The following is a 144,179-nucleotide window of genomic DNA, read 5'->3' on the forward strand; positions in this document are numbered from 1 at the left end:
AATGCTGCTTGTGAGAAAAGCAAGGAAAAGAGACTGACGTTCAATGTGTGGCAGAAATGGAGCAACAGCCACTGTGGCTGAGGTCTGGTGCTCACTAAGTGTAGAAAGTAGGATCAAAAGATCCTAACACTCCAGGAATTCACAGAAATCAGAAGAAGGGTCAATTTACTTGAATTTTATGCATAATTTTAGGAAAGGGTGTTCAAGGCAGTTTTGGCAAACTCTCAAACAAGCCATCTCACCTGATTTTTAGGCTATAAAAGAATTAATATTTTATTTTGTACTAATAAGTATAATAAATATATTTTTAAATATATTTTTTCTAATTATAATAATTAAGTTCGAGGTACAAAATAATATTAGCAAAAGAAGAACATGAAAATAACCCTCAATCCCATCCCCTGAATACAGCTACCACTTGTAGTTTATCTATTCTTCTAAGCTTTTTCCCCAACTCTTTGAATTATGGCTGGACTTGTGACTTGAATACACTGAAAATGAGAGTTGCAGTTCCATATCTAGTCCTTAAGAAGCCTCGTACATTTCCACCCTCTTCCTTGAAACATTTCATTGCCAACTAAACAAGCTCAAGGCTTGTTACAATGTAGTGGAGATGCCAGTTGTCCTAAATGAAGCCATCCTAGACTAGCCTGCATCTAATCAACTCACCACAGGTGAGAGAGCCCAGCCAAAATCAGCAGAGCTGCCTCCCCAAATCAGAAGTGATTACAGACATGTGAGTCACTTGTCCAGGAGAACCACCTAGCCAAACTTCAGACTCATGAGAAATATTAAATGCTTATTGTTTCAAGCCAATGAGGTTTGGAGCAGGTTTTGTTACACAGCAGTAGCTAACTGATACGCCTTATTTTGTAGAGAACAAAATCAGGTTCATTAAAGATTAAATTACTTGCTCACGTAACATACCAAATAAAAATGGAAGCAGAACTTTAATCCATGTCTTCTGTGTCCCAACACACTGAGTGATTTTTCCTGATGTATATCTTTCTTATTCTGATATCTTCAATATAGGATATGATTTTTCCTGTAAATTAAATGTATAAACTGCTTCTCCAATGTTTACAGTTATTTTTTCTTGCTGGTAAGCTCAGATTTTTTATTGGATTCTATATGTTCTCTGAATAGTTCTATGTTGACTTCAACTCAAAATTTACAAAATAATGTTTATTACCTGCTTCGACCACATCTTTTTAAACAGACACACACATACACACACACACACAAAACACTTCTCCCTGACTTTGGTAACTTGTTCACTGATAGCCCCAACCGTGTGGTCATGCATGGCGAAAATCTCGAAGCCATATTTAATCTATCCCTCTCCTTCATTAACCATCCATTAACATAGCATGGATTTCTCCTTCTAGATGTCTCATATAGTCTTTCTTTCCACTTCATGACTACTGCCACATCCCTAATATGAGTTGTTTCTACCTGTACATTGATACTTTCAAATTCTATCCCATGATCCTTCTAGTGGGAAAGATTGGAAAACTAAAAGTTACAACCCCCAGATTCCTTTTCAGTTCTGGACATGGATTAGTCCTGTCATTTAGATGAACTTACATTGGATTTGGAAGGCAAAAAAAGACATTACATTTGTCAGATCCCTGACTCCTTTTTGGCTGTTTTTATCCATAAACTAGACTGTAGAAACTGAAATTTGATGGCAGCTGTGTTCTAGTGTTCATTTCCTCCAGTTTCCTGAGTGTCAATAGGCAGTTACAGCTGAAGGAGTGACCTCAGAAATACTAGCTTCCCTGCCAGGTCCATTCTTTGTATTCTGGGACTTTCCCTGGACAGCCAACCTAGGTCCCACTCCTTCAGCATGCCAATGTTCTTGTAAACACCTAATTTATTGTATTAAGTCCCACTATCCTTGAAAAGTCTAGAGTCATTTCTAAGGATTTGAAAAATATAATGAAAACCCATCCTGGAATATGGAACTGTGTCCCCAAAAATGGAGAATATTGATTTTATTCAAGTGACACTCCACCACTTATAGTTGTGTCTCTTTGAATATAACTACACTAGGATCATCTGATTATTCGTGAAAAATGAAAACTTACCCCTAATGAATCATAATCTCCCAGAGAGGGCCTAGATGTATGCATTTCAACAAGCCATCTCAGGGATTCTTATGCATCCTAAAGTATGAAAATCACTGATTTACAATAATTGTGCAAGTGTCAAGCTTCAAAGAAAACCTCAATAAATAGAAACTGTGTGTGTTTCATTTTCTGACCCACACAATTAAGTAGATATTAAAAATAGAGCATTACATCATAAGAAACAAATAATTAAAATATTTATGTATTCTACTGCCAAATTATCTCAAAGAGGAAAGGAAAATGAAACTACAGGCTAGTTAGAAAATAATATATATTGAGTCATTATGTAACATCAGGTAATGAAAGTAGTCAAAGATGTATTCACAAGGAAATTTGTAGATGCAAACATTTATTAAACAGTAAAAAGACGAAATCAAATCAAGCAATTAGAAAGAGAACAAGAAGGTGAAAACCAAGGAAAGCAGGCGAAAAAGAGTACTAAAGCTAGGGCAGGGTATCAATAAATTGCAATAAAGAAACAAAGTGGAACTGAAAATAAATACAAGAATTGGTTTTGAGGGGGAATATACTAATGACTGTGAAGTCTAATCACAAATAAAAAAATAAATTCAAAAATTAAATACAAAAGATTTTTAATAAAAGCATAAAATAATATAGAAAACTTTTGGATGCTTTGAAAATACAAAAATATTAGAAAATCTTCTGAGGATATTCAAATCATCAAAATCAATTCAAGATCCGCATATGTGTGCATGTGAACAGACAAAGGATGAAGGAAGAAATGGCAAAATTCTAATGATTAACTTCCAAGTAAGGTGCCAACTTGTTTTATAGATGTATTTCTTTTTAATTCTTCCCATACTATGGAAGCTATTTCAGACCATGTAAAAAGATGGAAACCTTCTCAGTTCATTTTTAAAAGCAGTAAACCCCTGACACCTTGAAAATTAACAAAGATAACACAAAAAAAGGGAAAATTCCAGATATATCTCAATTATTAATATTAATGAAATATTATTATGTAACATCCCATTAAATCAAGTATATCATCACACTAAAAGACAAAATAATCAAGAATGATTTATTCTATGAAAATAAGGATGGTTTAGCATAGAGCAATATACTGATATTCATAATGCCAATAGACCAAGGAAGAAAAAGCATGCGATTATTGCAACAGACTTTGAAAAGTCACATGGAAAATTCAACATATCTTTTTTTTTTTTTTTTTTGAGGAAGATTAGGCCTGAGCTAACATCTGCTGCCAATCCTCCTCTTTTTTCTGAGGAAGACTGGCCCTGAGCTAACATCTGTGCCCATCTTCCTCTACTTTGTATGTGGGAAGCCTGCCACAGCATGGCTTGACAAGCGGTCCATAGGTCCACACTCGGAATCCGAACTGGCAAGCCCCGGGCCACTGAAGAGGAACGTGCGAATTTAACTGCTGTGCCACTGGGCCAGCCCTCTTTTTTTTTTTAATGCAAGTTATTTTTATTATATTTTGAAGCTTCTTTCCCTTTCTGGTTTTCTGTCAAATGATAGCAAAACTCACATTTATTGGTACATTTGAGCTGTAGCCTTTAAGTTCAAGTAAAAGATTAAAATGTCCCCATGTCACTACTATTAATTTAAATCTTTTTGAAAGTTTTCACCAATTCCACATTATTTTAAAAGGAAGCAATAAAATTATTTAAAGACAATGTGAACAACCACCAAGAACCTGAAAAAAAATCAAACGATTATTCCTATACGTAATAATAGAATTGCATCAACAAAATAACTGTGGCATACATAATCAATGTTCATAAATACAGTAGTCCTCCCTTATCTGTGGTTTCACTTTTTGCAGTTTCAGCTACCTGCAGCCAACCGCAGTCCAAAAATATTAAATGGAAAATTCAAGAAATAAACAATTTGTAAGTTTTAATTGCATGCCATTCTGAGTAACATGATGAAATCTCGTGTCATCCCTCTCCGTCCCACCTGAGAGGTGAGTCATCCCTTTGTCCAGTATATCCACCCTGTGTCTGCTACCCACCCTTTAGTCACTTCCTGGCCATCTTGGTCATCAGATCCACTGTCAAGGTATCTATCGTAGTGCTTGTGTTCAAGTAAACCTTATTTTACTTAATAATGGCCTCAAAGCACAAGAGTAGTGATGCTGGCGATTCAGATATGCAGAAGAGAAACTGTAAAGTGCTTCTTTTAAGTGAAAAGGTAAAAGTTCTTGATATCATAAAGAAAGAAAAAAAATCATATGCTGAGATCACTAAGATCTATGGTAACTTTTACTATAGCGTATTCTTAAATTGTTCTATCTTATTATTAGTTACAGTTGTTAATCTCTTACTAGGCCTAATTTATAAATTGAACTTTATCATAGGTATGTATATATAGGAAAAAACATAGAGTTCAGTACTATCTGTGGTTTTAGTCATCCACTGGGGGTCTTGGAATCTGTCCCCTGCAGATGAGGGGGGACTGTATATTCCCATTTTCCTCTGCTTCTGAGTGCCTGGCTTCCCATCTCCCTTAAAGGTAGCTGTGGTCACGTGACTAGTGCTGGCTAATGAAATGTGAACAGAAGTGACCCATGTCCATTTTAGGCCAAAGCATTTACTTGCCAATGCTCCATTCTCCAATCCTCCCTGCCCTGTGAAGGCAATTGTGAAAGCATTTTTTGATATAAAGGTCCCTCAAGGTAAATTCAATCTGGGTCACTGAGTCAACACATGAAGAGTAACTTCCCTGGAGAATTGCCCAGACCTGCAGAGGTCTTCGCATGATGAAAAATAGATGTTTATTCCAGTGAACTAAGATTTGGGAGCAGTTACTGAAAGATAACTTAATCTGTCCTAGATAATGCAATAAATATTCAAAAATGAACAACTTTCCTACATAATAGTTAGACAATAGTGTGTAAATACACTTATACCATACAGTGGGGCAAGCTGTTGCATTATAATAAATATTAAAATAAATATTTAACCATTAAAAAATATTCATGACTACATTAAAAAACATAAAACTGTGTCTAAAATATAGAAGTTTAATAAATGGAAAGTCATATCATATGACTGGAAAGGAAGACAGTACTGCAAATCTGTCTAGTTTCTCTCAAATTTATTGGTAAATTTAAGAATTTCTAATTAAAATTTCAAAGTAAATTTTTTCTAAACTTAAAAAAATTATTACAATGTACATATGAAGGAATAAACAGTTGAAAATAACTGAGAAATTTTTTTAAATGATGATAAGGATTTGTGCTGTTAGATACTTGGAGAAAATATTTGCCATGCATATATATAATAAAGAACATATATCCAAAATTTCTATTTAAAAAACTCTTATGACAACGAAAAGACAACCCAATTTAAAAATGGACAATGATTTGAACAAATACTTCAGAAAAGCACAAGGATAATAAGCACATGAAAAGACATTCAACATCAGTTGTCATCCAGCAAATGCAAATTAAAATGACAGTGAGATACCACTACTCACATACTAGAATAGTTAAAATTTTAGAAGACTGACAATAGCAAGTGTTTGCAAGAATGTGGAACAACTGGAACTGGTGTGTAAAACTGTAATAACACTTTGGAAAAGAGATGGTGGTTTTCTATAAAGTTAAGTACTTACCATGTGACCCTGCAATTCCACTCCCAGATGTTTACCCAAGAGAAAGGAAAACATTGCACACAAAGACTTGTAGAGGAAAGTTCATGGCAGCTCTATTCGTGATAGCTAGAAACAACCCAAATATCCGTCAACAGATGAATGGATACACAGATTGTACTGTAACCAGACAATGAAATACTGTTAGTAACAAAAAGGAATGGAATATGGACAAATGCAACAACAAGGACGAATCTCAAAAACATTATGCTGAGACAAAGATGTCAGACACAAAAGAACACATGCCATGTCATATCACTTACAGAAAATTCTAGGAATATGTGAGAGAAATTTGGGGAGGTGATCGACATAATATACATCTTGATTGTTTACATTGAACACAATGCATCAAACTGGACACTTAAAATGAACACGTTTTTATACATAAATTGTACAAATATAAAGCTGACTTTTAAAAAATGAAATAGTCTACCAAGATGATCTCAGCTTTCTCAACCCTAACATTCTGTCGTATATGTTCAATAGTTTAGGATAAATAAAGTAAGTTTTAAAAGTGCTCTCTCTCTCAGAAGGATTCCCTCTACTTCCTCCAATTTTAGAAGGAACAACGTCTTGAGTTAAATGAACAAATCTCCAGTGGTGGAGCTTATAAGACTAGGAGAGCAGAAATGCTGTCTTTCCTGGGCTGCTAACATCCCACCATATAGGGAAGCACTCACTGTGCCAGCACAGGGAGAGAACAGCTCCTGCTCTTCAGTTCACTCTGTGATCTCTCTTTAGACTCAACTTCCTCCTGTTGAATTAAAGGAACAAGCAAATCATTCTCATTTTGTAGCATTAGCAGAGAAACACTCTGCTTTCTCTGTCCGACTGAGCTACTTTCAGACTTAAATCGATACTTAAAAACTTCTAATTGAAATAAAAGTCAATGCATGTGACAGAGAAAGAAAAATCAGAATCAGATACTAAAAGAAAGTAAAGAAGGGAGGGAGGGAGGAAGGAAAGAAGGAAGGAACGAAGAACTGGTGGACTAGGGCAGCATTTGATAAATCAGAAAAAGATAAGGCAGATAAAACAGGACAGCCTTTGACTAGAACAATTCTGTTTGACTAGCTTAAGGCTACTATTTGCTATCATTGTTTATCTGGGAAATTTTATGATGACATCAGTCAGAGGCCAGTGAGAGGACTCAATTCTTCTTTGGAGATGCAAAATTGCCAACTATTTTCCTTAATATTTAAAAAGACAGCATTAGAGAGCAGGAAGCTCAGAACCTGAAGCCAGATAATTTCGTTTTCTTAACCCCTTCCAACTTGAATTTTTATATCTTCACACAATTTGATAGGGCACCATGTACAGGAAAGTAGGTTTTAATTTAGAAAATTCAAACATTTTACATATTATTTATTAGCAATAGTCAAGGTCAGTGGTGCCTACAAGTCATGCACAGGTCACTCCACACTTGCTCTTTGTGCAGACTAGAGACTAATGGGAACTGTTCTCCTAGACTCGGGAAATATTCTACTAACACCACTAGAAAGTCCAAAGAGGCCATAAGGAACAAGTTAAAGGGGGATATTGGGGTAAATGCTCTTGACAGACAGATCAGAATTAAGTTTCTTGTAATAGCCAAGTACCATTTCTGACGGCATTGCTAGCTAGATTCCTGTGTCCATCACACCTCAGCTCTGGCTGAGGTCTGCAGCATCATAAAGCAAACCTGTGGACATGTCTTGAGGCAATTAAAAGATCAAACACACAGGAGAGGTGAGGGGCTGGGGCCGGGTTTGCAATTGAAACATGGGCCGTAAAGTTCTGGAAATGAAGCTTTCTCGGCTATCAAGCCAATGATTGCCACATGCCAAAACATAAACCAGATTGCATAATGAGTAGGTTTTTCATAATTTCCTCAAATTAGGTTTTTATTAATGCCTGTCAACAGCAAATGATAGGCATGTGTTGCATTAGCAGCTGCCATTGACCATGTCAGCTCTGATATCACAGCTAATCTAAAGCTTACAGTAAGCCAAGGACCCACAGGTTCTATTTGAATGAAACTTTAAGTAGTTTGTAATTTAAAAAAAAAAGTGAACATTTCACTGCTAATGGTGAATAACTGTTGTTGAATGTGGTTTTAAATACATTAAACTGATTTTCGTCCCCAAATGAATGTCCTCTCTTTTCTGCATTGTTTGCAGACAACTTGATTTAGTGCAGGGCCCCTGGCATCTTTCTGGGATATTTTAAGTGTTCTGGTCTATTTAAGTTCCACCCTCCTTTAGCTTCTCACACTTAATCATGAAAGACTTGTTGCCTCCAAAGGGGGATACTGATGACGTGGTTGATTCCAGAGAGGCAATCTCATGGTGGGCTTCCAGGGGAAGAGTTAGAATGCGACCATTTTTAAACAAGGTATTAGTTAGACAGTAAATGAGCTTAGCTGATGATTTTCACCTTAATGGAAAACACAGTCAAATAGAGACAAAGATACTATTTTACCGAAAGCTACAACATTTTCTTAATTCATAGCATAAATTTAAAGCCCGTAATGATTAGAAACATTTTCAATAGGGAAAATAGTTTCATGCAAAGGATTATAAAACCTAGACACTTGTGAAGAGATGAGGGCTGCGAGGAGGCCCCAGCTCCAGGTGAAAGAATCCTGCCCACAGGAGTGGGATCAGAAGGCCGGATAATGGAAGAAGAATTTACTTCAGAAAAAGGAAGGTGAATTTAATACAATGTACCCCTAGGTAAATTACTAAATGTTCCCTATGATGGTGGTAACAGAACTTTTAGATGATTATTTGAAAGAATGATGTCTTAGTCAGCTCAGGTTATTATAACAAAATATGGTGGACTGGGTAGCTTAAACAACAGACACTTATTTCTCACAGTTCTGTAGGCTGTGGAGTCCAAGATCAAGATGCCAGCCCATTTTGTTCCTGGTGAGAGCTCACGTCCTGGCTTGCAGATGCTGTCCTCACATGGCAGAGAGGGGGAGCTCTGGAGTCTCTTCCTCTTCTTATAAAGGTGCTAGTCCCATCATGGGGGCTCCACCCACCCTCATGACCTCATCTGAACCTAGTTATCCACCAAAGGCCCCACCTCCTAATACCATAACACTGGGGATTAGGGCTTCAAAACATGAATTTTGGAGGGACACAAACATGCAGTTCATAACAAATTATTCAAGTGGAGAAGTTGGAAATAGAAAAAGGTAGCTGGGAAATAAATGTAATAATGCAGAGGAGGAGTGAAAAAGAACAGATTAGAGACCTGGTGTGGAAGTGGGGGAGAAAAGATAAATCTATGTGACATTGTAAAGGAATTATGATATAATGACTAATAACAGGGAAGTATAGATTGAGATGAGTTACAAATATCTAAGACATTGAACCTGAGAACTGAGGTATTTCTTGCTGATTTTCTTTTCCTTTTTGTAGAAATGGGAAACGTAGATAGAATTGCCTGGTTGAGGATACATGGATGGTAAATGCCACTCTTGGTGGAATATTTTAAGCCAAGAACATGGGTGAGAGGGCCCATATTGTAACGTACACATTAGGATGCATGCCCACTCAGGAATCCCTCATCCTACGAGGAAGGTCCCCCCTACAGGTGTGTTTGTGATGTACATAGTGCCATTCCATTGGCCACAGTTGATTGAGTCATCTAAGGGTTCAGATCTGGGATCCAGCAATTCAAGTTAATCTCTGTGGGTACCTTGAACTGAGGGTAGATAAACCCAAAAGTTTTAAAAGACACCCAGAAACAGAGAAAGCTTGTCACCAGAGAGAAGGATACACAGAGACATGAAAATGAAATCGATGCTCAGAGGTAGTCCTCAGTGGTGAGCACTTGCATGAGCCAGTGAGAGAGAGAAACTGAGGATGAAGTCACCTTGCATTCTATCCTCTTTCCTAACCCCTGGATCAGTGCCTTTTCCCAAGATTTACCATCCCTCTCCACCCTTTTTCTCCTTCTCTTTTCCTTCTTCTTCCTTTCTGTTGAGATAACTCCAGTTTGTTTCTATTCCTGGCAAGAAGAGAGACAAGGCTGTGGATTAACCACGATTCGAGAAGTCACTAGCTTATTAGCAAAAGGTAAGGAGGTGAATAATTCCAGGAAGAGAACAGAAGGGCACACAGAAGAACAAATAAGTAGTCAGTGAACAAATATTCGTTTATAGAGAAAATGAGATCAACTAAGAAGCAAGAGACCCAGCAGAAGTTGTGTTTTAGGAAGCCAAGACAGTAGCAACTATGGCAATGAGGCTAGGGCAGATTCCAATGAGAAAAGTTGGTAACTAAAGTAAACTTGAATGTTATCAAATATTCACTTTTTTCTTTTTGGTGCTAATATAGCACTTGCATAGGACTTGAAGGGTGGATTTTTTCCCCAAGTCGTACAGAATTCCAAATGTTGACCTAAATCCTCACTTCTCAATCAAAACAGAATCCTCAAAAGGCTTTGCTGGCTTAGCAGGCAGATTCCATCTCTTTCTTGCCAATATCTCTATGTCCCATTGTTATTCAGGGAATCATTTCTGGTGGTCCTTATTTCCCTCTGTCCTCCATTGCATTCCACGTTGATCATTGTCACAACTTTATTAGCAATTCTTCAGGCAGATTAAGGTAGAAATGAGAAATCAATCAATCAGATCCTTCAAAACTTTTGGTGGGAAAATATGTTGAAATGATTGGCTAACGAAGGTATTTATTCACTCTTTCCCTGTTTTCTAGTATGTACAAAATGACTTCAATTCAATGTCAAATTTAATTTTTGCACATTGAATGAAGCTGGCATATTTTCAACTACCCATTATTCAAGTAAGCACTGGAAAGCAGGAAAAAATGCAAAACTCTCTGAAGGCAGGATTGGGTCATCTTGTTAGATCCAGTATATTGATCATTTGAGTGTTTAATAAGTAGTTGCTAAAAGGAAAAGGAAATCTTTACATTGCTCACTTCACCAAACTGCCACCACAGGCTATCTTCCCACGAAGTTTCAAATATTTTAAATTGCTAACATTTCCAAAGTTGGATGACTCAGGTTAGATTTCAAGCCCTGTAAGCAAACATAACATGTGTCATCCAAATTAATTCCTCCGTATTTTTAAAAATGTTTGCAGGAAATCTAGTAAGTTTTTGGGACGTTAATATAACAGTGAATAGCTTTGTGCCCAGAACCACAGCTCTTTTAAGTGATGAAAGTAATCCAATTTGCTAACAAGTAAGTAAATTGGGAAGAGGGAAGGAGAGAAGCTTTGTCCATCCGTGAGAAAAGCTGATGGCATTTCCACCACCTCATGCCACCTTCCAAATGAGACCTGGGATGCACTCCTCTGTAACAAATCCATCTCAGAGAATCATAGAATTTTAGAGGTGACAGAGATTTTAGGGTTAATCTCAACATCCTCTTTGATGAATCAAATTCCCCTCAAACTCTTGTGTCCTGAACCTAATTCACTATCATCCTCCACAAATCTGGTCCTTTTCCAGTGTTCCCAGTCTATGAACATCACCATCCATTTGGTCATTCCACTCGGAAACCAAAGGCCCATTCTTGAGGATATATTCTCCTTCAATTTTGAGCCCAACCCATCACCAATGCTGTCAATAGTGTCTCTTAAATATCTCCTCATTCTATCCATCTAGTGCAGGCAACCATCATCTCTTGACTGGTCTACTACAATAGCTGCCCCCTGCTTGATCTGTTTCCACCCTTAGTCTTTTCCTCCAAGTTCTCCACAAATCTTTTTCCAACTCAAATCTGACCATGCCCTATGCTCTTACCAAGTATCTACCTCTGCAACTTCATCTCACTGCCCTCGCTCCCTTGTTGTCCCTCTTTCCATCCCATGCACTTCCTTCCTTCCTCCACTGCACCTTCTGTTTGTTCTATCTGTGTATTGATTCATCACATCTCAGCTCAAGACTTACTTCCTCTCTGAATAGGCCAAGTCCCCCTCCATGCGCTCAGATTGCCTTTATTTCTGGCTGTTCCATTTTGCTGCATCCATGTAATTATTTGGTGAATGACTTTCTTTCCCAATTGAGACTAAGCCCTATGAAGGATATGTGCCACTCCTCCTTGCTCACTTTTGAACCTCAGAATCTACAAGAGCTCATGCTATGTAGTAGATGTTCAATACATATGAACTGAAAAAACCCTCCCTCTCAATTTTATAGATCATGAAATCGAGTCCCTTTGAGGGTAAGTAAATCTTTCAAGGAACATAGCTGGTGAGCGGCAGAATTGGAACTTAAACCCACACCTCCTCACTCAAGGTTCAGTGTTCCTTTTCCTTTGTGCCCCATCCCCTCCTGCTGACACCCACACTTCTGCTCTACCCCATTCTTCTTCTTGTACCTCATCACCCACTGACACATGCATACACTAGTTATATTTAGAAGGCACAGTGCAGCCAGTTCTTCAAAGAGCGAAGATGGCAAAGACCAAAGGACTCTGTCCTCAAAGTCACAAGTATAATAAACAATCCCAGCTTCAAAAATGAATCCTCAATAACCCCGTCGGTCCAGGCCTTCCTTCGTCTTGGCAGGAGGGGGATTTACCAACCTGTCACTATCCAATCAATTCTTGGCTTCAGCAGGGAGGGAGATGATAAGTGTGTCTTTCTAACACACAATGGAAATTGAAATTAATCTAATTAGTTTGAAGGAGCACTTCAATGCCAGAGTGATGGGCACTAGATGCAGAGAAGAAAGACAGAACTACAGATGAAAACTGATGGTTATTTTCAGTCTACTTTTAAGTTGGAGGTAATTTTCAGAGATTAGTTTTATCCTTAAAATTCCATCCACCGATGAGACCCAACTGCTTCACTCTTTAAGTACTTCCAGACACACACACACACACACACACACAATTCATAACAGGTAGATAAAAGGTTACAAAGGTTGCAAAGAAATCAAGTCTAGTTTCTGGTTTTGGTGATTGTGCAAATTATGATTATTTTCGGTGTAAATATGTAACCAGGATGACCAAGATCCATTTGCATGGTGGCTTGTGATGAATACTTGGCTTACACAAATACTATTTCTGTCAAAAGGCTAACACCTAGATCTGCCTTATGATCGCCCTTCAGTGTTTTAAAAAGATCATAAACATTTGGCCTCTGTTTCTAATTAATACGGCACTTTCAAATATTTCAGAAGGAAACGGCTGCGACGTTATTAAGAAATAGTGACTGTGTTTCAAAAACCGAAGGGAAACTCAAGAGAGAATACATTGGCAGCTGTTTAATAATAGTTTGTATAATAAAATATTCATATCATCATATATTTCCCATCATAGAGGATGGATCTTAAAGTCATTTTAATATTTTTCCTACTAAAATAAAATTTTAATTAAGGCTAAAGATATATTGCCTAAGGAAAGCTAAACTGTTTAAAATTATTAACTGCTTGAATACTTGTTGCTATACTACAAGCTGCATAAAAGAAAAGAAATTAAGTACTCGAGGGATTAACGCAATTTTGAAAGCTGTAGCCCCTCCTCCCTTCTCCTTTTAGATACGCCTAACTGAGCCATAACTATTTTTCTCCACTCAGCCAGACTCCAGCTTTGTGGCTTTTTTAATAACCTGGCTTTTCAAGGCCCTGCTCCTGAGAGCCTTTTCATTTCTGCCGCACTACCTACAAGCAAATTTCTTCCAGTTGCTCAACAGTCGAATGCCTCCCTTTCTTCGTTGCTGAAGCATTTCATTGCAGTTTCATTGACGGGGTGGTGTTCTGTTACAGTGGAATCAATAGCCCAGCGCTTCCCAGCACACCCATTAGCTTGTCAGTCAGGGCCTGGGGGAGGTAGTGTAAATCCTAGAATACCAGGGGCCAGGAGTTTGCAAACGGAGGAATGCAAGCAGCCCCCGTGGTTGTCTACCACCTGTTGCTCTGCAACATGTGCAAAGTGAATTAACTTTTTTGCTGCAACATGCCTTAAAGGTCAACTGCAATGGAAGCCTTAAGCTTTTGGAATATTTTAACTCATTACAAAAAATCCGCCTCTCCTGATTTGTTACTGGTTCTGTGACAAAAAGGGAATTTATCCTTTGAGAAGCTAAGTTGGACAAACAGGTTGGCCATGGGGGGTGGGGCGTAGTCAGGAAGGGCATTTGGGAGGGAGATGGGATTCTTGTTTTATTTTTCGGAGTAAATGGTCTGCCTGCTTCTTGATTACACATTAATGGAAAACAGCTTCCACAGTTAATGTGAGCGTGCTGTGGGTTTCCGTGTAGGGTATGTGTGTGTGTTTCTTTCTCAAACTCTTAAGAGGACTCTGATCACTGAGGAGTCATAAGGTTGTGTTTTCTTCATCCACAAGTTGGAAACTCAAGATAAGGAAAGGGTAAAGAAGGGAATACGAAACAATGATGCACAACTTCTTGGCCCACACACCAAACAGGAGAGTGAGTATTAGAACAAATAAGGGATTAGATAATTATTGTCTATTAAGACGTGATTACAAAGTGATGTGACTTTAATATCTATATGTAAAAAAAGGCTTCAAATGCCACTGTGGAAAGCTGTGAAATCAACCACTTAAAGTGTCAATGATGTCCTCCAGTCAACCTCAGGAAATCTTTTTACAGATATTTATTATCCAAAGCCACGTCACCCCAGACCACAAAAGGAAATTCTGTGCTTAGTACATAAAGGCACTACGGTCGGAGAACGGCTTGCTTTTAGCGCTTGGCGTTTTCTCACAAAACCTCCATAAACTCACCACAAACCACAATGTAAACCGGCGTGCTTCAGATATGACTTGTTAACCTAATTCCACCAAATTAATTCACCCATTTTAAAAGGGATTTCTGACTAATGATGCAAACAAAAGCTCCAAAGCCATGTGAACACCCATTTGAATTCAAAGGTTGGCAGGGAAAATATTAATCTTTGAAAACAGCACACAGAAGGAAAACACTGAATCCTACAGTGCCAAATGTAATCTTTTTAAAAGTTTAACATAATTTGATCTGAGAAATAAATGTGTCCATTTCAGAATAGAGAACGTATGTGGCACCCTGAGTTTGTTTCTCTAAAGGGAAAAAAGGCTGTAGATTCTATTTTAAATTGCTGGGTTGCTGTCTTTCTGCTATTCTATCCATATGGCTGCTAGACAAATATTACAGAGAAGTTTAATTCTTATTGACTTTTAAAAATGTGGGCATTTAATTTTGTTCCCTCCCTCTTTGGTTTGGTCAGAATGTTTCATTTCATGGGCATTTACTGCCCACCAACAGCAGACCCACCACTGTGGCTGGCAATGTGGTGTGTAAGGACACAGACACGACCCAAAGAAAATCAAGCGCCTGGTCTCTAGACTCCAATATTCTAAATTCAGCAACACACCAAGTCAGGTATAGTTTCGGGACAGAAACTCGTTCTCAGGAGGTAGTAAACACAGAAATTCCACTCGGCCTAACTTTCGGTGGCATTTTTCAAAACTCTGTTACCCTCCTTCTTCTCTACGAGCAATACTTCTAACTTTGCACATGTTTTCAGAAAAAGGTTTGGTGACAGAAAATCAAACACAGCTTTGCACTTCGACAAATGACAACCGCTGGGGAACTGGGCATCATTTCTCCTGCAAGTGTTCGACTGCTGTTAGTGACTGCTTTTTCTCAAATCCCACCGCTACCTTTAGCAAATGAATTCAGAAGCCGCACCACTTAAAACTTGTGCCATAAAAGAAAAATTAGAAATACACGAAGAAGAGTGATTCGCAGTTCTATTGTGATTCCTTCTGTGAGAATTATCCCTAGCAGTTTCCCAGATCCACCCACAGGACTCTGGTTCCAAAGTGGATAAGTGAGGTACATTGTGTAGACAGATACACATACAGACTTTAAAGTGCAATCATGTTTAACATAAACAGAGAACAATATTTGAAATTTCTTTATCAACATTCTGTTTAAATTTCTATTTTCAATTGAAAGTATCTGGCTGTGGAAATTGCAGTCTGCTTAGTCCTTTAGAGTCACTACTGCTCTACGTGAGTATGAATTTGTTTTATTTCACGAGTATGTGTGAATAGCAGTTCTTGACGTCTCCCAACAGGAGCCTACAGTCAACCCTTACAGAGTAAGAATCCTCTGAAGTCATAGCATAAATGATTATACTTCACTGCAACGTTTGAGGCAATGTTTTAACTGCTCCCTGCTGCCTGGCGTCTGCTTATTATGCATCTTAGCCAAAGATTGCTCCAGTTACTGCAGTCACCACCTAGGCTCCTGGTGGCCCTTCCTGCAGCGGCCCAAACCCAAAAGTATGCTTCTTTGCAGACAGTAACACTTCTCTTGTGAACGGCCCAATGGACCCTCCAAGATCAAATCACTTCACAATAAGCACTGAAGGAAGAAGTTCTAATGATGCTGCTATCAACTAAACTTCTGACATTACTTGAAAAAACAAGGCAAGGATGCACCAGATGGTTACGCAGGGACTTTCCTTCCCAAGTCCTGATAAGCCTGGTTAAATTGCCTATTTTGCTTAGTTTGAAGAATATTAAATTTGAAACTTGAATTATTTTACCCATCTTTCAGAGCATATTAACATTGCACAATGGAATAATGTTGATTGTTTCTCTGAACTTGGGCCCAATTGGCCATTTTAAACAGGAGCAGCTAGCAACAGATGCATCTGGAGCATACATACATTCTCCTTTTCTTGCTCATTTCCATGACTCCATCATTGCATAAGAAATTCAAGCAATGGAGTGATTCGATTCCATCATCCTTTCTGGAGGGGATTAAAATCCAGTGTTTAACTACTATGGGAAACCTGGCACAGCAGGGACACCCAGAGTGTTGATTACGTTATAGTTTTATTTTACTGTATTATAGTCTCAAAAGGGGTTCACATAAATTATAGCTACAAACACCAAAATAACCTAACGATTAGAGTAATTAGGCAAAGAGACCAAGTGAAGAAGTCAAGAGGGAAGTTAGGGAGGTAAATGAATTCAGGCACCAAGTGGAGGGTCCAGCTTGGAGTTCAGTCCCAAGAGACTACAGAGCTGTCTCAATTGCCACCCTCAAAAGTCTGAGGGGACATTGGCTGTATTCTCAAACAAGGAATAAAGAAATAATTATTTGGGAAGTTGTAGCAGACACCTGCGTTGAAAATTTATTTTGCCACCCAGATCCATATGGAAAGAAAGTGGGCAGTACATTTCTTTCTTCTTCAGAAATTGTTATACAAAAACATGCTAATTAGATCTGATTAAATACAAATTATATTTATCTAATCATCTGAATGACTTAAGGCTGAAATTATTTTAATTTCATAGTATAATTGGCTGTATATTAAGCATTGCGAATGTGAATTTCTCATCATTCTTCTTTTCAGTCACCAATTTTCAGCGCATTTGCTTTATACTATAGTTTTTCAGGAAGCGGATATAAATGTATTTAAATTATAATTGGACAAGTTCTGTTCAGTCAGGTAAAGGCTCTTAATTCTTGGACTATCTTCTCTGAATCCTTCCAACAGACAACCCATGCCCCATTTCTACCTCCATGTGTAAATCAGAACTTGCTTCTCATTTTCTTATTTTGTTTAATCATCTGTCATCTGGTAGAAAGAAGAGGCAGCAAGAGGGACTAGAAAGGTAAATGGGAAGGATGCAACGAGGAATGAAGTTTGTCAAAAGAGTCCAGTATTAACAGTATTCAGTGGTCCTACCACCTTCAGAATTTTCTATTTAAAGAGCAAACATTTCAGGTAGCGCCTAAAGCAACTCACTCTAATATCAGGACTGTGGGGACGAGAAAGGAGCAAGAAAATTGAGATCAAATGAACCTGGTGTTAAAATCTATCCTTGCTGCTTATGAACCTGCCTTGAGACCTTGGGTCGGTTACTTAGCCTCTCTGAACCACAGTTTGTAAAAACAGAGATAATACTATCAATTTTCAGGTTGTTAATAGAGTTAGGAATAATACACATAAGCACCTAGCAGTAAGCGGTCCGGCTGAGGTTAGGCACACAAGAAATTATAGATGATATTACTAAATATCCTGCACAGAAATAAACATGATATTACATTCCCAGAAAGGAATTGCAACGTATTATAAATTAATTTGCTAATTCACATGATTTTCAGTAATTGTGTATTGGTTCTCAATGCCTTTAAAAATAGTCCTAACAGCAGTATCTTAAAGACACTAGAGTCATATTGTCCAGGCCTCATCGGGGGGACCCAGGTGGGATCAAGTGATGTCAGTCCAAGAAAACCAGAATGCAAAGACAGAGGTGTCATGTTTTTAAAGAACTTCTTATTGAGTGTTTAATCACAAGGCTAAGTAATTTATATATATCAGCCTCTTCAATACAACAAATCTACAAGTCAAGTGCGATGTACATACCCACTCTAAAGCTGAGAAAGCTAACAGACAGGGAATAAATTCCCAAGGTCCCACAGCTTCTAAGAAGAGTTGATGAGATTCTAACCATCCCAGTTGGACTCTGGAGCACATGCTGTTAACTTCTATGCCAGGATGAATGTAAGGAGCAGAGCTACAGATCAATTCTGCAATGGAAGAGGCATAACATTAAAGGATTGGACAGAGGAAAGAAGAGAGAGCACATAAATTTTAGCTACAGAAGTCAGGAGACATGGCGAGGTACCAGCAGGTAGAATTGTTTGTTTCAGGGCCAGGGGCAGTCTCTCAAAGGGACCAGACTGAGCTAGAGAAATCAGCATATTTAAATGTAATTTACAGTCTCTTTTTTGAAACTGAAAAGCCCTTTCTCAAAAAGAAAACTTGTATGAAGATATACAAATGGCCAAGAAGCACATGAAAAGATGCTTAACATCACTATTAGAGAAATGCAAATCCAAACCACAATGAGATACCACTTCGCACACTAGGAGAGCTATCAACAAGATAAACAATAATAAGTGTTGACAAGGATGTGGAGAAATTGGAACTGTCTCCCTTTGCTGGCAAGAAAGTAAAATGTGCAGCCACCAGAAAAGTAGTTTGGTGATTCCTCAATAATTTAAACCCAGAATTACCATATGACCCAGCGTTCCTGGGTATATGTCCAAAAGAATTGAAAACAGATGTTCAAACAAAAATGTGTACACAAATCTTCATAGCAGCACTATTCACAATAGCTAAAAGTGAAAACAGCTTAAATGCCCATTAACTGAGGAACCGATAAACAAAATGAGGCATATGTATACAGTGGAATATTATTCAGCCATAAAAAGGAATGGAGTTCTGATACATACCACAACATGGATGAGCCTTAAAAACATTACACTATATGAAAGAAGCCAGACACGAAAAGGTGCATACTTCATAATTTCGTTTATATGAAATCTAAAAATTGAGTTGGCAAATCCATAGAGATAGAAAGCAGATGAGTGGTTGCCAGGGTCTGGGGGCAGAGGGGAAATGGGAAGTAACCACTTAATGGGCATGGGGTTTCCCTTTGGGGTGATGAAAATGTCCTAGTAGTGATGATTAACATTGTTTATGCACTAAATGTCACTAATGGCAAATTTTGTGTTACAAGGATTTTACCACAATTTGGAAAAAGAAAAAGAAAGTCTTTTTGGAAACCCAGTATGTAAAACAGATCAAGGCAGGGGAATCCTGATGAAATCTGGCATGGATGGGGACCATGGGGCCATCTATTCCCAGCCTCTCCAGAAACGTTGTCATTAAAACAGAGGAGGCCAACTTTACTCGTGTAACTCATACCACGCTGCTCTGAGGAAAAGAAGAACTGAAATTTCTCTGTCGCCTATGTGGAACTGTCAACAAAACGTTGCACCAAATGCTAAAGAAGAGTTTTCACTAGCTAGAATGTATAGAATCCACACTAGGAATTTTAATTTTCAAGCAAAAGTAAAAACAAGCCCCTCAAACAAACAAACAAAACTATGGGGGATTTTTAGTTATTTTTAAGGATTTACAGATAGAATACATCAAAGTACCAGAACTTTTCTCTGTTGGCTCTCCTGGAAAAAAAATGTAGAAAGTGGGCTTACTTTATTGCACAAATTGCCATTCCCCCTCATTCTTGCAAAACCAGGCTCTTCCCTTTCATTTTAAGTTTGAGACACGTCTCCCAATGTAAATCCAGCATTTTAAGGTACACTGTATTCATCGCTTTAAAAGTCCCTTCAAGGGGTGGTGGAATCTTTTTGGCCCCTGGTTTACTGACAAGCAGTCCAGCTGGTGTCTTAAGTCAGGATTCAGCCTTTCCCCCAGAATTGCAAATGAATTGAAGAGTGACAGTCCTGCCACTCTAGAACCAGACTTGAACAGCTGGCCTCTTTCAGTCCTAATTTCTTCTTTCCTTTCTCCCACCTGACACTTTCCTACAACTGATTATGAGGATCCTTGTGCTTGCATCTCCACCTGGCAAGGGGGGTCCATGGGATAAGGTCCTTTCTTCCTTCTAAGGAGTAGATTTTCTCAAGAGCGACACAGGAAAGCGTTAAGGTAATGTCGAAGCTGGGCTTTCTTGTCACTGTTTGTGTGTGGCACAGGAAACAGGCTCTCAACATGTTAGTAAGAAGCCTTAAACCCAGATTACGGCACCTCTCTTTCCAGAGTGCTCTTTTTGGATAGGGGGTGAAAGGTCATCCTCTCAGACTGGATAGTTGTACTCAACCAATTACAAGACCCCAGGGTTTCTAAAAAGGGAGCTTTGAAATTCCATCAAAAGGTTTTCATTGATTTACAAAAAACACAATTAAGCAAATGGGAGCATCACTCAAGACCATTTGGTGGAAGAGGTAGCATATTTTAAGTTCTAGTACAATTATTAATAGCAAAACAATATAGATTTAAAAAATTGTAAAAAATAAACTGTGCATTATCTGTGCCAGTTTAATAGACTACATAGTATTTCCATTTATTTCACAGGGTCCAAGTATAAAAAGAGGTGAACATTGTATTACTGAAACACTACAAGTAGGGAAATCTGAGCAGATGCATACAGAGGCAATGCTCAGCAGAAAAGCTACGGATGGCCTCTGACTCCCAATTACACATCTTTATTTTCTCTGGTTAACTTAGGGAATTAAAACTGCTTAAATGAAAAGGAGATTTGATTTCTTTTCCTTTCTCTGTGCATCATTCAACCGAGGACAGAGACTTGCTTGGATTTTCCCTATTCTTGAAGGGCAATTATCAAATGTGAATCTCCAGCATACGGAGGTGTTGAATCACTGTGCGTCTGCGTCAAGGATCGCAGAGCCCATTGCAAGTCTAAAATGCTCTCCTTTGGCCTTAATATAATCAGAGGGAATTTAGGTCAACACTTGTGTCATGATGAGTAAGGTTATCCATAGCTAATACTTGGTTTTCCTGAGTTTCGTTAGGACACTTCATGCAGTTTTTGACAGATCCCTGCACTTTTTCCAAACACAGAAAAATATATCTTGTTGAGAGGGAAACCATTTTGTCAAAGAGGATTTCAAAATCAGAAACAAATGGTTCATTTGAACAAATACATTTACCGTTTCATCTTTATTATCTCATCGTGCACAAAAACAATCACAGTCTTCGAAAACATGTCCTGGCAACTTTTAAGAAATTCTGAATCGTAATAAAGCAGTGCATTACCATTCCCTAGACTGAAGGCTGGAAGTTAGCAAGTTCACACAACTGTGCTGTGAGATGGGGACCGAAATAATCATTCACTTGGTTTCCAAATATTGACTGAGAACTCACTTTGAGGTCTCGGCAACCTCATGGCAAAAGAGAGCAATGATGACTCAGCCCAGAAGAAACCTTAGAGGACTATCATGAAGTACAAAGTGCAGAAGATTCCAACAGAGCGTGACCAACAAAAGAAGAGGAAAAAAGTAAAGGGATTTCAGTTTGTCACACATTATTAAATTAAACATCCAGAAAAAATCAGATTATATTTAGAGGTGAAAAGATAAAATTTTAATGGGAAATTTACAAAGCAGAAACTGGGATCTGATGTCACCCCGGATCCAGAAAGGTAAATAGATAGAGTTGGGGCAGGGACAAAAGTGTTCTCACATTTTCTTGTGAGCTCAGCTCTCGAACAAAGTGCATTAAAGTATCACTTCAGACAATAGAGATGTAATGTCTCTATTACTCAATTTCTTTATTGAAATTAACGTATTATATTAGTTTCAGGTGTACCATGTAATGATTTGATACCTGTATGTATCACAAAATAATCACAATGTCTAGTTAACATCCATCACCTCACATCATTACAAATTTTTTCCTTGTGATGAGAAATTTTAAAATCTACTTTCTTAGCAACTTTCAAATATACAATACAGTATTATTAACTATAATCACTATGTGGTACATTATATCTCCAGGGCTTATTATTCAATTTTTTTTAATGAGGTTGTTACCTGAGGACCTATGCTTATTCCTTCCAAAAAAACAACAGAAAAGCAAAGTTCTTGCTCTTCTTCTGATCATTGAAAACCTTGGGCAATAGCTGGTTCACTCCATTCCTCATCCAATTCTTTAGGAAAACGGGCATTGTGAGTGGAAGAGAACAAGAGTCCCATCTATGTGCATAGAGTCTGAGCAAATCTTTCATAAATCACATGAAAACATAAGCATAACAATAATTGTGCTCATTCACCCAGTAAGTGTTTGTTGAGCAAGCACCCAGCTTGAAATATAGTTCAAAGCCCTGCATATGGGGCTGGCTCCATGGCCAACTGGTTAAGTTCCTGCGCTCCACTGCGGCGGCCCAGGGTTCAGATCCTGGGCGCAGACATGGCACCGCTTGTCAGGCCACGTTGAGGCAGCGTCCCACATCCCACAACTAGAAGAACATGCAACTAAGATATACAACTGTGTACAGGGGGTGTTGGGGAGATAAAGCAGAAAAAAAAAAAAAAAAGATTGGCAACAGTTGTTAGCCCAGATGCCAATCTTATTTAAAAAAAAAAAAAGCCCTGCATATGCAGCAAGAAACAGACTCAAAGCTTGCCCTCATGGAGTTTCGATTCTAATAGGGAAAGACAGGTAGGATCAATTAAGCAAATAATTGTGTGTTATGTCAGGCAATGATATGAAACGGTGAGTAGGAGAAAAATAAATCAGGAGCAGATCGGGGGCACGGATGTTTTACCTTGAGTGGAAACAGAAGAATTTCCAGAAAGTTGACCCTTGGGCAGAGACCTGAATGAAATGTGTCAGAGCCAGGGATCATCCTGGGAAGGTCATTTCGGACAAAGGGAATCATAGAGGCAAAGACTCACCCACCCATCCACCTACTTATCAAGCAGGAGTGTGCAAAGCATATGTGAATAACAGAAATGCAGTGTGACTGGAGCAGAGTGAGCAAGGTGGGAGGGTCAGACAGGGGGCAAGAAGATAAAACAAAACTGAATCAGAGACAACCAGGGAAAAGATGATGAAGTTACTGAAAAGATTTGATTTGTGAAGATTTGTTGTTCTAGTGAGATGAGAAGCCATCGGAGGGTTTCTAATAGAAGAGTGACACGCTCCCAGAGCAAATCTTCGGAGAGGATTGCAGGAGACCAAGTGCGAGATGGTGGCAGTGGTGACTTGGACCAGAATGAGAAGGAAACACCTCCAGAAAGGCCTAAAGTTTCCACCTTCTCCACTCAATGGTCTTTAAAAGAAGAGAAAGAGTTGCCCAGTGCCAATCAGAAACCGTGGTAGGTGTTTTGGAATTTAGTGCCATCTGTACAGAATCTCAGCTAAATGAGTTCCCCAGTGCCCCACCCCAGTTAAATGACCCCACACAAGACTGGGAAAGTGGGCAAACAGCTTGGCTCCAAATTCCTTGTGTAGGAAGATTAATATTACATGAGTCAATGAATCTTCACTTCTCAAATTGCCGCAAATGAAAGAACTTCCTCTGCCCCCTCAAAACATCTGGATGCTGCCTGCCGAGCCTCAAATCCAAGTGGAAACATCTGGTTATCAGCGAAGAGGTAGAACTGAGTGGCATCTAAATATGAATTTGAAAAGTTGCTGGAGTAAAAGCACTAAAAATAGAAAATGTAGCCTTGTACGATGTAAATCCACAGTATACTTACGTGTGCTTACTTATTTTTTCTGACTCCTTTACCCATGAGCACTGCCCACATCATGGGAAAGAGACACAGCTTGACGATAAAGAAATGCTGCTCTGTTACAAGCAGGCCTTTCCCAGTTGATCTGACTATTAACCACTGAACATGTAGCCTGTTTTGGTCTTTCTGCTTCGGGTAGTTAGGTTTCCCCTGTGACTCTGGAAATCTGGAATTCATGGGTAATTTTGGCCCTGGCCAATCTGAACTCCCACTCTGCATGCTTTTTGTATGACTGGCTTTCACACAGGAGGTTCAAGAGAAAAATAGCAGCAATGTGTATGAGAGGGAGAAATGTGTACATTCGTCATTTTATTCAGTGCATACTACATTGTCATCACTGTCAAATATAATAAAAGTGCAGCTAAAACACTTAACCACGTATTGATCTGCTCCCACGTCTCCTGTAGAGAACTTAGAGGAACAGAGCCCCTTCCTTATTCCCCTCCAAGCTCTAGTGCAGAGGGGAGCGAGCTTCCTGTAACTGTTTATTTTGGAAACAGTTGAGGAAGCATCTGACCTCAAACTTTCCCATTGTTCAGCTATTGCCATATAATCCCTTGTATGAACTGAAATGTCTTATAAGAAACGTTACGATGAACTTGGGTGGCTTGGGTAGAGGTTGGTTTGTTATTAGTAGGATTATTATTATTATTAACATATGACTTTTGGTAACACTTTTTCTTTTTCAAACCTTATTTATAACTGTATACTTTCAGCCTTATTACTAGTAATTGGAATGAGACCCACCATATATTTGGTGGTTCTCTACGTTATACCGAACTGTACTAAGGGTTTTTCATATAAGCCTGTTTAAATTCTTGTCACATACCTCTGAGGTACGTGGTATTATGGTATTATGTGTATTTTACAGATAAGAAAGCTGAGGCACAGACGAGAGAGATAGCAAAGGAAAGGGACTTGCCTGCTGTCACTCAGAGAGCAACAGGCAGGGCCGGGGTATAAAACCACATGTGACTGATTCTGAAGCCCATGTACTTAACCACTTTGCTAGGTTGCAAGTTCATGTCCAGAATTGGGAAGACATTTTCCTGATGAATAAACGTGTATACTAGAAAGTAAAGCTGAGGCATCTCCACTGTGACCCCGACCCCAAGGTAGAAATCAGGACTCAAATTCCCAGCCTCCTTTGCATCTCCCAAGGTGCCACAGGCATGAGACACACCCATATGAGAATTTGGTTCAGACTCCTGGTGGAGCTTCCATTTTCTTGACATGGGTGGAAACATAAGCCTCCAGCTTTGGGTTGCAAAGTTGAGTTCCCAATGCAGGCCTGGCATCCATCAGTGCAGGCAGCAGCAGAGGTTGCAGAAACGTTCTGAGAGCATTCTGCTCACGAGGGAGCAAGGACAACTGTCTGCTCATGTTACAGTTTTGTGGCCTGATGTAGGATATGATTCTGGAAACTTAGCCTCAAATCTGTTTCTCCAGTCTCCCCAAAGATTCCGTGTGTTACTAATTTCCTTTATTAAATCCCTTTTCTGCTTAAACTAGCTAGAGGAGATTCTGTTGTTTGCAACTTCTAACCCTGAACAACACAGGCAGAAGAAAGATAAATAAGCGGAATCCATATATTTCCCCTCTACTTGCAGCTGTTTCTCTGGTGAGCTGCCATTTTATGTCATCACCTCCACCTCCAATATCCCCCCTCCCCCAGGAACTGTCTGACTCCCCACAGAAGGGACTGAGGCTATGCTATGGGAAATACACCTGACATCTCCCCAGGATGGCATGGAGGTCAGAAAGCAGAAGCTTGGAGCTGTGAAGGGCTTCTCTATGCAGGCAAAAAAAGAGTCTCAGCTTTCACACTGAAGTCCCTCCCATCCACAATGAATCCAGATCTGCTCTGTTACTGGCAGGTTTGAAAACATGGGTCTTTACAATAATACCCAAATCCCTGGGAGTAAAATATGCTAAATTGTGCACAATGGTTTTCCACATCTCTAGCATTGTGTTTACTTCTCTCTGCTGATTCCACACATTTACAGATAAATTTAGGCTCCATTTTATTTCATTAAAGCAAAAGTTGCTCTACTATGTACATAGTTAAGCAGAAAAACTTTCCACCCAAATGTCACTGTTGTCCAAGAGCACAGGTTAGGGCCAGAACTGAAGAGGTGAAGTGAATGGTAGCCTTGACCAGGCCTAAGTAGAAAGCTGAGAGAACCCAACCACAGCGGATGCAAAAGAGTACAGGCAGGTAGAATGGAATATCAGGCTCAGTGGGATCATCCAGCAGACTGTGGGGTAACGGGTGGGCATGCCAGAGGAAGGCCTTGAGCCCAATACAGGTAAGCAGGTAGTAGGAGGTGATTCAGGAGCTCTGACAACAGGTGATGGGTCCTTTCTTTCCCAATCTGAAGAAGTTATATTGAACACTGTCAAACATAACTCCAATTTAAAGTAGCAATGCAAATTCTTTCAGGCATAAAGCGAGAGAAAGTTAGATGCCTCAGAAATTCATAATGTCCCTTTTTGGCCATTAGGGTACTGCTTAGTAGCTTATTACTCCAGAGTTTATAAATTCTGGTGAAAGTCTTATATAGCAATCTTCCACTCCTCTTCACCTGTGTTCTTGAAAACTACAAATGGGACTAGACACTTGACAAACTAGAATTTCTAAATTCCCTTAGGGTAATTCCAAACCACGGTGTGTATGCTAAGGTCCAGCGTCCCCAGTGTGTATCTTTTTTTTTTCCTATTAATACCTAAAAGGTAGAAATCCAACCTTAAAGGCAGCAACATATGATACAATGGAAGTTTCAGACTGCAATATAGAAGACAATCCAATTTAATTTTCAATTTGGGGGAGAAAAAAAGCACACATATATATTTTTTATATATTTGTATAATTTTTTTACAAAAGTCAACAAGCTAGCAACAAAATCTGAGAAGACTTCAACTTTCTACTCTTATCTTATCCCCTCCAAACTCACTCATATTATGCACGTTGATGTTCACGATGAAACAGCAAAAATGCGTACTTTTTGATCCAATAACTCCACTTCTAAGAAATCCATCTGAGGAGAGGAAATCATATAGGCAGCCAAAATATACATCCAAGATTATTTATAACAGAAACAATTAGAAATAACTACATATCCAGGAATAGGGGAATTATTAATGTGTATTATGTAAAACTATAATAAATACTTATAATGAATGTGATGTCATTATTGAAAATGAAAACTGGGCCAGCCCTGGTGGCCTAGTGGTTAAGTTCAGCATATTCCTCTTTGATCTGGGTTTGGTTTTCATAGTGGTGGCTCACATACAAAAAGAGGAAGACTGGTAGCAGATGTTAGCTTAGGGCAAATCTTCCTCAAGAAAAAAAAGAAAACTTTAAAAAACATTTGATAGTGGAAAAATGTTTATGAAGTGAAAAAGTAGCACTCAGAACTGCATGATGGTGATCCTAATTGCGTGTATTTTTTCTTAACAAAATTCATGTGTGTTAGTTAAAAAGACAGCGGCCCAGGGTTTTGCTGGTTCGGATCCTGGGCGTGGACATGGCACCGCTCATCAGGCCATGCTGAGGTAGCATGCCACATAGCACAACCAGAAGGACCTGCAACTGGAATAAACAACTATGTACTGGGGAGGCTTTGGGGAGAAGAAGGGAAAATAAATAAATAAAAGCTTAAAAAAAGACGGGAAGGAATAATGCTAAAATATTTGCAGTAATGGAATTTTCAACGACTTTTCGTTTTCTTCTCCACAGTTTTCTTTATTATATTACAGATTCTTTTTATATATTTGGAAAAATCAGTAGCTATGACTTACAAGCACTGAAATAAAGCCAAACCCTGACCAGGCAACACCTCTTCATTTCCCAACCTGGTTTTAGGTTCAGATAAGTGGTCTGATCCTCTGACCCGAGGTCTATCTACTGGGGAGTGAGAGAAGGGCAAAATAGGGTACAGGGGTCACAAGTCAGAATGGTCTAAGAAAAAAATATTTTATTGTGAAGTAATTTGCTTCATATCCTGAGAACAGCTTCCAGAAGGTGACAGAAATCTGTTTACCCTAAGGATGGGCTGCTTAGGATCAGCTAGAAATTACCTCCCGTATTTCTGACAACCCCATTCTCAGCCATTATTCCCTCTTGCATTTTCTGCTTGAATCTGTTGCAAAACCCTCTTGTTCTGTAAAGAGCTTCCTTCCTTTATGGGTGTGTCTTATTTGCTGTGTATTTACCATGATGGCCTCTGTGTCTTATACTTCCAAATCAAGAGTCAGGGAATTTGATCTTACACTGAGAAGAATATTTGAAATTTTTTCTATCCTAGAAAATCTGACACCTCTAAGTACTCTGAATTTACTTTCAATAAGTTTATTTAATATGATGAAGATAAAATTGATGGTGGTACTGCTGACGATGATGACGACGAATGACCCAGTTTCGTTATCTGTAAAATGAGGAAATATTTATTTCACAGGGTTTTTGGAAAGAAGATAATGAGATGATTGTATATACAGGCCATAACAATGTCTGGCAAGGAATAATTTTAAACATTTTATGTTCCATTGGGATTTCTGGTTCCTAGAAGACAAACTGTTCAAAAGGAAGAAAGTACCATATGGTGATATCAATATGATGTCCACAAAACTGCAGAGGGGCAGCATAGCAGCCTGGGCTCAAGCCAGACTCCTTGGGTTTGAATTCCTTCCTTGCAAAATCTTGGCCAAGTTACTTAATTTCGTCATACCTCAGTTTCCCCACGTGTAAAGTGGAGCTGATAACAGTTCCTGCTTCATAGGGTTGTTACGGGGATTATGCTAAGCATTTAGGAGAATGCCTGGCAAACAGTAATCACTACACAAGCTAAGGCAAATATCTTTCTATCTGACTTATGTTACAATAAAAGAAAAGAAATTGCCTGGAGAGCAGCACTACTTGCTCTGTAGAACTCGCTGGGATGCCCAGGGTTGTGTGCCCACTGCCCTCCCTTCACTCACAGAGCTTCTTTACATACACGTTCATTTCCTTCGTCCTCAACTCATTAAGTTCTTGATTGCGACTTACTCATTTTCACGTCCCCAAAGCCTAGCACCCTGTAGGTCCATATGAAATGCTTAATGTAGTTAGAACCAGGCTACAATGAGAGCGGGCAATGGATTTTATTAATATCAAGTTATTTTTTTTTAATTGCAGTAACATTCGATTATAACAATATACAGCTTTCAGATGTACATCGTAATATATTTCGAATTCTGTGTAGATTACATCCTGCTCACCACCCAAAAACTAATTATAGTCCATCCCCTCACATGTGAGCCTAATCATCCCTTTTGCCCTCCCCCACCTTCCCCTCTGGTAACCAACAATCCAATCTCCATTGCTATGTGTTTGTTTGTCATTATTTTTATCTTCTACTTATGAGTGAGATCATATGGTATTTGACTTTCTCCCTCTAACTTATTTCACTCAGCATAATACCCTCAAGGACCATCCATGTTGTCACAAATGGCTGGATTTCATCATTTCTTATGGCCGAGTAGTATTCCATTGTGTGTATATACCACATCTTCTTTATCCGTTCATCCCTTGATGGGCACCTAGGTTGCTTCCAAGTCTTGGCTATTGTGAATAATGCCGCAATGAACATAGGGGTGCATGTATCATTATGCATTTGTGTTTTCAAGTTCTTTGGATAAATAGCCAGCAGTGAGATAGCTGGATCATATGGTAGATCTAGTCTTAATTTTCTGAGGATACTCCATACTGCTTTCCACAGTGGCTGCATGAGTTTGCACTCCCACCAGCAGTGTATGAGGTTTCCTTTCTCTTCACATCCTCTCCAACACTTGTTGTTTCCTGTCTTGTTAATTATAATCATTCTTACCGGAGTGAGGTGATACCTCATTGTAATTTTGATTTGCATTTCCCTGATAGCTAATGACATTGAGCATCTTTTCATATGCCTGTTGGCCATCCGTCTATGTTCTTTGGAGAAATTTCTGTTCAGATCTTTTGCCCATTTTTTAATTGGGTTGTTGGTTTTTTTGTTGTTGAGCTGTATGAGTTCTTTGTATATTTTGGATATTAACCCCTTATCTGATATATGTTTTGCAAATATCTTCTCCCAATTGTTAGGTTGTCTTTTCGTTTTGCTGACGGTTTCCTTTGCTGTGCAGAAGCTTTTTGGTTTGATGTAGTCTCATTTGTTCATTTTTTCTTTTGTTTCCCTTGCCCTGTCAGACATGGTACTTGAAAATATGCTGCTAAGACTGATGTCAAAGAGTATACTGCCTATGTTTTCTAATATCAGGTTATTTTATTTCCCCACCTCTCCCCACAAACACACAAAATGTACCCTTTAGAGAGATTTTGGAAGAAAGGACACATTTTACCTTATGCATTGAAAGGAATTAATAAATCTATATTCAGACTTATTTTTAATAAAATTTATATAAAATTGTTAGAATTCTAGCAATTAAAATTACATCGCTTACTGGAATTCCTTTGCCTATTTATAGAGACATTTCCTTTATTTCAATTTGAGCTGCTAAGAAACCTTAAGCAGAAACTATTTAACCAGTTATTTCTATGCTGCAACGAATAAAAAAAAATTTCCAAGGACTATAGCTCATGCAATACGTGCTGGGTAGAGAAAGCAGGACTCCGCAGGAACACAGCAACAGCAACATTGGACCTCAGTCCAGGAGACTCGGATTCTGGATCCAGTGATCCTGGGGAAGTGTGCGTACCTCTCCAGGTCTGATTTCCTTCTTTGTACAGCAATAGGGCTGCCGAACAGGTCTAGACTTCAAGCTACAGTGGAGCAGCAAAGACTGCTGAATAACTCTGCCCTTGCAGGAGGTGGCAAACAGCAAGGAGGAGGTGAGGAGATGCCCTTAATTAAATGAGTAACTAAAGTTTATTCTGCTTGAAATTTCTAGTTGAAGTTTCTAGATCTTCCAAAACCAGGCTGTCTATCCAGATTTTCCTAAACAGCTCCCAGCCATCCTTAAACTGTTTGCAGAATGGACATTGCCAGGCAAAGTTGTTTCAAGCCCCTTCAGCTCAGCACCACAGATTACTGCCTTCTCATATCAAAGGGGGCTTCCTGCTGAGTTTGTTTACACCATTAAATTTCCTCAAATGTAAAGCCAGGAGAATTTTCCCAGGTGTTCAAATTCTTAGAGGGTGGGGAACGTGTGGAGCCCTGTATTAGATCAATACCACGCTGAAGTGAGATACAAAGAACCTTTTTCACGGTGTCGCCTCCTCCGGAGATCTCTGTTTTAGCGGCACCCTTGGCAGGGACCGCAAGGCCGTCTGTCACTCTCCTGTGACACCGACTGCCCGCCCAGGGCGGTCCCGAGCTCTTTGCTGTCAGCAGCCTGGGGGACCTTGGGCATGGCCTCGATCCGACCTGCGCAACGTGTAAGGTGATCAGAAAGGGCCCACTTGCGGGGCGCCCCTAGTACCTCTGTCGCTTCTGGTCCCCCACCGCGGGGTCGCAGCGCTAGGCACCGGCCAGGAGCCCGAGTTAAATGCACAGGGAAGGAGATTCCAGAGAGAGCTACAGGTCGAAATCAGCAAGAGCCTGGGCTTCTCCTAGCCAGGTGAAGAGAGCTGGCAAGGTCACCCATGCAGTCACCAGGTGGTGCATTTAATTTAAAACGAGTGTTAACCTTCTTTATACAAAATAACACCAAAATGCAGAGAAGCAGTAAATCCATTGTCGTTAAACAGCGGGGAGCCGCTGGCGCTGGCAGCCTGCCCACCGGCGACGTGAATCGGGCTGGCACCGAGCAGGGTGCGGCGCGGGCCGGCCGGGGCTGCGATCCTGCCCGCCGCGCAAGAGCAGGCCCGAGCTGTGCCCTTTCTGCCCTCCAGATGACTCTTTGCATTCTTGTCAAATATATTTAGAACAAGAGGTGTCCACTTAAAGAGAAACATTTGTTAATCACTTAAATGCAGGCGCTTGGCAGCCCTCCAGTTTCACCTTTATAAATATGTAGGATCGGTTTCCAGCTAAGCAGGGAACTCCTGAGCAAGTTCTCTTTCTCTCCGTGTCCCCTCGAATTGACCTAAGGTGAATGTCCCTAGCACCTTATTAATTTTCTATCCCAGCGGGTTTTCCTGAGTCAATGCCAGCCTTCTATCTGAACGTTGGCGGAGATAAATAAATGATGCACGACAGAGAGAGAAAGAGAGTGGTGTTGCTTTAAGCAAGGGACAGATTAAAGTGAAATTCCTGTTGACTGAGGCGCTGGTGTCGACATCTTCCTTGTTTACCAGCAGCTGTCCCCATTAATGACACTCTGATAACTTGCGGAGGCTGCCCCGCGGTAGGGGTGAAGCAGATAAAGGGGCCTCTGTTTAAACAGTCCAGTCCTCGACCCGCTCCTTGTAACTTGCCTTCATTTAACAATCGCTGAAACTGTTCAGAGAGGCAAACCCTGAGCGCAGAGGTTTTTATTCTCCAACTTTCGAGTTCACAACGTGAGAGCAGCGGCTGCTCCGGCCAGCCCTCTGCGAGCTGATGAGCATTCCAGGAGGGGACACTGGGGGAGGGAGTGGGGAGGGAGTGAGGCAGCTGGTGGGCAAGGTGAGAAGGTCAGCACTAGGTGTCTTGAAGAACTCTTCCCTTTGCTGGAAAACACTGACACCTCCCCACCCCCAACAAGTCTTAGTAACAAACTTGTCGGGAACAAGGTGTGGATTTACTGTTCTCCAGGACTGATTCAGCATTAGGGTTAACCACGCCACCATCACTTTTAAGGCTTGGAACAACCTCCTTCATAAGACTGTAACGTTGTAGGGGACTGTGCCGGGCACCAGGCTAATATCCCGATCTTACAGCTGAGAAAGCAGATGCCCAGGACACTAAGGGGCTTGCCTAATATCACTCAGCAAGCTTAGTGGCAGGATGGGGACTGGAACCCAGGCCCCTGTTCACCGTTCTTTTCAGACAGAGAGATATGTATAAAATATTATATGTACTTTATATCTATATATTTTCACTATATATATAGGAGGATAGGAAGAGGAAACGTGTATGTGTATATGTGAGATCTATGTATAAGATATGCATATATCTTTAAATTTCCTCTTCCTAGCCTAATGCAGTAGGCAGATGGAAGCTATGAGGAAGCCAACACTCTCACCTGGCTCAGGTCCCACCAGGTAGATCCTTGGGCTTCCCTCAAGACCCACCTCTGCCCTGATTATTTCATGAATACAATCCATTTAAAGATCAACAAACCTGGAATCTCATAATCTTTTTCATGCTCTAACCAGTCAAGCAGACACACCTTCAATAACGCAAATGCAGAGAACAAATTTATCTTTGGTTTTAGAAAGTGAAGATGGTGTGAAGTAAATGCTCTTACTTCCATTCACCTCAGTTTTGTCACCTATGGGATATCCCATATCCAACTCAAGAAATATTGAGGAAAAAAAATTAAAAGGCAGATGAAGTATTTTGAGTTGCTCAGAAGAAAGATATTAACATTTTGATACACGTGATTTCCTCAGGAAAGTTCTTTACAATATTTTTAAGGATAAACTACTATAGTGTATTTTCCAGTGGCTTACAATAACGTGAGGTTGATCGCTCATATTCCCAAACTATAGCGACTCCACAGTTTTGTCTTTATAGTAAGGTATTATAAAATTATTTTTTCTACAAAATTTAAATTTAGCTTATAATCTCTTTATGGCATTCTCTTAATTATCAACTGTTCCGGGTTGAATGTGTCCTTCTAAATATATATGTTGAAGTCCTAGTGCCCAATACCCCAGAATAGGACCATATTTGGGGATAGGGTCTTCACAGAGGCAGTTAAGTTGAGTTCATCAAGATGGACCCTAAGGCAACATGACTGGTGTCGCTATACAAAGGGGACGTTTGGACACAGAGATACATGTAGAGGGAAGAAGATATGAAGAGACACAGGGAGAAGATGTCTCCTTATGACCAGGGAGAGAGACCTGGAACAGATTCTCCCTCACAGTCCATGGAAGGAACCAAAGCTGCCAACCTTGAAGTTGGGCTTCCAGTGTCCAAAGCTGTGAGACAATAAATTTTTGTTCTTTAAGCCACCCAGTCTGTGGAACTTTGTTACAGAGCCCTAGAAAACTAATACACAAACCAATTTAAACCATCTCAGTAACTTTAAATATCCCCTACAATCAATAGTTCAAAAACTTACAAAATCAACTTAAATGGTTTAAAATTATTGTTCAAGTGTTACATGTAATGGGGAGTAAACAGAACTAATGCTTATTACACATCTCCTATGTCTTGGGCAGGATTTGGGGGACTTTGTATATTTTTGTTCATTTTACATGTATAAACCATGCTTTCAATAATAAAATTTTATCTAATTCAATAGAAGCATATTTTGTGCAGTAAGAACATTTACAGTAAACATGAGTAATTTAAATGAGTACCAATTAAGGGGATTGTACCTTGCTTAGCATATTTCATTAAATTACATATCATAGAAGGTAGAATCTTCTCTACATTCTGAACAGTAGTACTTTTTGAATTCTTCTCCATCGTTTCTCCCACATTTTTGGTATATAATATAATTGATGGTTGAAAACTTTATAGTAGGTTTTGTCAAGGACCCAATTGCGAACAGAGATTATAAATAAGCACAGTCAGTCAAGAAGGTTTATCAGGTAGGCACTCTGTATAAAGTTCTAGAAGGAGAAGGGAAAGATGCACAGGCTGCACCGCCTATCTCTGGGTAGCCAGGTGTGTAATCGGTGAAAAGGGCCATAAGCAAGTCAAGAAAGCAAGTTAAAATTACCCTTACAAACAATGTCTCATCAGTCCAAAAGAAAAGGCACTCAAGATAGAGGACCACAGATCCCAGATGCTCCAATTTACACCTGCTGTCTAAGCTTAATTGTTAGGAGTGCTATCTTACACTCACCAAAATGTCCAAATTTGATTGAAAAAGTCTGCAGTCACTCTATCTCAGGGTTTCCCAACCTCAGCACTGATAAAATTTTAAGCTGGATAACTCTTTGTTATGGAGTTGATCTGTGCATTGCAGGATGTTTGGCAATATCTCTGGCCTCTACTCACTAAATGTCATTAGCAATGCCCTCACCCAGTTAGGACCATCAAAAATGACACCAGACAGTACCAAATATCCCCTGGGGGGTAAAAAAAACCACCAGTTGAGAACCACTATTCTAGCCCAAGATTACATAGAGGTTAGGAGAGGGTATGTACAGGACTGAAGATTAAACCGTGAAAAACTATCTTGTGAAGGTTAGATTTCAACATCTATAGCTAAGGAAGCTGAATTGGTTGAAGAAAGAGGAGGACATTCTGTCTGGAAAAGAACACATTGAAAGTCAGAAGTACAAGAGAAAGGAGTAAGCAGGAATAAAGATTGGGACATTAAACAAGTTAACCAACCTGTTTGCCAAGCTACAGCTATATCTATCTATCCCTCAAGAATGTTTAAAAAAAGCTAAGTTGTTAAAATGCCTTAATTTGTGGAGGTCTACAGCCCTTGCCATAGTGCACCAGAATTAGCCTGTTTACGTTACTTAGCTTTTTTAATATAGAGAGGCATAGGGTGTCAGCCCACCTCAATCTTTTCCTGAAAGAAGAAGAACAGTTGAGAGCATGATAACAATAATAATAGCAGCTGCTGTTTATTTCATACCTCCTTTATCCCAGACCTTTTGCGGACATTATCTGGTTTAATCCCCTCAAGACCCTGGCAAGAGCAGTATTAACTTCCCTGGGTCTCAGTTTCCTAAACCGCAGAGAGTGAAGGTAGGTGGTGTCATGCATCTATCAAGTATCAAGGCCATGACTTGAATCCAGGTCGGGCTGCGCCCAGCCCATGTCTGTTCTCCTTGCCCCACAGCAATGGGTGGCAAGACAGCAAGCAGAGGAACTTCCAGGTGAAAAGAGAACACAACCAACTTAAGAAGATAGGAAAAAATGATCATTCATACAGAGACTCTGAAAAAATGAGGTGGGAGGGAAGGCTTGCTCTTCTTTTCTTCAAATTAACCTTTAATTATTGCGCGTGTCCTTATCTATCAAAATGAAGTGATCTTTATCTGTTTTTTTTCATTTAGTTGTTAGGCAATCCTTTCAGATTAGGAGTTTCTAGACTAGTTGATGTTTAATAGAAGTGTAACAATATCATTCTGAATACTGGCTGTGGTGAAATCCCTCAAAATGAAGACTTAAACTCTAAATTTTTGTTTAAGACTCTCCCAAGTAAGGATATTCAATATCCAGAGGCAGGCTCTCTTCCCATCTCATTTCATTCTTAGATCTTCACTTAGTAAATTTAGCTCACACTTGCGGCTGGAAGGAAGTTATCTGGTTACAGGGAGATCTCCATGAAGACATGAGGAGTATCAGTTATTACCATCACTTGCTTTTCTTTGCCTTTATCTCACTCAGCCAACTGGGGAAAGACAAAGTCCTCACAGCTCCAAGCTTGTGGAAAAGAACCTTCATTTAAATGTAGTCAAGTGATTTGTACTAAGCAAAATTATGAGTACTTCTACAGAGAGAGGTAGGATGTAGCTGGGCCAGAAAGTACACTTTGCCTGTCCACATTGGACCAGCATGGCGTCTTACATCTGCTGTTTCATTGTATTAACCCCAAAACCCAGAGGTAGGAGATGTTTTATAACCTCATTACTCAGGTGAAGAAAAGGAAGATCTAGAGAAATTAAGCAACTTGCCCGAGGCCACATGGCTGGGAAGTACTGTAGTCACAGCTCAAACTCAAGTCTGCTTCATCTCAGAGCCTGTATTCTTTCAACTAACACAAGCAATTCAAGGGAAATTTAGCTATTTAGCTTTGGAAAATGAAAAGAACACGTTCCCAGCCTACCTCAGAGAAGATAAGGTGAACCCTAGGTCAAAGGAGAGGGACCAAGTCTTTCAGGTTCCCAGAATGCAGCTCTCATTGGCACCCTGCAGTGCACTAAATGACACCCCCTCCTAGGAGAGTAGTAGTTGAACATTACCTTGTTGTCTGAAAGACTTAATGACTCCCCGTTTCCAACCCTCAGAATGTAAACATTGTGCTAGACTGTGGCTTTCAATCATCATTTCCAGCATAGATGATATTGCAAAAAGTTCAAGCAGAAGCACATAAGTTCGCTGGGACCTGAGCACAGGCTTTTTCTCTTGCTCATGCTCCTGTGTGGGCCATCTGCCAGGACCCTCAGAAGAGGGGACATCCAGCTCTCCCCAACTGGGCACAATCTTATTCCTGGATGGACCACTTGTCCGTGTGCACTGCAGTTTCATGGAAGGATCCAGGAGAGCAAGTGCTGAAGGCGCAAAGAGGCTGGAGGGTTTCACAGGCCGCCCTCTTGCCCCTCATTCCTCGGCTCATCTCCTACTCCAGGAAGAGTTTGCAATAGGAAGGGAAATCCACTGGGTCTGTTTCTACAGAAAAATATGAGTGTGAGGGAGTACAGGATCATGTGAGGGGAGCTCATAAACTCCCAAATGTGTGCAGGCCTCTATGTCTTGCTTCAACAAATACTTATCTACTGTCACCTGAGTGGCAGGTGCCCTTCTAAGTACTGGGGATACAGTTGTAAGCAAAACAAAGTGCCTCCATGTAGCTTATATACTTATAGGGGAAAGAGAAGACCCAGGAGCAGATATAGGAAGTCAGAGGATGATGAGAGAGGGAGAGATGCAATGTTCTACAGTGTATTCATACAAGATCCTTACAAGGAGGTGACATGAGAGCAGATAACCAAATAAAGCACACGAAGGGGCCACAAAGATATCTGAGGAAAAGGATGTTCTAGAGAGAGGGAACCACAGGTATAAATCCCCAGAAGGAGGCCAGTGTGGTAGAAGGATGGAGGAGAGAACAGAGTATTCAACAGACGAATAAACCACTGGGAGATCCACTTCATTAATTTTAACTGCTTTATAGTATTCCTTGTAGGAATAAACCATATTCATTAATACTTCTGTTGACATACGTTAAGGTGTTTCCAGTTATCCATATCAAATCATAAGTTATGATGCATGTGGTAACGTTTTCTCTAATGTATGTATAAGGAACTGGAATTGCTGACCATAGCGAATGAGCATCTTCAGCTTTGCTACATATTGTCAAATGATTCTCCAAAGGGATTGTTCTCATTTACAGCTCCTACAACAGTATATGAAAACTCCCTTTTCCTAACATTTTCTCCAGCGTTTGGTGTTAGCAGATTCTTCGTTTCTAAAAAATTTCTACCCATCTGATGAGTTTGAAACAATCTATCTTTGTCATTTTAATCTGTATTTCCTTGATTACAAAATAAGATGGAGAGGTGCATTTTTTTCAAAGGTTTCTTGTTGATTCAGCTTTCCACTTTCATGACTGACCTTTCATATCCTTTGCTCATTTTTCTATGGTCTATTTATCTCTGATTAACTTGTAGGACGTTTTAATATATTCTTGATATAAATTATAAGAATTAAAAGATATTATCTTGGAATGTAGGGCTTTAGAAAATATTTTTGGGTATCTGTAAACAGAAAGAAGAGTTTTCATTTAATTTAATCAAATTCATTAATCTTTTTAAGATTTGTACTTTCCATATTTAAAAACTTGTATCCTCTTGTGATGTCATAAATACGTTCTCTTCCATTTTTGTCTAAGAATTTTAAAGCTTTGCTTCCTGATTTTACTATTTTCAGTGTATTTTTGCGTATATGTAAGATATCTATATCTATTTTCTTTCACGTGGAAAGCCATTCTTTCTCCATTGGTGTGTGAGACCACCTTTTATCCACTCCCCATGTCTATGTGGGTCTGTTTCTGGGATCTTTATTCTACTACCTGTGTACCACCAGCACACTATTTTGAATATGATAGCTTTAAAATAATTCCATCTCTAAATGGGTGTGTGCTGCTTCTTGACTTTTTCTCTTCAAAATCACCTGAGCTATTTTGGGCCCTGACTCCTGAAGAAGCATGAAATAGTTCCATATGAACTGACTAGCTTTGTGAAAAAAAAAACCCTGTTGAAGTTTTAATGAAAATTTTAGATTAGTTTTAGGATAATTGATCTCTTTAGGAAAATAAATCTTCTTGCCTATGAAATATATCTCCATTTATTTGTCTTTTTTGTATCCCTTCAATAATATTGTACAATAGATTCTACACAGGTCATCTACGTCTTTGCTTAGATTTATTTCTACATACCTAGTGGGTATTAGACATGCAGACCTTTAAAGATTACATTTTTTGATTGGTTATTGCTGATATTTAGGGACACAATTAATTACATTCATTAATATTTGTATACTGACCCTGTATCTGTCAAATTTCTGAAATTCTTCTACATTTTCTATCAAAAAACTTATACTGTCTGTAATCATGACAATTTTTCATTCCAATAATTATGGTTCATATTTCTTTTTTTTGTATAGTGTGCTGTCTAGGACCTAGATATGGTAATAAAGGACTTCATTGTCTTATTCCTCACTTTGAAGGTAATATTCCCAATATTTTAGCATCACACATGACTTTTGCTTTAAATGTTGGTAGATATTTTATCAAATTAAGAAATTTCCTTTTGTTCCGAAAAAGTTCAAAAAATTCTGATACACTTGTGGAAATTTAATTGCTATTCCTGGACTGGTATCCGGCATGATGAATGTGGTCCATTCTCCATCAATAGAATGATAAATAGTAACAATATAAATGTCTACGTGTTCATAGTGTTTATAGAGAATATACTTGCTGGTTGCTCTTCTGTGGGCTAACATTTGAGATTTAGTGGTGGAGCAATGTAGCATTTTCTATAAAACAGTCTTTTTGGGTTTAAAATAGTCTCTTTTGAGTAGCATCACTAGTGTTTAGCTTTAGATCCCTAGAGTGATGGAACTCTCTCTTTTCTCACAAAAGTAAAGTTATGTTGAGAGCTCAAAATGTAGAAAATTAAATATTAGAAAATTCTTACAAAAAGTCAAGAAATTAGCAGACTATACTAAGTTCCATTTCAAATTTCTTATTCTAACAGCATTTCAGAAATGACTTGGGGTTTCAAATGCCTGTTGAGGTGACATTCACATTTCCAGATTAATTTACTTTAAATGAGTATATTTTTCAATAACTTTGTTGATTGGTCCAAGAATGTTTACAAGTCTCTGTCTGTTTGGGTTTTATCACTAATCACACCCACTTCTCTAAGGGTAAAAAAATGATATGTTTTTAACTAGATATAACTGAAATTGAAAAATGACATAATAATTAAAAACCTTTCAGAAATACAACATAAACTATTTGAAGGAGAGAGAGATCGAATTATTGGAAATATACCAGGGTAATCCACAGCTTCACAGAAAGAACTAAGGAAACAACATACCTTCAAGGGTCTCTAGGATTAGAATCAGATACAAGATACTCTTTTCTCTCTCTCTCTATCATCTCTTCCGTTCATCCATCATATTTCTCATCTCTGCTTCTCTCACTGAGCCTTTTTCCAGTAGTAGAGAACATGGACACTCTGCATAATGTTTGAAAGGTCCCTAAGACCACCCTCAGGTTCAATAATTCACTAGCAAGATTCACAGTTCTGAGAAAAGCCATTATACTCACAGTTAGAGTTTATCACAGATAAAAGAAATGGATTAAATTCAGCAAAAGGAAGAGGCACGTAGGGCAGGGTCCAAGACATACAAGGCATGTAGCTTCCAGTTGTCCTTTCCAGTGGAATCCTGCGGACAGCACGGATTACTCTCAGTGACAATGTGTGGCAACATGCACAGAATACTGCCAACCAGGGACGCTCACCCAAGATTCGTTGTCCAGAGTTTTTATTATGAGTTGGCTATGTAGACAGGCTGATCACCCACATGAATAGCCTTATTCTCCAGCCCCTCTAGAGCTGGTACCACATGGCCCAAGGCCTTCCACCAAAAATTATGTCGTTAGCATAGACTATCTGACCTGGCTCAAGAGCCCTAGGTAAACAAAGACATAGACATTCTTATTGGGCAGGACATTCCAAGGATTTACCGATTATCTCCCTGGGGCTGGGGGCAAAGGACCAAACCTTTCTTTGGGCAAAGTTAATCCTTTACTGCACATCCTGAGTCATGGAGTCACATCTTTATCAACCTGGGAAGGAAGAATTATATTCCCTGCTGCTTGTAGTAGAACAAATCCCAGGGGAGAATTCTGATAGGCCCATCTTGGGCCACATGCCCACCTTCGTACCAACCACTGTGATCCAGGGAATGAGGAACGTGATCCACCCAATCTGTGCCAAGGGTTCAGCTTCTAAATCAGAGAACTGGAGCAGCTATGAGAAAGATTTCATGTTTGTCAATGAAAAGAACCACAACAATTACTACAACAATAACCTTAGACGTTAAAAAGGAAAAAAGGCCATAGAGTATTATCTTGCTTTTCTTCTTTTGGATTAAGTTCTATTTGCTGAATCTGGATATGAGTAGATTTAAGACAAGTAGGTTTTCTCTTAAAATGACTGACTGTGTGTATGATACCAGAAACATCCAGTAATTTTTTCATATTTTTGTTATCAGTAGGAGAAAATATAAGTCAAAACAGCCAAGTGAGTGAGATTTTTATTTGTCGATGATTTTTGCCACTTGACTATAACTCAGCCTGTTTTCAAAATTTTTGTTTTGCATACTATGAGTCCTGCTTGAGATATCATTACTTGTGGTGAGAACCAAAATTCCAGTTTTATTATTATAACTCAAAAACATTATGAGTTTTAAGACAACAGGAAATTATTAGAAATCTGGATTTAGAAGAAATGTTATCACAAACATCCTTTCATAGCAATCATTTAAATTGTCACACTGTGGTTTAATTGCATACTTATTAATGCTTTTATAGAGAATAAATCTTAGCATGGAAAAAGTTGGAGACTGGAAGGTTATATCAAACTGAAAATAAAAATATCTTTAAAAGCATTCTCTTAAGCTCATTTCCTGTAGACAAGACAACCCCAGATAGTCTTTGAAGAGATTACCCAATTAAACTCTGGTAATAGAGGTTCTTCAGATTGTTTTTTTAAATATTCCTGACTTGAAAAAAATGCCCTAGATTTAATAGGGTATCATAGGACATAGGTCTGTGGCACCTGTGATTTTAGCTAAGTTCACTGAGAAACTAGATGCAAAGTCAATGCTAGTACACAAATCAAACCTCCTATCAGGGCAATGCACTTGGCATACTGCAGACTGAAAAATAATAACGATAATTATTATAATGATAAGTCATCTAGCCTCACAACAATCTAATTTTTATATGTTTGTTTTACAAATGTGAGACATGCCTGTCAAAGAACAGGACGTCCATGGCCCCAGGGCCACCGTAACAGGTGACAATGCAGAGATTTGAACTCCAGGCTCACTCCAGAGCTGTAGGCTTGATCAGGTAACCTGAGGAAGACAAAGCCACCTCCTGAAATCATTATCAGTCCCAGGTTGTCCCTCAACACTGGTGTTGACCTGCACAGTCTCGTGTCAATGTTTTCAGCAGTGGAACTGACTTCTTTGATCACCCATCTCCCACGATTGTCCGTGGTTTCCTAACTTCATGCCTCTAAGCACGTGGAAAGTGGCGCTGTGGGGAAGGTGGCGAGGAAGAAGGAAGGAAAATCACTGCAGCTGGATGGGATAATATAATCTCATCCAACTGTTCTTTAAGGCTCAGTTCTAATCTTATCATCTCCCCAAGCCTTCTGGATTGTCTCAAAGTACAAGCTCTTGACCACCTTGCCAAAGACCTGCCAGGTTCTGGTTGGCAGACAGCTGGGATCCCTCCATCCATGACTCCCTAGTGCCTGCGAATGCTAAACCTCACATACCCCCAGACTGGACAGCCCCTGTCAGGCTGGCCATAATGCAAGAAACAAACATCGTCTATGGCCACACTTTAATTTAGACCTCGTTAGTAGTGAAGACGTTTCTGATAACAATTTTTTAAACCATCTAGTTATTTGTACAATTTCAAGAAGTTGTATGTTTATTTTTCTTAGCTGCTTAAGTTCAATTGTTGCTATTTATCTTGAAGTAAGACTAAATATTTTAAAATTTGGAATGACAAGCTGATATGGCCCAAATTCTTTTGCCTCGCCAAAGTCTAATTTTTTATAAGGATACAGTTTGCAAATTTATTTTGGAAAGGCCAGTTGCCTCAGAAAGTCATTCTCAAGCTGAGTGAATTTATCAAACCTATATTATTTTTAGCCTGTCTAATCCTTTTTCCAATTCCTTGATGGTCATAATGTATAAAAAACAGAAAAAATAAGCGGGCTCAAAACATGCCAAAAATAAAAACTTACGATTTCGAGCCTTTATAGATTGTCTCTCTCCTCATTGGTGTTTTGAAAAAGTTTTAATCTGAGAAAGAAAAATAATTCTATCACCAGTGATAATTTGAGTTCATGCAAGGACTTTTATATAAAGTGCTCAAATAATTTTTCATTTAGGCTCAAGATAAGCAAGTAAAACAAATAGATGATAATAATAACAGTAGCATGGTTCTCAAACACTCACTATGCGTCAGGCACTTGACACATATCCTCGCATTTAATCCCCACAGAAAGGCAATTTTTATCATCTACTTACAAATAAAGGAACTGAGATTCAGAGAGATGGAGTAACTGGTTAAAATTATACAGAGATGCTCAGGATTTGAGCCCAGGTTGTGTGTCTCTAACCTTAAGTACTGTGTTGAGGCGATTATGCCAAAAGGGCTTCTGATCTTGACTGCGGAGGGCAGCCTGGAGCAAAGCTCCAGGTTCCCTCTCCACCTGACCTCACACCACCAAAGGCTAAGGGTCACCAGACTGTCGCCCAGCTAGTTCACGACCAGCCAGGATGGGATGAGAGATGCGTTGCTGTTCATGCAAATCTTTCTTTCAATACTAGATACATCTGTGATAGCAGCAAACTGTCCTTATTATTTCATTTTAGGTAGTTAGAATTAGAACTTCTTTTTCAAGACATGAATTGAACAGGAAACGTTGTATCTTAAGGCCAAAATGGATTCATTCCTAACAAAGATTACGCCACTCATCCATATCCAACTTAACGTTTTCTTAATTCGGTCTACACAGAATCACAGAATTTGGAGTTTTGAAAAAGAGCTATTAGGTTCATTCTGTTGATTCCGGTAGAAGTGATCCAATTGATTAAGAATTTACTATCCCCTTCAGAACATGTTTTTCCACTAGATTTAAATTGGTTTATTTTTATCGTGATATGTATAGTCAATGTTATTCTTAAAGTACACACAAATTTACCATCTACAATCAGGTTTTCTCCACATACATATCGACTCAATAGCTGTTTGTTTCTACCCCAGACAAAAATGACACCCTCCGTTAGCTAGATGGTATACATGTCAAGTTTGTGTGTTTCTCTGGCTTCTGGCATGAGACGTGCTCAGGTGAAATCTTGCCCCTCAGAGCAATCTTGTAAACAAGTGGGAGAATTATCAGCTTCATCTCTAAACACCAGTTTTATAGTTTAGACTTGCAGACACCAGCTGCTTCCTAAATACAAGTTTGTTGAAATGATGGAAGCCACCAGTAAATATCAAAATCTATTGTTTCCAAAATATCTTCGGAATGTAACATGTTTCTAGTTTAATAATAATTAAGTAGACTCTTGGACTCAATACCATGGTTGAAGAAATACTTAAGTAGTGACAACAGGTATCCTAGACCCCCAACACAGCCCCACACATTGATTTGTTTGTCTTTGATGTAGCCATTTTAAAAGCCATTTAATCATTAAGAGCTCTAGTAGGCAGAAATGTGAGTTGTGGTCATTAGCCCTTCCCAAGCAGAAGATTTGATTTCTAGCCCTAGGTTCCTCTGGGCTCTCCTTCAGGATTTTCTAGGGCTCTTCTTCTGGTCTGCACACATAGGATGGGGAAAGAACTACACCCTTCACATCGTAACAAGTGCTGAGAGGACAGGGAGCTAGTGAAGGCCCCGAGATAGAAAGATAGCTATCTGCCCACGGGTCCACCAGGGCTCAGCTCCAGAAGAGCAAACTATGGGCCCAGAAGGAGCCTTGAACTGCAATTGCTTGTGTTCTTCCCTTTAGAGATGAGGAAATAAAGGCTCCGGAAACAGGCTCCCAGCGGTGGCTCTACCAGAGTCCGAATCTCTGAGTTTCTTGTCCAGTACACCATCGTGTATAATAATGGCCCCAAATTGGGGTCCTCATTGCTCTTAAGAGCTCCCAAAGGGAGCAATGGATCCCTACGATTATTTCCTACATTCTGAAAAGCCTAAGAAACCCCACATTTGTCATCAGTTAAGCCACACTGTGATTAATAAATGTAATGAGGTATTTTTCAATTAGTGATATTCATGGGGAGTCAGAAGCAGATAATTAAAGGAGTCCTCGATTTAAACAAAAAGTAAGGAACGCTTGCACTGTAGCACACAACATGCTCTGAAGAGCTATGGAAGAACATGCACTAGCATGTGCGTATTTATGTGGCCACAAAAGTGGCTGTGCCACCTTCACAGTGTTGATAACCATTCTACCTGCAGGTCTGTGTGGCTGAAGCCACCCCTGTTATGAGAGAACACATGCATTTGACTGAGGCCAGAGGTTCTCAGATTTCCATAAAACGACCTCAACAGCAATGAAAGGAAAGGACGGGGAGGAAAAGGAGATACAAGGAGAGAAAAAACAAAGGAAGGGCTAAGACTTATTCAGGCACCTACTTGTTTCTCTTTACCTTTATGACACCTCAGGTAAGCTGATAATACACTTAGATTCAATTGCAAAGTAAGGAGATCTGATACAGAGCTGGGGGAAACGGTTTCCCTACGTTGCAAACAGGGAAGAAAAAAAACCAGTTGTTTTTTCTCAAAAAGGATATATGCAAACAGGGAAGTCTTAGACATCTCCTAGTCAGCCAGGTCTGTATACTCAGTTTACTGATTCCCAGAAGGGAGATGAATTGGGAAATGGGGCTCATGGTCTGGACGTTTGCCGGTTGTTCTTTACCTACAGTTTCGACAAATATGATCTCTTGTAATCAGCCTGTGCCCTGACTCACGGACTATAGCAGGGAGCAATCTTAGCGCCAACTCTCCCAGTGCACCTGCTCTCCTGCGAGGCCTGCATTCAGTTGGCATGGCGCTCCTAAGCAGATTGGCACGAAACCATCCTCCCAGGAAAACAGCATGTGCATCGTGTCAGGAGTGTAGGGGTGGCTTACCATCCCAGAATTCCAGCTGAGAAGTTTGGATTACATAGTTCTATGCCTGGAAAAGAACGTGGCTACTCCAACTTTTCACATCTTTTTATTTTTCTAGGATTTCTTCATGAGTAGGAAAAAAACACCCACAACTTTTGCTGGAAATTGAGATTCAAAATAATTGATGCTTGGGGGCTGCCTGGTGCCGCAGTGGTTAAGTTCACACTGTCCGCTTCAGTGGCCCAAGGTTCACCAGTTCCGATCCCGGGTGCGGACATGGCACCACTTGGCACACCATGCTGTGGTAGGCGTCCCACATATAAAGTAGAGGAAGATGGGCATGGATGTTAGCTCAGGGCCAGTCTTCCTCAGCAAAAAGAGGAGGATTGGTGGCAGGTGTTAGCTCAGGGCTAATCTTCTGCAAAACAAACAAAAAAAAATTGATGCTTAAAACTTTAGTGTTAGAATTTAATTTTTCCAGATAATTTTTCTCAGTGCCAAAGAACCCCCTTTCAGTGGAAATATTATTCAGAATCTCAGTATATAGCAAAAATAAATAGCCAGGGAAGCTTCTGGAGGAGTGGTGGGTGGAAGGAGGAGGATGTGTCCTCACCTCCCTCTTACAGCCTTCTGGGATTCAGAAAAACATGTTTCAAAAGCTGCTGAAAGACACTGATCTCTGTCAAATTAAAAATGTCCCCTTCACAGATACCCATTTATATTCTTATCCAGCATTTATACCTAGTGTGAATAAAAGCGTAGATAGGGAAGCTTGTGGATATTACATAAATAATTAGTTCTTGAGCTGGGTCAGGTGCTCCCGCGGGAGGCAGAAGGAGGAAGAGCATTGTGTGGTCCCTGTTTCCCCGTGAGCAGCCCCAGCTTATCTTCCAGCTTTAACAGCATTGATTGAGCCCCTAATATTGCAATAAACCCTGGGGATGCACAACTGAAGCCCAGAGGAGCGTTATTTAGTAAGCAGTGTAGCACTAGCTTCTATCTCAACCCAGGACCTCCTGGGACAAGGAACTGAAGAGCCAGATGCCCTGTCACAGAGCAGCTCCCTTTACTCTGAGCTGTTCTCCCCAACCCCGAGCAGACTGTAGATCTTATGCCCCAGAGGCTGCCCACTGAGCCCAGAGGTTGCAACCAGCCCATAAATGCGTTTTGTTTGGCTCTCACAGCATGTAATATAAGATATATAAAATAATATGAACATATAAAAGAATATATATATAAAATAACAGATAGATATAAAACAATATGTATATATACACATATGCATAATGTCTATAAATATACATACAATATTTTAAAATCTAGAGATTCCATATTTAAAAATTATAGATGCTGTACCAAGTCAGAGCCCCCTTTTCATGCGGAAACAGTAAACTGAGGCAAGGCTACTCCTTCAAATGAGCACATGCTCTCACATCTGCTCCACCAAGGCAATTTCACTCTTATGAGGATTAAATGAAATAATAAATGACATTAAAATATTCCCAGCACATAGTAGGTGTGCAGTGAGTGGTGGTTATTTCATTTCTTTATTTGCCTAGCCAGGCGAGGCATTTGAGTTTTGACCCGTGTTTTACACACAGTCCTTTAGAAACCACTTGAGAATTTATATCACTCGTATATGGTCTGAGTATGTTTAGTTCAATTGGTTTCCAGTATAGGAAAAGAAAACAATACATGAAATTTTAGAGGAGAATTAGTGACTGCATTGTGGGCTTTTTAAAGCATTTCCTGAGATTTTACAAAAGAAAAATATGGAAAGTAGAAATGATATGGGAACCATTGCATTCTCTTAGAATGTGTGCTCCTGAGAGTAGCGAGTTCAGGAGCTGTGCGAATGCCAGACCTTTCAAGCACTTAGCCCAGGCCCGGGTGAAATGGAGACGCTACACAAGATACTAAAGTCATTAAAGCCTCGTGGTGCCTCCTGGGCATGGTGCAGGGGAGCCAGAGAGGGATGGTGACCGTGAAAGTATGCCACTAAGTAGAAAAGTCTGGTAGCACCAGTGGTCAAACTGAATGATTAAGGTCAATAACATTTCCAACCCACCCAATAAGCCACACAGTGACCAAAAGCTGCTGCCTCTGCGCTGGAGGAAATACAGTAAAACCGTATAAGGAAGGACATATCAGCCTGCCTAGACACAAACAGCCAACTCAAATATTTTTTGGATTTAGGCAAGGAGAAGACAAAAAATAAACCTAGGGGCAGGCCCTGTGGCATAGTGGTTAATTTCAGCACACTCTGCTTTGTGGTCTGGGTTCGCAGGTTCAGATCCCAGGCGTGGACATACACCACTTGTCAGCCATGCTGCGGTGGCAACCCATACACAAAATAAAAGAAGATTGGCGCAGATGTTAGCTCAGGGCTAATCTTCCTCAAGCAGAAAAAGAGGAAGATTGGTAACAGATGTTAGCTCAGAGCGAATCTTCCTCAGCATAAATAAATAAATAAAGTCTAAACATTTAATTATTTAAAATACCTCCGCATGCAGCTATTTTGTAAAACTCCCCAAGTCAAGTAGTAAAATGAACATAATTTATAAGTTAAGTCAAATGTAGGTAAAGATTCAGGTATGAAAACTGTTTCTATACATATAAATATATTCAGTATTTATTAAATGTAGAGGGGTCAGGAATTAAAAACTCAAAATTAGGCAGACGTGATAACTTTGTGAATCCTCAAAGATTGTTTCTAAAAAAAAAAAAAAGGAAAATTCAGTAGTGGGCTGCCTGATTGAGGACCAAATATAAAGTGAGTTTGCCTCATATTCTCCCAAACAGTGGTAAATTCCCCAAACCTAATCCTAGTGGAGGACATGAGGGGAAGAGGAGGACTCGAGAGCTGATGGGGGTAACACAATGACAAGGAAGGAGGAAGGAGAAGAGTTATAAGTTGTCCTAGGAAACTTGGAAGAAAACTCAAGTTGAACCCAACTTGGACTCCCTTTCCCTGATCCTCTCCTCTCCTCCCACTTTCCCATCACCCGGGGGATTGATCTGCTGCACTTCTTCCCTTCTAGCCCTAAGCCCCTTGGATCTCTTCATGGTCGCTTAAAGGTTTTCAAGTTACTCACGCCACATGTCTTTAGCTGAATGAAGTCTCAACTCAATGGAATGAAACTAGGAAAAGGGGAAGAGCAGGACTGGGGAATCAATCAACCAGTCTGAGTTGAGTTTCTGAGTTTGCTGAGACATCAGGCAACAGGTTGCAGTATTTATTATAGGTCTAGAGAAGAAAAGGAAAGTAGGCTACTAAATTGCACTGCAAACGTTTATGTTTCTGTCTTTCCCAATAGATGATGAGTCCTAATTATTTTTATATCCCCAAGTCTAATTCAATGCTGTTCCATAGTATTTGCTCAATTAGATGTTTGAGTGATTGTGCAAATACAATTTTGGAGTTCTTGGGTATCTTCTTTTATAAAGCACAAAAGCATATCATACATGCCATTCCTTCTCAGCTCCGTTTGCTAGAACTTCTTCCTCTGTTTCATCTCTAGTTGTTGGAATAACCCTGACTCTTCTCTTCTCTGACTATATATTCATTCACCCTAGATGGTCTCATTCAATTTCTTGGCTTTAAACACCATCTATCTGTTCTTAACTCCTGAAGTTCTATCTCTAGGCTTTGCTTCTCCACTGAGCTCCAGACTCATGTGTCCAACTGCCTATTGGGCATCTTTACTTAGATCTTAAATATATCTCTTGAAGTTAACATAGCCAAATAGGATCTTATGATTTTCCCCAAACCAAACTCCATTCTCACTCATCTTAGTATATGACTCTAGCCACAAACCCATGTGTCCTTGATTTTTCTCTTTCCCACACTTCCAACATTAAATCCGTCAAAAACTCCTTGTCTCCATCACCACTTCTCTCTGGCACTCCCATTTCTTGCCTGAAACAGCCTCCTAACTGGGCTCCCTGCTGCTACTTTTGTTCAAGAATCTGTTTTCCATGCGGCAATCACAGTGATCTTCCAACAATGTAAATACGACCATGTCACTCTCCAGCTTCCAAATCTCTCTCAACTTCCCAATGCATTTACCATAAAATCCACACTCCTTATCCTGGCTTATCAGGAAAAGGTGCCTACCTACACGGTGCCTACCTCATCTTCGGCTACTTCCCCCCTCAACCCCCCATTTTTTGCTATGATCCAGCTACCATAATTGTTTTCGTGTTCTTTAAACACCGCAAATCTATTTCCACCTTAGGGTCCCAAAAAGTGCCGTTAACTCTCCTTGTCGTTCTCCATCCTCACACTTTGACACCAGATTTCTTATATAGCTCAGGTTTCAGCTCAAATGACGTATCCTCAGAGATACCTTCCTGGCCACCTAAATAATACATTTCCTCCTCCCACCCCACAAATATATCACTTTTTATCTTATCACCCAAGCTTTTTCTTTTTAATTACCAAACTCTTACCACTGTCTGAGATTACCTTACTCTTTGATTTGTATGCTTATTTCACATCGTTCCCTTTAGGATAGGAGCTTTCTATTCTATAAGAGCTTAGTCCATCTTATTTACCAATGTGTCCCACAGTCCAGCACAATGCCTGTCCCAGAACGGGTGATCTGTTGAATGAATACTCTGTGTGTCACCATCACATTGGTCTGAATCTGAAGACAATACCGATGGTAGAGGCAACATAAACTCTTACCCTGCTCATCACCGTCTGCTTGACCTTGGGCAAATTACCTGGCTTTCCCAGACCATAAACTGGAGTTTAGGAAGAAGGCTGAAACTAGCACCTTTGATGAAGTTGAAAAGCAAATTCTTCAAATGGAAGAAAGAGCCGGTAGAAGACAAGGGACTGGGATCTTGGTCAGGGGAAATGTCGGGGATAATAGGGTCTGTTATCTTAGGAGTAAAACTGTTTAGAATATACGTGATGGGAAAGACTTGTGAAGATGAAAGTCACCATAACTTAAAGAATGGTAGAACCCCACAATTATGCTATAAGATAGAATTTACCCCCGGATATTAGGAAATGCTTTCTGTGTCCATCTCTCTTCCATTAGGATGGACTACCCTTGCCCACCACATCCATGAAAGAACACAAGGAGCCAACCCACAACAATCACCAAAAAACATGTATTTTCTGTATCAGTTGTCTTGAAAGTGGGGAAATAGCCCCAGTGGATGAGCAGAAAGAGAATATTAGAACTCCTATGAATATTGATTTTTATCTCCTTTTTTATTACTATTTTTGTCTGTGTTTAATGCACATAAGATTTTATTATAGTAATACATGTAAAAGACATATAAACGCACATGCACAAAGTAAGACTACATGCAATTGGGGCTTTTTCTTTTGCATCTCTGATAAGAGTTTTTAGTCAGTTTTAGATATGATTGGTTTTAATGACACATGTAACTCCATATTCCACCTTACATTTTAATCTTCTTTCTTAACTGTATGCATAAATTAAGTTTCTACAACCAGATTATGCATTTATTAAGGGTATGGCCCCATCTCACACACGGACCATCAGCATGTTCTCCATAGAGACCAGTAGAGCATCTAACAGTATGACTGCCAGCACTCTGTGAGTTCTGGTTGACTGACAGAGAGAGAGCAAGCAAGTCCCTCATAGACCACCCTGCAAGAGAGAGAAATAGGGCTGGAGGGTTTGATCCCCAACACCTTCCTTCAAGAAAAGGGGAGAAGAGTGCCCTTTCTTAACTTGGGATTTGGCTATGCTTCACTGCTTCAAAAATCTCATGAAGAAATCACATAATTTTGGTTTTTCAAATTGAAGGAAGCCAAGAATGAGTTCCAAAAGAACTAAAATATTTGCCACGATGGACTCATCGTCATCACCATAATCACCATCATATGTATGTATGTGTGTGCATGTATTTATGTATGTTTCATAATACATATATTTATGTCTTTTTGTCTATATACAAATTATGTCATATATATGTACATACATATGTACGTATATATTATACACATATCTCCTACGTAGAATATACGCCTATATTATACACACACACACAGAATACTGACTGTTAGGCTATCTTTTAGAGTCAAAATGATACATAATTTTCTAATTCTACATAAAAGGCGTATGTGATGTCACTATAGATCTGATATTAGAAAAGACTCTTTCTATGAAAGCCCTTTGACCTACCTTCATCTGTGCTCCAGGTATTGCTAATTTAATTGCCAGGAATGTAAATATAAATTAATGAATAGTTTTTCCAATTGCCAATTTATGGATTGGAGAAATGGTAAGCATTTCTTTTGCACATCCATAATTATTTAATGATATCTACATAAAAGCTTTTAATTATATGGGAATAGTGATAATAATTATAAAGGCCCACACTCAGCTGATAAAATACATATTGCTCTAAAAAATTATTATGTCTATTAAAAATGAATTATTTCTGCCAGTGAATGGCTCACATGACATTTTTCAACAACTAAGATTATGCAGCCTTCAGTTTTTACACTTACTGAGGAAAAAATTGCTGGTTTGTGGAATCAGAAAGGTATTTTTTCTGTCCTTTTTTTTAAAAAAAAACTCTAAAATTTTATTTATTTTCACATTCTTTTGGTGCTGAGTATGTGCCTACTTGAGCTAAAAAGACAGGCGAGAAAGAAATTAGAGTTGATTTTACATTTTGAAATTTAGTTTAAAATTGAAGTTGTGGAGTAGCGGAATCAAGCGTTAACATCCTCGTGTGTTTGTCAGTGTGTATTTACCTGCAGCCAACCTACAGCTGCCTGTGGAAGGAGTCTTGTCACATCTGCTCATCTCTTAAACTATAACGGCAACATCCAGATTTATATAATTTTCATATATATTCACCAATATTTGTAAAATCAAGTTGAAATAAAAATCTAGTATTTATGCATGTGATAACTTTTAAAACTCTGTTTCCTTCTGATATATAACTGGCACTAAGATTACATTAGATAATTCAACAGAGAAAACCATTGTTTTTTAAAAATGACTGAAAGTTGAGAATTTAGCGTCCTTAGGTGAAGCTGGCTGCTAACAAAACTGCATTAGAGACATCGTTGCAATGTCAATAACAGAGTCTTACTACAATTTCGTTTTTCTGAAACTTAAAAAGAGGCATTTATTTTTAATTTATTTTATTTTAAACTTAAAAAGGAAGCATTTATTTTTACAAAACTGTTTACCTTTTGTGGCTTAATACAAAGAAATAATACAGAAATAACCTCCTGAAATGAGTATATTTCTATATTGCATTTCAAGATTTGGGTTCAGGGAGCGTGGCGTGGAGAAATTAAGGCTGGTCAATGAGATTAGTGTTTCAAAAATAAAAAAAGAGAGAGAGAGAGTCCAATTAGAAGTATCCTGGGGTTATTAGCGATAACAGTGCTCATATCCAATTAAGATGAAAACCATTTTAGCAGCTTAATGTGCCACCTCTGGCAGTGTGGGTTTATTAGTTTTATCAGACTTGAGAACTGAAACTTGAAATGATACGTATGCTGCGTACCAAAGAGAGGCTGTTTAAGACTTAGAGATAATTGGTATAAAATGAGATGCCTCAAAAGTTGTTGATTAACAAGCATTGCAGATTTTGGGGAGGGGAAAAAATTGGTCGTTTCAGACCATGTTTGAAAGGAAAAGACTCACTGAGCTGTGCGATGACGTTCTTAAGACAAGAAGGTACGTGACATTCTTCGATGTCCAAAAATTCAGTGATATGACATACTCATTTGAACAAAATAGTCTTCAAAATCCACGCTTCACCTTCTTTATAAAAACTCAGATGAACAAGAGCAGTTTTTTGTGGTGAATGTCAGGTTCCTTGTTTTCCCTTACAGATTAAAAGGATATCATAACTGATTGGTATTAATAATTAATAAGAAAATCTCTTGTATTATCCTCAAGCTTTTCAAGCTAGGCTAGATAACCAGCAAAACTTATTTTCATTAATTAAGTTTTGTTCTATGTTTTTAAACAATCATTTGAACGTTACACAAAAAAATTCTTTGCATTTCCATACCACCCATCTTAGTATCACAGAATGATTCAAAGCTAACAAATACATACACAATAAAGCTTCCCACTTAGGCAGCAATAAAGTCACTGTTGCGTTGCTTCAGTAGACATCTCCTTGGCTAATAAAATTCTTGTCACTCATTTCTGAAGCTGGTGGGGGAAAGCTTTCATTGTGCAGGCGTAGTGTTCTGGATGCTTGTCTTTGGTAAAATATTCAGTGCACGGCCAGGAACGTGCGATGGATATTGTCAGAGAGATGGCCCCGCGGCAAGCCTGCACTGGCGACTGGTGGTCTCATACAAGCGGTTCTTCTAGAAAGCACACTAGGACTTCCTCTCCTAAAGTGTTGGAACCCATATACGAAAGCCCTATTCCATGATATTAAGAAATGAACACGGGAGGCTAGGAGCACGTGTGGCCCATTTTGGGGGTAAGAGGATGGCATGAGCAAGTAAAGAAACACAGGCCACCTCAGTTAGATCATGAAGGAAATGGAATATTTTCTTTCATAGAAAAATATTAGGCTCATAAGGTGAACTTGGTTTCGGTGCGTTCGTTTTATGATGAAATTTTTAAATCAAGTGTGTTTCATGTGAGTCTTTCAACTTCATACAGGAGTGAACACACTACTGCGTCGGCAATGTGTGTCTTTGTTTCTGCCAAACAGAAAACCAAGGGCTTTGGATAAATCTTAAGTTGGCACAGGTCATATGTAACTCTTCTATAAGTAAAAATTAAGGTTTAAACAACAGTTACCCGGGCCAGCCCCATGGCCGAGTGGTTAAGTTCACGTGCTCTGCTTCAGCAGCCTGGAGTGTCCCTGGTTCAGATCCTGGGCACGGACATGGCACCGCTCATCAGGCCATGTTGAGGTGGCATCCCACAGGGTACAACTAGAAGGATCCACAACTTAAAAAAAATACAACTATAAACTGGGGGGATTTAGGGAGAAAAAGCAGGTAAAAAAACAGTCACAAAGTGTTTTCCAGTGTGTGTTGGGGGGGGTGTATATTTCCCAGACTTCTTTGAACAATTCATCTTAGAACCAAAAGCAATCATTAACAGTTCATAGTTTTGAAAGGGCACTGTTTATGTGGCGTGTTGGATAGCATGTATTTTAAATGTTTCTAAAGAGACATGTATTCCTTGGGTGCAGTAGCCAACTTGCTTAACAAGTATAGGTCACTTATAGGTAAACATAATGATTAAGAAGGCTTTTAATAAATCAGTAGGTTAATCACATATGTACGTAGTTTAATTTATATGAAAAAATCATGCATATTTGGGTTTTCCATTATTTAACAGCTAAATTTTAATTCCAGAAAAATATTAGGGGTTAGCCATGTGTTCTAGATGATAGAAGAATTGACCATAGCTGGAATTATTCATTATAAAAGAAAATGGCACCACATTGAGAAGTATTTCACACAACCATGCTTGAGGCAATGAGGATAGGCCTGGAAGTTGGTATGGGAATACATTTTAAGTCCTCTGGGAAACGCTTTCATTCACCTCAAGCTATAAACTTAATAAAAGCCTTGAAATATTCATTCAAAGACGTATTTCTTGTAGAAATTGTAGAAAATCCAGAGAGTTTATTTTTGCTTATCTGATTTTACTCCATCCAAAGAAAAACATAGCATTTTAGTAAATATTTTTCCAGCAAAGGCAACAAAAGTAAAAATAAAGAAGTGAGACTACATCAAATCAAAAAGCTTCTGCACAGCAAAGGAAACCATCAACAAAATGAAAAGGCAACCTACAAAATGGGAGAAAATATTTGCAAATCATATATCTGATTGGGGTTAATATCCAAAGTATATATAAAGAATTCATACAACTTGACAGCAAGAAAACAAACAATCTGATTTAAAAATGTGCAGGGGAACTGAATGGACATTTTTCCAAAGAAGATATACAAATGGCCAACAGGAAGAGAAAAGGGTGCTCAATATCGCGAGTCATCAGAGAAATACAAATCAAAACCACAATAAGTTGTCACCTCACACCTGTTAGGATGGCTCTCACCAAACAGACAAGAGATAACAACTGTTGGTGAGGATGTGGAAAAAAGGGAAGCCTTGCACAAGGGCAATGTTGGTGAGAATGTAAATTGGTGCGGCCACTATGGGAAACAGTATGGATGTTCCTTAAAAAAATCAAAAATAGAACTACCATATGATCCAGCAATCCCATTTTGAGGTACAGATCCAAAACAAATGAAAACAGGATCTTGAAGAGATGTACTCCCACTTTCATTGCAGCATTATTCACAATAGCCAACATAGGGAAATGTTGTGTATATATATAACGGAATATTATTCAGCTATAAGAAAGAAGGAAATCCTGCCATTTGTGACAACACAGATGAGTCTTGAGGGCATTATGCTAAGTGAAATGAGAAAGACAAATATTGTGTGATCTCACTTATATGTGGAATCTAAAAAAACCAAACTCATAGAAACAGAGCAGATCGGTGGGCGCCAGGGACTAGGGGGTTTGGGGGAAAAGGGGATGCTGGTCAAAGAGCACAAACTTCCAGCTAGAAGATGAATAAGTCCCCAGGATCTACTGCACTGCACAGTGATTATAGTTAATAATACTGTATTATATACTTGAAAGTTGTTAAGAGAGTAGATCTTAAATACTTTCACCACAAAAAAGAAATATTAATTATATGATGTGGTGCAGGTGTTAGCTAACGCTATGAATGGTATCATTTTTTCAGTATATAAGTGTATCGAATCAACACATTATACACCTTAAATTTACACTATGTTATATGTCAATTATATCTCAATAAAGCTGAAAAATTTTTTTTTTAAAATCCTACACACATATAACAAATATGAGATGAGTAGATTTTAACTTTTGTTTTTAACAAGTTGTTTAACTTTCTAAAAAATTTAATAATAGACGTTAAACATCTTTTCAGCACTGGTGGGCTATCGGTTAAGATTCAGCTCTCTCATTGCTACAGCCTGGGTTCATTTCCTGGTCAGGGAACCACACCACCCGTCTGTCAGTTGTCACACTACGGTGGCTGCATGTTGCTGTGATGCTGAAAGCTATGCCACTGATAGGTCAAATACCAGCAGTGCCACCCACGGTGGAGAGGTTTCAGAGGAGCTTCCAAACTAAAACAGATTAGGAAGAAGGCCCTGGCCACCCACTTCTAAAAAAAATTGGCCTTGAAAGACGTAGTTCCTACCTGGCTGTTGACTAAAGGCTGCTCTCAGATCTTTGCCACATGGGTTTCTCCAACATGGAGACCCACTATGAAACGTAATCACAGAAGTGACATCCCATCGCATTTGCTGTATTCTTGTTGGTTAGAAGTAAGCGGCAGGCCCACACTCAAGGGTAGGGGATTACCCACGAGCATAAATACCAGGAGGCAAGGACCACTGGGAGCCATCTTACGGTCTTCCTACCACAACAGGTCTGTGGTCAGAGACGTGAACATCTTCTGAGATATGCTGATAAGGTGTATTTACATAGGAAAGTTATTTCTGGACATGATAGGAGATATTTTCCTTAGCTGTGCAAAGTTGTAGAAAAAATTATTTTTTAATAACCCTCAGTTTTTAATCATTTAATTTTCTTAGTTATAAAAATTTATCTGATTGGGGTTATTTCTGTAATTATCAAAAAACGTTTAAATCCATTACATGTTAAAAAGAATCCTTGTACTGCCCCTTGTGGCTTTTTAAGTTTAATATTAAATTGAATTTAAAACATCTTAATTGGTAGACAGCCGATGTGTATACACTTTAACCACATTATTTATTTTTTTAGAAAATAAAAAATGGCCATTAAAATATAGCTTTTACTGCATTTCAACTTTACTTTTACCTCACAATATAGTTGTAAGCAATACTAATTATGGGATATAAATATTCCACTATTGGTAATAAATGGTACTTATTTGAAAAATGTCTCTATTAATCTTTTTCAAGAACACATTAAAAGGCATGTGTACAAATGTGTAATCTCAAGGAAGAGAAACTGATGACAAAAGACATACTAGGTGGTAAATTTTCTTTTTCTTTTTTTCTTTTTTTTTTTTTTGAGGAAGATTAGCCCTGAGCTAACTACTGCCAGTCCCCCTCTTTTTTGCTGAGGGTGCCTGGCCCTGAGCTAACATCTGTGCCCATCTTCCTCTACTTTATACATGGGACGCCTACCACAGCATGGCGTGCCGAGTGGTGCCACGTCCGCACCCGGGATTCGAACCAGCAAACCCCAGGCCACCGCCGAGAAGCAGAACGTGCGAACTTAACCATGGTGCCACCAGGCAGGCACAGTAAATTTTCTGATGACTATCAATGTCCCATTTTGTGAATATCTGTACAATGTTTTCCCTATTTCATCAAGAATTTCGGGTTTCCGTAGCTGAAAATCCACCCATACAAGGCCATAATCTGTGGTTGGATGGCAGATGCAGCCCAGGGTTGTCCACCTTCCCCAAAATTGGCCTCCAATTGCCATTATCAGCAGCTTGAATTACTAGTTAAGCCGACAGAAATGTGTTCTCTCTCCTGGCCAATAAGAGCTTATTTCCATTGTACTCCCGCTTTTTGTTTAGAAATTAAGAAAATAGGGTAATAAATTAATGACTTCTTAAAAGGGCTAACCAGAAACTGAAACATTTGTGAATAAAATGGAATTTAATGATAGAGCACAGACTGCCCAGTTTCAGTCTTATTAAAAGAGGAAAGTATTTATGTACCTAGTAAAGGTTTAAAAATAACTAAGCAGCCAGCAGCACCGACTTCGAGTTGGGGAATAATGAATCTGCAAATCATTATTGATTAAGCTGTGAATTCAAGATCGCTTCTTAACCTAAGAAAATTTCTTGACCTAGACTTTTTTTTCTTTTATTTCGTCAACCATTCAATTCAATTAGTAGCTACTGAACACTTATTCAATGCATGGTACTCTAGGAAGGTGAAAAATACTCAGAATCATTCTCCAGCCCGCTTGCCAGGGAACACAGTTTTCCTAAGCAATGTCACGGCATTCTTCCAACCCAACTCACACTTTCTCCTCAAAGTAGAAGTCTAGGTCACTCACTTGTAGAACATTCTGTCCTATGGCATGTGCACACACAGTAAGTTTTGGACCTTAGTAGAATTCCTTGGCTCAACTGGGACAGTAGCTTTCTCTACACAGTGAGTAGCAGCTGTAGTTTCCAGGTGTACAATGTGTGTAGAGTCAGTCGGGTAGAATAGTGGTGGAAACCAGGAGTCTTCTATCAGAAAGCAGCTAAGGATAGCAGAGGGTCCAAGTCCACAAGCATCTCCTAGGACCTCCTGGAGGTCAGGCCCTGGAGAAGCAAGTAGAGAAAGACCTCAATGCTGCCTCAATGCTTTGGAGAAGACATCCAGAGCGGGAGCTTGAGGTTTAAATTCTGGCTTTGCCACTTACTCACCAGCTCTATGCCCTTGGATCTATTTTTAATCTGTTTCTTCATCTATTAAAATGAAGACTAGGACTAATATTTTACATGAATGTTGAGAGAAATAAATAAGGTAACAAGAGATAAAAAAAAAAAAGCAACTTGTATGCAAATCCTGCTTCATTTTCATGATAAATGGCAGCTCAATAAATATATGATGAAGAGACAATGAGTTCACATTAATTAATTTATTTTTTAAATCTCCTAAATAAAATTCAGCTGCAGATATATTTGTTAGGAAAAATACTTTGGCTATAACACCACAATCTTTAGTAATAATTGCATTCCTTGTATTAACCTTATACACATTACTTTCCTTTAAAATGAGGAAGCATATATTTACAAGGAAGAGAGTCTAATTTTTCTTGTACATTTTCTATACATATGACATTTTGCAATATATATATTTTTGTCATTCTGGCTAAACTTAACTGAGGACTTATTATGGGCCACACACAGGGTCATTTATGAATCATAATATTTTATCTTCCCAGTGACCAACCCTGTGAGTTAGTACCATTCTCACTTCACAGATGAGCAAACATACAGGGTCTACCAAACATCAGGCTTCTGGTTTTTACCACCAGTGTATTACAATAACGTAAGTTTTGATGCGCTGTCTCTGAGAATCATACTAACCTATAGTTCAGGTGTAGTTATTCTCAGAGAAGGTAAAGAAGGCAACAAAAGCAAGTTGTAGTCTTCGTAAGTGTTGAAATTCTGACCCCAAAAGTCCTTCCCTTTCCATGATGCTTCTCCTGGAAGTAAAATATTAATAAAAGTCTGTTTAAAATACTAGCCTCTGACATTTCTCCATATAATATTGTCTCTGACCATATTTCAAGGGCTTCTATTTACGTATCACACATGCTTTCTCCTCTTCAAGTCCTTTATCTTACCAATGTTTCCAGTTGGCTCTTTTACCCAGATCCGAACCACAGCAGCCTTTGCCTCTTTCTCTTCTAACCAGTCCCTCTAGTTCCCTTGCTTTACCTCACCCACCCCAACACCCAACCTACACTCCCTAGAGCCGCCACCTCCTGGAGGGCTGCAACCATGGCTCACAGTCTTCAGATCCCAGATGCCCAGAGCACCATGGGAACACAAAAGAGATCGCGTGAGGCAGAGCATACAAACATGCGTGCATGAATTCCAGTTGATGCCACTTGAAACATACTTTTCAAAAAGCCTTTCCCTGTCTAGGGTTAATTTCGGTAAAAACAAAGTTCCTTAAAAACAAATATGCCTTTCAAAAAAAATGTATAGTTACACTTTTAATAAAAGGAACAAAAGAAAAAGAAAATCTTTCCTCTAGCCTGGGATGGCCAACTTTTGTTATCCTGATTTACCTAAGATATGGGCTTATATTAAAGATTTTTACAGGAATCATTATTATTTTTAAAACTAACTTCTTATGCAATGTTTTGAAAGCAACAACAAACAGTACATTGCATTATCAATACTATGAAACGTGCTAAAATGTAGTAAAAACAAGATTTTTAAATCAGGTTTTTAAGATTCATTTGCTTACAAACACTAAACTTTTTTTTTACTTATGGAAAATAATTTGAAGTCTTTGAGAAATAAAATATGATCCTAAATTTAAAACATAATGCCTCATAGGATCAAATCTAGACCAAATAGCAACATGGCAAAAAAGTGACCAAAAACGCTTTGGTAAAAGTTTATAGTGAGCTTTGTGTTCATTGAATATAGTATGGTGGGAGGGAGACTAAGTGGGGGGGGGGGGCTGTAATTGAGTACTTTTAATTTAATCAAAAATTCACTTTTGCGTGAAGTCAAAAGTGCTTCTGAACTGTGTAACTGTTGAGTCAGGGAGCTATTCCCCCTCCTGACAGCACAATCATTTAAAAAAAAAAAAATTAGAAAGATTATTCTCCAAGAAAAAGTACCTAATGGGGAATTTAGTTAACGTGGTAGATTTTTCTCCCCTTCCTTCCATCTGAATATTTCACAGAAGAGAAAAGTCCTGCTCTATTTTTCAGCTGGAATCATAGCAGTTTCGGTTTCTAACCTGGGAAGAATGTGGTTGGGACTGAAAAGCCCCCTGTCCTATTGTTAGACTCCCCGGCACTGATCCTTGCTTTTAACATCATAATGAAGGATGCTCTTTAGTGGATTATCTTGAGAAGGGATTAACTCCTTCAAGTCTTATAGGGGGCAAGGTGTTTTGAGCCCTAAATACACACCAATTGCCTGCTTAACTTTTCATCTTATTTTGAAAACTGCCCAGCTGGAATTCAAATTCTTTTCCATAGAGCTGAATTTTATTAGTAGCAAAGTTGGAGTTGGGGGCAGCAGATGCTAAATATAAGCACTGTTCTTTTAATCTCGTGGGGCCAAATGTTTCAGATATTTCACCGACACAGGCACGTCAGGATAAGACTCAATCTAAACTTTGCTGTAAACTCTGCACGCTCTGAAATCCTCGCCCCCTCTCCCAGGCCCAGGACTTAAGCCTTGCAGGAGGCCATCCTTTAACTAGGACTCTACCTTTAAACTCTGTTTGTCTAGATGGCCCTTGTTCGTGGCTTTTAACATTATTATTGACGTTTTTTAAGTCACACTCAAAGTAGAATTCAAATGCCTAGTAAACACTCACACACACACACACGCACACACACACACTTCAAAAGAGAACTAATTACTCTATAATTTATAATCAAGTGGTTTCTTTAGCCTCTGCTTTTTTATCTTAATAACCATTTATTTCAGTCTGCCTATTACATTAATACCGAAATCTTCCATTTGTTTCATGCTCATCTTACCCCTTCGCTAACCTCATCTCTGTTCTTAACTACCCCATTGTATTATCCTCTCATTTGCCAGGAAACTAGATAGTTCTAAATTTGTTCTTTCTCCTACTTTTCTGTCAATTCAAACTCTTTTACCTTAATAGATTGCAACTTTTCTTTTGTTCAACCCAAAGAATATTTTCACTGCCAAAAACACTCATTTTAAAGCTATTTGTTCCATGTTGAAAATTTCTTTTAAACACATACACAACAAAACTTGTATTTGTTTCTTTCAGGCTGATTTATTTTTTTAATCAAATAGCAGCACATGTCAACAGCAGCTTTAAAAAATAAGATACAAGTTGATTAGCAAATGCTCTATTAAATATGTAAGAAGTTTTAAATGTATACAAAAAGCAACAGAAAAATCTTGAGAAAATGAAGTTTCATAATTTTTTTTAAGTCAGCGTGTTCAGGTGTACTTTCTCGTGAACAAAATGAAATGAACTCTTATTCTTTGTTTTAGATATATAATAATTGTATTCTAGACGCTATGCTTTAATTGTAAATAATCCTCCACATTCTTTCAGTGTAAACTCTTTAAAGAGTCATGAATTTTATTTATACTCTCTCTCTCTTTGAGAGTCTTTTGTTTATTTGCTGTTTCGTTCTTTGTGAAATAACACTCCCAGAGGAAAATCCCCTCTCTGCTTAAGGAATTAGGCCAGAGACAAAAGCAGGGAATTCTTTAAGCCTTGTTTTGTGCTAAGAGAAATGTTTGACATTTCTGTGGAGAGGTGTTTAGTTTGGATTCATTAGGTCTTACGGACTCTTTTCTCTTTTCTGGCCTTTCAGATTCTGTCACTGTTTTTTCTATGTTTGGTAGACTGAAGAGAATTTACCAGAGTGTAATTAGGTTTCCTACATTCGAATAGCAAAAATCCAGTTGTTTTAAATGGGCAGACTAAGTATTCCCCTCGCTCAGCAGGCCCAAACCTGAAGCTCGCTTTCTGATACCCATCCGGATAGAGGAACACGCAACGTCGGAAGCAAGGAAGAAAAGGCTTTCACCGAAGTTTGCATCCTGATTGAAATAAACACCTCTCGTAAGCATCTTTAAACAAAGAGGCTTGACTATCACTCCCACAGTTCTTTCAACCCCGGAAGACCAAGACCAAGACATTTGGTTTTCCTGTGCTTCATCTAGAAACACTAAATAAATTCAGGTTTAACAGAATTTTTTTAATACAACAAAAAATTTTAAAATATTTCCTATTTTACAACAACTTGCCTGACCTCCAGTCCTTCCCAACATCATTTAAAAGATGTCTGTTGCCTGGCCTGGAAAAGCTGCATTCTTGACAGGGTATCACAGCCAGATCACTTGCCTTCTGCTAAACAACAGAAATACTTGCTAGATTATTAGTTTCACCCCCTGAATTATTGGAAGATAAAATATTTGGTAATTCCCCAAATATGAAAGCCAGATATAGAGTTTGGTTATATTTTGCCTTTTTTTCTTGGATGTGACATTATAGACTCTATCGTGATGATGTGCTCTCTACGTTTTAATTCTGCCAGCATCAAAGAATGGAAGGAGTGGAGGGAGAAAGCTTGAAGACTCCTCTCAAGAACAATTCAGAGGTTAGGGAGCACTATCCATACAGACTGTATAGGCTGCTTTCCAACTAAATCCCAAAGCTTGTTCCAAAGCTTGCCAGTCTCAGCCCAAAGGCCACTGACTTTCATTTAAGAAACATGCCCTCCAGCATCTGCTGGACCATGTGTTCTCCGCTCATCCCACACCTCAGAGAGTGATGAAGTTACAGGGTGGCCAAGGAGCCCCATGGCCAAGCCCTCAGCAGTGACATCCTTTTTGGGACACAAGCTTTCTTTGGCTGGCTGACAACAACCCTTTGGTAGATCTGGCTGGGGAAGCATTAACCAAAAACAAAAGATGGAAACACTGAAGAAAGACCTAGTGCCCATGATTATATAGGGAAATACCAGAGGATAACATCTTTAACTAGTGGATGGCACCATTGTCAAGTATGCATCCCCAACCCTCCCCACCACTAAAGAAAGTGCCTATTTGTCTTTATTGAAATTGTGGAGAGCCTGTCAGCCATGTCAATCCAGCCCAATCAACAAAGATGTGTATAAAGGAGTTATCTATCTATCTCCAGGAAAGCTTTCACCATGTACCCCAATAGATCTTTTATCATTGGATGTTCAACTCTACCATATTTGTTAAAGTTAATTGTAATCAATATTATTTAATAGAATGAAAAACTCAAACTATTTTTTCCCTCTTCTTTTCGAAACTCTGGATTGTAAATTATAATTCAATTTCCGTGAGGACCTAAAGGTGCAGATCAAAAGCAGCTTTGCAGTACCTCATTATTTAGAAGACTTTGAGAAGAAATATAAAGTTAAGAAAAAGTAATGGTTGCAATCACTGATTCTTTAAGAATGGTGAAAGGTAAATCCAGCAGACTTTGGTCACTGAAGAATACATAGGTTGGGGATAACAAGATAAGCATTTGTGGAAAGGTATGAATATCGACAAATTTAAGTAATTATTTAGGATGTCAGAACAAAGATTTAATAATCCAAGTGTGAACCATGGGTTGAAATGTAAAAGTTTCCTTTCTTCAAAGAAAGAATATAATGGTCTCTAGGCAGGAAAGGGGATAATAAGGAAAAGGAGAAATGCCATGAAATATAGCAAGCACGTTCAAGCATATGCATTACAGTCAACCAAATGTCTTTCTTTGACTCAACTACTGAAAAACTTGCCAGGTAGGAATTTTGCAATCATGGAAAATGTCCCCAGTCCCTGATATAAGGATGACATGTTACTGATCAGTCTCCTTGGGTAAAACCTATCATTATCAACAGTGGGCCCATGTTTTAGAGAAGCGTTTCCATCTTCATCCCCTTGAACTGATCCTAAAGTAACAGGAGGGGAGGAAAAGGAGCTGGCAAGGAATTTCAGCTTCTTCTATTTGAGAGAGCAAGGGGAAGAAAACAAGTGTCACAGTTCTTAAAGTAATGCTGCTTTGGGCAAGAACAGAACTGAATAAACTTGTAAGAGGAAAACTCAATTTGATGTTTCATTATGTAGAATAAATATGGGTTGACTAGATATATATAAATACTTGTATTTCTCATTTTCTCTCCTGTTAAATAACCCAAAGTCAGAAGAGAGAAGCCAGGCTCTTATTGAGTACCAAAAGAAAAAAGTTTGTTTAAAGTATGCCTTGGCATATTAATTATTGAATGCCGAGTAGATTGGGCTGTTTACCACTGGAATGCCATTAAGCGAAAGGCCAATGATAAGAACATAACAATGATGGAATTTGCTCTGCAAGTACGCATCTATTCATACCATATAAAATCAATTACTACAGTTCCCACAGGACTTCTTTTCGCCTAAATCTACCAAATATAATGTGTTCTAATGTGCAGAGAGAGCTATAGAGAACTGTCTCCATCTTAACCCTGGATCCTTTGACCCTCAGCACCTCAATGTGAAGATTCAGAGTCTTCATTAACGTAATTAATTAGAAACAAATGTGTTTCTATATTTTAAATCTTTGTGTAAATATACTTCTTATACTCTAAACAAAAACTGCTACTATGCCTGCATAGCATTCCTGTTTTCGTTCGTTACTGTGCAGATAATACTTTAAATAAACATAATCCTCAAACTTCTTAATAAAGACAAATCGCCTTCTTTAGTCATTATAGAGAGTGACATATTTTGTGATTAAGTGTGGGTGTGTAGTTTTGAGACACTGTAAAAGTTAGCATTTCTTTCCTGCAGTAGCTTTTATTTTTCTTCCAGTGACCGCACTTTCTCCCATCCTCCCTCACTTACTTGCAGATAAGGCAGAATGACTGCAGGCATTAAAGATGTGATTATGTGCCATATTTTTGGTGCTTCCCAACTCTTCTTCTCTCTGTGTGAGGTCTAAGATGCTCATGTCCATTTTATAAGAAAATATGATTGATTTCCAAAATGAATGGTTGAAGCAAAAATAGGTGCAGTTTTGGAGATGGAATTTTGTGGAACCCTCTCTAGAAATAAGCAAATATCCTCAGAAATTTAATACAAGTGCATATTGGTTCTTTACAGAGTGGATTTCATTCAGACTCTTCAATGTTGTAGCATTTAACAGGATAGCATGAAAGCTGATGGTACTTTTCTAACAACTGCAAACATTTCTCCTGTTTCTCACAATAAAAGCACATTATTTGTCGAAATTTTAAAAGATTCCTAATTTTTTCTCACGCATTTGAATTAAATATACATATCAAATGTTTTGCTTATAGGCACTAATGGGAAGTTTCGCTGTGGCATTAACCAAACAGACTCCCTAGAAACAAGGCAATTTTGTACATTTGATGTGAATTGTAAGAGTTTCTTTGCAGATATTGTCTTAAATGCGATTATCTCACCTCCTTTTTTTTATTGTTACAAAATAAAGACTTCTTTCCTTTAGGTTGCCTGTCACTTTTGAAACGGGACACATGATGAATTATGGCACATTTGCCTTGCTATGCTTTATCAAACTCATTAGAGATGATACATAATCTGAACTTTACAGAAGGAAAGAAAATGCATGGACACCCTCTTTCTTATCTTCTCTGTTAACCTCTGAAATTCTGCTGTTTAGCTTGTTGCACAAACTGACCACCTATTAAGAAAACAACGTCTTGTCTGTAAACTCACGGCTTTCCTCTAGAATAGCCCTAAACTTGAGCTATAAATTCTCAGAGCGATATCATCTCCAAATTTCTAGCTCAGAATGTTTATTTTTTTCAATTTTTATACTATGCAAACAAATAATTCCATATGCATGTATAGATTTGATGGAAAAGATTATTTTTAACTCAATTTTCCAATGAGATAGCCTTATAATAAAAGCCTTAAGTGAGAAATCTTCAGCTTAATAAAACCAACTTTCATCCATAAATTTAAACATATCTTGTTCTGCTTTAGAATCATAATGGCTTGCTGAATATTCAGTTTTAAAGAAAAATTTGACTGGGTTTTAAACTGATTTATGCCAAATAAGTTTTAAGTAAGTCTTGCAAATTCAAAAATTATTACAGAAATAAAAAGTCATATCTTCTTATCTCTTTCTACAGTACTTTGAAAAATTTGATTTGCATGAAAGCCTAAACAGATTCACCATGATGAAGGTCATCAGATAAAAAAAATGTTTCTCCAAGTTTAATTCAATACTTAGCTAGAACACGTCATCTCTAATCCTTCAGACGTTAATCGCAATCGAGATGTAAAAGACAAATGAGTATTATTTTTAAATGTTAAATACAGAGTTGGAAAGAGCATTTGGCATCAAAATAAGAAAGGTGACTACTTTGATAGCAAATATACATATATGAATTTTGTTGACATTAATGTATCTTTCATTTCTGGCATTTGTGATTGATGGGTTTCCTTGGTAATAGAACACTGAGGCACTCACTTTTAAAAAGATACCTAAATTCCAAAATCATGGAGAACTGCGCTAGATTCTGTAACAAATTGCCTGGGAGAGTCTTTTAAGAGGCCAGTGGGTCAACCTCCACTCGTAAGGATGTCTTCAAAAATGATACCTACACTTTTGCTGCTGTAATGAATCAGTTCACACACGTGAAGTTAATGCCTATGTGCAAGTGGTGTTTTGCAGTTTCAAATGGGTATCACGGCATCATTTCCTTCTCTTCCTTCATTCATACAGAAACGTTCTGTGTCAGGGACTCTGCTGGGTTCTGGAGGACTGTGGAGACTCCACAGAACTGACCCTGCCTTGATAGAGACGACAGTCTGGAGGAAAAGTCAATCTTAATCTAATATCATTTAATCAGATAAAGAATTAAGGTACTTACAACTGAGGTGAGTCCTGTGAAGGAGGATGCAGGGGGCTCTGCACGCACATGTCAGAACCCCACCTCCTAACACGGCATGTCAGGAGGCCCCAACCTAGTGCAAGATGTCAGGGGGCGGCCTTACTGTGGGATGTCAGGGGGGCCCCCAACCTAGCACAGGATGTCAGGGGGACCTAGCTCTGCACATGAAGGAATCAGATCTAGTGTGAAATGTCACGAGGGCCCCCGACCTAGCTCTGAATGTCAGGGGGCCGGACCTAGTCAGGGATGTGGGGACCGGGCATGGATCTAGTTCAGGATGTTAGGTGTCCTCACTTAGAAAGGGATGTGAAGGTGAAGTCAAGGTTCTAAAAGAAAGCCAGTGGGGCTAGAAGAAAGTAGTAATCAAGGGGAGTTGTTAGAGACAGAACTGGCAAGAGAATCGGGGCCAGATTATGTAAAGCCCTAAAGTCACCTTGAGGATATGCTTTTTGTTCAAAGATTTATGGAAAGCCATAAAGAGATGCAAGGAAAGCTTCAATGCAAAGAGAGTGACACAACCTGACTTGTATTTTTTATGATTAACACAGACAAACAGACACCCTATGAGGCAGACAAAGTAAGTGTGATAAACCTCACTGAACAAACGTAGAAACTAAGATCCTAAGATTGAGTTCCTTGCCAAAGAAGGGCTGTACTGAGTGGGTGGTGGATGCACTTGCCCCCATGGTGTGTGTCCATGTGTATAGGATTCCATTCTTTCCATTCCCATCATAAGTCTCTGTCCACTACTGCACACATTCAAAATCAAGGCCATGTTTCTCCTTATTTTTTTGGTGATATTTTATTTTAACCCCAAGTGAGATGTAACTTAGGTAGTTTGTGAACCAAAAAAAATCTAATAGAAAAAAGTTATTTTTAATAATGGGTTTCCCAGGGCCTGCCTCGTGGAGCAGCAGTTAAGTTTGAATGCTCAGCTTCGGCAGCCTGGTTTGCCAGTTCGCATCCCGGGTGCGGACCTATGCACTGCTTATCAAGCCACGCTGTGGCAGCACCCAACATACAAAATAGAGGAAGATGGGCACAGATGTTAGCTCAGGGCCACTCTTCCTCAGCAAAAAAGAGGAAGATTGGTGGTGGATGTTAGCTCAGGGCTGGTCTTCCTTGGGGCAAAAGAAATAATAATAATGGATTTCCCTTTAATGTGTGCCTACTGTTTATCTAAGTAATTTACTGGATAGTTTATTTTTTTCATAATTTTAGAAGCATTTCAGCTCAAGGACCAGAATGGCATTTAAATATCAGCAACACTGTCTATTCTAGAAAGCAGATTAAATAGAATATTACAACCACATCTTAAGCCCCACATAGAATAACTCCTTTATTATACACTAAATAATAATTATAAGTAGGTTTTCTAGCACTGAAGTAGTATAAACATGAGATCTGAGGAAAATACGGTTTATAATATTCTACTTAGTTCTGACAAGTAGGCAAACACCACTTGAAGGAAGAAAGCCCGTCGTGGTTTATACTAAAGTAGAGGAATGCCTCACCCTATTGCTTTTTCTTTAACTCTTTCCAAATACTGGATAAGAGACCAGCTCTGGGCATTCTTTACCCAAGATTTGGTGTATAAAGAATTTGTCTACCTCTATGAACCAGAGGGAATCATTTGGGCCTGGCACATCTGCTTACAAGGAAGGAAGAGTAAGGATGTCAAAACAGGAGCGTTTCATTTTTGCAAAGTGGAATTAGTGAAAAGAACAGTAGAGTACCATAACCTCTACAGTGGTTCAAAAATAACCAGCAATTTCTACCTCGTATTGTGAACTTAATCAAAGTGCTTGCGAATTAATTGACTAATGATTCTGCAGCAGACAGAAGCTGGAGCACTTACAGCCACGTCTGCAGACTGACTGTGTCTTAGTCAGTTTTGGCTCCTATAACAAGATATTATAGACTGGGTGGCTTAAACAACAAACATTTATTTCTCACAATTCTAGAGGCTGGAAGTCCAAAACCAGGGTGCCCTCATGGTGGGGTTCTGTCACGGTTCTTCTTGGCTTGCAGAAGGCCAACTTCTTGTGGTTTCCTGACATGTCAGAGAGAGAGACGTCCTGTCTCTTTCTCTTTTTATAAAGTCATTAATCTCATCATAAAGGCACCATCCTCATGACCTAATCTAACCCTAATCACCTCCCAAAGGCCCCATCTCCAAATACCATTACTGTGGGGACTAGAGTTTCAACATATGAATTCGAGGGGGATACAAACATTCAATCCATAACAGACTAGTTTGCTTACACCAAGGCCAAATTACCCCCAAAAAATGTGTCAAGCCCTATCTCATAGCACAGAGTTAGAGAAAGATCTACCATCAGCTTTGGGCCCTCTTGTCATCTCGGGTTTTCAGGTAGCATTGTTCAGTAGGCAGTTGGATAAAAGAATGTAGAGGTTGAGGGAAAGGACTCTAGGCAAATATACAGATTTGGAAGTCAGCAGAGTATGTAAGAGGAGCTAAGGGCCAAGGGCAAGGCCTTGGGTAACATTAACTCCTGTCAAACTGATTGAGCCCTTCTCAGTTTTGCATAATTTAGCACCAAACTATACATCATCTCATATGGTTCTAATTCCTATTATACACAACTCTTATCTTGCCAGCTAAACTCTTAGATCCTTGAGGTCAGGAGAGTGTAAGATAATGCTCTTCTATCCAATTATGCACCCCAAATAGAAGCCAGGAGTTGAGGGAATGATCTAAATTCTACCACCAAAATCCAACCGATCAAACAGCATTGATTTAAATATTCCATTACACAAATCAATTACTCTTGTTTTGTTGGCTGAACTGCCCACATCATTGTCCACTTCTTAAAGTAGATGAAGTAGTGATTCCTTATGGGGTGGGAATAGAGCAAAGCAGGAGTAGCAGTTGACACTGAGAATTTCTCTGCGTGTTCTAGAATTCAGGTTCCCAAATGCAATGAGCTAATTGAGTGAAGACTGTCCTTTCCAAGATATGATGAATCATCACTCATTTAAAAAACCCTTTGGAAGTGTAAACCCCACAGAAGTAGAATGCTCTACTTCCCTCCATTACCTCACAGGGCGCTGTGGCCTTCTGTGACCAATGTTGACATGTACTTTCAGTTGTGCTTACGGATAAAAACAAAATGTATTTACAAGGCCAGTTTCAAGTTCTGGTTATATTTGTCCTTCCAATCATTCTCTTTCTGTTTGAATCTAAAGAATTGTCTTAATACATGCTATAGACTGATTGTGTCCCTCACCCCCAAATTCATCTGTCAAAGTACTAACCCCCATGTGCTGGTATTTGAAGATGGGGCCTTTGGGAAATAATTACGTTTAGATGAGTCATGAGGGTGAGGTCCCCGTGATGGGCTTAGTGCCTGAACAAGAAGAGACACCAGAGGGCTTGCTCTCTCTCTTTTCTGTATGAGGACACAATGAGAAGTCAGCTGTGTGCCAGCAAGGAAGAGAGTCCTCCCCAAGGAACCAAATTGTCTGGCACCTTGATCTTACACTTCTCAGCCTCCAGAACTGTGAGAAGTGAATTTCTGTTGTTCAAGCCACTCAATCTATGACATTTTGTTATGGCAGCGCCAGCCGAATAATACAATGTGTATGTCCAAGAGGAGATCAAAAATCTTTGCAAAGCTAAGGAAGTTTACTTTAAGGTATAATGAGAAAAGTTGATGAGAATATCTAACACGGGCCTTTTAAAATATTTGATCATTTGGAATGATTTAGAAGGCTTTGTGATGATACCATTAAAAAATATATTCCATTTAACCATAGTCAATCATTTTGTATTTTGGTTTGTTTGGTAATGAGGCCAAATTTAAGATATTATTCTACAATATATTTGAAGAAATTTTGCATCAGATATAAATATATAGATTTCTCTGCTTAAACCAAATATGATGAGAGAGTTAAATTTTGTGCCAAGAATATCATATGGTATTATACCTTCTCTATTGAAAAAAAATAAATGTTTCCAATTTGGAAGGAGAACTTGTTGTAAATTCTTGAAATTTGAAAGTTGATTTCACATCCGGATTCTCAGTGGGGCACCTGGTACGTTTCCCCGAAGCCTGTCTATGTTGGTGTATTGGTACAACCATTTCTTTAATAAATCTGCTTTGAAATACAGAAGAGGCATGCTGTTTAAAAGCTGGTGAAAGGTGATTGCTAGCCTTGAAATAAAAAAGCCGAGTTTCATTTTAAAAAACAAGATCCTTCTCAGTTTGACTGAAATGCATTAAGCAGGATAGAGAGACTATCTCTTGTAATTGTCAGCAGATTGGCAATCTGACATATAATTCTGGCAAACCTGTACTTAATTGCTAAAATATGACTTCCTAGCAACTACAAGTATGTTCTGGCAATGTCAAGTTATCCCAAACCACATGACTTGACTTCTGCTTTAGAATTAAAATTGAAGATTTATCCCAGGTTGAAACTGTGCCTCGTGCATTCTGCAAGAACTCTGTAGACTGCAGACAGGAAAACGGAATATCGTTAAAGCTTTGCAGTGCCCCAGGGGTCAATGTCAGATACAATCTAATTTAACATCTTTATTAAGGATCTCGAAGAGGGAGTAAGCCACATATTAATGAAATGTGCAAATGATATTAAACTGGGAGCTGGTGTAACCACCAGTAAGGACAAAGAAATAATAGAAACGCACCAAAAGAGGTTAAAACTATGAGCAGAAAATTATTACATGAAAATCACCTTCTTGGGATTGATAGTTTTGGAGATGAGCACTGGGAGTCAGACATCTCAGAGTTTGGGGGTTGCATCCAATTGGGAATTAAAGAAGAAGAAAAAGAGGGCAACCTTTAGCCAGTATCTAATTTAGACACCAATGTAAACACTTTACATTATATTATGTAAATTTATACAGTCTTTAAAATCAGGAAGATCATCAACTCTAAAATCTAGATACAAGCCAACTCAAATGTAGTAGCTTAACTAAATATGACACAGATAGCTATTAAAAAATACTAGTGCATGAACAATATCAACATGCAGAATATATGAAATACCATGGAGCAACATAAAAGCAGAACATAAGATACGTGCAGAATGATAAAACATAACATAACACAACCTAAAATATATGTATGTTCACTAAACAAGCTCCAGAAGTCTCCACCCAAAAACCTCTTTTCAAATATATACTAATCTGGAAAAACAAATAAATGAATCTTTTTTTAAAAAAAAAAAGGCAAAATAATTTAGAAGCCCTAAATTTGTAGCCTCTATTTCTTCATATTTTCCTATTCCTCACCCATACAACAGTTGAGACTACTCCAAAAACGACACTGTGAAGCTGTTACTAAAATACGATGCCCTTGAGGCAGCATCTGACAATCTTTTAGTCTTCAGGAAGGAGTCCCGTGACTACCTCTAACTTCTTGAAATCACCCTTTCTTCCTTTTCCACTTCTCTTTCTACTCTCATGCCAATAAACTTGGTCACTCTTAGTTATCCAGTCATTTTGACAAGAAATTTTAAATAAGCAAACACCCTGAAACAATGGTTTGCATTTTAGAACTTCTGACCTTTCCCCCATCTCTTAGAATTCCTCATGGGGCTGCCTTCAATTGAACTACACGAAATGGCATACTCTCATGTCACATACGTGGAGCCCGAAAGGGAGACCTTCATAACCATATTGACTTCACCCATCTGTGTATGGTGCCTACTCAGTAAAAGTCATCTTCCACTCGTCTTCTAATTTCTTCCATGAACCCTTACCTGCTTTCAGGATGTAGGGCCAGAAGAAAAGAAGGAAAATTCCCTAGTGCCCCAGATATACCAAAAGGGAACCCATTGACCTAGCATAGAACCCACAGCAGTGGCTCCTTATAACAGCAAGACATCAGTAGCAAACATGTAAAAAGGCAGATGTAAGTGGATCCAATGAATCAAAGATGCTGAGTTTCCTAAAACAGTAGAAAAAAACAATCCTATTCGTGTTTCACACAAAGAACGTAACCCACATCACATAACTGCAAGGTTTACTGCCTCTGGATCATAACGATTCAGCTATATTACTGGCTGATGGAAGGTGATGGAAATGGGGCAATGGGCACATGAGGGAAGACTATAAACACCAAATAAGGATCGCAGTTCATAGGGGTGGATACACTGAAAACCTTCAAAGGACACCCTTGCCAATGAGGAAGAAGAATTATTTTAAGTATGCTAGAAGGAATTACTAGACATATGGGAATAAAATTCAAGGAGAAAACAAGTGGGCTAAATCTTAAGAATTTTATTATAGTTTAGCTCTTTCATGGACTTGAGATACCTAAATGGGAATTTAACAGACATGAAAAGCACACACTAGAAGACAATTTCATTAATGATTCCTAAATTACAGTGAATTAGAATAAGCTTCTCCACATGAAGTGTAAGGTTTCCTTTAGTTTGTTACCTGAGTTCATTTACAAAGGAGGATTTCCATGTCACCTCCTCACTGCATCAAGCACAAATGAACTTCACCCCACCCCAATGGCAGTTCTTTCCAAAGCTAGAAAAGTGTTTTCAACAAGCCATTTAGTATTCTTGGGTACTTTAGCTTTTCTTAATTTATAATTAGTATACGCATCAGAAGTTCAAATATAGACATATTTTGAATACTTTCCACCATGATAAAATAGGAATTTTTTTCCTTAGAGAAAAATAAATTTAGCTTACCTGTCTATGCCTTCTTCCAGGTACATATGAAGTACAAATTGTTCGTGTCACAACGTAACGGAAGACATTTAGTATCTGCTCTGTGCCAGCTAATCTTCTAGGTGGTGGGAATACAGAAAAAATCAGACCTGGAGCTTACCCTTAAAAATTTCACCATCTGGTGAAAGATATTAACTAATAAACAGGTTTATATTATACACTATATGTGAACGATGGAATCATTAATGCCAGTACATCTTCCAGGAATGTCATAAATAGTAAGTTACTTGGTTTTCAAATATTAAGATACAAATTCATTAAGTGGAAATACGTGATTTTTTCAAAGAACAAAATATTAACTTTCAAAGATCATCAGAAAAGCCTGTGACAAATACTATTCTGTTCACTGATATTTAATTCCCCTCTTCTGGGCACATGGAAGAATTATAATTCCCTGTCCCCTTGAAGTTAGGCATGACCACATGACTTGCTTTGGCCAATGAAAAGCGAATGGAAGTAGAGAGTGGAAGCTCTAAGTGGAAGCTTTTAATTGCCACCGCTTGAACTCTCTCTTGACCTCATCTGGCAATCACTGAAGTGCATGTTGATAGGAAGGTGAAATTCAGAGCTATCACCTGGAGGATGGCACTCTGGAGAGTCACTCAGATCTGCAATGAATTTTGCATGAGCCATAATTAAACCCTTGCTGTTAAAGTCACTGATACTTAGGGATGTTTATTACTGCAGCATAACTTTGTCTATCCTAACTGATACACTCATTAAACTCAAGGAAAAATATGATGTCTTCATTATAAAGCAAGAGTTGCTAAAAATATATATATATTAATTCTAAATGAGTTAAGTGTCAGCTAGTCAAGAAGCTTTTATTGCATGTCCACAAGGTGCAGAATACTTTAGTCAGCCATGTGTCAAGACTTTAATTTTGTAGAATACTTTGAATTTATGACTTTAGCCAGCTCACTACTCTCCATGAGTAGTGATGATAAAGGGTCTTGTTCAGAGCAGCTGTAATTCTGAGTATCAAGTGCGCCTTCTTCTTCCATCTCACAGGTAGCCTGGGGGTCTGCACCCATCCATACTTGAAAAAACATTTTGAGATCCTCTAAGGAAGAATGAAGGCAAAATTGTTTTACTGTTTTCACTGTCAGACACTTAAAAGATTTTTTGACAAGAAAAAAAAATAGAAGTGATCAGGAAACCATTCTTAAAATTGACTATATAGTTATAATGATGGGTAAAAGTAAAAATAAATATGTCTAATCACAGAATACTTTATCATGTGAAATAAAAATGAACTCTCTTTTGCATTGAAGAGCATTCTCTTGTATCTAATTTGGAGAGATACTTAACAAATAGTATAACAAAGGCTTTCTTTCTATTATAATAAGTAATTGATGTAGACTAACCATTTTGCCTGATGGATTTCAGAGCTGAAGAGTGACAATCACTCACTGTACCATCATTGAAAAGCAGCATTCTAGAAGATTTGTTTTTTTTAAAGACATTTGTATGCTTTTTGAAATGAGAAAACATCCTAGCCATGAAATAGCGTTGTTATAGCTATTTTCTTGAAGTACCATGTGCAGAATTTCAAAACAACTTTGGAGTGCTAGCTTATAAAACCATTGAGGATGGCCTAGTAACTAGTCTGGGTTTGGAGTCAGGGAACTGTTTTCCTGGTCTCCGGACTCAGGTCTCCTTTACATGCAAACCTACGAATACTCAACCATCAGAGCTAATTTTCTAAATATAAAGCTGACCTGGTTCTTTCTATTTGAACAACCTCCAAAGCTTCTCAGTTGCCTTGTGCATGAAGTTTACATTTCTTAACCCACTCTTCTGTCCAAAATAACCTTTGCTCCCGTCGTGCCAAGTGGGTCTCACTCGCCAGGTTTATCTTGTTCTTTCATCCTCTTATCTGAGACATGTTTCTTCAACTTCTTTTTCTCCACTGGTGAACTCATCTCTCAAAGCTTGCTCATGGCACATCTCTTCGGTAAAGTCAATGTCACTTGTTTCTTTTGTTGTGCCTACTCTGAATGTATGTTTGTTTCTATGACTGCATCGTGTGATATGATTACTATATTTTATTATAACTATTTATTTACTTGTCCAAGAGGACTAACCCAATCCCTTCCATAGAAAAATGTGTTTTATTTAACTTTGCATCACCTGCTCCCCTATCAAATAGCTCAAGTATCTGGCATATAATTGTGGGTAAATATTTGGCGAATGAGTAAATGAATGAATGAACAAATGAGAACTGAATTCAGCTGATGACTTTACTAATAACCTCCTGCGTGACATTGGCCAGGTCACTTGATTTCTCTGTGCCACAGATTCCTGATATGAGAAAAGGGGATAATAATTGCTACCTGCCATAGAGGGATGCTGAAAGGATTAATGAAATAATTTTTGTAAAGCAGTTTGAGCTCCCTGGAAGAAAGGCACTATGTAAGAACAAAGTGTTATTATAATTATTATGTAGCACCTTTCATCTGAGAATCTCAAAGCACTTCACAAAACATTAACTCATCAATCTTCCCAATGCTTCTGCAAGAGAATTCCATTATCTGCATTTAGAAAAGGGGAAAATGTGGACAGCAAAAGGTGGACCACCTAGCCCACGATGCCATCCTTGTTGAATGCCAAATCCAAGAGCAGGTTTCAGGCCTCCTAGCTCGGAGACAGCCCTTTGAACTTCCACTCTGTAACTTCTCCTTTTCCCTATACAGAGAGAGCCATTGAGCAGCCTGGGCCGGATGGCAAAGATCCAGTTGGAATGAGTGCCCAGGTTAATACCTTCCATAGAAGAAAGGGTGGGATGGGGCAGGAAGGTGATGCCCACAATCCTTCCCTCAACTGTAACAGTAAGAAGAAAATGTAAGCAATGCCTGCAATCAATCGCTCACCCTCCTCCAAAGGCTTTGCCTGAAATCTTTTCATCAACCCACTTTTAACTTGACACCTTTCGGCAATGTCTGTCTCTCAGCCAGAAAATGTCTCATCACCTTTGAATACAAAGGTAGCTGTTTAGCAACCAAAGAAATAATCCTAAAATACTACATTCAAAGGAGCTTTCCCTTCCTAATACTGTTTTTCCTGCTGAATCCCATGAATGTTAGCTGAGACAGGTGGTACTAATCCGCCTTCTAAAAGGAAAGGAAGAATGTTAGCTATTCTGCATATACTTAGGGGAAAAAAAAAAGCCGTAGTTTGGAAAAAGATGTGTTACGTCAGGAACATCTAGCAAAGTGGAGCCACTTCTATTCATAGCTAACCAGGGAGGCGACATTTGTGCTTTCTCACAGATGTGAAGTTCATACTTCCTGGAGGTTGTGGTCAAGATGACTGGTCCAATAATGTGGGTAAATTTGCTGCAAACATACACAGCACGTGTGTCTCAACATCCTGGAAATAGTAGAACTGTGTCTAGAAGCCAGACGAATTCAGCAATCATCATTCTTTCATAGCACCCATTTCCAGGGGAAACATTATATTTCATCTTGATTTTAAATCCAGAAAAGAATAATTAGCTCATTATGATAAGCTTCCTACTGACAGCTCCTCTGAAAGCTTGAATGGAATATCCCTCAACTTCCTTGATACTTAGGACCTTTCTCTTCTCTTCATTCATTATCAAGCCCACTCTTCAAAGGTCAATTGCTCACAAACTGTGCCACTGTAAAGATTTGAAACTCCTGGCCTGCTGTTCCTAAACACAGTCTTATTCACCTTTCTAACTTCCTCACACCTCCTTGGGAGCCATCTGTAGTCATGGAAAAAGAAGGCGCTTTGTAACCAAACCAATCTGACAGTTAATCTTAGTGCCTGCCACTTTCTAGTTGTGTGACTTTGGGCAAGTGTCTGAATCTCTCTGAGCTTTCCTTTGTGGCCTGTAAAATGAGAATTACAGGCCTACAGTGAGAGCTGTTTGAGAGCTAATGGGCACACACAGAATTTCCCAGCAAAGATCGGTGCCCTGCACTGACAGAATCTCCAAATGCTGAGCAGAAGATTGAATGTAAATTCACAAAATGAGCACCAGAAGTTGAGCTATACCCACAGTGCCAGCAAAGTCATTGCAAAGAAATCCCAGAAACAGAGCTTGGATCTAGGCAAGGTATTGACAACGGGAATCCAACAGATGAAACCAAGCAGGGGTCAGTGGGGGTGGGTGTGAGGTAGAACAGACCAAGGTCAAGGCCTAAACTAGCAGGTAGTAATTGCCAGGAAGATCTGAAAATTAAGGGAGAGAAAATCATAACAGAGACCGGAGCTTCATGATTCTAATCCCTAAAGGAAACTCCGATGTGGAGGAGTCAAAGAATTAGACTTGGATTAAGAATTAGGCCAGGATTTAAGCAAGAATGTCTGTGTCAGCTGACTCCAGGCAATCAGACATAGGAAACATAAAGGACCACCTCCACAGAGATCACTTTACTCCTCCTTCAGCCTCTCCTGCCTGCATCAACGTCTCAACTACACATCAGGCTCCATGGTTCTGGGCTCTCCTGCATTTGCATCTTGCTCTTCCTCTATCATCTTATCTTGTATGGACTTGTGTATTGAGCTTGAACTGTTTTGCCTATGATTGATTCAAAAGCCTCATTAGATACTGGACTAGTATTTGCTCCCAGGCACCATAGACACCATGCTGCTCAGTCACCATGATCGCTCAAGTTCCCAGGGCACTGCTGAGCACTTTCCCATTCACGCTCCACTCCCTATGGGGAAGAACATCCAATACGAGTAGATAAGAATGGGAATGAGTTACTGGAACCACAGTATACCACTTCACCAAGAACAAGAGGATGCAAAAAGTCACCAGCATGGAAATCACTCCCTTTCCTCCTGACAGGGGATAGAATTCCAGACTCAGGGGAGGGCTGAACCTACAAATGGGAGACAAGACCCTCCACTGTGGAGCCCAGCAGACTGTCACCCCAACCACCTACCCTCTGATATTCCACTGGTGACCTCTCCTGGTATTGTGGCTTCAGGTACTACCACTGAATAGATTACTTTCCCAAATGTTCAGCTCTCACCTCTAGCTTTTCTCTGGAGCTTCAGGCCCACATTTCAGAAGGCTGTCAGACATTTTCACCTAAATATCTAACAGACATCTCAAATCCATTAGTGTCCCTTGCCACTTTTATCAGTAGCGTCAAATATCTCCTACATAGCAGACTCAAAATGATGATTTGACCTTCCAAGTTGGATACTGAGTAGACTCACAGCCAGAGCTCAGTGCCAGTGAGAATAGGGTCCAACTATGCGTTAGCAGTGCTGGAAGAGAGTTCTTTACCTCAACCAGAGACACCTCGATAACATGTGCAATGAGGGCAGAGGCCTTCACTCAAAGATCAAGTGGAACAAGACTTCAGTGGTGCCTGCGAGAACCGGAGTTCCTTCCCAGGACTGTGATGTGCCCCGAGGACTCCCCTACACAGAGATGAACCTAATTAGAAGTGACTCGATCAAACAGAAGTGACTAAGTGAGCTTTAGGACATTAAATTGGTTTCAAAAATTAACCAGCACGCCCACCCTCTAGCTACTGAGAAGAAATGGGGGTTCCTAAGTTAAGTAAATTCAGTTACAGAAAAGGAAAAAAAAAGTATTAGTAGTGACTGTAGCTTTTAAACCCACTATCTATATATCCCCCACAGGGTCCAGCATAGGTTAAGTAATTAAATATTTACTGAACAAAAGAATACATCCTTGATTTTTAGATCTAGCCTTTATTTCGCTAAACAATTTTTTACCTGTGAGATCTTACTTTCCAGTTAGTTCTTTCCCCGTCCACTACTTAGAATTCTAAGCAGCACTTGACTTTCTAAGTGGAAAGTACATTTCACCCAGTGACCCAGTACTACAAACGGGTCAGCACTGTGCAAGTGCTTACTTAAAGGATGGGTCTATATGGGGCACTTTGTTTCTCAACAGAGAAATTACAATAACCCCAGGTGAATCAGGTCAAATGTATCCTAGATGAGTTTGCCAACAGATAGCAGTAACAATAACCACTTCCATGTATCCACCATTTACGATGGGCCAGGCATTGTGCTAAATCCTTCACTGACTCTAATCTTCACACAACAAGCAGGAAGACCATAGAATCTCCCCTTTTCAGTGCGGAGGTTAATCACACAATGAAGAAGTGGCAGAGCCTGGGTCTGAACACAGGTCCGTCTGCTCCCCAAATGGGGCTCTTCCACCATACGAATCACCTCCCCTGCCAACCCAGGGAATCTTTGCCATCCTCTCAGCTACGTTTCGTATGCACCTTGGTTGGATCTTTGCCAAGGTTCCCAAAGTTCTCAGAATTTTCATTTCCAACTCAGGCTCAGCAGAAGACACATTTCCCATTGTAGTTTACACACTAAACACAGAAATTATAAATCTGTATACCAGAAAGTGTAATGAAAGAAGGAGCCCTCCTCGCTGAGGCAGAGGAACCCAATGGAAAAACAGTTTTTAAATTTCGAATGGGTTTCCTGAATACTAAATTTACTCAACGAGAATGAACATGTCAAAATAGAGGAGACTTCAGAGCCCAGATTCGGAGATTCAAAATGTCATTGAAAATTAAGATGCTTTTGAATGAAATAACTTCTGGTAAGTTATGTCTGAACATGACCACTGGAATTTCAGAATTGACTACAGGGAGATAAAAACGTACATGAGCTCTGCCAGGAGGATTCCAGGCTGAGGGGTTTTCTGGAGAGAGTGACAGAAAGTTGAATAGCTATGGTTTCATCCCAAGTAAATTAACCTTGAAGTAAGGGCCAAACTTCTTAGTAATGCCAAAAAGTGCCCCCAGACATTTCTGGTATTCAGGCATTTCCAAAAACTGGGATTTTACTTAGGGACAAGAAAATGCTCTATCCTATCTTCCCTTTGCCAAACACAGCTAGATTAATTAGCATGTTCTTCAACACTGCTCTTTTTAGATTTTTCAATTGAGGAAAAGAACAATTATTTCAACATTCAGATCATGCAGTGCTTCTGCCTTCAATATCTTGTATTGGCTTTTGAAATTCTCACCTCCGTGGAGGGACAATTTTAATTGGGCCCTAGATCACGCAGTCTCCCTCACACCTCCTGTTCTGGAAGATGGAAGGAAGGCTGAAAATCCAGACTTCTTCAGCAGGATAGCTGGTAGGTGTCTGAAAGGAAAGCCTGGTACTGCATCCTTGGCTTTCCAAGTTTAGGGTTATAGCTTTAATTTATAGATAGGTCTGGACAGCTGCTATAGCCACCCACTGATGCTGGTGTCACTACATAGGATGGAAATTATGCCAGGAGGCAGGCAAGTCCTCCACCCAGGGCTAAATAAGACCAGGGAGAGAGCTAGATAAAGCAGAAAGCAGGAACAGGCAGTGAATTCTTGGCTAACACTGAGTCTTAAAGAGAAAAATCCAGATTGCAATATGAGCTGCACATGAGGACTCTGGGATGTCCTGTGATTCTGTACAAGACAGTCTAGAGGTGGTAAGAGCATTTCATCTGTTATTTCTCATACCATCACATGCATGGCAAGCACTTGTTTAATTGTCTGCATTCCCTACCGAAATCCTTTAAGGGTGGGTAATGGATCGGTTCCCTTCACCAACGCATCCCCAATACGCAGTATAGTACCCATGAAAGGGTAGGCATGCAAAATATTTTTTGAATATCAGATGTCAACCAGTGACCTGGTTTTGTCTTCTGGATGATATTCATTCATTCAAAAAACATTATTAGGTCGCCCTCTGTGTGCCAGGCCCAGCATCAGTAGGACGAGGTTAAATGACACGTGAGTTCTGATGAGGCAGGCCAGACTGTTTCCAAGCTTTCTTTGCGTATCAAGTGGTCCAGGCTTTACGTTAGCAGGCTCAGCTTTAAGACGCAGAGAGGCAGAGGTGGGGACCACTAAATTCCAGGCAAGAAAGGCAGTAACACAAGGAGAGAGAAGGAAAACAAGGGACAGACAGCCAGGTGGTGTCGGGCAGTCTCTACCTGTCCTCTGCTCTGGTTTTCTGCTAGGATCTGACTATGGAAAGACAGTGGCCGACAGGTGTGCTGGTTCCCTGGGTGAGGTGAGGCTCCACAGGTGTTCAAAGTTCTTTATTGCAGCTCCAACAGCGAGCTGGGTCCTTGGGGAGTTCTCCCGGACCTAACAGCTGATTCCTTCTCATTACCCATCAGGTTAGTTCCGAGCACAGCTGCTCCTTGCACGTAACCCTTTCTTTGCCTTGGCACCCAGTGGGGGTGAAGGCCCCATTCACTGAAGACCACACTAACCCTGGGACAGCAAGGCCTTGGTCAGGTCCCACTCTGTCATTTATTAGTTCAGTGCCCTCAGGAAACCCTCTTCTCTGAGCCTCCTTCCTTCCTCTATACAATGGGGAGAGGGATTTCTATTCTTTCTTGCCTCATAAGCTTCTTGAGGATAAAAAGACCCATAGAGATCTTAAAGTAAAACATAACATGATGGCTAAGGGAGAGGAGAATATGAAGAAAATGGTTTTCCTCCTGATTTTCTTCTCAAAATGGAGATAGTGATGAAAATGATAGAGGTAGTGGTAAGTAGCTAAGTATATGAATTTGAAAGTATGTAACTGATTTATTTGTGTATTTGTTCAGCAAATCATTAAGTACTTGTTATGTACCTGTCTCATAATATCTTAAACAGAACCTTCCCCTGCTGTTTGATGCTGCCTTATCATTACATATAACATTTCCCCAAGCGAGGCTTTCAAGGGAATGGCTGGATATTGATAAAATTTACCAATCAGAAGCGATATAGATCAGGAATTTGTCACTTCACTAAGGAAATGGGTACCTTAACAAGTGGCAGTCATTTCTTCTTTCTGCTGTACAAACAATCTTAAAACTATGAGGCTGCGGCACATGAATTTGAATGAAATAAAGCATGTTAATGGAAATACAAAACTGAATCTTTTGAAAGTGGTGGTTCTCAAAGTGTGGTCCCTGGACTGGCAGCTTCAGTATCACCTGAGATCTGATCAGAAAGACAAATTCTCAGCCCCCCCCAAATCTGCTGAATCAGAAACTCTTGGGGTGCATCCAGCAACCCGTGTTTCAACAAGCTCTCCAGGTGGTTCTGGTACACCACGCTGTGAAGCTCTCTGATGCCGCTAAGGTGCTTCAAAGAAGCTCAAGCAGGGTGAAAACTCAAATGTAGTATGAAGCCAAATACCCAAATATGGACAGGAAAAAAGGGTTTAATTTCTCATCCTGTAACAAGGAAAGGTTTCATAATTATTTGGAAGTATTTTACATACCACCTTAAATAAAATCATTCTGATTATCAAAAGACTATTATGACTACTATATTTTATGTCTTTAAGACTAATGTGGTACCAAAAGCTCTGATAGTGCCTGAATGGGAGCAGGGAAAGTAACTATCTGAAAAGGAAGTTTCTTTCTTGCATCTCTCCTAATACCTCTGTTGGAGATGGCCAAAAGCATTTTGGTCTCAAGTGTCACATTAGCATGGTTAATGAGGGAACAGAAATTGAGGGAAATGATTTTGAAAAAATACAAACTTTATTATTTCCAGGTTCTTTATTCAGTAGTTACTTATATCTGATGGTATTCTCCTTTTTATTGTTTTATAAACATTGTAAATAATCGTCTCAAATAGTAAACTTGTTGGCTGTGGAAGCACAAGTGATAAGTAGAACTTTTCCTAAATTCTTACATACAAATTTTGATAACTAACAACCCCCAAGAAACTCCAATCAAAGCCAAAAAAACCAATCTAAGTTCTTGGGTGTTTTTGCACTTTAAATGCAAGAGCATAACAAAGGAAGGCCCTTTTAAGTGAAATGCTTTCTCTTTGTGTTAGTCTTATACGGCCATGAAGTTGCATCCAGAAGTAATGCTCAGGATCAGCCCCGCTGGTTACGAAAGTCAGAAGGTGGTGAGTAACTGCGGCCTGGTTCCATCAGAACTTCTCAAAGCATTCAGCCCAAAGTTGTTCTGAGGTCCATTTAGGCACCCCCCAGCTTGCTTCCTTTATTACTCGAATCCTTTAGTGAGGACCACTTTGCATGATTGTTTTACACATCGTGGTCCATTAATATGACTCTTTACCCTTCCATGTTCACGTTTAAGAACACTTCACTAAATAGATGCACAGGCAAAATCAACTGGTTGTTAATACCTCTAACTCAACAGGTGCTAATGTGAAAATAATGATGGCCACCAATTAAACAGCTGGTCCTGTGCCTGCTTTTTTTTTCCTTCTTAATGAGAGTAAAACAGATCTGTGCTATGTATAGATTCACAACTAATCAGATGGGGTCTATATAAAGCTGTCCTTTTGAACATCTATAAAACTTCATTCACAATCTTGGATTATAAGTCACTTCTCTTTTTCTAATTCCCATTCACCACTTTTTATCATATATATATATCTTGAAAACGGTGGCACAGATGTCTGAAGAGTGAAAAATTCAGAGTGTTTAGATGCTAACTTAGCTGAATTAATAGTGACCAGTAGCTCCAATGTGCAGTTCCATTAGTTTGTTCTTGCTGAAGATCGTTTCCATAAAAACACTGCAATACAATTTTGTCTTTAATTCCTTCCACCAAATTTTTATTGCTCATCTACTATAACAACATTACATTGCTCGCTGTCTTTACTAACATTGCATCTAACAATTCTTCACTGGGGATATTAGAAGGGCCAATTAGTTCAACCCCTCATTGAACTTAATTAAGAAATAAACAAAGAACTGTCTACTTAACTAAGAAAATTAATGCAAGAAATTCTTTCTCATGTGGCATCTGAGAAATGAAAGCCTACTGCTGACCTGTGTCTTCTGTCAGTTAGCACTTTCTGTCTCACATAAGGCAGGATGAGATTACAAGCTATCCTAAGAATTTGACGTGTCTTCCTATTTAAGGGGGCAAAAAGATAACATCATGAACTGGATTGACCAGTTGTTTCTTCCAATTGACTGAAATAATCAGGTGTTCTGGCATCTTATCATCTGAACTGTCCAGGCAACATGGTCAAACTGATAGACTTAGAAAATTACCCTTGCTTGCTCAAAACATTTTTTTCATTATTAATACATGTATTTTTATTTTTTAATATTTTTTAATTACAATATAGTTGACATAACATAGTGTGAATTCAAGGTTTACAACATGTTAATTTGTTACATTTATATATTTACTATGATATCCATTGTAACAATAGTTAGCACCTCTATCATATTACATAAATATCATTTCTTTTTAGTGGTTGGAATAATTAAGTTCTAGTCTCTTAGCAAGTTTGATGACTATAATACAACAGTACTGTCTATATTCACTATACTGTGCATGGGATTCATTTACTACTGGTTGCAAGTTTGTACCCCTAATTCATGTCTGTTCTTTCCTCCCAACCCCCATCCCCTGGTAACCACCATCTTACTGTTTTTATAAGTTTGACTTTTTTAGATTCCACATCTAAGTGACGTGATATATGGTATTTGTCTTTCTTGGTCTAACTCAAGGTCCATCTATGTTGTTGCAAATGGCAGGATGTCCCTATTTCTCATGGCTGAATAATATTCCGTGTATATATAATAATATTCCATCATAGTATATATTTGTATATACTACATCTTCTTTATCCATTCATCCACTGATGGGCACTTCGGTTGTTTCTATATCTTGACTATCGTGAATACCGCTGCAATGAGGGGGTGCATATATCCCTTCAATATGCTGTTCAAAATAATTTCAATGTTCAACAAATTTCTCATCCAAAAGAAACAAATATGCCTTAGTACAACAATTGATTTATGAGAATATAAAGTTGTGAAAACTTAACAGTAACTTAAATGCCAAAAAAGAGGATTAAATAAAATACAGTCTGCCATAAAATGAAATACTAAACATAATGACTTTAATTATTATAACAGATGACATGGAAAGGTATTTTTGGTATATGTAAATTTTAGAAGCAGATCACACTACCACATTTTGATGCAACTCAATATTTCTTTAAAATATATGTGTGGTATATTTATACATGTTCTCTAAAATGTTAGAAGAGGTCATCTGTGGATGTTTGACCACGGTCATTGGACCACCTGGCTGGTGGATCTACGTCCAGGTGACCTTTTAGTACATAAAGGAATATGGAAATTTTGTGTAGAATGGAGTGTGTTTGCCGTGCTAAGTCACCACAAGACAGCTTACACTCCATTTTGCAAACATCTCCTTGGAATTGGCCAGAAATATTTTCTCACTGCATACGGTCCTGCCACTACTTAATGACTGACTCTAGACTCTACTGTGTGTCCAAGGTGCTAGTCTCTTTTTAATAACACAATGTATGTTGGCTACAATCACAAATTTGCTTTTATTACTTCATGATGCTATTTACTATAGTAATACTCCCAGCACTTACAGAATTGGGGTCGATCTATATCTGCTTTACGAAATGAAACTCCAAACAGTCTGTGTGGACATGCATTCGTGGGCACATATGGAATTTGGAGTTGCTCCGGAAAGCTCGATAAAGACCGCTAGGGTATTTGTTTAAGGTGTACCACAAAGATGGAAAAGAAAATTGGAAAAACAGATAGGAATGTTGCCTCAAATTTCTACTTCTTTGTGCTTATTGAGTAAATGTTGGTTCTTAAAAAGATGTGTACCACTTTGATTACATCTATAATACGTGAAGACAAAAACATAAAATTCATCTGAATTATCCCAGAACAGTTTCTCAGGGAACAGTCAGAAGAAGTGCCTGCAGTGCTCATAAACAGTAACTGGATCCCACCTCAAATCTGAGTCAGAATCTCTGAGGGCGGCTCCAAAAATCCATCTTATTAGCAAACACTCTGAGTAAATGTGCACCAAAATTTGCCAAGTACTGATCTTGACCATCGTTATCAAGAATTTACAGCAGAGACACCCAATCCTCTGCTATTCATTGTATGGATTTGTCTTGTTTACAATTTGAAATTTCAGTTGACTATTCCGGGCATTCTAATAGATACTTCGGTGATTTTATTTTTTTCTCAAAATTCCTCATATGGGAAAGAAATACCTTTGAAAACCTATAATGTAACTTTTTTTATTCTTTATATTTTTAGTTGTAAATCATTGCAAACATGCAGAAATCTATTGATAAGAATTTGTTAAACACTTCTATACCTGCCTAGGTAAATTTCCCTATATTAAATTACATTTTCTCACTTAGTTAAGTTTAAAAATAAAATCCTTCAGTGCATTGATGCCCTCAATATTATTCAGTGGGACTTAAAATTTAATGTGTCAATGTAATGTGTATACATTATATGAAATATATAATATGAATACAGAACCATCTTATTAAGAACTTTCTGATTACAACCTTGAATCCTTTCATTTTCATTGAGACAACCCAGTTAGACACATATATGAAAATATAGCTGAAGTATACTTATTTATAGTTGATGTTATATATTTTCCAACTTTATGAATAAAGAAAAGGAGATAATTGGGAAAGAAGAGAAGGAGAGGAGAAAGAAATAAAGCTACAGTGGGAGGGTGTCCAGTTTGGAGATTTTGATGATCAAGCAGTGATCCAAGCACCAAAAGGACCAACTGCCTCGAATTTACTTCCTCTGAATTTCCCTCTGAACCCTTGCAAACCTGGCCCTGGACACTTGCTTGCACCCCTGAACTTGGCACCTCATGCAGTCTCAATTATCTTCTGTTTTCCTGAACACATGGCATCCAAAATGTGTTTTTAAAGTGGTATTAGTGATAACTGAGGGTTTTAAGCTGAGCTGGACTTTGTTGAACAGCTTCTCATCATATCGAGTACCACCCAGTCCAGTGTCCCTTATCTTCATTTTCACTTTAATCGTCATTTCCACAGGGATCCCTTGGTTCCTCCACAGTTACAAAGGTGGAGTCATCCTGATTACCTGCTAGTTAACAGTTTGGGCAACAGAGCCTGATGAGACATTTTGAAGGGCAGATCCATTAGTATGATAGGTGTTAAAGCCAGATGTTGGGCAAAAACAAATGCTGCCTCTAAACTTAACCACCATCTGACACACAAAATAACATTTATTGATTAATTTCTAGAGCACTTTGCTACATATTAGGCCCTGCAGTGTTCATTCTATGCATTATTAGAAACTCTTCTCATAACCTGATTTGTCAGATATCACCACCTCAACATGAAAGACCAGAAAACTAGGGCTCAGAGGAGTTGGAGAATGTCCACATCTACAGAGCTGGTAAGTGAAGAATCTGGGATTCAAATCCAGATCCATTTGTCACAAAAGGCTTTAAACTTTCCTCAATAGCTCACTATTTTTTACAGAAAATATCCCACATGTATAGGCATACCAGTTACCATTTTCCTTAACAATCAGCCTAAAATCTTTGCTCAAATTGGGCCACCCCTCCTCTAATAGCTTGGCTAGTTGGCTGTGGCTTACCCATCATAACTTCTTCTTTTCTACTCTGTTCTATTAATTATTTCATCATTTTTTTTTATTGAATCCCCATCATATGTCACACACTGGATCCTTAGGGTAGCCTTTGTTTCACCCAGTTTATGTAATACAAATTTTTATGAAAGCTTCTTAATCCATTTGCTACATTCATCAAAAATGTAGCGTAACTGAAACTACTAAATCACTCTTCTGCAAACTGTGGTTGCCAGCCTCCTATTCAGGATGTGAACTTTGTGGTTTGCAACTAGCATTTATTTTTCAAAGTGAAATAGAACGCAATAGAAAATATCAGTGTACATTGCAGGTAGTAAAGTAAATCCTACATCTGAAACTTTTGTTTCAGTTATACACACCCATTTGCATCTGTGTTGCAGTGTAAAATATATTTCTTACTGTGGGTCTCAGCCAGTCTAGTTTGAAAAATACTTCCCTGGATGAAAGGCTCTTGAGAGCAAAGAGTATGTCTCCAATTGAGCACATCACCGCTGCTCAGTGCGTGGGTTCTTACCCCTAAATTTGAGAGAAAGTTCATAGCTTGTTGATTCTGAACACTGACTTTGAGAATTGCAAATGATGTTCTGACATTCTTAATGTAATTGCCTATTCCTCCATTTATCAATGTATTATCGGACAATGGGCTGTCTGGATAGCATAATTCAGTGACTTTTTGTAAAGGAAAAAAATCTTTCATTAGTAATGCACTCATTTATTCCTTTCCAAAACACTTTTCATCATGTGGACATGGTCTTAGCACTTTGAATATTAATTATCCACTTAGGTGATACTGGATATTCCTACGGGGAAAATATATTTGATGAGTAAGTCTGAGAAAAGAAAGATTTAAAAAGATATCTTTTCAGTATGATTTGTGCAAGATCACTTTTGGAAGTTCACATAGAATAGGAAACCCCAGGTCAAATTCCAGGTTTGTCGCCCCATCTCGTGATTATATCCAATTTCTAAGGGTCTAAACCTTTAGTTAGTTAAATTATTTGTGGAAATGAATCTCTGTAGAATGGTGATTGCCATGGGCTGGGGAGAGGGGGCGGAAATGGGGGAATATTGGTCAAGGGGCACAAACCTCCAGCTATAAGATGAATAAGTTCTGGCGATCTAAAGTAAGCATGATGACTATTATTAACAACACCGTATTATATACTTGAAAGTGCTTCAGAGAGTAGATCTTAAACATTATCACAACATATACAAAAAAGGTAATTATGTGAGAGGATGGAGGTTTTAGCTAACCTTATTACGATAATAATTTCAGAATATACATGTATCAAATCATCGCCTTGTATGCCTTAAACTTATATATAGTATATGTCAATAATATCTCAATAGAGCTAGAAAAATTTTTTAAAGTACACTCCTAAAGAATAAGCAAGAAAAAAGAAAAGAATCTCTGAATTATGTCAAACCATAATTTGGCGGTACAGAAACCAGAATATGATGTACAATAATATGAACACTGTACTCATCTTCTACAACGTATATTCAAGGAGTTATTGTCAGGCTCACGTGTATGTCAAGTGGAGATTGGCTTTGAAGTCAGAGAAACTAGATTGGTTGGAGTTAGGGATGGGATGGGAGAGGATTTTGTAAATAAAGAAGGAAACCACAGTCTCAAGAGGGAATCAGTGCTAGAAATTAAGCCATCGCCACTCCCCGATGTTAAGGCAGAATGTTAAAGATTAGACAAAGGATAAAAATTCACATCTCCTCTGCGTGATGAGACAACCCTCAGGGCTGGATAGATTAAAAATCAACTTTGTTTTTGCCTATTCTTGGTTACAAATTTTTTTGGCCCAGAAGAGAATCAAATAATGTGGATGAAAAAAAACTGCCAAATATCCAGTTTGTTTGAAACAACTTGCCTCCCTCCTGTAGAGAGAGCACAGGCTTGCTTGTATTGGTTAACACTGGAAGTTTTTCTTCTTCTTTTTTATTTATTTATTTTTTTGCCTCATTACTATTTTTCTTTTTTTTTGAAAAATCTCAGCAAGGGTCAACCTAGAAGTATCCACAAATTACAAATTATTGCATATGAATCTGTGACTGGGAGGAAGAATCTGGCTTTTGGGTTGCATGAACTGAACTGAATCCTTTCTGACATTATGACTACCTGCAACACCAAGTTTAGAATTAAGAGTATGATTAGATCAATGACAGAAATACTATGAAAAGTAGAAAGACTTGCTCTGAAATCTTATAGGATTACGTGCTTTAAGGGGCCTACATACGTGCATAATTTTAAGATTGTAAATAGACAGCTATTCCCAAGAGCCCTAAAAATGCCCTGGCCTGTGCTTCCCCACCGGCTCTGGAGCATTAATTCAAACACAAGGAGAGACCAGAGGAGGAGAGTAGAGGAAAATCTCTCACATCCAAGAGGTCCCCCATCCGTTGCTTACCAACACTACTTCATCTAAAGTATTGAAATATTTGTTTTATATCCCCATTCCATCCTCAGTTATATAAAAGATAGCTGGAAGAGAATAAAGATTTATCAGTATCAATTAAAATTTTCCATTACCCAGGCATTTCTGTTCATGGGTTTATGACTCATTGAATAAGCCATCTTCCACATGGTGACTATGGGGGGAACTCTTGTTATAATTTATTGTCCTTTTGCCTAGCCACCTGGTCTCACGTTCACTGAATCCCAAATAGTGGCTCGGAGAAAATCTAGTTCCTCAATCTCCAAGACGTTATTAAATGGACTTGATAAATGCATGAGAGGATAAACTGAAATACTAATTCTAACACTAAAATTCATTTTGCTGTGAGAAAAATGTTCTTGCTTCATCAAAGTCCCACTGATATCTCTTTCTCCTAGAGTACAGACATTGTCAACACTGAAAAGACGTCCAACCATTCACTTAAAAGCCATGCTCTCTGATTCCTTGCTAAAAAGGATACCCCTACTACCACGCAATGCCAGCTTTCCAAAATCAATCTCAGATACCTCAATGATTCTCACCAAAACTTGGTTTCGCAGTTACAACACACTGATGAACAGCCCCTGACCTTTCAAGGGGCCCTCCCGGGTTCACTTGGGCCTCCGGTGAGTTAATATGTGCAACAGGACTGTGCATGTTTGGGTAATTTACTTATTAAAAACATTAAAAGCTTTTGGCTCTTTGCCATCCAAAGAAAAAGCAAAGAAATCAAGTGACTCCTGACCCTAGCTTATCAGATGACAGGTGTCATGCTGTCAAGGCCTCAGCACTGACCATGTGGGGAAGGCCACATTTTATAGGTGTTTACAACAGTTTAAGGTTCAGGCTGCCATTCTGTGTCAACACCAGGCTATGCAAGACAACAGGCTGGGTTAGTGGGGCCAGAATAGAAGAATGGCAATGCATAGAAATCCTATCTAATTAAAGATAATATCTTTTTCCTTTTAACTTTTTAAATCAAAAGGAACAAAGCAGAGAAAAGCAGTCTTCCCTTTACATTTCCCAATATGGTAATCAGTAGTTTGGTGACAATCAATTTAAATATTTAAGCTTTACAGAGGTGTCAGCTAGTCAGATTGAACTCCAATGGTCCTCTGGAAAGTGGTCCCAACTTTTTGCTAAGTCAACAAACTATTTTTTAGCCATAGTATTCTAAGAGAGAAGACTATCACTTTGTTCTGTTGAAAAACTTAAGCAAATTGTTCGACTGATTTTGGGGGGTGTGCATGCGTTAAAATAGAACTTCATGGGTTGCGTGTGTGTGCATGTGTGTGGGCTCATGTGCATGCCATGTGCACCCTGGTTTTATCTAAATTGCAGGCAATACTGATACAATATCCCCAGATAATTGCTCTCTGTCTGGAGTCAGCGAGTCTGGGTTTAACACTGAAAAGGAACTAAAACAAGTTGTTTTGGTGACTTCAGAAATCACCATATCAAAAGTGCATTTGAATACTCTGGTTCATGAAAATGGATGTTCGTGGAACTGAAATGTACTGTCCCATACCCACATTTTTATCCAGTACTTCATAAGAGGGTCTGGAGTGTCTGCTTAAATGTGGTATGCCTGAATAACTGGAAAGCACCTGATTTGTGGGAGGTTAATTCTCTTGACCACTCAACTTTCTCTCTCCTAGTTTCAATTTTAAGAGTTATACTTGCCAATAAGATCTTTTGTATAAATGGTCAAGTCTTCAGGCTGATAGACAGCTATATTCCATGTTTCTGTGATAAATCTAAAGTATCAAATACCATCATTCACTGCATAACAGCGTTTCATTCAAAGATGGACCTCATATACAATGGTGGTCCCATAAGATTCGTACTACACAGACTAGGTGTGTAGTAGGCTTTAAACTATCTAGGTTTGTGGAAGTACACTCTATGAGGTTTGCACAACAATGAAATCGCCTAACTACGCATTTCTCAGAAAGTAAGCCTGTCATTTAGGGACACATGACTGAAATTTTAATCTCAATTTTTGTTCATGTTGCTCTCTTATGGGGGCAAACTCAAAAGTAAATGATTTGGCATGACAAGTTGGTTTTATGTACATACACAGGATAGCAAATTCATTCACACTATGCTCAGATGTTTAATGAAAAAATTGGCTTTTTATTTGTCATAACTCATCAAGCCTTCTCAAGACTCTTTCTTCCCTCCCACACTCTCCTCCCTCCACACACCCACCCCCAGCCCACTGGGTCTAGGAAAAGAAAAGTTACCTTGTCAATGTTCAGAGTGAGAGCCAATTCCAATTGAAGTCATTACTTTCTGGGAACTAAGCTTCTCTCAGATAAATACTCTTTCTCTTGGGTTTCCTCCTCCTCCCTGCTCCTCTCTGAGATGGTGTCTGTATGAGGAGGCTCTCTTTAGAGCAGGAGGAAGGTGGGCGATCAGATCACATAGGGACTCTGGATACATGCAGAGTCTGATGAGGACTGGCCAGTCTGGCCCCGTGCCTGGTCAGGCAGGATGTCCTCTCACCTATTCATATGTCAGGCCTCTAGTCTCAAAGGGTCTGTGCACCACTGCGTCTGTATCCTAACTCTAGACTTCTGCTTGCTCACAGCTCACAGCCCAACCCAAGACATCCACATCTCCTCATGGAGGGTTGTGAGAATTCTGAGACCCAACAGACCTCATGCTGAGCACGGAATTAGTGCAGTCCCAGGTATAGCTATCAAACCCAGATGCCATCATGTGGCTCCAGCACTCAGAGGGCCCTTCTAAGAGGGGTGAGGTTTTCCAGACTATGCCATGGAAGTGGTCAAGGCCCCTAGCCCTTGACTCTTCTAAACATATCTGGCCATTTCTAACACACAGCTAAATCTGTTCACTCTACTTTTTCCCCCCACTGTTACTTCACCAGAAGTTTAGCTCTGCGCATGACTTCCTTGTATAACAATGAAATTTCCCACCTTCCCTTGCATCTAGGTGGTCAAATAACCAAGTTCTGGCTATAGGTAAGTGGTTAAATTTGAGAAGGTATCCTTAAAGTTAGACTGCGGTCTTCTTTATCCCTTTTTGTCTTTACTGGCTGGGATGCAGAGGAGGTGGATAGATCTAGAGCAGCTATCTTGGACCATGAGGCAGCCTTGGAATGGGGATCATGATAGAGTAAAAAGAAAGGTGGAACCTGCATCCCTTATACTGAGGACTGCCATCCTATCCTTGAATTGCCCTTCTCCAGGCAACCACACAAGAGAGAAACACATGTCTATCTTGTTTCAACCACTGTTTAGATTTCCTTTCACTCGCAATCAAGCCTAATCTTCACACCTCTCCTCTGTCTCCCTCCTCTCTCCCACATTCTACCTGAGTTAAAGGGGAAATGTCCTCTTCCTCTTTCTGACTTGCAAAGACATCTCTTCTTGAGGAATGCTAAGCCTCATGGCTCAGCCTTTTTGACAGAATTGGGGGTCTGCCTCTGGAAGAAATAAATACCTTCTAAGCTTGATTCTGAATAGGTTAACAAGAATTCAAAGGAATTAAAAGAATTTTTTTCAACAAAGACTAACTTGCTGTAGACGCAACAAAATCCTATGCATAATGTTAAAAACTGAGTGTCATATTCCTCTTTCTTTTTGCAGTCCCATTAGAATAATCTTAATCCTACCTGCGGCAACCAAATACTAGACAAGATAGGTGGTGGTGGTTACAGGGAGGTAAGCGGGAAATCAGTCACTAGGGAAGAGGGAAAAGACAAGACGTGAATAAATTTAAGAAATGTTATCACTATTTAAATATGCAGGGGCTGGCCCCATGGCCAAGTGGTTAAATTCACGCACTCTGCTTCAGCGGCCCAGGTTCACAGGTTTGATCCTGGGTGCGGACCTAGCACTGCTCATCAGGCCATGCTGTGGTGGGGTCTCACATGGAAGAACTAGACTGACTTACAACTAGGGTATACAACTATGTACTGGGGCTTTGTGGAGAAAAAGAAAAAGAGAGGAAGATTGGCAACAGATGTTAGCTCAGGGCCAATCTTCCTCACCAAAAAAGCATAAAAAAAATAAATATGCATATATGTGCATACAAGTGCACACATACTCATATACATGTGTGGAGCTATATATATATATATATATATAGCTTATATAATTAGTAATTTCTGCCCCACCAACCTGTACACACAAATGAAGTAATATTAATTAATTTTTTCAAATTCAAAACCCCTCCTAGCTGACATAGACTGTCAGGAATTTCTCCTCAGTGCACCCCCAAATACCCCTCTCCCCAAATTATTCCTGGGAGGGCCTCACTGGCCTAAAGCCTTAGTGAACATGTCCAGGAGACACAACCCCTGGACAGCCCTTTATGCTGGACAGACTTGGTGCTCTGAAAGAGGGCTGGATCAGGGCTCTCACTGCCCCTGCGTTGGGCCCCTTTGCCAGGTACACAAAGTCCCCAACCAAGCATGGCAGCCTGCTGCCTAAAAACCACTCCCCACCCCACCTTGGAGCCAACACCCCTGCCCTTAGAAAGCAAGGCTGCTATTTCTCCGGGCTTCCTCTCCTGTGCTTCCCAAACCCATCAAACGCTTGAGATGCATCAGTTCCTTAGACATGTCTGTGTGACTCAGTGATTCTGTAAACTGCCCGGGAATGGAGAGAGTCTCCTTTCCTCGGCTCCAGGTCGCTGAGGCCCCAATGCAGCACTGCTTGCCCTCCAAATTTCATGAAATCCCTCCCAAAATGCCCAGTGAATACCTCTCTCCCCTGGGGCTAGACCTCCTCTAACCATTCATCCTACGGCTCCCCATTCCCCATCCAAAGACCCAAGAAAAAATCTCAGATCCTGGGTGTAGCCTCTTGAATACCCACCCCTATCTCATCCTACAGGAAGCTCCCCCCTGCTCCCGGACTCCAGACTGGACTTCCTTCAGCAACTTAAATGCACCATGTTCTTTCCAACCCTGGGGCTCGGCATGAACTGTCCCTTATGCCCAACCTGATACCCCATCTCATCCCCAACTCTTTAAGTGCATCACCCCAGTTGCCTTTCAGATCTCAGTGCATATATCACATGCTCAGGGCAGCCTTCCTGGTCCACAGCACCGCATCCCTTCTCCCCTATCAGGACCACCTGCTACACTCTCAGTTACCCTAATTTTCCTTGTTAACACTTCAAACATATAGAGCTCTTCCATTTCTGCGTGCTCGATCTGTATATACACAGATCCTGAGAGTGGCTTGATGACACCGTGCTCTGGACTTCACTTCATCCCTTGGAGACAGGCATGACATCACTTCATCCTTTTACTGCAGTCAGGATGATAGGACATCAGGGAAAATACTTACAGCATGGATTCCTCCAAAGCATAGGGAACCTAAGAATTGGGAATCATAGGCTGAATCTTCTGACATAAGTTTAAACCAAGTGAGATAATGATCTGAAAAATTTAGAGAAGAAAGGGAAAAGAAGAACATACCTTAGAAAGTCACCGTTTTAGAGTATTTTCTTTGAAAGATCCAGGTTGACACCTATCAGAATGTCTAAACACTTGACCACTCGGTTGTTTTGTTTTGTTTTTTTAACTAGGGCAACAGTGAATGTTGGCTGGATTATCTGATGCTGGGCAGACATGCATGGTTGATCCAACTTGCCTGTTTGAGTGATGTACTTCGCCTGTGCCTAGCAAGCCATAAACCTTTTTTCTATATGTCAGTTCTCAGGGCAATCCCTTTTGTTGGCCTCACTCTAAACTTTTCTGGGATGTAAGCAGAGATGTGTGGGAGCTGGCTTGAACAGGCTCTCAAGAGCCCACGTGCGCTCTCTTCTCAACTCCACATTCAGTGGTGTCACACTGGTAGCTCAAAATTGGCTATGGTGGGAGTATATACGATGGAAATCAGTCAGCACCACAGATCAGAGTTTTATTTCCAAAGAACCAGTTGTTAAACGTTAACCAGCACACCACTGGAGGTAAGGAAATTCACAACCAAATTAAGAATCCTGTTTTTAAATGAGTCAATTTAGAGTCACCAGGCCCTGATCATATTTCCTCTACTTCCTTGAAGAGATCACGTATAGCTATTTATTCAGCATGTTATTTTTAAACCTTGCATGTGTTTCTTGGATGAAACTCTTAAGCCACAGCAAGATGAAATAACAAAATAAGATTAGGTAGAGCCTCTGATGTAAAAATTTCTCATTGTATTTAGAGCTGCTTATTCACTCTGGTCTCATTGATACCAGTATGGAACTTCTATGCATCTTTTTCTCATTTGGTTAAAGAAGAAAAGTGAATGGCTGCTCTTCTTTAAGATGACGGTCAGAAACAATAAAAGAAAAAGATGGGGGAGGGGTGGTTACTGATGTCTACAGGACACCCGACACCTGTGTTCTATAGATGCTCCCTACTGGGCTTCCCTTGACAGTTCTGATCTCCTCCTACTCCAATTCTTCTTCTTTTCTCTCTATTAAAAGACAGAGTTGTCTCATAACAAACTTTTAAAAATAAACATTAAATATTTAAAATAAATACTAAAAGAGAAAAGTTAAGGGGAGAAGTCAGAAACAAATTCTGTGAATAATCCAGTGGTTAAGTTTTGGAAACAGAGAAGACTCGTCACATTTATTTAACTAGCCAGGGCCAAAAATTTTCCTTCCTCTTCTCTTAAGCTTTGGTGTAAAACAACTCTAAATTTAAACTTACATCAAATCACATAAATTCTCCATCTGGAGCCCGATTCTGGTAATATGTCCTTTGGGATAGATCAGCCTCCCTGGCTTTACTTTATGTGAATTTATAAATTCATAACGCAGTCCTCTGGCTGTTTTAATGGAGAAGATTTCCATAAGAGAGCAAAAGCCATCAGTGTCTTTAAATACACCCACACTCCTAAACAGATATGCGCATTTTTTTCTGTAAGAAACAGTCAGACAAAATTCCCATGACCTCAGGACAGAGGGAAAGGAGGTTGATTTTGAAGATTTGGAATCAATGCACTCAGAGCTAACACTTACATGATATCTACAACGTGTCTGACATTGTTACAAGCACTTTACGGGTATCAACACATTTAATCCTCTCAAGATCCTGAGAGGTGGTAATTGTTATTATCCCTACTTAACAGTTGAGAAAAACTGGGGTAAAAAGAAGTCAGGTAACTTCCCTTGGAGCAGATACAGAGAAGTAATGAAGCTTCGACTGGAACCCAGCATCCCGTCTCTAAGATGTATATCGCTGCTCTATCTCACCAAACATTTGTGTAAGGTAGAATCCCCCAAATGCAGCACAGCCAAGGAAAAGTGCTTTATTTGCTTAATTATCTCCTCAAACTGGTGTTTATGTGGGGTCCAGGGGATATCCACATCAGAAGCACCTGGACACATAAGAGCGCAGATTCCCCAGACCCTGCATAGACCTAACACGTTCCAAAGGATCTCATAAGCACGCTGATATTTGAGAATGAGAGCCCAAGATGTCTATCTCAATCTGATCCTGAAGGAGATGGTTACCTCGAGCTACATTCTCATCGTTTGCCATTCACCAACATCTTCATTAACAAGTAGCTGTGCCAGTGATGCTGTCCAAAAGGAACGTAATTGATGGCTGGCCCTCGGGTTGGCCTGTGCCCTGATGAGGATGCCAAGGAAGGGTGAAATGATCAAAATGTCAGCCACAGGGGAAAGTTGAGGCCATTGACCTAGCAATCGACATACTGAAAAATAGCTTCTCTATGTTGAAGAGTTGTTTGTGGGTTTTTTTTAATTTAAAACAATAGAACTTGAATTTCTTACTGACATTCAATCTAAGTTCTGCCAAATGGGCGAGAATAAAATATTCAATGGTGTCAATTTGCCACTTCTTGGACATGGAAATAAAGATACTGTTGCAGACGCACATTTGAGATGGCTTCTTTGTAATTAAGGAAAGCTCTATATTGATGCCCCTTTAAAACATCTTACCATAAAAACAAACCCAGACTACTTTGTTCAGAGCAAGCCTGATCTGTGTTCAAAATATTTGGCATTGAGTATACTTCAATGCTGAGATATTATGTCAATAAAAAAATTAACATTTGTAATTTTATTTATTCATTTATCAAATATTTATTAAGCTCATATTATGAGGGCAAAGCCTTATACTACAGGTTAGAAAGACCCCAATTATAAACGGGCTTGCCACCAGCAAGCTCAGAGAAAAAAGGGGAAGATGTCACACAGTATTTTAATTATATAAAGGTTGGGAACAGATACTTTAAATTATCCCTAAACCACAATAAACATGTTTTATCGTGTAGTTTTTAACGTTTTGTAGTTCTACTTAAATTCAGGTTAAAGAACCAAGGAAAGGACCAGAAAGAAAATCTACAGGCAGTTGTCTAGACCTTCAAAGCCTTCTGCCTTTAAGATAACTCTTCAATCTCCAGTGAATGGAGGACGGTGGAAATTTTTAAAATAGCACCACTTGCCTACAAAGACTTATCAATTTTATTTTAACATCCAGCCTCTAAAATGTTTATAACCTCCATAAACTTATATAACTTTTAATAGATTTATTATTTTGAGATAGCATGAGTGAAAACACCCATAGATGAAGAATGGACAACTTGAATCTAAATCTGTCTTGATCAGGCTTACTTATGCAATGTCTTTAAAATGTTGCAGAAAAGAAGTACCTCTTCTTATCTTTGCATTTCCAGTTGAGGCCCCACTGACCAGTTATTTCTCTCATGTCCTTAGGGCCAGTCAGTGCAGCCCCGTCTTATGTGAGGATTAGAGTTTATGGTACATGTGCATGTGACGTAGAGGTCCAAGTTCTGTGCTGGAAACAAGACAATGTTACAAGAGCATAAAGTACAGGCTACCTGGAGCTGGGGGTGGGAGAAAGATGAGTTCCTGGAAGTGTTCACTTGGGAGAGAGCATTTACATTTTAAGGAATAAGCAGTATCGTGTTAAGCAGAGTAGGTAGAACACTATAATCCTGATGGCAGTATCAGAACGTACGAATGCATGGAACCATGACCGAACATGGAGTGTTTGGGGAACCACAAACAGCGCCCCGAGCCTGAGGTCTACAGTGAGGGCAACCTTCAAGTCCTTTTGACAGTCTACTGAGTTAGCAACTTTGGAAGCTGTAAAGAAAGGTCTGAAGCAAAGTTGGCGAGAGTCTCAGGAATCAGACCAAGGATCATGGACTTGATCTTGTAAGTAACAGGGAATCATCGAAGGGTCAAACAAGGGAAGAGTGTCATATTTGTCTTTTAGAAAGTTGCCTTAATGGACAACATGACGAGTGCATTGCACAGTTAGGAAACTACTAGAATTGTCCAAGTAAGAGAAGATCTGATTGTAAGCTAAGGGAGTGGAGGTGAGGAAAGTCAAAGGAAGCAAATACTGCTTATATCCAGTAGAATTTTACATTTCCCTTATGAAGTATTATTAAATATATTTAAGGTGAATCTCTCATAAGTAGAGTACTTCCTGATTTGAGTTAGACCTCAAATTACTCCTTAGATCAGTAAATGTAGTTCAAAATTTTTAGAAGTTTCAAAAAGATGTAATACAATTTCAAGATAAGTTTATTCATTTATTAGGTGAAGAAAAACAATATTTTAGACGTGAACTTGTAGATTATAAAACCAAACAAACAGACCAAATGAGTGGAACCGTGCAAGGATCCAACCAAGCCAAATAAAAAAATCCCATACCAGACCCTACAGCTGAATCCAACGCAGTTCTATAAAACCTAGGAGTCTAAGTAGATTCAAAGAAGGATTTCACTATTTAGAATTTTTATTTCCTCTTTGTTAAAATCTGGGAACTTCATTTGATTTCCTTGATATAGCATAGATGTAGGAAAATCTAATTCTAAGAAAAGCCATTTTTGAATAATTTTAACCTCTTGAATTAGGGCAACTACGTATTCCAGAGTATCAGAACTTTTTAAAATTTTGTAAAATGTAAATGTCTTCTTCTCGTCTTGCTAATGTCACAGGCTATCCGTAGTTTCCTCTCTACAGCCATCCTCCCATATTCTTTGCCTATAAAGCCCCAATTTTCTTCAGATTTGGGTACCATATCCTTCAGGGGAGCCTGGATCCCACAGTTGTGTGGGTAAATCCATCACATGAATTATGCTTCCTTGGCAGGGCTTGATTTTAGAATGGACAGTGATGAAATCTTGACCAAAGCGACATGACAGCAAGGAAAGTCAAAGCCCTCTGAGAAAGGTCTTTGCTCTCTCTGCCCTTGTCCTGCTTGGAGTGTTGCTAAGTGAAGTGCTAACACTTGGAGCTGCACAGAGGGGCAAGATCATCACACTGAGAATGGCAGAGCGGAAAAATGGAAAGTCTTCAACTCTTGATGATGCCATTGAACTTCTGGATAAGCCAAACTCAGAGCTACCACTCTAAGTGGAGACTTTTTTTTTTTTTTTTAAAGATTTTATTTTTTCCTTTTTCTCCCCAAAGCCCCCCGGTACATAGTTGTGTATTCTTCATTGTGGGTTCCTCTAGTTGTGGCATGTGGGACGCTGCCTCAGCGTGGTCTGATGAGCAGTGCCATGTCCGCGTCCAGGATTCGAACCGACGAAACACTGGGCCGCCTGCAGCGGAGCACGCGAACTTAACCACTCGGCCACGGGGCCAGCCCCCTAAGTGCAGACTTTTTATAATAAGTATCCTGTTTAAGCCAGCTGAATTAATGTCTGGTGGCAACCAAACACATCCCAATTAACATCTCATATACAGTTAGACACATGTTTCTGTCAAAGGTGCTTTCCCTTCTGCTTGGTTTATCTTCCTGATTTGATTACATCTTCCTGTGGAAACTTCACCTCCCGTCAGTACAGTGCCCATTACAGAAATGCTGTAGATGACTTTTTCTCACTATTTTTCACAATATATTGCTAGAAAAATGATATTTTAAGTTATATACAATTTTGTTTAATAATTAACAGAACAGGAAAAGTATATCAACTGTAACTATGCCTCTATGACTGGGGAAGCAAAAAATAAATCATTCCAATTCCTCTGTTGGAAGACTCTGGGAGTCAAATAGGTAAGATGGTTAGGGTCCATTTCCATTTTATGTATATGCTTGTCTTTTTTGCAACATGCTATTTATAGGTCCTGATACTATCTTGTAGATTTGATGGAGGAAATTATGACCTCCATTATGCAAATCCTCCAGTTGAGATCCAGAAAGGTGGAATAAACACATCATAAAGTTAAAGAAGAGTATCCTTTAGATCCAAAATTTTTCCCACTAGACCATATTGTCTAAAAAAGAGGAAAGATCTGAGTGGTTTTATGTGCTAGTATAGACATTATTACTGAGAATGAAGTGGTTTTTAAAAATAACATCACTGTTAATGCTTCAAGGTAGATTTGGCTTTTCAATCTCTTTTCTCCCAACCGCCATGTATTCTTGGTGAGCAAAGTTTCAGATTAAAGGTGGATTGAGTTGAGTGTTCTTTGCTTGCAAAAATATTTGATTCTCCTGCCAGATTCACGCCATATATGTAGAACAAGGAAAGCAGAACCGTATAAATGCAAGCTTTGTGACATACACTGCTCTCTTCTTACGTGCTACCAGTGGGGACACATTCTGTCCACAGGGTCACTGAGGCAGCAATATAGTAACATCTCAGAAAAAAAGTCATTTCAGGACAAAGATTACAGACGGCATGGTGAAGGATTATTCTCTCAAAATAAGAACCCTACTTTGAATTAAATTGACAAAACGCAAGTAGTTGGGAAAGGACTTCTCTTCATTCCTATAATAGTTTGGACTTTTTGATAATAAGGAACAGAATCCAACGGCACAAAGACAATTGTGCCTCAGAAGCAAAGGGATCCAGGAATGCTAACAAGACCTTCTTTCTACTCCTCACCTCTGCAACTATCTTCATGCCTGCCTCTTCCTTTGTGTTCTCTCTTGAAACCAGTTTTCTTCACAGTCCAAATAGTGGAAAATATTGCCATCACCAGTCTGGTAGTTCACTCATCCAGTCCAAGCTTCAAAATTCCTACAGGTTGGCTCAGTTTGGTTCAAGTGTCCATCTCTGGATCAATCAATTTTGGCCATGGGAAGGGACTCGGGTTGGCTCACCAAGAGTCACATATCTTCTTATGAACCAATCAACCACAGGTGCAGGGTCACGGTGAGCAAAATGACCCCCTATGGTATCCGTGGCGTGGGAATGAAGGAGGGCAGTACTCAGGAAAGAGAGTCAGGAAGGACGAAGCTTACAAAATAATGCTTGTCTTTGGGCTGATTGCATAATTTTCAGAACACAGTGCAAAATGAAAGTCTGGAGGCCCTTGCTCAAAAAGTATTAAGAATCTTAAGATGAAAGCAGCAGAGGATTAAATCAAGTGTGAGGCCCTTCTGAGTGTGGGGGCCTGTGGTGTGATAGCACAGGTCACGCACCCATGAAACTGGCCTCACTCATCATCTATGCTTCCCTTTAAAAAGTGAAAAAAAAAATTAAGTGGCATATTTTATCAAGTTAGCTTGCATGTCAACAAACAATACACTTTTACCAAGAAACTACTGCATGTCCATCATGCCCATGACACTGTGGGAGAGGCATCCCATTTTACACATAACAAAACAGGTTCAGCGGGACAAGTATCTTTACCTAAATTCCACAAATCCATCCATTCCAACCCCAAGTCTTTTAATTTGAAGATGGGGGATGTTCTTACTCTGTACTACACTTGACATTTATCTTCCCAACAAAATCCTCTTGTTTCAGATAATGGTTTTTAGACTTGCCCCCTTCAAAGTTTTCTTCAATTGATTTACAATTTAGTTAAATGATAGTGGCACATTCCTGGTAGAGTCAGAGAAGTGTCTTTTTCTGCCTAGATTGGTATTATTGTAATACGCGAAAATACTATTGTATTAGACACTAAATGATGACTAAGAACAGAAATGGCAAAGGATTCCCATATTAGAACCACATTATATTTAATATTACCTATAGGGTAACAAGTAGAAACTAAATGTTGGCTGGGATCACCACGTCCAATGTGCTTCTCAATATTTTTGCAAATTCCTAAGGACTTAGGAACTCGTGGCGACTTTTTATCTCTGAGTTTGTCTCTCTCTCCCACAATCCCCCGAGCCTCCCACATCCCATCTACCATGCCACTATTTTTTCATTTGAACCGTACCAACCCAGTATTTAAACCCAGCCCCTTTACCTTGATTTTCCTGAAATCAATCACACGTGTGTTGGCATGTGTCACCTTTCACTAAATATTTCAGTCTTACGTTGCAGCAACACAAACAAGTTAAAGATGAGTGTTAGGCTTCTGCTTTGTTAAAAGCACTGTGGACACCATGCTCCTAGGATCTCCCCAGGCCACCATTCTCCTTAGGCTGGAGCTTGCCTCTCAACACAGCTTGGCATCCTCTTCCCTCGAGACCACCTCCTATTTCTCCTTTCTTACATTGTCACAGAGAATGTTGGTTCTTTGACCTATTCTGCTGCTGGTTTATCATTGGCTATCCAAAGGCTCATTAAATCTCTGCTACGTTAACACTGCTATATGTATATTTGAAAGGTGATAAGAGAGAAACTCCTAAAAGTTCTCATCACAAGAGAAAAAACATTTTTTTTCTTTTTCCTTTTTGTTTTTGGTATCTGTATGAGATGATAGATGTTAACTAAACTTATTGTGGTAATCATTTCACAATATATATAAGTCAAGTCATTATGCTGTATACCTTAAACTTATACAGTAGGTATAAGCTGTATGTCAGTCATATCTCAATAAAACTGGGGGAGAAAATCTCTGCTAAACTGTCTCTCACCACTTGAACGATACAGAGAATACTGGCTTGGGTTTTTACATTTAAGACCCTCTTCACTCTTCCCCCCTCACTCCCTCCAAACCATCACCAGCGATTTCTCTAATTGGAAAGAAACAACAGAGACTGAATTTTCTATTGATATGAATCTTGCCACTCATCACAATGCCAAACGGCCCTCTCTACCCTTCCCAACTGAAACTTTCCTCCAAGAGCAGAAGTGTCCACAGACAGCTTGGGTTTTAAATAAAAATTTTACTTCACTACACATACTGAGAACAAGTAAAATAAGCTCCTTTATCTGTTTCATAGAACTTGATTCCATTTCAGCTTATTTTAATCTCAATTTTCTTTTGTTTCTATAGAAACAAAGAAATCAAATCCTAGCATTTAGTGTTCACACATGAGACTTTTCAATTTATAACATGGTCTTTCTCTATTGTTTTAGTGTCTGGCAAATTCAAAAGTGCTGTTGAAATCAAGTTATTTATCATAAAATCTATAATGAAAAAATACCTCCACCTTCCCCAAGAAAAGCAACAATAAAAAAAGTTAAGCTATATTTTATAATGTTCCTGAAACCGTTAATGCCATGAAGTAACAAAGCATTGTAAGATGGCACAGCACTTAGTCAACTTGGTTTTAATTTTTTTAATGCTTACTTTAATAATTACTTTCCCCTACCTGACTTATTTCTCATAGCCTCTTAAAATGAAATGGAAATTACATTTGTACCCGTCACAATGGAAATATTCTTGAGTTAAAAGTCCAAGAAGATGCTTTGAGATGTGGTATTGCCAATGGAGAATTTCACACAAAGAGATATGGAAATCCAACTTTAGGAACCGCTTTAAGAGTGCATTATGTATAATACGCTGTGTTAGGGTAGAGTGGAAAGTGTCAAAATGACTTGAATTTGAATCTCAGTCTTGCCATTTATAAGGTAGATGATTTCAGGTAAGTTATTGACCCTCTTCGTGCCTCAGTCTCTTCATCTGTAAAATGGTGGCAAAGTCTGTTTTATGAAGTTATTGCACAGAATAAATGGGTTAGTAATAATAATAGCTACCATTTATTGGGCACTTTACCAACATGATCTCATATACTTCTCAGAACAACACTGTGTAAGAAGTAATAATAACCCCATTTGTCTGGCAAGAAAATGAAGATTTAGAGAGGTTAAGAACATGTTAAAGCCTTAAGTGGCCAAATTGGAATTCAAACCCAAGCTTCTGATTCTAAATTTAGTGCTTGTAACTTCTGTGTTCTATCTGCTACGGCAAGATGGATTCATTTATGTTAGTTCATGTTCCCTCGTTTTCGAAAAGCAGTGGTTCTCAAAGTGTGGTCCCTATACCAGCAGCAGCAGCACCTCACCTGGGAACTTGTTATAAATGGAAATTCTTAGGCCCCACCCCAGATCTGCTGGATCAGAAACACTGAGGACGGGGCCCAGGTATCTGTCCTGACAAACACTCAGATGATCGTAGTACATGTGAACATTAGAGAATCATTCCATAAAGTTTCCAAAGGAAGACATAATTTGGGGTTTAAAGATCAAGTGCTCAACGTAAGAAGAGAAAGACACAAGTAACCATAATACAAGAAAAATCTGGATAAGTGTAATAAAAGAGATCAGCAACGTGCCAAGAAGAAATAAAGAGGAAAGAGATGAATTCTGAATCAACTCTCTGAGAATTTGAGCATGGCTTTAAAAAACACATAGGACTTCAACGAGCAAATTTGAAGTTAAAGTTGGGGCGAGCAAGGTGAAGAGTGCCACCAAGGTATTCGGCACCCTGTTTTGCTGGAGTGCAGGAAGATTGGGAGATATGAGGGCTGGCAGCCTGAAGATGTGGTCTGGAAGCCAAGCAGAGGCCTCGGGAGTCCATTCTGTGGGCAATCAGGAAGGTTTTAACTATGTTTCAAGAGACGGAATAACATAACAATAGCTATGCTTGGAAAGAGAACTCTGAGGGCACTGTGGAAGGCAGTGTGGTGAGGATAGAGAATGGTGGCAAGGACACTCGCTCAGCACCTGGAGCACCCATCCTGGCCAGAGCCTGAACTGAGACCCCACACCAGGTGCAGGTCTGAGAATTACCAGTGCAGACAGCATAGGTGTGAAAAAGGCTAGTAAATAATCCCTTCACCCTCTACCACATGATCCTTGCTAGTTTTTCTTTTAAGAGTGATTTATATCTGATTATGAAACATACTTCTCAACATAGAAATCTATAAAATTTAGAGAAATTTAAAGATGATAATAGAAATCACTTCAACTTAGAGCACTGTTAATGTTCCGAGACAAATCATTTGAAAGTTGTTTGTGTGTGCATCTGTGCATGCATGTGCATGTATGCATGTTTGAGAGAGAGAGATAAAACCTTAATACAACTCTCTTTCTCCTTTTTCATGTAACTGAACATAGTGGGCATTTTTCTATGTGGACAAAAATTATTTGAAAATACAGATCTCGATGACAACATAATGTTCTAGCTCAATGCTGGTCTGTAGTTTACTTAATACTAAGATAGCCATCTTTCTACACCAAGCCTTCCCTCCAATTCTAAATTTCTAATCATCTCCTTTGGTAGATTCTTGCAAGCAGAGTTAAGGGTCAAAGGATATAAATATTATAAGGATCATATTACACATCACGAGATTAGCCTCCAGGAATGTTGCACTACTTAACTCTTCAGTCAAAGTTTATGAACATATCAATCTTACTATGATCTCACCAGCATTATTATCATTCAATTTATTTTGATTCATACTTTTGATAACAATATAATACTGTTAGAACTGATATAACAACACTTGCGTTGCTTTTTTAACATAGCCTGATAGAGACTTGACTGACGTTCTCAGAATATTAACTAAACCCAAAAAGGAGCACTTTTCTGATGCAGCCATTGTCAGTCTATGCGTACCAATACGTGCTGTGAGTAACTATCAATGAATATCCCAAACTATGAGAAACTGCAGAGTGAAATACTTCAGAGACTGAAAGAAAATCCCACGAGAACCAGGAGACAACAAATAAATCTGGCTTCTGGACCCACAGTAGATTCACTTATTAATTCATTCATTTTAGTAATATGCAGGGTGATAAATTTGAAATAACGTACATAAAGGGCTCCATTGATTATGAACAGAACATTGGGTGCAGACAAGATTTTCTTAATGCATGAGAGGTTAAGAATGATCGCTTTTGATGTTAATTGGAAGAATTCTCTGTAGGGTAGGTGCACTCTTGACAAATGAGTTCTCAGTTAATTTCAGGGCATGGTAAGTAAGTGGTACACTCTTTAAGAACCAGTTTTCCTGCTCATTTATCAATACTGTGCCCTATAATGCTATATTTAAAATTGCTTTGCTTATGATTACTTTCTTAAAAAATTAAATTCAGAGTGAGGTCAAGTATATAACCACTTTGTTTTGCATTGGTAATTAGCAGTTTACAAAAACAGAACATTTATTATTATTTTGCTTTGGGTTGTCCTGAGAAACTTCCAATAATACACAGTCAACTCACAACAACACTTGCTCTGTGCAGTCTTCTCAGCCACTCCCAGGTTGAATTAGATGACTTTCTCTCTGCTTCTACATTTCCTTGTATCTATCTCTATTATGTCACTTACCATGTTGTACTACAATCAACTGATGCCATGTTGGTCTCCCCAACTGCACTCTGAGCCCCTGAAGCCAAAGGTTGTGGTTTTAGTCATCCCTAGCATGTAGCACAGTGCCTGTCATCAATACTTTCTTGTTGAATAAATGTATTGATAAACAGGCGCAAGAGTCGCAGTAGAGTACGGACATACTGAATTCATTTGGCTTAGCATTTATCTAAGCAAAAAGATGATGAGCACGTGAACTAAGGTGATGATGGTGGGAAATAAGGAGTATTACACTCTTTCAACCTGCCAAAGTCAGTGGAAGTTTATTGTAGGAAAACTTAGGGACATAAGGAGAAGACAGGCTTGTAGAGGCTACCCAATATCCTTTTGCTGATTGCCTACCAGATCTCATTTTGCACTTTCTTTCTTAGCAATAGAACTCTTAATTTTTTGCAGCAACACTGTGTCCAGACTTTTTAAACTACATTGTTCTGCCTCTCTTGTAGATCAGGTGGTCATGCAACACTGCTTTGCTCAATATATATAAGCAAAGATTGTTGGGTGCTGCTTTCAGGAAAGCTCCCCTCAGCTGGCAGATGCACTTTTCTTCTGTGATCTTCCTCCCTGGAATGCAGATGTAATGGCTATAGTTCTAGCATCTATCATGAAAACACAAGAACAAGCCCCACAAAGACTGTCACAAAGGTCTTGGCATCAGTCTATGTATCTTCTAAGTGTGACAGACATTGTGAGATAAAATTAACAGAGCTTACAACTAAACTTGGGGATTTCCTAGGATCTGAAGGTCAAACAAGAGTGTAGTGACAAACATAATGCTCAAGTTTTGAGGTTTTAAGACCGAGAGAAGATTATTTCCATGTACAAACAAAATTATTGAAACCACAAGGACGGGTTAGGATAGCTGGATCAAAGAGAAAACTGATGAGTTTTGACTTTATATACTGAGTTTGAGGAAATCCAGGTGAAAATCACAAGCTTAAGAGAACAATTATGGATGGCCCAGCCTTTGGGGTGAACGAGATAACTGGAGTAGCAAGAATGGACAGGTTTACCTAAACATAAAGTCTTGGGGAAAGAGAGGATAGAATCCTGAGCAAATATTTTAAGACCACACAAAAGGAATCATCATAATTGGGAAGAAAACAAGAATAGTGCAGCAGAAGGCAAGTGAGAGGATTTCCAAGAAGATAGTCAATGATGCCAAGTGGCAAAGGAGAAGGATCATTCATGGATGGTCATTGGAGATGGTACTTGGACAGTCCGAGGTGTGTATGAAGAATGAGCTTCTGTAATTAGTGAGAGGTAAGGATTCAAAATCCATGAAGAAGTGTTGTCAATGAGAGTACTCTTTCAAGAATTTTGACTATGAAGGGAGGAAGAGAAAATACCGTCTGACACACACTTTAAAGGGCTAGCAGACCAGTCATTTCCCCAGAGTAGATTAAAAACAATTTTTTCATTGGATAAAGAATATAAACTTTTAATATTTAATCAAATCTAACATTTATTAAATTCCTACGTTTAATATGTATAGAGAATATCAAGTAAAGAAACTACCAGTCATAATTTGGGCCAACCAGGCTTTTGGCAGTGAAATTTTTTTTTTTTTTTTTTTTTTTTTTTGCTGAGGAAGATTTGTTTGAGCTAACATATGTTGCCAATCTTCCCCTATTTTGTAAGTGAGCTGCCAGCACAACATGGCCACTGACAGATGAGTGGTGTAGATCTGCACCCAGGAGGTGAACCCAGTCCCCTGAAGTGGAGTGCGCTGAACTTAACCACTGGTCCACCGAGGCTGGCCCGTGAATATTTACTTTTAAGACAACAACCATCCTATGGAATTGCCAATATAAAAATAACTTTTAGAAACAATATACCACCATTTTAGAATTAAAAGACTGTGGGTTTAATGTTTTAATTCGCCGACAATTTTATTATGGCTTTTGCATATATTTACACTTTTTCACCTACCTTTTTTGACTGGTGAAAATTAGATGCTAAAAATTGCCAAGATCAGCATTGCTTCACGCTTGGCATTAGCTCAGCAGGAGTTTCCCAACTTCTCCCCTACATCCTTACACTTAGCCCTCCCCAAATTTTTTATGTAAATATGGCTGCCCTGGACTCAATCCAGCATCTTTTAGTGTGTCCACTCACCAAGTAAAATTCTGGAGAGTATGTAACTTTATGGAAGAAGGGTCCGGAGAGTTCCCAAGGGTCCACCCAGATTCCCATGTGTCTGTCTTTGGCCTGGCTCCTAGAATTATGAGCGTATAAAATCACCACCATCATCACTTTCTATATCTATTAACAGCCACCGATTTTTCTAGCATTAACTATGTGCAAATATTTTATATACATCATTTCATTTACTTTTCCCACCAACGCTATCCCCATTTCACAGATGAGAAAATTGATGGTTAAAGATTTTTTAAGTGACTTGCACAGATCAAGTGCTAGAAAGCAGACGAATAGGAATTTGAAAGAGGTGTGTTTGAGCATGAAGTTCAAACTTCTAGTAAATCACTTTGTGAATCACTAACTTTGATAATATCATGGGCACTACAGTTTTAAAAGTATTTTTAAGTACTTTGCTCCTCATAATGACCCATTTAAAATGGGTATAATTATTTTTCATTATTCTTGTTAATTTTACCCATCGGAAGCAGCCTCAGAAATGTGCCCTAGTCACTCACTACTACTACCCTGGTACTGCTCGTACTGCTCCTACTAGTAGTAGATCAAGTCAGCAGCCAAGCCCAGATTTCCTACTACAAATTTCAATCCCCCTTGTTCCTTAAATTACTTTACACTGGAACAAAAAGCACGTTTACAAAATCTAGCCTCTGCTGGATTGACCAGATACCTGTATTACAAGCATTTTGATTATTTTTTTTATTTTGCTCTTTTTTCTCTATCAAAACATGTTCTCCAATGATTTCTAAAATCCGGTAATCCACATTACAGATGGATCAACCAGATCGTTTAGAACAAGGCTCTGGGGTCAATCATTTTTAGAAGCAAAAGCACAGCAAACCATTTTTAGTTTACTATTTTGAGGTTCTGAAATATTCAGTTGTGTTTGTCCCTTTGGTCTGCAGCCAGGAACAGAGGCAGAAGGGCTCAAATGCCAAATGAAAGGGTGTTCTCACAGTGTTTCTGGCCAGGACCGGAGTAGAAATATCGGAAAGCTCACAAGCAAAGCTGTTCTCCTGAGATTTTCATACCAAACCTGCAAAAGCAAGATGCTGGCAAAAAAAAAAAAAAAAAAAAATTACGTAGTTATCTGAAGCAAATTCTTACTGCCAGCTCTGCCCAACCTGACCGTGAACTTTGCACACCCGTCCATCCCAAGCCAGTGTATGCATGTGGGTGGACCTCTTCTACTTATGCTTGAATGAGTAGGCGATTCTTTGACAAATACACCTCACCCAGAGATACATTTTGCCACTTTTGCTTTTCATTCCCAGGAAGACATATTAGAAGCCAAATAGTCCACTTATGCTAAGAGAGCAGACTAGGTACATGATGTTGCCAAAAATCCTACATAATTACATTCAGTTTTCCAAAAGCTCTTAAATTGTTGGCTTAAGGGAAATAATGCTATCCTCGAACACCCATTTTATTTATTTTTTTAGTGCACCTATATAAAATTTCTATCAAGTTTATTTTTGACTATTGGATTAATTAAGCTCTAATCATAACTTGTACTTCTAATTTTATCTATCCCACTGGTTTCAAGGGTAAGGTATTAATTCACAAAATGTGACTGTCTTTCCTTTAGTTAACAACCATGGGTTTGTGAATTCCTACTGTTTAGTTATCAATTTTATTTCTAAATTGATGGTTTAATTCCTTTTCTGATCATTTGCGTTCTATCTTCATAAACTCAGCCAGTTTAAGTGAAAAGTACAATAGTTAAATAGAATCATTTCTAATTTGAGAATCCATTTAAACTAGTAGTTCAGAAAAAGAACAGATGTCCTTCAGGATGATCAGAAAGGCTGAGTCTTAGACCAAAACATGCAGTAAATTCCCTGAGAGAGGTTACAACATCAGTTAGAGATCGCAGAGAAGAGAGATCCCCAAAGCATGTTCTGTTGAACATCAATTAATTTAACTACCACTTGAAAAGGAATTTGGTGGTTAAATAACTTTGAGAAATGCCGCGTTCAACACATTGAGCCAGTTCATTTACTTCAGGTCCTTTCAGAACCTTTCATGTGCTAACAGACGCAGCAAATCTGGACGGGAGGATAATGTGCAGCTGCCAAATGTGACTGACGGTGCATGGTCTTTAGGGCATCTCATGGGGCTACCATTCCTTAGAACCCACTTTGGGTTGCTCTGAACTAGAACGACCAAGGCACACTGGAAGGAGAGAAAAGTGAACCTCTTCTGAGTATAGTGCTGGTGTCTTAAACATATCGCTGTGTTTAATCTTTACAACAACCTATACAATGCACAGGAAATGCTATTCCTGTTTTACAAATGAGGACACTTGAAGGTCATTGGATTTCTCAGTAGTTGTTGACCCCAGCTGCTTTTGAACACTCCCGGACCCAGTCTCTGACCTACTGAATCAGAATCTCCGCAGTGTGGCCCAGGTGTATGTGTGATGTCAAGCTCAACAGATGGTTTTGTTGTACAGCTTTGGTTGAGAATCGCTGGAATAAGCTATTTCCCCATGGCCACATATTTTTTAGGTGAAAGAGCTGAGACTTTGAATTCTATCTTCTGACTCCCAAGTCGAGTGTTCTTTCTCCTATAACATGCCACCCATGAATGATTCTCTGCTTCTGGGTGTCTCCAGGTAAAAATCTGGAAATTGTCAGAAGGTCCACATTGGCTGATTTGTGCCCTTTCACCGTCACAGTTCAACGCAGAACAGTAACCTCTAAGATAGCCAGGTAAACAACCTGATTCTTTAGAAATAGAAGTCAATACATTAAATTACACACTGACTTCTTGCGAAACCACCTAGAGACATATCTTGTAAACACTGTATAAGGTATTGTCAGATATGAATGCTTTCCTTTCCATTATCAAATGGAGGCATTGTTCCATTTCTCCCAAACATTATCTATGGATTTTGAATGTTTGGTGACTTGTCCTTAAAAATCTAGATTAAATTATATTCTCAAATATAGCACAAGCCCTTTTCTTTGGCCTCTCTAAAATCCATGAAAACTTCCCCTTTTCACATTCAATAGTGACTTTTCCAGATCTGCTTGCCTGCCCTTTCTTTCTGATTGTGAGTGTTCCGGTTCAACTCCCGTTTCTGCAATAAAACTGCTCGTTAAAAAAAAAAGTTGTCAGCAATTATTAACCCATTTGCTGCTGTTTCCTCTGGTGACAGATAGCAATTGGATAGATTCCCAATTTAAATATTGAATTTGTCAAATTAAAGTGCCTCAAAGTCTAATTGAAGGAGAGGAGGGTTGTATTCTTTTTCTATGTAGACATTTTTCATTTTCCATTCATCTTCTTAGGCCCTTTATGCTTTGCTGGTGCCTCTGTTGACAAGGAAAGTCTACCAGGCCTTAACCAGATGGAATGCACCTCACTTAGATCACTCAGCAGATTAATGCACTTCCCAGTTATTCCTCAAGCTTTGGAACAAAGCAAGCAAACATTCAAACCTTGGAAAAATGTACCCCTTTTCTCTAAAATGAGCTTAAAGTTACTTAGAAAAAGGAGTGAAGGCGAATTCAAAGAGAAATGGGCTTGTCCCATTGTATTTATAGGTCAAATGCCTATTTTAGGATACATGGTGCATATTTTGGTAATACATAATATTCACTCAGTTGAGCCTAATGGTTCTTTGAAAGCCATTAAGGGGTACTGAGTAAATACATTTTTGGTAGGTGTGCTAATTTGAAAAACACATTGCTTTATTTATAATGCTGTCTTTCACATCAGAACCTACTGCTCCAGAAGTGGCCTGCGGTTTGGACTGGCAGTTTGCCGAGGGGAGGGAGATGAAGTTTTGTGGGTAAGAGTTTATGCGGCATCTAGGCAAGTTCTGGTTAAGAGCATTTGAACGTTGGGAGAATAAATGCTTTTGGGGTCATTCACATCATCTAGGAGATGCAAGCCATCTTTGACAAGAAGGAGCTAAGAATGCATGTAAGAGTGAAGAAAAAACCCCATTACAGCATCAAATATTAAATTCCTCATAAATTTGAGGGGACCTTTTGCACAAGTAGGGGATGCCAAACACGAGGGGGCACCACATTAAGTGGTTTAAAATTAGAGAAGATTTGTCCAATCTACTCATTCTACCAATGAGGGACAAGAAATCCAGACAGCTAAAATGACTGGTCCACAATCCCAGAGCTACAGCTGATCCACAGCTTACCACCTCCACGATCTCTCCACAGCGAGCCTTCTCCCTTTACCAGAAGAAGCAGTACATGCAGCTCACGTCAACAAAATTTCACTGAGGTATTCCAAACCCCACAGTCAGGGCCCATTTCTTAAGGACCCCACAATCTGGTAACACACATCTTTTGTACACTGTTTCATTGAATGCCTGAGACCAAAGCCTAGACTTCATTCACATCTATGTGTTCCGTGTCTCAGATGATAACACCACCTCACTTACCAAAGCTTCAGAGCTGGGAGTCACCCTGGGCTCTCCCCTCTTCTTCATGCCCCCCTGCTCACCCCCTTATTCTGTCAACCCCAGCACCTCCCACTGCTCTACATTCCGCTGCGCTGACGTGGCTCAAGCCCTTACAGCCTATCCCTGGACCACAGACCACAGCACCAGTTTCCTGATGGGCTTTATCACCCTAATTGCTATTCTCCACACAGGTGTGGGCAGAGATATCTCAGTTCTGCTCAAGCCTTCTTACATTCTACTGCATAAAGCTTAAGCAACTTGGCCTGGAAAATAAAACTTCCATGATCTGGCCTCTGCTTGTATCTCCAAAAGCATCATTACCTCCAGCTTCTAGCCTTGCATATCATGGCACTGATTACTGGTATTTCTTTCCATACCTTCCTCTTCCTGATCTCTCAGTGCCCTTGGTTTTCCTGACTCTCTGCCTGGAATGTCCTCTTACCCACTCTGGTCTCCCCCATCTAGTCCACCTCTATAACTCCAATTCATGCTCTAAACCTTCACGTCCACACCACCAGCATCTCCCATGAGAAACATCCCCTGTCACCTTCCACCAACCCTCGCTAACAAGGTCCCCACTACGAGTGCTCCTATAAGGCAATCCACCCTTACATTTGCTGGGTATGATTCTCCGTGTGTGATCTTCACTCTGGCCTCTAGCTCCGTGATGTTGGGAATCATGTCTTATTTAGCCTTGTATTCTAGATGCCTAGCATGGGGCCAGATATCTAACAGGTACTCAGTGTTTGTTGAATAATGGAGAAATAAAGCATTTATGTCCCAGATGATTCCTTTTCCAAAAATTGGATTATAGTGTGGATTCTCATTCTAACATGGGTAAAAGAATGCAAACTTTCAATTTTGTTTTTTTAGGAATTGCAAGTATTTAAATTTTTACTTAGTTGACACATAATATCAAAGGATATTAAACCTTTTAAGTGGGGCTCTTTTAATAATACTGTTATAACCTCTAGTTATAAGCAAGCTGTCCTCTCCTAATTGGAAAGATTATCAGAATTAAGGATGAAGGTGGTGGGAGGGAACTGTCATCCTGAGTACCTACTATGTGCTAGAAATTGAACCCTCAGTTTCGTAGGTGAAGAAATCTGGTCATGTGGAGGTCAAATAAGTTCACACTGCTACAAGTGTGCAGCAGAGTCAGGATTAGAACTCAGATCCATCTGAATACAAAACCACATCCTTACCACTGCCTCAAGCAAGAACATCGTCACATTAGACGTAGAGATGACACAAGCATCCAAGAATCCACGGTGAATTTCAAAAACGTTTAGTGTGTGTGAGATTCACAACACTGCTTATATATATTATATCAAAGTGAGTTTCATTATTTCAAACAGCTTGTGCTTGATTTCTTTAGAAAAAAGAAACAAACAGTCAAAATAAAGATATAAAAATCCTTGGCTCTGAGCATTGTTCACTCCTTTATGGGCTACAGACCATGGCCTCTGGCTCAGAGAAAGCCCCAGATGAATTCTATTTTCCCTTCTCCCTCACCCAGCAGAGCACAGCTTTGCAATCCTCCTTCCATTAACTACCCGTTGTTTCTTTCACCAACCCCATCTCATTTTAAAATATCACTTTTTATGAAGGGTAATGTTACATGGTAGAAAACTGTAAAAAATTAATGGATAGAGTTGGTATAAAGAAAATACATTATTTCGAGAGTTTTATTATTTTTTGTCCATTACGCATTTACAGGTTCTGTTGTTTATATGGATATGTTTTATAGACGGCTCTATTCAAAACAAATTACTTTAACACTTTGATCATTGAGAAATTTAAATCAACACTCTACTTGCTTTCCACAGGAAGAACTCGTTTCTAAAAGAAATACCTGGATCGTGGTTAATACTCTCATTCTTTTTATTTAAAAAATCTATTAGACGCTCTAACAGAGGATCATATATAAAATTATCTTAAAGGTGGACTCCATGTCATTAGTCCATTAATTGAGTTTCTGAAAGTCCAACAACCAAGAACTGATAGAATATCTATTTTTCTCAATACTTTCTTTCTTTTGCTTGTCACTGAATCTAGTGCCTAGAATAGTGCCCGGCACCTAGTAGGTGCTTTAAGTATTCGACGAGAAAATGGTCTCTAGGAATCTGAGCTCAGTCACCTATGGATCTCTCTCCTGTGTTTGCATATTTAGTCCATCATTCTATCAGTCTATCAGTTAGACTCTAGCTAAATTAAGCAAAAGAGAAAAGGAAAATTATTGGAAGGATATAGAAGGCTCATAGAACCCAAAAGTTGGGCACTTAGGACGTAAAGGGACAAAAGATGGGAACCAGGTTGCCTCAGGGTGAAAGGTGGCAGGAATTAATAAACAGCTTCTTCAAGGCGCTGCTCTGCAGAAGACTCTGTTCTACGCATATTAACGTTTTTGTGTCTTTCCACTCAAAGTTCAGCTTTCCAGCAGAGAGAGCCCAAGAGGCCAAGTTGGGGCAGTTCCCCATGCCTGGGATTGGAAGGGGGACAGAAAGTGGACTTAGCAAGGCCCCACATGAACAACATGGACTAAGACCAAGCAGGGCTGGCTCCCCAAAGGAAAATGCAGGCGTCCCTCCTGAATGAAGACACTGATGACAAACAAAAATCAACAGATATCTACCAAGTCTCCGACAGAACAGCAGAGGCACTCTGATCGTATGTTCTAATAAGGTGGTAGATTTCTTACATATTAATGTTTAAACCCTGAGGCCTCAAATTTCATTTTTCATATAAAGTAGCAATATGATTTTCTCTAATTGTATGCTTCCTCTCCCATTCTTCTGTCCACTTCCCGTACCCACTTAATCAAAGGTAATACACAACTGAATAATAAATTAAATATAATGAATGAGCCAATTACAAGGGAAGCTGAGGAAGTTGATCTCGGATGAGTAAAACCTTAAAATCATTACATCATAGGCATAAGATATAAAGTATTCATCCTTACTAATACTAATTAATGAATAATAGTGTTCATTAGAACCTTTTTTTAATGTGTGGGTCTCCAGTGGTTTCTCCATTGGGTCTTCCTGTGGATTCTCCCAGAGAATCTAAATGACAGATCTTGTGCTCAGGTAAACACAAAAATTGGCAAATAGTTTGAAGAATCCATAAAACAAGATTTAGGGCAAACTGAGAAAAATCCTACAGTGTGTGTGCAATGCAGGAAGAAAGCAGCTGGTTCTTGTTCATGGTCCAAAACATTGCTCATGCTACTTCCCTAACAAGTTCTTTCTTTCCTTTCAATAGCCGGCTCAAATACCATCATCTTTTAAAATACTCCCCTTAAAATGCCCTTTAATTCAGCTAGCCAAGCCTTTTGTCCTGCTTCGATAGTATTTTGTACATGGAAATATTACAGCTTTATTTCATTAACTTTTTATCTTAAACTGTAATAATAACTTCTTATATTCACTAAGCACTTACCATGTGCCAGACATATATGTATTTTATAATACTTATAAGTATTATGTTATAATAAACATAAATGTTACATTTTTATAAATTACATGTGTAAATATTGTAAGTATCATAGCATTTTACAGTAGAATAAGTATTATATTATTTTATTATTCCAAAACCCTTTGGGGTGGATCTGCTGATCGGCCCCATTTTACAGATTAGAGATGGACCCTCAGCATTCAAATAAATGTTTGCTGCATTGGCTTGGGCTTCAAGGAGCCTGCAGAGACTCCCAGGGGCTGAGTGGGGAAAAACGTAGACTTTCCCAAGGATGGGGCTGGGGGGGACTTATTATGCAGCTCAGGCAGTGTAAGCCAATCCTGATGCAGAGAGCATTAATACAGACACACACCTCAGGAGAACATTTTCCCAGGTATCTACTGTAATGTCTATAACTTCCAAACCTGTGGCCAGCCCTACTCGGCTTGTTGAGCTCTTAAAATCTCAAGATTCTTCTTCCCTTTGGTAGGAAGATATGATAAGGCATTCTTTAATTTGGTTTTAAATCTATAGTGCCTTACCAAGTTTTCAACAGAAATATTATTTTAACAGAAGTGACAAAATATTCAGCACAATGTCTACCAGCCATTAGCCATTTTCCATGTAGAAGTTCTAAAACCAAAGTGGACTGTAAGCGCCTTGAGGGCAGGACCTGAGAATCATTGTCTTTGTTTTCCTCCTGAGCCCAGTACAGAGACATATAACATTTTGAGGAGCCAATCTGATAAAGCAATTTGAGCTACAAAGTTTTGATGTGACCTAAATATCAATTAATTTTTTAACTTTTTATTAAAATTATTGTCAGTGTGAAACAGTCAAGATCCACTCCTGCCCTTGACAAATAATAATATAACCAGTAATCACAGAATTACCCTTAGCCGGCTTAGAAAGGGCCATCAATCGTTAGAAGAGATACACTGATTCATTCTGATGCTTCACTAATACCTTGAAAGACATGTATCTCAGATTCCCGATTTCATCCTTAAAGTTAAAATGGCCCCATTGCTTGTTTTCAGTTAATTAATAGAGTGACTGCTTTATAATGAAACGTTCTGTTTCCCATTTGAAATCCGCACCCATGATTGTCCAGGCATGACTAGGGATCGGGGAGGGATGAAAAGCAGGGCATGTCATAATCTCCGAGGAGAAAGGAGGACCCATTCTGAAAAGCATATGTAATATATATAATTATAGATTTTGAAAAGAAAATAGAACACATTTTTCCTAATGCTAACTACAAAAACAAAGCTTGATTACGTATCTTTTGGGTTACAACAGATGGTTTTACAAATCTTCAGGTAGGGGAGAGGGCTTGAGATTTTCATGTTTCTCAAGAGACAGTTGATTGAAAAGCTGGTTGAGAAATCCTAATATAGAAGGTGGATATCTTTGCTTTCTGTAGACTTCAGGATTGTGTAGCCTTTCTTAATTTGGTTTGTAACCAAGGGACATACCCCCATAGAGTTTAAATTCTAAAGCTGAAACTGAATTGACCCTTGCAAACCCCTTACGCCACCAGCAGCATATAGGATGTATGGATATGTGCACTGTGGTGAACAGTCCTATGTTGTATATGACCTAGAATCACAACCCATGCAGCAAGATGCTCACGCTATGAGCAGGGCATGGGGTGCAGGGTGGGAGGGTGCTGGCAGTTACTGAGGGGCTAGAAGAGCCAAACCCTCATCCAACACCTCTCACTCCCAGGAAAAAGCAACACTCATTAAAGGGAATGGAAGACAGAATTAGCTCCCCTAGTAAATTTTTTTTTTTTTTTTTTTTGCCAAGGGCAAATAGGTGCATTTGCTGAAGTTAAATGAACTTGCAATGCAATGCCACTGTATATGCAGGAAGGGAGAGGGCAAAAAGGCTATTTGGCCCAAGTATGATCATTTATCTCACACTTTCTAGTGGCACGTAAATCCTCACTTAAATTTCTAAATCCTCTCTCAGTGGTATGAAAATAAATCCCCTTTGTATTTTTTTTTTTTTTTTGAGGAAGATTAGCCCTGAGCTAACATCTGCTGCCAATACTCCTCTTTTTGCTAAGGAAGACTGGCCCTGAGCTAACATCCGTGCCCATCTTCCTCTATTTTATATGTGGGACACCTACCACAGCATGGCTTGACAAGCAATGCATAGATCGGCACCGGGGATCTGAACCAGCAAGCCTTGGGATGCCGAAGTGGAATGTGTGAACTTAACCACTGTGCCACCAGACCAACCCCATAAATCCCCTTTGTAATGAAGGAGGTAGAGGAGATAACTAATTACTCTATAGAGATATTGTCCTTCTTAATACACTTTATTAAGTTAGTATATTTTTCCCATGCAAACTCATTTTCCAATACATACACATGAAATCCAATCAATATGGAAGGTAACAAGAAAGTGAAAATTGTCCAAAATCAGGATAAGTCTTAAGGACAGACCAAGGATCAGGTAATCAGTAGAGGCCAAGGATGTCCAGTGTATATATTACTTGGTTACCTTTTTTTAAAAGTAGGTATTTTCCATTTTGATGGGGCCAGCCATATGTCTGTGTCACATAGTAAGTGCTCAATAAATGCTCGTCAAATGAAGATTTGGTGGATCGCAAGGTTTAAGAAGAAGGTTTCAGACTTGACTGCAAATTTAATGCAATAGCCCATTCACAATCTAGATGCTATTGTCGTCGAGAATTTCCATGAAGTTTTTGTCTCCATAAATTGCCAATATTGAAAGTTCAGTATCTCAAATAATTTTTTCCTTTAACCTCATACAAGTTGAGCAAGAACTACCATTGCCCATTGTACTATAATACATCAAAAAAACAGAATTATTTGACATGACATATCCTCTTTCACCATGATGACCTCCCACCTTTACTGTGGTACTGTCATTCTTAGGTGACACCTGCTTAGCTTGCAACCAAGTTCAGTGTGTGCCATGCAGCAGCAGATGGCTTGAGGCGTGACGTGTTAATGGCAGTGATTACTTTATGAATAGTGACAGCTGATCAGGGACATAATAAAACAATAGTGGCTGCCATCCTGGAAAAGGTGCTAAATAGGGATGACATGCTTAGTGAGGGCTATACCTCTCTCTTGAACCTCATTATCAATTCCAAAGGGACATTCAGGCCAGCCTGGCAATGGCAGATTCAGACACAGAGGAAAGAACCAAACCAGAACAAAGATTCCCCCCACCATTTTAATTGGAGCTGGGGAGGGTGTATAGCTTCTAACGTGCCATCCTCTGAGCTTGTGGTCTGAAACTCATCACTTTTAAGAGGCCTAGTTCCTACCTACCGCTCTTCTTTCATGAATCACTGCCTTGAGCCAGGATAGAAATCGCTATCATAGAACATGAGGAAATCAACTTTCGTGTCAAGCGAAATTACATTTCCGAGGATCAACAATATTCTGAACAAATTTCTCTCTTTGATTCATACCTCTAGGAAAAGATTATGCGAAGGCAATCACAGATGGGTTTCTGTTAAGGGTTATCCATTCGTTCCACAAACTGGACACTGGGGAATAAAGCAAATAAGGTGGAAGTCCTTATCTTCAAGGAGAATGAGAAAGACGTATATGTAAAGAGTCAATTATAATCCAGAGTGATGATCTTCTGTGTTGAGTATAAGATTAGTTTGAGGTTTGACCAAGCAATGTCACTAATTTAAATATATATATATATATATATATGGTGTGTATATAAAGAAATATATATTTATGCAGCTTATATATGGCATATATATAAATACAAATTTATATAAAATTACCTAATACAATAAACATTCAATATTCCAGTGAGTTTATCCAATCCTAGTGATTTACCCTGGATTATCAACCTGCCTTCTTAAAATATAGAGCTTTTTACTAATTGAAAGGAACATGAGGTCTTTCATTGTGCATCTGTTCTTTTGAGGTATCCAGTGAGTCTTCTCTTGTTTTAATTATTACCCACGTGCAAAATCATAACATACATAAGGCTATCTAATAAACCAAAAATAAAAAGCATTACACACCAAATACTTTCTACTTCTTTTGATGAGGAAGGGTGAAAAGAAACATTCGAATAGATTTAAAGGCACAGATCCTTCAGCATCTAAGCAGAATAAATAGGTGTGTCATCTCCACTTAAGTTCCACTGAGCTCATGACCCACAGGCTTCAAAAGGCCAGCTCATATCATACTATGTTAACAGGCATCTCTTCTGTACGTGTGATCTGCCACCAATAGTCTCTTTATAAGTCTCAGGACCAAAACTAAGTGAGACTATTACACCGATTTCATCCTGCCCATTACAGTATCTTCCCAGAGTGACTATTTGAGAATTACTGTATTATGTCTGCCCTGGAGACATTTGAAGGTCCTGATATATTCCAGTGATTTTATTTAACCTAGTAATTAGTTTACACAGTTTTATGGAGATTTTACTGCTTTGGAGATGACAGTTTTTCTTCTCAAAATTAGTTCTGATAGTCAGTCATTTCATTTCATGGTTTATGAACGATCTGATATATTGGTTAAAAGATCTTCATTTAAGGATATAGAAAAAATCCCCTTTCACTAAATAAATACTATTTTGTACATTTTCGCTTTTTTTGTTAATTTTGATTTACCCATATTCTGTGTGGGATTGTTTATGAGGAAAAGGAAGAGGCAGGTTAGACGTATGACTGACTCTTATTAAGAATAACAGGAGTTTTAAATACAAAATGCATAAAAATGATTTAATGATTTCCAAGGCTTTGAAAATGTTACACGTGGATGTATAACAAGCAACAAAAACCCCACCATGGGCCTGTTGACTCAGTGAATAAATATTTATTGAACCCCTTCCTGTTCCTGACACCATGCATGGCAGCGAAAACAACATAAGTTCCCTTCTCTCTTGAGGATTTCTAGAGGAAGAGAGAGAAAACGAGTGAACAAAGACAAGTAAATAATTACAAAGAGAGGGGAAAGAATGATGGAGAGACAGGAGAAAGCATTGGGAGTGGGGACAAATAAGAAGAGACCTGAATGAAATGAGGAAATAGGCTGTGCAAAAAGGGGAGGAAGAATGTTCCGGAAAGAAGGACTAGCATGTGTAAAGGCAATGACCTGAGAAAGAGCTGAAGAGTTCCAGACAATGTGTTCATTGCGTGTGTAGTGAGTGAATACCTTAAGATTGCCTTAGAACCTGGATTTCATGGATTCATTAATACTAAAATCTGAGGGAGGTTTCTAAACATGGGGCAGGTAGTGTGGAGTGCGTGTCATTTCTGCTATGTACATAAGTGTGTGTAAAATTTCTCAAGCCCAGCAGTGAAAAGCCACCTATAGAGAATCTTTTTTTCTTCTTTTTTTTAATATTTCTAAGTCCCAGACAGAATAATCTGTGTCCCTATTACCTCTAAAAGCATGGCAGAAGTTGTACAGCCAACTCGTAATGTGAAATCCAAGTGCAGAGAAAATGCTTTGATATTGAATTTTAGGAAACAGCTTCATAACCATTCACTTTTTTCCATTTTCGATTAATTTTTAACTTTCTAAGTAGAAAATTAATACTGTCTCTTAAACAGATACTATTAAAGAGAAAAAAAATCTCATGGACCGTATTGGCAATCTTGGTTCCCCGCCTAGCTCCCCTGAGATAGAATGACTCTGGATACATCTTTCCAGAATTTATGGGATATTCTTACATACATTTATATGAACCCGTGGAAAATATATACCATTGTTTTATTGGGGTTTTAATGCAAATGTCATCATAATGCACGGAGCATTCTGAAACATGGTTATTTTCCCCTAACATGTTGTTGGGAGCTGCCCTCCTTGTTACAAATAGTCTTAACTCACTCATTTTAACTGCTCTGGAGTACTCCATACCACAGTATATTTATCCATTCCCTTGTGATGGACATTTACATTGTTTCCAAGTTTTTTACTGCTGCAAACAATGCTTTTAATGAACATTACTTGTACAGGTACATGGTCCCTTGTGTACACAAGCAAATATTCCTCTAATATAGCTACCACAACTCACCATCTTTTTTCACTAGACTTTCCTTCTTCTTCCCTTCCCTCCTTTTCCACCAAGACACAAATAAACATCACTGAAAGGATACTGTTTTGGCTCCTTGACACCCAGTTCTGACTCTGGGGTCAAGCTGAGTATGCTTATAAACCACTCCTTACCACCAAGCAAGGCAGTTCCAAGGACAGGGGTCGCCACCCTCCAATCTTTGACTTCCACCCTGCGTTGAAGACGACCCTTCAGGGAAACGTGTGGCGAAAAGCAGTTTTGCCCCATGAGCCAACAGAAAATTGGCCCTTGAGGTGAATTGTAAAGGGATTTTGTAAGCCATGAGCAGAACAGCATGGGTTTCGACTAGGCATGGAATTCAGAGTTGTAATAGAAAACATTTATTTGGCTACAACTAAACATCCTAACACATGTTAGCATTTGCTGCCAATATGCTTCCTAATTAAGAACAACATAAAATCATAGGAAATCCTGTATCCTGTCTTCATGCACTTTTCATGTAGCTCTGGTTCCCTGGCCTTATTTCTCAAGTATAGCTACCGCAAAAAATCAGGTTGATTCGAAAGTCCTGTTTTGCCAACCAGAACTGTGGTGTCATTAACAAGATTAATGTACATTCCAAAACTCACCACCAAGCATTTTTTCCTCCTTAAACAAATGCTGCTATTAAAAACTAATTTAAAAAGAAAAACACTAGTAAGTCCCCCCCCCCAACATGAAAGACCGGCACCGTTTCATTGGTCAAGTGTTGTCTGTAACTGATATAAAAGTTCAAATAGTTGAAAAACAAATGCCTTCTCTCTAGGATTGCCTGGACTCTTGGCCATGTTTGTATATTTTATCACATTGAACCGATTTCAAGATGAAGGACAGACTAGGTTCTGGTTTTTCTCTTGGTTCCTCTTTAAATTCATGCTAATTTCATCTTAAAATATTTAGAGAGATACCTATGAGTCGTAAACCGTCACTCCCTCATCACATACAAATAGCCATTGGGTGATTACCAAACAGGTAAATGTATACATGGTATTTTTAATTAAGGCTGGAGTTTGCATGAGTTACTCTTAGAAACCCCTAATTTATCAGTTTGGATGAAGTCTTTGACCTTACACAGCCAAACTAATTGCTTCCTTTCCCTACCATCAAGCAGAAATTAAAAAATTTTTAAACAGAGAAAAATAAAAACAGAAAGAAACCAACCACTCTGGCACATTATACATTAAGTTTCTCCCTTTAGTTCGATTCTTTTTCTCGTGCACTGTAATGACACCAAAGAAATAAAACCTGGGTCTGAAAAGTTATCTGAAAACATTTTCCATAGGACTTTTTAATGATTTTCAGAATTATTAATTTTTTCAAATGAAATGCACATGCTCTCGCCGCCCCTTTCCTGAGCCTGGCTTTGCATTCTCCTTCGTCCTTTACCCCCTTCCAAATCTATTTATTGCTTGTTGTTCTTGGCCCCGTCACACTTTCCATTTTTCATGGTTAGTTCTTTATGATTGTGTGTTTCCTTTTCTTCTCCCCGCCATGGCCGCTGGCCCAGTGGTTCGCTCTGGGCCCTCGAACTTCCCTTCACTAATGAAACAAGAGCTGCCTCCTTCGCTGGCTTTTGCCATCCAGCTGTTTCCTTTTTAAAATATAAACTCATCTTTATTCAGTGAGGTTCCTGGGCAAACCCGACTCCTTTCACAGAAGAGTTGATAATCACATGAAGGATTAAAAAGGTTTTAAGAGAAAGAAATATCTGGAAAACCTGGGAGTGGGTGGAAGGAAAGTAAACAGAAAGCAAGTTCATTTTTGAACATTCGAAAAAATAGAAAACAAACAGAGCAAAAAACCTTTTCCTTAATGTTCTAATCCTCAGCGCCTCTTGATGGCAAGTTGATCTTGAGCATACTCTCCTGGAAGTCTACCCACGCCTTCACGGCATCTTAAACCTCCCACCCGCCCTGCTTCCCGTCTTCTGGTCTCTGTGAAAGTCGTCTAACACACACCACAAACCTGGATTGTACGTGATTAGGTGGTGAAAAGTGCCAACTGGAGGAGCAGCCTGCCAAGTCAGTCAATTTACCGTAATGCTTTGACTGTGCAAGTACGTTTTAATCCCTCTTCGTGCCCTTGACATCATGGAAATCACCAGCCAAGCTAATGTCATCAGATAAATCCTGCTATTTCAGAGACGGTTCCCTGGACAAAACAACCTGTTTATTTCATCAGTTTTCAGGTCCCCCCCAAATATTTCAAGAAAAATGAATGAGCCCACAGGTATCCTACAATAAAAGAGTAGCTAATTCTTTTTCTGTGCTGTAACTGATAAGACCCCATGTGACTGGGAGTGTATATTCCACCCATGCATCAGTTGAGTATTGTATGAAAGGCCTAATTGATTAGATAAAGAGGTTTATTTAGTAGCTCGAATAGCCCTGAGCTTAAAAAAAAGTTCTCTTTTAAATTTGAGAAATACTCCCTTCTCTAAAAGGATTTTTGCTGATATAAAATTTCCAACAGAATCATTTTTCACCAGAAATAGAAAAGAAACAAAAACATACAGGAAAAAAACCAGAAAGGACACAAGAAAAGGATTTACCAGCACAAGAAAAAACAACTTTGTAACTATGTGTGGTGATGGACATAACTATGTCTGGTGATCATTTTGCAATACAGACAAATATCCAATCATTATGTTATACACTTGAAATTAATATAATCTTATATGTCAATTATATCTCAATAAAAAGTATATATCAGGTGGGATAATCTCATCTGAAAACAATTATCAGATGAGATAAAAATCAGCATCTCCATTGGAAAGAAGTGGGATTGCAATAATTTGGTACAGGGTGGCTCCTCACCAATTATAAAGCACGGTAACCCCAGAACATAGGGTGAGAGAAAGATAGAGTCTTTGATGATAAGCCTCAAAATTTTCCAAGAGAAACATTTTCTTGAGACTAAGCTCAGATAGGAACGTGCATCCTGGATACTGACCCTAAGGAGGCTGTTTTCTATGGGGATTTCTCAGAAGATTCTCCTCTCTTAGACAGAAGAGATCCCGAGAGAGGAGGGAAGATCCTGGCTATCATATTTTGTTCTCCAATCAACTCTAGTAAAAATAATTCCAGAATCTCCCTAGTAAGAAAGAGCCACACCCATTTCCTGTCCACATCAGTGGTTTCAGACCCAGCGTTTCTGAGTCCAAGGACAGTCCTGTAGTCATGAGTCCTACCAGGGAAGGAAAGCAGGAAGATGTCAGACCCAAAGCACAAGACTTGCTTGGTCGTGACAATGCCTGCCCCACCATGCCAACTAATGTCTTGGCTCTGAGCTCTCCCTGACCCTGGTTCTGTTGTCTGTCTGGCCCTTCTATACCCCTGTGCCTGCTCTTTGCCCACCTCCCAGGTTCTGACTCACAACACATCTGATCACAACTGTTGGACTCTGGGAGATGGCCCCTGAGACAGAGCCTGACATCTAGAGTCTATTTGTCCCTCTGGCCCCCGGAGAAATACTGACCTGAGGTTCACTTTGGCCCTACCCACCCACAGGTCCTCCCAACCTTGCCATCAGGTCAGGAGCCGGGAGAGATAAGGGCTGTAAACTCACAGTGGCTGAGCCCAAGGCTCAAGGTCTGAGAAATCAGGCAGCTTGGGAAAAGATATTCCAGGGAACTGCTAACCTCTATATTTATGCCCCAAATTTTGACCACTATAAATCCAACATAGCAAAATATAGCAAGACCCCAGAAACTATGTCCCGTTATCTCCTCTCTAAGGAATTTTCAAGGGAAAAGAATTTAGTGGAGGGGCCAGCCCAGTGGCGTAGTGGTTACGGTCACACACTCTGCTTTGGCGGCCCAGGGTTCACCGGGTTGAATCCTGGGTGTGGACATGGGACCACTCATCAAGCCATACTGTGGTGGCATCCCACATAGAAGAACTAGAATGACCTACAACTAGGCTATACAACTATGTGCTGGGGTTTTGGGGAGCAAAAGTAAGAGGAAGATTGGCAACAAATGTTAGCTCAGGGCCAATCTTCCTCACCAAAAACATACCTAAAAAAAAAAAAGAATTTATTGGAAAGATATTTCTTAACTGTCTCTGTGTTATTAATGAAAATGTTTAATTTTCTGTTTTTATTTTGAGAATAATCTTAAAGGCACTAATGTGTCATTTAAAGTTGATGTCCTTAAAATAACCTTTTAAAAAATGCTACTCCTGACTGTTGTCAGATCCTACTACTTTATTGGCAACAAGGAAAAAAACAATAGAGAAGGATTGATGCATGCACAGGGATGGATTTAGCATGAAGGTAATGAAGCCTGAGCTTCAGGACTCCTCATGTGCACAGATCCCTTCCAAGGATCTGGGAGGGGCACTAGCAATATTGTTTTCACTATCTTTTTATTAAAGAAAGCCCTCAAATTGCATACTATTCAGGCCCCACAAAACCTGGACCAGCCCCAGTAATTACATCATGGATTTATGCCAAGTGTAGGTCAAATGATGTTCCAGGATGCTGTGTGGAGCAAACGTGTGCTGTAGTTTAAGTAGAGAAAAGTGCTGGAAGAAACGTCTTAAACATGCCGCAGAAATGTAGGCATGCTAAAATCAAAGCATCTTCAGCAGACCAGTTGGTACAATATGAATGCCATGAGTGGCGATTTAATGTTAGCAAACAGTCAACCATCATGTTAAGTCGATGTTGTTCATTTTCATATTGTGTCGGTTATTTTGTTTGAATTCAATCTGTAAATTTGTTTTGGTTTTGCAGTTGTTTCAGCACCATAAACTTAAGGCGTGTGCCTACTTTCAAGTTCGTATATACCTAAGTAATATCAGAATATGAAATAATTTAAATTTAGAGGAAGGAAAGTAGGGGAAGGAAGAAGAGGGAAAGGGAGGGAGGGGCCTCAGCCAAGAACCCCTATGACAACAGCTGTGCAGCCTGGGCATCCAGGACTCCCAAGCCACCTCTAGCTCCAACATTTCAACTCTAGCATCATCTATTGCTCCGATGTTACAGAATGAGGCCCTTCCTAAGTAGGAACGTTTATTTCTTCAACAAATATTTCTGATCACATTGTTTGCACGGTGCTGGGCTTGAGTCTGAGAGATTTGCTTCATTATCTGCTATAGCTTCCAAGACGGAATGGGGTGAGGATAGAACGTTCTCAAGGTAAAAATGCACATGCCTAAGTAAATATAGTCTCATTTATGTAATTGTTATAAGTGTTTATAGCATTTCTGGCAATATATGAAGGCTGGTAAGGCACTCAAAATTATGCTTTTCTCTAAGATGAAAATAACTTTGGGATTTTTTTGCTACATTAGTGCCAGAAAATGTTTTATCCCCCATGTTCCAATGGGCGTGCTCCTCAATGCATCCCCTCTGCAGTTTAACTTCAGAGAAATTCTGGGGAAACCAATAATTGTTAATATTGGCCAAGCAATACACAGTTAGGAAGCAAATTACTGGGGAGAGAATCCTATGGAATATCCCCGAGCCAATGGTTGTGATTCTGCCACATCGACCTTTTGAGTTTTCCACTCCATCTCTCTCCTTCACAGGTAATCATGAATTGCCTGTAATTAAATAATCCCAGGTAACTGGCAGAGCACTGTCCCCTGGAGAGTTGCTTCCCAGGTCTCTGTAATAAGCCTAGATTTTTATATCTACCCCTATTTTTGATGCTCAGTATTCTTTCTCCTCTTCATCTGCTTCAAACTTGAGCAGATCTAAGAGTGTTTTCTCTTTGATCTGGGAGGAGGAAAGATTCTGTTTTATATCTACAACTACATCTGGGCTCAACAGCTGATTTCTGCTTTCTTGACCACTTCATCACCATCCCTCAAGGAGTAAACCCAGAAATGAAAGGAAGTTTGGCTATTAGAGATTCATAGACGATTAGAGCTCAACAGTGCCTGAGCAGTGATCTTGTCCAATGGGGCCCAAAGAGGTTCACAAAGATGGAAGGTGTTCCTTTGTCTACTTTGAGGAAAACTTTGATAGGTCCTCCACAGCTGAATGCTTATTTCTAAATTTGATTTTCCAAACAATTATTGAATCTCTTCTTCAACTATAAACTAACAACTATATCATTCAAGGAAATATACTTCTTATTCCTATGCTGGTTGTTTATGAAAGATCATTAACTAGTCTTCCAAAAGATGCAATTCTGGGTTCTCACTATCTCGATAAGAGGATGAATGTGAAAAAGGAAAATCACCTTGGACTAAAGTGCCCTGGCATTTTAAACTCAACTCTTAGAAGAAGAATCCTCTGTTCAGATTGAGTCAAATTATTTATTGTCCTGCAAATCAAGTTATTTGCCATCATCTACCTGATTAATGTACCTGATTAATCCAGGGTTAAAATTCAAAGTTGCTACATTGAACAGGCCTTAGGTTTGCCATACAAAATGGAAGAAACGACCCCTGAGAGCTAGTTATGTGCCACTCTGCTATTTCCTTTCCTGGCATATTTCTATCTCACTAATCTTTGTCCCACCCCCTTGATCCCACATCTAGGAACATGAGCATGGCACAATCTCCAGGGATCACCTTAAAGAAAAGAAAGGAAAGGGATTTTCTTTAAAAGAAGAGAACAAGTTACAGTTCCAGGGGGTGTAAAAGTAAGCGAGAGTCGCTCATTATTTCTTTTTTAAGGATACCACTCCACTTAAAATGTAGATTTAGATGTAGAATTATATATATGTTATATATATTATGTATATCGGGGGTGTGCATGTATTTCACGCCTTTCTCAGAGAAGGTCAAAGTGCTGTCATATATGAATTTAAAACCATGAAATGCCAGTGCAGCTGGGAATAGTGTAGGAGGCAGGCTATAGAAGCACCTAAAAGCAGAGTCAGAAAGAGAACTCGATTCAAATCTATCTCAACCACTTAGCAGCTATACGATCTGGGGCAAAACCCTCCTGTTATCTGCTTCTCAGATCACAGTCGTCAAGACTCAATGATGTTATAGAAGCAAAGCATTGTATTCGGTATATAATAGGCACTCAATAAGTGGCAAATAGTTTATTAATATTATTAATTAATTAGTTAATATTCTTAATATTCTTAATATAATATTAATAATATTAATATTATTACTATGTGGAGGGAAGGGAGCTGGAACATTAGAGACTAGCTAATTTAGAGTCATTCAGGCCCTGTATGCACCACATCAGAATAAATGTTTTCCACGAGCAACAGGTGGTCAATCAATACTGTTTTATCTGCATGATACTAGGCAGCCCTTATAAAATTTTCTTTCCTTAAACAGACTCTTTTCTAGGGCCTACATTATCTCTCCAAACCTGCCCTCCTCCTGCCCATGCCCCTACACACACACACACACACACCCCATTTACCATTTAATTGCCTGGTTGTTTAGCTTCCTGGAAAGACAGTCACAGAGCTAAATATAGCTCTGTCCTTCCCAACTAGTAAGTCTTTCAAGGAGTAAATTGCCTTGCTTTTTACTCCCTACCCAAACTTGATCTCAAGCTTTATAAAAAGAGAAAGACTGAGGGCCTTCCACGGTAGAATGTTTAGCAATTGACACGTTGTTCATTGCTTGAGAGGTTTTGTGTACTGGTACTTAATCCTTGTTTCAGTTACAACCCCTGTAGGGAAATCTGAGTCCTGTACACGAGTTCTTCATTTATTTCTGAGCCAAGATAATTCTAGGATTACCACTTAGAAAATTGGGAGAACAGACTTCTGCATAGTTACCAGGCAGACGGTATTGAAAAAAGGGGCATGTAGCCTACCTTTTTGGTGACAAGGTTAGGGATAGTTATTGTGGTTAAATCCCATTAGGAACAACATTACACTCATTAAGTGAACCCTAGATGTGAATGGAGAAACCTCCCCCTTCCCCTCCCCATTTCCTCTCCTCCTCCTAAAGGCAGGCCCCTTCAACACAGGGGGATTCTTGCCCGGGAAATGCCTCCCCGGAGTCAATCACAACGTGCTCCCATGCCAAGTAGCTCCAAAGCCAGAACACACTGCGAAGGACAAATGCCATTCTCCAAAAATCTACCAGCGTACTCGATTCATAAGCTGTCTCTCTCTTATTTCTTGGGTGACCTTTATGACTCGGAAAGTATTCCTTTGTGTTAACGCAAACACAAACTATTCTGCAAGCATCGTTCAAGAATTTAAAGATTCTATTAATCTGATGCCTTAATTGTTGTTGAGAAGAGGAAACAGGAGTGCCTTTGTTTCCCGAATGACCACAGGCTTCTAAAAAGTGGTCACAGTGTTGGAGTTTGCAGCTCAAATTGCAGGCAGCTCTGTGCGCAGTGGAACTTTAGTGTAACTAATTCCAAGACATTGAAAGGGGCAGGGAAAGAGCATAAAGTTGGGCAAACCCGAAGTGAGCTGCGTGGGTCCACACTGAAGGAGCTCTTCTCCCATATTTCCATTCATCCTGAAGACAACTTTAAAATACCGTTAGCAAATGTGGAATGAAGCTTGCTGGGCTAGCAAATGATGAAACCACATGCACACATACACAATGCTGACAATAACATGCAATCCAAAAAGAAGGAAAAAAATCTTGAAACGATGAGAAAGAAATAAAAATCAATGTAACTCAATGCTAGTATTCTATACACTTACTATTTATGAGGCATTCAGAATCCTGGCACAGAAAAAGAAGTAAGATTTAGCTGCTGTCTCACAAGCATCTGAATATAATAAATGCCCAAGAGGGAGAGAGCACATCCAGCTTAGCTGAGAAAGAGGCGTATGAAACCAAAAAGAGCTCCATGGAGGGCATAGCATTTGAGTTGGGCCTTAAGAATATGGCAAAAATTGAACTTGGAAAGATGGTTGAGCATTCTGGTTGAAGAAATGAAGATGAGCTAAGATATGGAAGTAGAGAGATATGAAGAGTTAAGGGGAAACTGGGCAATAATTTGGATTGAGCATAGGATATTAACGAGTTTGGTGGAAGAGAAAACAGAAAACGTGATTTTCGTGAAGAAAAATACAGTAGTAAGCAAAGATAGGCACTCGTTCACTCCTTCATTCAACAGACATTAATTGAACACTTACTATGTGCCAATCGCTGGGCCAATTTATTCTAGTTGGGAGGCAAAGACCACAGTATATGAACTGTAAAGAAAAGAAACAAAAGAAGCAAGATCTGTAAGAACTGAGAACTTAACTAGATGGGACAAATGAGGAAAGTGGATAAGTAAGGTGGACTTCAAGTTTTGGGCCCAAGATAATGGGAGAATGGAGTGGTGGGGTGTTATGTACAGAAATAGAGAAGTTAGGAAGGAAGATGATGGAAGGGGCAAGTAGGGCAAGGTCACAGGTGGAGACGGAAGCTGAGTTGGTGCAGTATTGATGCATACTTGACACATACTCTGAACTCCCCTGCAGAGAGTACAGCCAGTAGCTGGAAAACATTGGGGGATCTAGCAAAGGAAAGAGAAAGAGGGAAACCAGGAGTTAGAGAATGTCCATATCAAAAAAAAAAAAAAAGCCTCAAAAAGACAGAGGAAACACCAGCCTGAAAGTTGGCTTGATGTTTCTTAAATGCTCTAGAAGATGGAAAAGAATGAACAGTGAGAATTTTAATTTTTAAACTATCCGTGATAAAAGTTTAAAAGTCCTGAAAAGAATCCATCTAGACAAATTCAAAAATGTTACGTGTGCATCCGAGAGATCCCACTTCAGTTGATGTAACACTGGGAATTGCCCAGAATTTATACAGGCTTTGTTGTTCGTTTTTCCTCTCCCTCTTTTCTCCCAGGAGGAGCTACCAAATTATAGTAGGCTTTATGGAGAAGTGCTGCATAATGACCGTCAACAGCAAACGATGTATTTTCCCCATCATTCGTTCAATCCCTCACTGCTCAGAGATTACCAGTATCGAATGTGTTGTGCGTGCATCTTCCCCACTGTTTCTTTATTTGTAAACAAATCGAGTCAATGGACTTTTTTCTCTCTCTTTTTCTTTACCACCCAGGATTGCTAGATTTCAAATCTTCCTAAAGCAAAAGTTTAAAAAATATATAGTGTTTCACAGGAATACACAGCCTGTGAGTCTTTCCCTCATCGGGGACGGATGCTGACTTGCGGGAAGAATTAACTTTGCTAAACTGTGTTGGAGGTTGGCCGTGGAAGTGGTATTTAGAATTTACCAAAACAGGCTGGGAGTTGAAAAAATTATAATCCAGGTGCTTCACCTTTTCCTCCACCAGCCACTTTTTCCCCATGCTCTGCCGCCTACAAGCTTATTTACTGAGTCAATTAACAAAAGATAACCTCCCATTGTGCAACCATCAATAAATCAATTGTGTTAATACTATCTTGGAATGTCCCCCACTATTGACTTTCATATTGTTTACATTACACACTTGAGAAAGGCAGAGCCCTTGAGTCGGCTTGTTTCGGCGTTAATGGATTCTGGAGGAGCCATTAATACACAGAACTCTCTTGACAAAATATTTCGGTTTCTCTGAGGTTCACCTGCTTTCTGAACGTTGGCAGGGCCCTCTCCTCCCTCCCAGCACAATCTGCAGCACCGAGGCTGATGAATACTTAGGAAGGCAAACATTTCTGAGCAGTAATGGAACAGTCACTTAAGGCACACCCACTTCTTTGTGATTTGAATAATCTATTTCCACCCACCCCAGCCCCCCACTGTCAACAACCCTCAACAATCTAGGGAATCAAATTAATCTTCAATTATGTGAAAGAATTTCAGGAACGAACTCAGCTCAAGTTACCAAGTAACTTGCTGTTGTGAAAAGATTCATACTGCAAGCAACCCGAATACAGGGACTTTTCGTGGTTTTTTCTTTTTTTTTCCTCAACAATATAAGGGAAATCTTTCCAACTGGTGATCATCTCTACGTGGGGACTCTCAAAAATTTTGAAGGCTGGCTTTAAAAATAAATGCAAAAAGAAATCTACATGTCCTCCAGATAAGTAAAACTAGGTTAAATATAATAATAATAAAGTTGCATTTAACATTTTGGTTTTGTTTCTAGAACTTTCTTTTTAATGACAACAGAAATATTTAGAGGACAGGTTTTCTCTTAGGACTGGGACGCCTCTGCTTTCAGATCAAGATACCTTTAAAGGCACTGGATGTACAGGGATTAAAAAGGAAGGAGGGCGCAAAAAAATCTACCAGTACCAAAACTTCTGAAGGTTCAGGTTTCAGCGCTGGCTGCAGACCTGGGCAAAGTTCACTGCTCCCTTTTCACGACAAGCTACATACTTTTCAAGTTCCCACTTGCTTCTTAGAGAGGAAAAAATGTGGCCTCTGAGTTCAGGTTGCTAAGGACGAGCTGAGCCAATTTAATCATGCATTCCTTTTCTAAGATAGGCCGGTTGTTGTTGTTTTTTCCGCTGTAAATACCAGAAAGTCTTGATCCTCCCCACTCTAAACAAATACTTTTGCTACAACTTTGAAGCCATCTTTCTTCCACGGTGGGAAATCAATTATTTCATTCGGTCGCTTTTGCTGCCTGTGTCTGAAGTCTTGACAAAATGGAACACTATTCTACTTTGCAGCACATCTTCTTATCAGAGACTTGGCTTCATTTTTCTCTTGATAATGATGGGTATTTAAAATGCACATGACTACTGAGTAATAAAAGAAAACTCTCATTATTCTAAGTCTTTTCTTTAATTTCTTTTCTTTTTTCTTTTTTTTTTTACTTTGACCTCGTGATATATATGTCTACTTAAGGGTGTTTTCAAGAGGGTGAAGGAAACAGACAGGGCTTTGAAAGGAAAAACAGACGTCTAATTGGCTGTCCCTTGTAGACCCTTCAGTGACCCTGCACTGAATACCTCTAATGGACATGTGGGATTGGGGCCTCCACTGGCATAAACAAATTTTATACCTTCAACTTGTGTTTGCAGCAGAATTCTTTCTTCTCCTCAAAAAGATTTTTTTTTAATGAATGAGTAAGTCATTAGCATAGGTGCCTTTTAAATGAATAAGCAAAGCACTAGCATAGTATCTTATACAAGGGGGTAAGGTGATTTTCCAATTTTATAGAGATATTATTTTCTGAAAAGGAATTTGGGTCAATCATCAATTTAGTTCATATCAGTGTGTCGTTTTACATTATACTATAAAAAACAGAACCCATTTGCGTTCAAAGCAATAGCTACTAAATTGAAAAAGTTCAGAAAGCCAGTTACGAGGCAATAATCTTCACTCCTAAAATTAATAGCTCTTATGACATTGTTTACATGCAACCTTGGAAGTTCCTGTGCTATAAACCTTCTTTGGGTCAAGGTAGAAAATAGTAAGAGTCAAGCAAATCCTTTCATTCTTCAGAAAATACATGAGATGATGGAAAGTTTTTATTCAGTGCTGTGGAAGGAGAGGAGATAATGGGGACACCCCGTGTTCTTATTGCTGTCAAAGGCTAGGAGCCTCACTCCTCCCCCACCTTAACTTCTTGGGGACTGCTGTGGTCCACAGCCTCCCTTCTTTCCCAATAGCTGGCATTTCTTCCTTTCTGTTATTCTTCCTTCTCTTCCACACTGACTTTTTTTTTATCTGAACATCCAAGATCAATCAAGGTCTGTCTGTCTTGACAGTGCCCTGCACCTCCACCAGCCCTTCTTCCTATAATCGTCTGTTCACACGCCCATATCCATTTAAACACTGTGGTTTCACTTTCTCATCAGCAAGGCTTTTCAGAGTTACAGAAAGGCTGACACCAAAGCCACGTTTTGAGATTCCAGTATATGAAATAATAAAGACATCCCCAAACAGAGTTTAAAGAATGGATTAAGTTTTAACATTTAATATTCATTAATGTCATCTGAGAATGTTCAATATAATAGAGAATATTATTCTAGTTGTAGAATATCTTTATGTGGAAATAATGCCAAAATTCTATGTTTCGGGCATGAATATGGGGCTCATGTCCATCTGGCCCTCCTGGGCCCCCCATATATCCCCATATCAGATCCTGCTTATGGACAAAGATTAATGTGGTGTAATAAAAAGAGCACTGGAATGGAAGGCATGAAGACTTCATGAGGTTCTGTCTTATCTGAGTCTCGGTTTCCTCATCTGGAAAATGAAGATGTTGCCATAAATGGCCCCATGAGTCTCTTCTAGCACTACTTTTTGTCTTTATATTGTGCTTACCACTCCTGGACATAGGGGCCATCATTCCAGCCAGCTAATGAAAAAACAAGGTGAAGTAACCAGACACTAGTAAAGATAAACAGGCTAGGGAACACAAATGTCAGAGGCCAAGTAAACAATGACAACAATATAGGAGAAGAGCTATAATTGGGGGATGGGGAAGTGTAAATGGAGGTCCACCGTAGTCCATTATATTTTAATTCCTCTCCTCTCAACAGGTAGCAGCAACCATGATGGGCTTGGGACACAGTCCCACAACATCACGTGACACTCAGACCCAATTGTACAATACTCTCATAGCTATCCAGTTACTTGGCATTGCCTAATAGGTGAATACAGGTCACAGGAAAAATGATGTCCTTGATTAATTCTTTTGGCGTGACCAGTTTCCCATTACAAAGCAAAGATCCCTCCTCCTGTCACTTTCTTATATGGAAAAAAAATTAAAGTAATGTTACTATCAGTCAGCACCTACATAAGGCCTTGTAGTTAATAAGGTACCCTCAGAGGTAAGTCTAACATCCAAAATCAAGAGAGATCAAATAGAACCAAAATACTCTCTTCCCTTATTGTGTAGGCTTGCTAACATTAATGATTAAAATAGTTTGCTGCTGCTTCTTGGATTTCAACAATAGTTAAGTGTCAGGGTTGAGGCCTCAGGCACTAAATTGAAGAGAACACTGATTGTTAGAACAAGAAAGCATCTAAGCATCTATTAGGTCAGCCTGCCATGAAAAGCAGGAATTCCTCCAACCAAATTCTCACACATGCCTATTCAGCCTCTCAGTGATAATAACAACAACAACAATAATGATGATGATGATAACTATAATGATAATAATGACAAACACTTATTTCACACTTACTATGGGCCAGACACTGTACTGAATAGATTGAGTACTGACTGTAAATCAACACTGTTCTTATAAATTTTTGTACACTAACTTATTGAATCCTTACAATGCCTCTAATTTTACACATGAATCAATGAAAACATGAAGGAGTTAAATACCTTGCACAAGGTTACACTGCTAGACAGAGGAGCTGGGGATTTGAACTAAACAGACTAGCTCTGGAGTCCATCCCTTTAACCCTATGCTGCCAGTGAGGACAGGAGAGAGAAACAGGGTGAGGACATAAAGTCCAGTTCAACACTACTTAATAGAAAGATCCTGAGTTTTCTGAGCCAAATCTGACTCCTTTAGTCCTCATATTGCCCACTAGCCTTAAACAGAATAATAATTATTCCTTCTTCAGTTTGACAGTCCTTTATATCAGGAGTTGACAAACTACAACCTGTTTTCATATGGGCCATGAGCTAAGAATGGATTTCAAATTTTCAGATAGATGAAAAAAATCAAAAGAAGAATAATATTTCATGACATATCAAAATTATATGAAACTCAAATCTTAGTGTCCAAAAATAAAGTTTTATTGGAACACAACCACACTTCTTCATTTACATATTGCTTTCACTGAACTGCAAGGTCAGAATTAAGTCGTTGCAACAAAGACCACATGGCCCAGCAAAACCTAAAATATTTCCTATCTGGTTCATTACCAAAAACGTTTACTGAGCCCTACTTTAAATATTTGAAGTTAGTTCTTATGTCCTTTCCTAAATGTGTTTTTTTAATGCTAAATAGCTTCAATATGGTAAATAGTTCCCCAAACCTTTCATCATCTTGGAAAATTTTCTCTGGAATTTCTTTGGTACCACATATACTATCCATCTTAAAATAGTATGCAGTGGTATATTCATACAATGGAATACTACTCAGCAATAAAAAGGAGTAAACTACCCAGACACCCGACAACATGGGTGAATCTCCAAACCACTATGCTGAGTGAAAAAGCCTCACCCAGAGTGTTCTAATGGTGTGATTTTATGTATATGAAGGTCTAAAAACAGGCAAAATTAATTTATGGTGAAAAAACCATCAAAACAATGGTTCTCTATGGGAGAATGAGGCAGGGATTGGCTGGGATGGACATGAGGGAAACCCCTGGGATGATGGAAATATTCCAGATCTTGACAGTGGTTTGGGTAACAGAGTCATACACACTTGCCAAAATAAATCAAAAGATACACTTACAATTTGTACATGACACTATATTTGCCTTGAAAATATCCTATAGACAAATAGTGAAATCTGGTTAATGATCTGCATGCTGAAATGTTTAGGGGTGAAGAGTATCAATATCTGCAAGTTACTTTGAAATGCATCAAAAAAGCACCATGATTGGACAATTGGATAGAGGGTTGGACAGATGGCAAGATACAGGCTAAAGCAAGAGAGTAAAATGCTCATTGTGGAGTCTAGCTGGTGTGTATATGTCTAATTCTTTCAACTTGCATGTTTAAAATTTTTCATAGTAAATATTATTCTTCAAAATAAAATTTTCATAATAAAGGGGGGGTAAAAGCAATGTCTAGTAGAACAAACTACTCTAAGTGTAGCACAGAATGACACTATTATTTCCCTTCACCTGGAAGCCACTTTAGTATTAACTTTTATTTTCCTTTAATGCAACTGTTTGGACCCCGAAGTGCCGTTTCTTAGACTCACCGAGAGAAACATCTTGGGTGCAACCACTGGGGCTGGTGATACGGGTGCATTTCGTGATGGAAACTAAGTTCATGGCAAGAGGCCAACTTTCATTCCTGCACTGTTTAAATTCTGGGTGTGTGGTTTCTTATAAAAAGATGAATAAAATGAAAGGAACAGAAACATCCCCAATGAGATGCCTCCATCAGATTCTCTTGCAGAAAACACTGCAAATTCCACAAGTGAGATTACACTCTTGCCTCGTGGAGTTGTAGAAAGAAGAGGAATGTGTTTGATCATGGCTGAACTCCTGGCCTTTGTAACCTCATCGGTAGGTTGTCGTGTATTTCTCATACTACGGTTCACTGTCATTTGACAAACAATATGCTCGCCACTATTACAAACATCGGATGAGCATGTGTGCACAATAAAAATCTGAAAAAGTCCTCAAAATATGGAGCCTAATCTCTGGATTAGCTGTTTCTTTAAAGGGCCTCTGCAGTGTATAATCTGCAGGCTGATTCTGTTGCTTTTATGCAATGCCAATATTAGTAACAATAACACAATCATGCTTCAACTATTTGGGGGTCAATTACTTGGAAAATTCTGCTTTCTGAATGGAAGCTAAGAACCAAGGAAGTAAGCAAGAAAAATCCTGAGAGCAGTCAAAATAGCTGGGAGAGCATCAGGGTGCCAAGCTCATAGATTCACTCCTGGAAGATTCTCTAAAGCTGGCACTTAAAATCCTGTGATACTTATGTAGGGAAAGTCCTAATAAGCCTAGATTTCCAGCTCATAGCTTACAAGAGGTCACACATAGGTAGGCACAGTGAAAGCAGCCAGAATGGGGAGAATTATCAGCCACCATTCAAAACTCAAAACATAGTATAATTTGGGAGAATAAATTTATGGGCAAAAAGGGTCCACCTTAAAACTACCAATAAAATTATAGTTCCTCTGGATATTAAAGATAGTCCTTAAAAATTAAAAACAAAAATGTGGCTATTTGATACATACTGTGAGGTTATTCTTGTGCTTTGGGTAAAATTTCCTTTGAAACTTGTAAGAAATGGTATCAGAAAATTGTTCTTTCTTTTTCCAAAATATTAATAACAATTTAGCCTACCTATTGAGAAAAATGATTTTAGGGTGTAAACTGCCTACTAAGACTAAAATGAAAGTTACAATATAGAAAAAAATTTAAAAGAGGAGAGGCTAATATCAGGCATGTTCAGGAAATATTGACCCAATAGTTAATGCTGCAACATTTCTATTATGATTCCAGCAACTTCGAAAAAGAACATTAGTTTTTTGTCCTTCCTTTTCCCATTCCCCTATTTTCTTCTGTTTTGGCTGAAACTTATTGATGTTATTTTCTTTTCTCATCATAATGATGTCCATCAATCTGCCCGAATCTTCTGTTCCAGGTGTGGGTCTGACTTCTCCCACACCCTTCTTTACACAGGTGTTTCCGCTTCTGCCCCCCAATTTTATATTCCGTTTACACAGCAATCTGTTTTGTGCAAATTCCAGGCAACATTTCTAGTTTCTGAGGACAACTTCCAAATCGTCCACATGCTCACTTTCTTCTCCACCTCCCTCACTTTTCACTTCCGACTTTCTTTCCCCATCTTTTTCCTCTCCAAATTGCATGCCAAGCGTTCTATGCTCACACACCACTTTTAAGCCCCTCCTGCATTTCCTCTTTATCTCATAGCTTTGCGCTGTTTTTCTGCTCTCACTCTCCTGAGGCATGTTTACTTCATATGTTGAATCCCAGCTCTCTCCCTCTTCTGCCAATTCTAATGCTTAAGCTGAGACCCACCTGAAAATCCCCATTCCCTTCCCATCTGTATAATCCCCACCACTTGACCTTCAACATGCATTTCTCCCGAGTGAGCCCACCCGGCTACATGGCATCAAGGGATGTTGCTTTACGCCCCTTCTTTGACTAGCCCCTGAGCACGGGGCTAGAGGCCACCTTGACAGATAATGTCCACCATCCTGTCAGCTTTGGATTTCAAGCCAATAGATCTGTGTTCAGTCTTGAGCTCTGCCTCTTATTCACTTGGCCCAGTTATTTAATTTCTCTCAGCCTCAGTTTCCACATCTGTAAAACGGCAGTCATACTCTGGGTCTGATCTATCTTCCAGGGATGGGTGGAGCCAATGAGGCCATGTGTGTGCAAACTCTTCATCACTTGTGGGATGTGACTGCTTTATTCCTTCACTTGAAAGCTCTGTTCATGTTGAAGTCATGGGAGTAGAGATTCATTCTTTTTTTATATTCTTAATTTCTTCTAGTTCTAACAGACTATGTACCCCAAATAAATTCCCCAGCTGAAGATAAATTAGTTCCCAGGACCACAATCAGATCCAGGAGCCTGATGGAAAAGTGGTTAAGTGCATAATCTCCAGCCTCAAATTCTCTGGCTGACAATCTGGCTCCATCACTTATTAGATATAGGAAATTGGGAATGTCCACTCAGCCTTTATTTCCTCAGCTTTTTCATCTTTAAAATGGGAATAATAGTAAGCATGCCCACTGCACAAGGTGGCCGTGGTGATTACAGGACAGTCAATGGGGGTCCGGTCCTAGCACAGGCAGGGCCTGGCACATGGAAGGGAAGCTCTTGATTATCCGTTATCACCTGCCTTTTCTGCCTCTGCCTCCTTTTTCTTCTCAGGGTCCTTTTAAGCTCCCTTTCCCTCTGCCTTCTCTCTCCTCCTGTCACCCATTGGCAGTGGCAGCTGGTGCTGCCCACACACTGAGCGAAATCTCAGGGGAAAAGTTCAGACTTCGAAGGTGTGCTCCCCCTTCAGCTCTTGTCTTTGTGGTTCCTCCTTCCTCCCCTAGATTCTTTCCTGGCGTGCTCCCCGTGTTTTCACTGTCTTCCTGATTAGAGAGTATGACAGCGTGGCAGGATAATTTACTGATATATTAATTTGTGTTTTTATCTCAGCGTCTGCTGTCTCTCTGCTCTACAGAGAAAGCCAGGCCTTGCTGTGCCCCTGCCTCGGGGGAGGTTTGTGTTAAGACGCCCAAGCCAAGACACCTGGCTATGTTTCCCCAAAGCCCCATGCTTGGGGAGGAGATAATGCCAGCTAGGAGGAAGAGGAGAG

At 39.2% G+C, this 144,179-nt stretch overlaps 2 long non-coding RNA genes across 2 annotated transcripts; both read right to left on the minus strand.

Moving 5' to 3' along the window:
• Positions 1-3,319: 3,319 nt before the first annotated feature.
• On the minus strand, positions 3,320-43,193 carry LOC111775353 (uncharacterized). Its single transcript, XR_011424839.1, has 5 exons — positions 43,139-43,193; positions 41,030-41,122; positions 40,417-40,535; positions 6,452-6,525; positions 3,320-5,840 (listed from the first exon to the last, which is right to left on the minus strand). It is a non-coding gene; the product is annotated as an uncharacterized lncRNA (long non-coding RNA).
• A 2,853-nt stretch (positions 43,194-46,046) lies between these two features.
• On the minus strand, positions 46,047-97,337 carry LOC111775358 (uncharacterized). The gene is made up of 4 exons (XR_002810992.2): positions 97,248-97,337; positions 95,132-95,243; positions 60,148-60,266; positions 46,047-46,441 (listed from the first exon to the last, which is right to left on the minus strand). It is a non-coding gene; the product is annotated as an uncharacterized lncRNA (long non-coding RNA).
• Positions 97,338-144,179: the final 46,842 nt, after the last annotated feature.

The sequence above is a fragment of the Equus caballus genome, chromosome 1, assembly GCF_041296265.1.
Source record: "Equus caballus isolate H_3958 breed thoroughbred chromosome 1, TB-T2T, whole genome shotgun sequence".
Lineage (NCBI taxonomy): Eukaryota > Metazoa > Chordata > Mammalia > Perissodactyla > Equidae > Equus > Equus caballus.